The sequence below is a fragment of the Orcinus orca genome, chromosome 1 (genome assembly GCF_937001465.1).
Source record: "Orcinus orca chromosome 1, mOrcOrc1.1, whole genome shotgun sequence".
NCBI lineage: Eukaryota > Metazoa > Chordata > Mammalia > Artiodactyla > Delphinidae > Orcinus > Orcinus orca.
In genome coordinates this window covers 42,145,632-42,247,087 of record NC_064559.1, presented here as the reverse complement: position 1 = coordinate 42,247,087, position 101,456 = coordinate 42,145,632, and the positions used below count along the sequence as shown (strand labels likewise).

The 101,456-nt window shown below is 45.2% G+C and overlaps 2 protein-coding genes across 9 annotated transcripts; one reads left to right on the top strand and one right to left on the bottom strand.

Annotated features, from left to right (window-relative positions):
- Positions 1 to 14,790: 14,790 nt before the first annotated feature.
- Positions 14,791 to 30,682, top strand: ANGEL2 (angel homolog 2). 3 transcript variants are annotated; one of them, XM_004275255.4, is made up of 9 exons: positions 14,791 to 14,974; positions 17,132 to 17,457; positions 21,970 to 22,226; positions 23,458 to 23,527; positions 24,730 to 25,151; positions 26,054 to 26,180; positions 26,597 to 26,654; positions 28,729 to 28,892; positions 30,511 to 30,682. In XM_004275255.4, exons 1-9 carry the CDS (start codon positions 14,916 to 14,918, stop codon positions 30,660 to 30,662), a joined length of 1,635 nt encoding a protein of 544 aa, XP_004275303.1. In that variant the 5' UTR covers positions 14,791 to 14,915; the 3' UTR covers positions 30,663 to 30,682. The 3 variants fall into 3 exon arrangements, with proteins under 3 accessions (XP_004275303.1, XP_033293938.1, XP_033293937.1); XM_033438047.2 differs by lacking the exon at positions 14,791 to 14,974 and adding an exon at positions 15,081 to 15,140; XM_033438046.2 differs by lacking the exon at positions 14,791 to 14,974 and adding an exon at positions 15,109 to 15,241.
- Positions 30,683 to 33,564: 2,882 nt separating this feature from the next.
- VASH2 (vasohibin 2) lies at positions 33,565 to 71,146 on the bottom strand. 6 transcript variants are annotated; one of them, XM_049703289.1, is made up of 8 exons: positions 71,008 to 71,103; positions 69,937 to 70,166; positions 62,274 to 62,362; positions 58,309 to 58,365; positions 57,722 to 57,796; positions 50,926 to 51,307; positions 49,544 to 49,659; positions 38,520 to 38,641 (listed from the first exon to the last, which is right to left on the bottom strand). In XM_049703289.1, exons 2-8 carry the CDS (start codon positions 70,015 to 70,017, stop codon positions 38,524 to 38,526), a joined length of 918 nt encoding a protein of 305 aa, XP_049559246.1. In that variant the 5' UTR covers positions 70,018 to 70,166; positions 71,008 to 71,103; the 3' UTR covers positions 38,520 to 38,523. The 6 variants fall into 6 exon arrangements, with proteins under 6 accessions (XP_049559280.1, XP_049559211.1, XP_049559100.1 ...); XM_049703323.1 differs by lacking the exons at positions 38,520 to 38,641; positions 69,937 to 70,166 and adding an exon at positions 33,565 to 36,800 and having other exon boundaries at positions 71,008 to 71,146; XM_049703143.1 differs by lacking the exons at positions 38,520 to 38,641; positions 71,008 to 71,103 and adding an exon at positions 33,567 to 36,800 and having other exon boundaries at positions 69,937 to 70,263.
- Positions 71,147 to 101,456: the final 30,310 nt, after the last annotated feature.

The following is a 101,456-nucleotide window of genomic DNA, read 5'->3' as shown; positions in this document are numbered from 1 at the left end:
TCTGGGTTTCAACCAAATCCTTTGCAATTTCACACCTCCAGATCTGCAAACCATTTGTTTCTCTTGAGATCCCCACCACTCCCAACCAGCCTTCAGGAATTAGCTCACTCAAGGACTAATGATTTTCTGAAGCCCTATTTCACAGTAACGATCTTCCCTTTCAAGGAGTAGTAGGTGCTCCTTCTTCTTTGCTAAAACATCTCTATTCTTCATCTGTACTACACAGCTTTTGCAGGGTAGTGATATGTTGTGTGGGTTAATTTAGGGCTGACATGTTTTTATCCCACTACACCGTGAACTCCTTAAAGGCAGTCTTCTTTACATTTCCTATTACTGACTGACTTCTAGCTTTAAGGAACGATCTCTATATTCTTGATCCTTGCAGGGTTCGTTATTAGGAGTAGAATTAGAATCATGCGGAGTAGCATTGCTAAATTTTGAGTAGCATAAGAGCTGTTTCATGTTCTTAAATCTCCTTTATACTTTTTTTTTCCCTTCAATTCTCTGGAACCTGTCAGGCTTAGATAACCTTATGGTCAGCTACAAACTTGCTAATGGATTTCCTAGTTAAACTCTGTGTTGCTTATTAATTTTCATCTAGAATAAGAACTTCTGTTCAGGATTGGAAAATTCTCTTGTAGAATTCCATTGAGTCTTTAGTTAAAGGAGACACAGATATGAAAGAACCATTAGCAGTGTTTTTGGTTGTGTCATCATGCTAAATTTACAAAATTCTCATAATGTAATATAGACTTCTCAACAATATTAAATTAATGGTAATTCTTGCCTGTATTCTTTCCATGAATATAGAAAGAAAAAGGTATGTTTTTATTTTTAAAAGACAGTGTTGCCTTATGACTTTATGTTGTTTATATTGAGACATAATTTATATACAGCAAAATTCACCAATTTTAAGTGTATAGTTTGTTTAGTTTTGACAAATGTCTATAATTGTGTAACCACCACCACAGACATCACTGCAGGAGTTCCCTCATGCTCCTTAAAGGCAGGGGCTGTTCTTCCTTTGTATTGTATTTGTACCCGGGTATTTGTTGCAGTGGCTGGAAGATAAGAGCTTCAGAGTTAAGCTAGAAGATAAGAGCTTCTGAGTGCTTTAACTCCCGGGCTCTAAACATTTTTTCCTGCCAATCCAATTAAATATATTAAGTTATAATTATTTATCTTCTTGCCAAAATCATCCACTTATACTGATCTGAGCATCTGACCAGAATGTAATAAAAAATGTACCCATAGGAGCACCTCAATACATAAGGCAAATGCTTACAGCCATGAAAGGAGAAATCGACAATAACACAATAATAGTAGGGGACTTTAACACCCCACTTACACCAGTGGACAGATCATCCAAACAGAAATAAATAAGGGAACACAAGCTTTAAATGACACAATAGACCAGATAGATTTAATTGGTATTTATAGAACATTCCGCCCAAAAGTGGCAGAATACACTTTCTTCTCAAGTGCACATGGAACATCCTCCAGGATAGATCACATCTTGGGTCACAAATCAAGCCTCGGAAAATTTAAGAAAATTGAAATCATATCAAGCATCTTTTCTGACCAGAACACTATGAGATTGGAAATCAGTTACAGGAAAAAAAACTGTAAAAAACACAAATACATGGAGGCTAAACAGTGCGCTACTAAATAACTAAGAGATCACTGAAGAAATCAAAGAAGAAATAAAAAAATACATAGAAACGAATGACTATGAGAACACGACGACCCAAAACCTATGGTATGCAGCAAAAAGACTTTTAAGAGGGAGGTTTATAGCAATTCAATCTCACCTCAAGAAACAAGAAAAATCTCAAATAAACAATCTAACCCTACACTTTAAACAACTAGAGAGGGCTTCCCTGGTGGTGCAGTAGTTAAGAATCCACCTGCCAATGCAGGGGACATGGGTTCAAGCCCTGGTCCGGGAAGATCCCACATGCCACGGAGCAACTAAGCCCATGTGCCACAACTACTGAGACTGCACTCTAGAGCCCACATGCCACAACTACTGAAGCTTGCGTGCCTAGAGCCCGTGCTCTGCAACAAGAGAAGCCACCACAATGAGAAGCTGGTGCACCACAAGGAAGAGTAGACTCCGCTCACCGAAACTAGAGAAAGCCCCCATGCAGCAACGAAGACCCAATGCAGCCAAAAATAAATAAATTAAATAAATTAATTAAAAGAAAAACAACTAGGAAAAGAAGAAAAAGAAAACCCAAAGTCAGAAGGAAAGAACTCATAAAGATCAGAGCAGAAATAAATGAAATAGAAACAAAGAAAACAGTAGCAAGGATCAATAAAACTAAAAGCTGGTTCTTTGAGAAGATAAACAAAATTGATAAACCCTTAGCCAGACTCATCAAGAAAAAAAGGGAGAGGATGCAAAACAATAAAATTAGAAATGAAACAGGAGAAATCACAACTTATACTGCAGAAATACAAAGGGTAATAAGACACTACTATGAAAAACTGTATGCTAATAAAATGGACAACCACGAAGAAATGGACAAATTCTTGGAAAGGTACAATTTTCCAAGCATGAACCAGGAAGAAGTAGAAAATATAAACAGACCAATCACAGGCACTGAAGTTGAAACTGTGATTAAAAATCTTCCAACAAACAAAAGCCCAGGACCAGATGGCTTCACATGAGAATTGTATCAAACATTTAGAGAAGAGCTAACACTTATCCTTCTCAAACTCCTCCAAAAAATTGCAGAGGGAGAAACACTCCCAAATTTGTTCTATGAGGCCACCATCACCCTGATACCAAAACCAGAAATGGATATCACAAAAAAAGAAAATTACAGACCAATATCACTGATGAACATAGACGCAAAAATCCTGAACAAAATACTAGCAAACAGAATCCAACAACACATTAAAAGGCTCATACACCATGATCAAGTGGGATTTATACCAGGGATGCAAGGATTCCCCAATACATGCAAATCAATCAATGTGAGATACCACATTAACAAATTAAGGAATAAAAACCATATGATCATCTCAATAGATGTAGAAAAAGCTTTTCACAAAATTCAACACCCATTTATGATAAAAACTCTCCAGAAAGTGGGCATAAAGGGAACCTTCCTCAACATAATAAGGGCCATATATGGCAAACCCACAGCAAACATCATTCTCAATGGTGAAAAACTGAAAGCATTTCCACTAAGATCAGGAACAACACAAGGATGTCCACTCTTGCCACTCTTATTCAACATAGTTTTGGAAGTCCTAGCCATGGTAATCAGAGAAGAAAAAGAAATAAAAGGAATACAAATTGGAAAAGAAGAAGTCAAACTGTTACTGTTTGCAGATGACATGATACTATACATAGAAAATCCTAAAGATGCCACCAGAAAACTACTAGAACTAATCAATGAATTTGGTAAGGTTGCAGGATACAAAATTAATGCACAGAAATCTCTGGCATTCCTGTACACCAAAAACGAAAAATCAGAAAGAGAAATAAAGGAAACACTCGCATTTACCATTGCAACAAAAAGAATAAAATACCTAGGAATAAACCTACCTAAGGAGACAAGAGACCAGTATGCAGAAAACTATAAGACACTGATGAAAGAAATTAAAGATGATACAAAGAGATGGAGAGATATACCATGTTCTTGTATTGGAAGAGTCAACATTGTGAAAATGACTATACTACCCAAAGCAATCTACAGATTCAGTGCAATCCCTATCAAATTACCAATGGCATTTTTCACAGAAGTAGAACAAAAAAAATTACAATTTGTATGGAAACACAAAAGACCCTGAATAACCAAAGAAATCTTCAGAAAGAAAAACGGAGTTGGAGGAATCAGGCTCCCTGACTTCAAACTATACCACAAAGCTACAGTAATCAAGGCAGTATGGTACTGGAACAAAAACAGAAATATAGATTAATGATACCAGATAGAATGCCCAGAGATAAATCCACACATTTATGGGCACCTAATTTATGACAAAGGAGGCAAGAACATACAATGGAGAAAAGACAGCCTCTTCTATAAGTGGTGCTGGGAAAACTGGACAGCTACATGTAAAGGAATGAAATTAGAACACTACCTAACACCATACACAAAAATAAACTCAAAATGGACTAAAGACTTAAATGTAAGACCAGACACTATAAAACTCTTAGAGGAAAACATAGGAGAAACACTGTTTGACATAAACCACGTCAAGATCTTTTTTGACCCACCTCCTAGAGTAACAGAAATGAAAACAAAAACAAATGGGACCTAATGAAACTTAAAAGATTTTGCACAGCAAAGGAAACCATAAACAAGACAAAAAGACAACCCTCAGAATGGGAGAAAATATTTGCAAATGAATCAACAGACAAAGGATTAATCTCCAAAATATACAAACAGCTCATGGAGCTCAATATAAAAAAAAACAACCAATCCAGTTAAAAAATGGGCAGAAGACCTAAATAAACATTTCACCAAGGAAGACATACAGATGGCCAAGAGGTACATGAAAAGATGCTCAACATCACTAATTATTAGAGAAATGCAAATCAAAACTACAATGAGGTATCACCTCACGCCAGTCAGAATGGTCATTATCAAAAAATCTAGAAGGAATAAATGCTGGAAAGGGTGTAGTGAAAAGGGAACCCTCCTGCACTGTTGGTGTGAATGTAAATTGATACAACCAATATGGAAAAAAGTATGGAGGTTCCTTAAAAAACTAAAAATAGAACTACCATATGACCCAGCAATCCCACTACTGGGCATATACCCTGAGAAAACCATAATTCAAAAAGAGTCATGTACCACAATGTTCATTGCAGCACTATTTACAATAGCCAGGACATGGAACCAACCTAAATGGCCATCAACAGATGAATGGATAATGAAGATGTGGCACATATATACAATGGAATATTACTCAGCCATAAAAAGAAACTAAATTGAGTTATTTGTAGTGAAGTGGATGGACATAGAGTCTGTCATACAGAGTGAAGTAAGTCAGAAAGAGAAAAACAAATACCATATGCTAACACATATATATGGAATCTAAAAAAAAAAAATGGTACTGATGAACCTAGTTGCAGGGCAGGAATAAAGACGTAGACATAGAGAATAGACTTGAGGACATGGCAGGGGAGGGGGAAGCTGGGGCGAAGTGAGAGTAGCATCGACATATATACTCTACCGAATGTAAAAAAGATAGCTAGTGGGAAGCAGCTGCATAGCACAGGGAGATCACCCCGGTGCTTTGCGATGACATAGAGGGGTGGGATAGGGAGGCTTGGAGGGAGGCTCAAGAGGGAGGGGGTATGGGGACATATGTATGCATATGGCTGAGTCAGTTTTTTGTACAACAGAAACTAACACTAACACTAAAAGAAACTTGAGTTTTTGGCAAAGCTTTGCTACCTTGTTGTAGACTTTTCTTCAGTTTCTATTAGATTTTTCAAAATATTGTAATAAATCAAAGATTCTCTTAAATATTTTTGACCTCTAGGATCCCAAATGTCCCAAGTTTAGATAACTATGAACTAAAGATTAATTAAAGAGAATAATGTGAAACAACTTACACCTTGACGTTAGCCTTCATTAAAGGTACATACTGCTTACAGCTAAATATCTAGTTTGGGCATGGCAGAGTCAAAATACTTGGTAAAATACCATAAAATATCCATTTATTTACTCATTATTTAGACAAACAAAAGACACGGCTTCTGTCCTCAAATGGGTATCAGACAACCACAAAGAGCATTTTTACTTTTTCTTACATGTAGCTTCCTCATGCTCTCCTCTGCTGTTCCATTTCCCAGCCTCTTCCTTCTTCTCTGTGTCCAGGGAACCCCTGCTGAGATCTGTCCTTGTTCTTTCATAGCTTCCCAGAAAGATAGCTGTAGGAGCCCAAAAACAGACCAAGCCAGGCAGCAAGGTCATCTGTCAGAGCTAAGTTCAATTCCATAACATTCACAAGTATCTGTACTATAGGGACTCACAAACCTGCAAAGGCCTCATTCTGGGACTGGGGGATCAGAATAGGAAAGGGTTTGGGGGTAGAGCAAAAAGATGAGCTAACATGAGTTTTATATCCTGACTACCAAATTTCTATCATTGTGCCTCTGTTTTGAAAGCCTGAACATCAAGAGTTCTTAATTTAATCAGCCCATTTACAGGTTAGGAAAGAATTGAGAAATTCTAGCAAGGGCTGAATGCTGTAAAGTTTTCATCAAGGATCACTGCAGAACATATCGTTATGGAGAATTCCATCAGCTTTGCAGTCCAATTTCCTGGATATTGTGAGACCATTTGTGAAACCTGGCCTGCTCCAAATTAAATCTTTAATATGCCACCACTCTGGCAGGTCAGATATAACTTAGGCTGGAAAAAATTAGAAACAGCATGAAAAAAAGAAAGGTAAGATTTCATAACCATAAAGAGTTAGGAAGCCACTGTACCAGACTACTAGGTTCTGCAGGGGAGAGAATTATGTCACCATGACAACCCGAGATATTTTTATTAAGAGAGTTGGTAGGCTATACTGAAACATGTTCCAGAATTTGGAGGTTGAATGTGAAGTATAAGAACATGTGTGGGAGTTGAAAGACAAATTTCAACTTTATTTGGATTTTCATCTTTATTTTTTAGCTTTTCCTTGCAATCCACATATTGCCAAATCTTGTTTTTTAAGCGCAAAAGGGCAAAAATAATTTTTATACCCCATATTAATATATAGATGTTATGTACATGTATGTATATATGACTATGTAACTTCACGAATTGGGAGGGTTTTTTTTAACAAAGGATACAAGGTTTCTTGAAGAATTGGACATATCTATATCATCAATAGTTCAAAATAGGTTATAATAAAAAAAATTTTATAATTAATTTATTTTTATTATTTACTTATTTATTTTTGGCTGTGTTGGGTCTTCGTTGCTGTGCGCAGGCTTTCTCTAGTTGTGGAGAGTAGGGGCTACTCTTCGTTGTGGTGTGAGGGCTTCTCGTTGCAGTGGCTTCTCTTGTTGCAGAGCTTGGGCTCTAGGCGCGCAGGCTTCAGTAGTTGTGGCATGTGGGCTCAGTCGTTGTGGCATGTGGGCTCAGTAGTTGTGGCTTGCAAGGTCTAGAGCACTGGCTCAGTAGTTGTGGCGCACGGGCTTGTGCTCTGTGGCATGTGGGATCTTCCCGGATCAGGGGTCGAACCCGTGTCCCCTGCATTGGCAGGCGGATTCTTAACCACTGGACCACCAGGGAAGTCCCAAAATAGGTTATTATACATTAGTATACCCATCCTTGTCTTAAAAAACCTGAGAGGATCAGGTGGATATCTTATGTATTGAATTTATACTGTATTACTTTTCATTTGACTTTATAACATTTTAATCTTCTGTGTTTAATTTCCTCTGTACTGTTTCCCAAAGTGTCTGCATAAACCTCTGTTATATGTGTGTTATCTACTCAGTATATGTAGTTTATTTAACCAAGTTTATGTTCCAGTTTGTTTTGCATACAAAGTTGATGCAAAATAAACATTTCTGCCTGTGTCTTATAACAGATACTTCACAGCTATCATTTTATTTAATCCCCACAATATTTCATAAGTATTATTATCCCCTTTTAGAGATGAGCTAACTGTAATCAAAGAGGTGATACATTCGCCCCATGCCACATCTGGAAGTGTCAGGTCTGTTAAATCCCAGGTTTATTTGACACTTACAAGTCTTTCCATTTCCCGTGCTACACTGATTATCAATGTCCTCATGATTCTGGAGGCATATACTTTGAGCTTATAAAGAAATTGTTTCTGATATTACATAAAACAATATGTTTGTACTTCCAGCTAAGATATAAGTTCTTGCATTGAAATGTCCTCTGCTCCAACACATAGCAATGAGAGATAAAATATAAAAACAGAAATTAACAAACAAAACAAAGCCAAAAAACAAACAAACAAATAAACTACCATGCTTGGAACCAATATAAACCTCTCTGAGGCCCAGAAACACCAAAGTTGAGGCCTACAGCGTTCTCCATCTAAGAATTCTGTTCCTGCTTGTTAACATGGACCGAAAGTCCTCCCATGAAAGACAAGAGATGGATGCAGTCTCACTGCTGAAACTAGGGGCTTCTGCACCTATGAAAAAAAGGTTGAAAAGCGCTGCAATGACTGCTTCCAGAGCCGTGACAGTGGCTAGGAGGTAGGCAGGAGAAAGGTGACAGTTTCATATCCCAGACCTGGTCAAGTGGTCCACTAGCTCAAAGCCTGGATCTGCAGTGTTTCTTAATAGCATAGCTAGATAAGCTTAAACCACCAATTTAAGACCTGATTCTGGTCTGGGATTACTTGGGGAGAAATGGAGGCAAATAAAACACAGTTTGGTAACTGTCACTCACAGAGAAACCAAAAATGAAGATATTATCAGTGACACAAAAACAAAAAGATTTTATCACCCACAGACATTTGCTAAAAAGAGAAACAATGTGTAAAAAATGACACAACGGGCCCAAAATGGATTCGTTTGTGCTAAGCACCACATCAGCAAATCAAGACTTAATACCTAACCTAACTGCAATTTCAGCCTCTCCCAGGAATGTAAACTTTAACCAGTCAATCTGAAATTACCTGGTCAGCACTAGCAAGGTAGTCTGCGCAATAGAACCCTTCTGTCCCCCGAAGGCAGGTGACCTTGCCTGAAACAACACACTCTTTGCTAGAAACTTCCTTTTCTCAATCCTTTCTGCCTCCAAAAGCCTTCCATTTCGTACAGCTCCTCAGAACTCCTTTCTGTCTGTTTGATGGGATGCTGCCTGATTCATGAATCCTCGAATAAAGCCAGTTAGATCTTCAAATTTCCTCAGGTGAATTTTGATTTTTAACAATAACAAAGAGGCAAAGAAGTTGTTATAAATATGTTGGTGTTACGATTAAAAAACTAGTGTTGAGGGAACAAAAAAAAAAAATCAAGAAATATGGGCAGCAGTGTTTAATGAAAAAGTCTGCTAAAGTTCTTGTCTTAATCATGAAAAGGATAGAGATAACAAAATTCTTATTAGAAATTTTGTTAGGAATACAAATGAAATTAGTATTTGGAGCAATAGAAATTTTTATACATGCCAAGTGAAAGTACAACCACTTTGGAGAGCAATTTGTCAATATGTAGTGAAGATGAGGATGTATTTCCTACTATCAGCACAATTCCACCCCTGGGAACATGTAAAGAAACATCACAGATGTGAACAGGGAGACATATAAGAACATTTATTAGTAATTATAGCATTAGTAATAATAGCAAAAACAGTAAACAACATAAATGTATATCAACAGAATAGAAGATTAGTAAATTGTGACTTGTAGTTGGAATAATGTACAGTATTGAAAAATGAATGAACCAGAATTAGAGGGATAAACATGGGTAAATCTTAAAATATAATGTTGAGTTTTAAAAGCAAGTTGCAGACAGAGTGTGCCATTTACATATAGTTTTAAAATATGTTACATAAAACATTATATAATGTTTGGAATACTTATTATACAGAAAAATATAACAGCATATATGGGAATGGAAATCAGGACAGTAGTTATATCTGGGGAGATGAAGGACTTGTGGGTGAAGTGCCAAGAGGCTTCAACCACATTTTTAATACTTTATTTCTTAAGCTGGGTGTTGGGATAAATGAAAAAATGAAAGAGTGAATGAACTTTAACTGCAAATGTCATTGGAGTCCACCTGGTATAGGGATATAACAATAAGAATATCTGGAAAGATTATTTAAATTGGAACTTAACAAACTAGAAGTGCTACACTCTTGTTATGGTGTTAACTTGAGGTATGATTGACAAATAAAAATTGTACATATTAAGGTGTGCAACATGTCTTGATATATATAAACATTTTGAAACGATTATCACAAGTTAATTAACACATCCTATCCATCTCCTCACTTAGTTACCATTTTGTGTGTGTGTGTAGGGTGAGAATACTTATCTTAGTAAATTTCAGGTATACATTTTAATTAACTATAGTCACTATGCTATACTTTAGGCCTCAGAATTTATTCATCTTATAACCGAAAGTTTGTACTTTTTGACCAATGTGGTGTAAATTTCTGAATCCTCCTGTCCTCTAGAAACTAGTGAAGGTCTTCTCCAGATGTGTAATGTTTCTCTTTCAGTCTGTTCTGGATTTTTCTTCTCTCATAATCCTGGCTCTGCCTTGTTTGCTGATCCAGTCTAGACATCCCAGACTAGACAGCTGAAATGGTCAAGCCCCTGCTCAGAATTATCTGAAAATTGTTTTCAAATCCCCAAGTCTCTTTGCTATTGTCCAAAACTCATATTTTTAAAAACATTTTTATTAGCATATAGTTGATTTATAATGCTGTTAGTTTCTGTACAGCAAAGTGAATCAGTTATATATATATCTCCAATCTTTTTCAGATTCTTTTCCCATATAGGTCATTACAGAGTATTGAATAGAGTTCCCTGTGCTATACAGTAGGGCCTTATTAGTTATCTATTTTATATATAGTAGTGTGTATATATCAATTCCAATCTCCCAATTTATCCCCTCCCCCCTGGTAACCATAAGATTGTTTTCTACAGCTGTGACTCTGTTTCTGTTTTGTAAATAAGTTCATTCATACCATTTTTTTAGATTCCACATATAAGTGATATCATATGATATTTGTCTTTGTCTGACTTACTTCACTTAGTATGACAATCTCTAGGTCCATCCATATTGCTGCAAATGGCATTACAAAATTCATATTTTTGAGTATTATTTTATCTTCTGCCACATTTCCATAGCTCTAGTCATCTCTATGTCTAGTTGTAGAGCCCTTAATTCCTTAATGAGGTTCTCTGTACCTCTGTCACACTCTGAAAAGTGCCTCCACTAGTGACTTATTCCTTGAGAGGAGAGACAGTCACTGACTTCATGCCACTGCACCACTCCATCCTCCTCTCTGCTCCATAATCAGCCCTGGCAGTTCTGTGGAAGGGAGAGGGAGTCTTACCTACTTTAGTTTCTGGCAGCAAGAACAACTTCCATGGTTCAAGAATAAACACAGAGGGCTTCCCTGGTGGCGCAGTGGTTGAGAGTCCGCCTGCTGATGCAGGGGACACGGGTTTGTGCCCCGGTCCGGGAAGATCCCACATGCTGCAGAGCGGCTGGGCCCGTGAGCCATGGCCGCTGAGCCTGTGCGTCCGGAGCCTGTGCCCCGCAACAGGAGTGAGAAGCCGGCGTACCGCAAAAAAAAAAAAAAAAAAAAAAAAAGAGTAAACACAGAAACTCACCCGTCCAGTTATTACAGAGCTGTTCTCCTTCCCAGTGGGCAATGAATTCTTGAGAATCCTCATATCATAGAATGTGGACTCTGAAGCACTTTCCTTTTCTTTCAAACATCAGAGCCTCTGGGAGAGGTTTAACTCACACTTATTGCCATATTAACTACTCACACCTCCGCCCAACTGATTCAAGTTCCTAAGCTTTTAAGCAGTCCCCTTAGCAGCAGATGAATCTCTGTATGCTTGCCCGAAATATTTCGTTTCCCTTTAGTAGAGACCTTGAACGCTGAGGCATTCCTGACCATTCTTCTTCACTGCCTCAGCCCCTGGCTATCTATGCAATTATGATGGAATGGTATTTTGAGATATCAATCAGTGTCTCACCCCACCCATTTCTTATTACCATCAAACTATTTCAAAAAAGAAACCACCTGTTCACTAGAGATTGACCTTAATTATTTGAACTTGGATTCTTAAAACATTTCTGAGTTAGTTTTTGTAAGAATAATATATTTTTATTTTAAGCATATCACATTAAAGTATTTCTATGTCTGTTTTCAGATAATGTAAGAAGTTAAATTTATATGTGTTTATTTACCTTTATAAGCCAATCAGAACAGAGCTCCTTTAATAAACTTTATAATTTAATTTATGAGTACCATCCTGATGTAAGACATCTCATACTCACAAAATGAGAGGTAAAGTCCTTTAGAAATAACAGACACATAGACACACAGGCATATGGAGAGTTTATGGCTTTTATTTTACAATTTCAGCCATGGGTCAAGAGTAAACATAGAAACGTTAAAACATAAAAATTCACTATTCTAGATATCAAAGAGTTATTCTTCCCAGTAGACACAGAATTCTTGAACTGAAAATAGACAAATGAAAAAACAAACAAAGCCAACAAACCAGATTCTCTGTTGTCTCTCACTCAACAGAAAATAGATCTCTATAAATCATTAATCCTTTTACAGAGCCCACCAATGTGGTCAGACCATACAACCGAATTCCTGATCTTTGCTGCCATGAAGGGGAAATAATTTATTGGCCACATATAAGCCCCCAAAAATTGGTGGAGGAGAAAATTTACTGAGGAAAACAGAGACCTAAAGAATTCTATTGTGCTTCAGATTCACCTCTGGGAGCAAGAAAAGAAGTACCTGGATTTAGCAACCCGTGAGGTGTACTTGTCTGGTGGTGAAGTTCAACTGGTTGTCAGATGAATACATTGGGCATCTCAGTGGGAACTGCAAAACTGTTACAGGATAATTCTCAAAAAAAAAAAAAAAAAAAGTAAAATCATGCTGTTACCCACCACGGTTCTTGCCCTCCCTAATCAATAGAAATTGATGAGGCCAGACAAGAAATTCAGGCAAGGCTTTATTGGGGCTCCTGGTGCAGCACGAGGGAAAAACAAGCAAAAACAAGTGACAGGTTCCCTTGCTTGTTCCCCGAGTAGGGGAGGCGAGCTGGTTCCTTATACAGGGTGAGGGTAGGGGTGGGTCCAGGGCTTGGGCCCGAGGGCTGGCTTGGGTGGTGTGTCCACCCACTTAGTGGTGGACAATCATTTGTCCACCATCAATACTTGCAGTGCTTTTGCAGTCATTCATGGACATGTGCAGAGTGGCAAAAATTTGGTTGCCTAACGTGCATGTTCCCAGGAGAGGTCTAGGGAAGCAAAGTGCTGCCTTCTTGTTTCAGCTCTCACATCATAAACAAGTGTCCTCTTCATGGTCTATTTAGTGCCACACTTTTCACATTTTTGTGCCTTTTTTCTTAGGGATTTTCTTGTTTAAAATGGCCCCCAGGGAATTCCCTGGCGGTATAGTAGTTAGGACTCCGCATTTTCACTGCCAGGTCCTGGGGTTCAATCCCTGGTTCAGGAACTAAGATCCCACAGCTGTGGGGTGCAGCCAAGAAAATGAAATGAAATGAAATAAAAGAAAAGAAATAAAATAAAATATGTTAAAAATGGCCCCCAAAGGTAGTGCTGAAATGCTGTCTATTGTTCCTAGAGTCCTTGATGTGCCTTATGGAGAAAATACATGTGTTATATATGCTTCACTCAGGTATGAATTCGTGCTATTGGTCATGAATTCAATGTTACTGAATCAAAAATATATAGTAAATAAAGTGTCTTTAAACAAACACATATAAAACAAGGTTATGTATTGATTTAGTGACTAAAATGTGACCAGTGGCTTGGGGGAACCTAACTGTATTTACCTTAGGAGCAATGGTTCAGTAGTTATTAATTCAGCGTTGGCAGTAACTTTGAGACAGGCTGGGACCTGGGACACTTTGCTGCCGTGCTTGCACCTGGACAAACATCTCCTTGAGCAACAAAATACAAAGAAACTCTAAAGGACTAATAATAACTGTGTGCATGCTTGAGCAGTTGGGGCAAATTATGGACATGATACAAAAAGACCGAAAAAACCCAACTACCACTTCTGAAGAGCGGGGAGCAAAAAAGGTGTACTGCACATGCATGCTGCACTCAACACCACCAAAAGGGTGGGCAAACAACCTAAGCCCCTCCAGCCCGACCACTGCGCAGACTCCTACCCTCACCCCACAAAAGGAATCAGGTCACCACCGACCTTGGGGAGCAAACAAGGGAAACTGTTACTTGTTTTCGCTCCCCCCTACTGCAGCAGGGGCCCCAATAAAGCCTTGTCTGAATTCCTTATCTGGCCTCTTATCAATTTCTATTGATTGGGGGAAGGCCAAGAACCCTGGCTGGTATCAACTTTATAGAACATAACTACCACAAATAACGGAAATCAACTATATGTATACGGAGGGAAAAAGTGTTTTTCAAATGCATCTGATTTTCTTATTAACACAAGTGGGGGGGGGGGAAAGCCTTCCCAAGAAATCGCTCCACTACTCTCCCAAACAGCCTATAAAAGCGGTCATCAGGCCTTTCCCCCTCCACTATTCCTTTCCCCCTCCACTTTATTCTTCCTCAGTTCTCTCTCTGTGTGTCTCTTGAACGGGCTCTCCACCTAAGTAATGTTTTCCGAGAATCTAGACTCCTATACTAAATTTGATAGCGACAGACACAGACGACGCACACGTACGTTCAAAAGTGAGCTCTGCGGCCGTGTTCCCACAAAATTAATTGAAAATAACCCGTGGTACAACAATTCTATCAGAACTCAGAGAAGGGCATTTCCCCACTTTGGGCATCCACCTTTGGAAATTCCCAAGGACATCATATAAATACACTAAATTTTTTTTTTCTTTTCTTTTTAACAGTAACTGCAGTGAACCCTCCCACAAGCCTTAATAAACCTTCGGCTCTTAGTTTATTTCCTCTGTTTCTTTAAGACGTAAGTCGGGTGTTTTGCCCGGTTCAGAAATGGCTGCCCCTGCTTCACACGCTTTGCGCAGGGTTCTTGAACAGAGTTTGGCGTAGAGGCAACTCAGTGACTTACGCGGCGCAAGATGGGGACTTGGCGGCGGGCAACACTGAACCTCCCAGCATGCTTTGCGGCCTGGCGGAGAGGCCCGACGCCTAGTGATGGGGAGCCCTCGATGCTCTACGCCGCCAAATCGGCTGTAGCGGTTGAGGTTGAGCCCGGGGCCTGGGAATTGGACGCTCGCAGAGGGGGAAAATGGAAGCGTGGCGCTGTGTGAGGAGAGGCTACGGCCGCTGTGTGGTGGGGAGAGGCAGGTCAGTAGGGCTGGGTGGCGGGAGGGAGGAGGGAGGGGCGGGCGGCCTGGGGGCGGGCGGCCAGGGTTAACCGGGGCGGGGCGGGGTGGGGAGTGGGGGTTGGACGAGGAAGAGGGCCCGGGCCGCGGTACCGTCTGGACGGACCTCCGGAGACCCCGAGGGATAGGTAAACCCGGCGCGCAGCCGGAGGGGCGCTCGGCCCACGGGGTCCAGGGCCCGGGCGCGGAGCGCGTCGGCCATGGGCCGGGTTCGTGCTTTCCGGACCAGGTTGGCCTCAGAGTCCCGACCCTTTTCCCCCAACCCAACCTCCTAGCCAGCCTGAGCCTCCGGGTCCCGGGCCTCCTTCCCCAACCCTGCAGCCCCCTCCGGGAGCTGCCGGTCTGCAGGGAGGGGCTGGTTTGTTGTTGTGTTGGTGCCTCTCGAACTTTAGTTACTGGGATCCCAACCTTTACGATTATTACCAAATTCTCTTTCCACATCTATATTACTTAATGAATATTTTTCTTGAAATTGACTCACTTTTTAAAAAAGCACTTCAATAGGTGCTGCGCACGTTAGAGTCTCCGTAAGCAGTATCCGTGAGCTCTTGGGTTTGGTATACTGATTTTTTTTCCTAATACATTTTGAAATGGATACTTAGCTATAAAAAAATTTTAAGTTTAAATGTGTACCACGCGAAACCGACTGGTGTACCACACGTGGGAAGCACAGCACTCTATTGGTTTTTACATAAGTTATGGGGATCTGGTTTTAACTCCTGTAGTCTTGGGACTTGACAGTCGTCAACAATGTTTCCTGAGTACCAGCTGTGTGTCAGGCACTGTGCTAGGCACTTGGGAAGAGACCCAGATTAAAATGAATAAGAAGTCTCTGGCGGTGAAGGAGCTCATCATTTTAAGACAGAAAAAAAAAAGTCTGTATAAGTAACTACAGATATAGAGAATGTTTTGTAGTACAAGTATTATATTTCAGTACGGTAGCTTATTAAGATAGAAAATGTATGGGCAAGCCCCAAATCTCTATGGCTTTCAGAGTTGTCACAAAGCAGGATACACTACCCTTGTCATGTCTTTAAAGATTTACAATTACATTGAGTTTAGAGAACAGTTTGAAAATGTGTAAACTGCTCAATAAATTTATGTAACAGTTAAAAATGTAAATGCTGTTAAAATAAAACAAATGTAACATATAAAAGTCAAATAACATTTAAATACAATTTAAGCAAAATTGGTGATAAAAGTGGACATTATTGACGCTATCTTGGAAATGTACCTTTAATGAATTCTGGAGGAAAGGATAGAAGTTTTTCTCAGAATCCTAGCATTTTGCCAGAATAGTGTAGTAGAAAGAAGGTGGTGCTTGAGTTGCGTTGTTTCTTAGGAGAGCCTGAGAGCAATATATCTATTCAAAATAATAATAACACTACTTTGGAGACATTTTTCATGCTATAACCTATCATATAATTGGTATCAGATAATTGATGCTGTTGGGTTTGGAGTGTTGGTGAATTTCTAGTAAGTAATTCTCTTTCATTTCCCTCAAGGAGAAGCGTGCTTTAAATTAAAAGAAAAAAAAAGGGAGTAGCATGAAACAATAAATTATCTCCCTACTGATTAGCAAGAGAGGTACTTTTATGAAGTAGTGATAGTCTTTTGTTAGCTAAAAGATGTTTGGAAAATATAACCTTGGTATAAAAAACATGTTCAGAAGCATGTTTTTACTCCAAACCCAGGTTGGAGAGATTCACTTTAATTGTAGTCACCTTATGTGTTCTATATTTGATTTAAGTATTATGTTTGCTGTGGATTTTATTTGTCCATTGAGTTTTATTAGATGCTAGAAAGCTACTCTGAATACAGTTTGGTGATTGATTCAACACAGTTGAATTGTGTGGACTTTTAGAAATGCATCTGGTGTTTTGGGAGGTTGGTGGATTCTATGTTAAGTGTTTAGAATACCATTCATAGTTGTTTAGGGAGAGTATTGAGATACTGCCACTAGTAGTTAAGTAATGGCTGCTTTTTCCCCCATCCTTCACAGATTTAGAAGTCAGATTTTAAATATTAGACATTACCTTCCCTTGAGGAAACATTTAGATTTTGTGTGCTACAGCTGAACAAAAAGTGGTGCCTCAAGGAGTGTATTTATTTCTTTTAGATACCCCATGTTACCCCATCACCAGAAGAGTCTCGGCAGAGACTGGACTGCACCGTGGGAGAATCTGCAAAGGTGTTGCTGGAACAGACATATTTCTAGTTGTATGAGGTGGCCTGGACATTATTCTCGTGCTCCTTACCCATACTTCAGTAGTAGGCATTTTTCACTAAATTGGAGACCACCTTGTTTGTTTGAGTCTAGAACTCAGTTTCAGTACTGGAACTGGAGACCTGACAACCTGAGCCAGACATCTTTGATTCATCTCTCTAGTTACATCATGAACTCTGAGGGAGATGAGCCTTCATCAAAACGAAGAAAACACCAAGGTAAAGGTGACATTTATCTTGGTGGAGAAATAGACATAAGCCATAGAGTAATTGAAACTTTCATATTTAATCCTTAAGAAAACCTGCAGGTTTTAGAGGTGTTGGTGTTTATTTTTAGCCAGTAGTTTTCTGTTATGAAAAAGGAAATTCTTTTTTAAAATTAAGACTTTTAAAAAGAAATTTTCAATTAATTGTGTATTTCTGGCAGTAAAAATAGAAGTGACTCTACATATAGACTAAAGTTGGAAAACAAATGGAGGACTAGATTAAAACATTAAGTTTAATTTAAGAATAATTTTCAAATTCAGTATTTTTGAAACAAAGGTCCTTAGACTTCTTAGAAATTGGTGGATGTATGCTTGGGAGTCCACAGAGCTATTTTAAAAAATCATGTTTTCATTTTTAATGTTAGCTTCATTATATAAGACAAAAGAATTTCCTTAAATAGAAACAATCATAAATGAAAGCTATTTTCTTACAGAATCAGATTTTAGCTTATTAAATTTATATTTCTCATACTGGGGTCTGTAGACATAATCTTGAGAGTCTGTGGGAAGTTTTATCTTTTAACCACATCTTATTCAACTTTGAGACACTTTTTTCTAGATATCTTGATTATTTCTATTTTTCTCATATTCTTTTTACTCTAAACAATTCACTAGGCTCTCTGTGCTGCCAGCCAAGCCCTACCTCCAAAGTATACATGAGTTGTCTAAGTAAATTTGGAATTGTCTTTCTTACTGAGCTGTGGTTTTCAGTGAAGATCATTCCTACTGAAGATACGAAAATAGGCTGTGTGAGTGTTAAAGTGTAGGAAGCTGACCTAAGTTTGTCAAAGGATGGCATTCACAGTGTCTCACCTGGAAGTCAGAGCTAGATTAGTTAGTGCTCTTTCAAGCAGAACTTCTACTACACATTTAAGTACAAATTCTAAGCACTCAAAAGTGAAAATTTATTTGTATAGCACTTAACCACCACATATGTTTATAAACAAAGCTTTGTTTGAATGATTAAAAGGTGTATTTAGAGACATTAAAATTAGGTTCCTAAGGACAACGCATACTTTATAAATCTAGGGCTGTATGATGACATAAGATAGCTTCTCATTCACGTATTTATTGTTCATCAGGACGACACACTCCTCTTCTGTTTAGCCTTTTGTTATAAATCAGGTGTGCTCTCAGATGGAGCGGTGGTGTAGTGACACAGGCATGGGCTTAGGAACCGCTCCCTGTTCTCATTCTGCTCCACCACTAATTGTGTGGGTTTGGACAGGTCACTGAACCTCTCTGCTCCTTGGTTTCCCAGTGTAAAATAATGCCTACTTTGAAAGCCTGTGGAGGCATGAAGTGAGATATGTCAAAGTGCCTAACACACTGTTGGCTTCATAGTAGGTACTCAGAAAATCCTGGTGGTGGTGTTTTCCCTTTAATGGATGGGGAATTACATTTACATACTGATAAACTTTGATTGCAACCTGACTCTTTATATGTCCGTTCTTCCTAGGTATTGTGAATAAGGAAAATGCTCTTCGTTAAGCCATATTTGTGACTTCTGATATTTCACTAATACTACTTTTCAATCAAGAGAACAGCATTGCTAACTTGCCTATCACTTTAAAGTGGTATTTGAAGGATTTGTGTGACACAATTATGACCTTTTAATTAGGCACCCTAAAAACCCGATCAGGCCTATTGCTTACTTTCTTTGATTCATCTGTCTTCTCTGCTGTGATCACCTTGTTGCTCCTGACATGGAAGGTATATAAGCTTTTGTAGTGTGAATTTATGTTGTGAAGTATGTGAAGGCCAGAGACTATCCACTCTCTCAGTAGTTTTCAAACTGTCTTCCAGGGAACCCTAGCATTCAAATACATTTCTGTATGTTTATTAAAAGCAAATGTGGTCAGGATAAAATGTGTTTACCCCATCATCCCAGCTCCAGTCCCAACGTACCAGGGACTGATGGTCATGACATGAAAAGTAATGCCAAAGTGTTACACAAGCTGTAGAAGTCTGAAAGCCACTGTATTAATTTGATAATCTGATGGTCTCAGTTATTTAAAAAATGGAATTGCAAAAAGACTTGGTTACAAACTCTTAATTGCCAGGACTATACAAATCTTAATGCTTTTATATGCCTTTATATATACATATTCTACAAGAAAGTATGAATGATTTCTTTAGACTTCCATCTTTCATATTTTAATGCAGTGGTGTCATGAGGGTAGTGCTGTAAGTTTGTGATGGTAGCTTGCATTTTGTTTGTATGACTAGAGCCCTTTCCATCTCGTATACATATAAAGACTTAATGATTTGTGGCTAAAACCATAGACAGTCCCCAGTTTATGAATGAATTGTGTTCTAGATAATCAGTTCTTAAGAATCAGTTCTGTTTTCCTCATAGAAGCTATGTTATAAATCTCAGGGTAGTTGTGTGGAGTCAGTATAATTTGCTTTAGTTGTGGCCTTTAGCGGTAGGATTCTCCATTTTCAGTGAAGGATAAGGAAGGGGATAGTTTCCTTCTCTTTAGCTCTAGGCTAAATTATGTAATAGTTGAATGCTTTGTTTAGTTTGGTTTTCTTTCCTTCCACCATTTTTTCTTAGCCTTTCTCCTCAGGCTCCTAGTACCTTCATGGTATCATAATTCCAACTCCCCTGTTCCACCCAGACCTCACTATTCATAAAAATTACCTTCCTCTTCTGTCCTCTGGTCAAAATGCCTATTCCCTCAATGCAGCAGATATCAGCATTTAGATTTTGAGGGAAGAAACCTGATTAAAGTCAATTTACCAGAGTATATTTTAAAATTTTTACTTCACTGGCATTTTTATAGAGTGTACTGACACTTTTTTTCTTCCAGTTTTATTGAGATATAATTGACATACCAGCCCTGTATAAGCTTAAGTTGTACAGCATAATGATTTGACTTACATACATCATGAAATGATTATCACAATAAGTTTTGTGAACATTCGTCATTCCACAGAGACACAAAAGTAAAGAAATATTCTTCCCTGTGATGAGGACGCTTAGGATTTACTCTCTTAACAGTTTTCCTATAGAACACACCACAGTGCTCATTACATTGATCATGTTGTACATCACATCCCTAGTATTTATTCATCTTATAACTGGAGGCTTGTACCTTTTGACTGCCCTCAACCAGTTCCCCCTCCCCACTAGAGTGTGTTGATATTCTGACTGTAAATATACCGTCATTGTAGAAGATTTGGAAAAATCTACCGCAATCCTTCCTCTCAGAGACAATTACTCTTAAAAACAGTGGTATGTTTCCCTTTAGTCTTTTTTCCCCCATATATAAAATATTTTTCTTCAATTTAATTTTTAATTGGTGAAATTTTAGGGATTGTCATCCAGTGAAGTGAAAACCTTTCAGGAAAAGGGAGATATTCTAGGGCTCAGATTTTTTTCATATCATCTAATCATTCTCAAAAGTCCATCTTCAAATCTTTTTGTTTCCCAAGTTCATCCCATTTCTTGTTTTTCCCTTCTTTTGAGCTTATAGATTCTCTAAAATGTTCCACATTTTTTTTCATGGCTTCCATGGCAGTAAGAGTATCCTCTTTAATGGTGGGGTGAGGAAGACAAGATCAAAGGGGGTGTGTGTGTGTCTGTGTATATATACAAATATATAAACATATATACTTAGTGGTGTGTCTCTATATCTATAGTGATACACATATATATATATTTTTAGTAGGCATTTCTAAGTCAAAGACTGCCTATAATTGCAAAATCTCATGCTATTTGATCCTCTTCTCATCACTTTATCAGGGTACATGGTGTCTTTGCAGAATATAAACTATCACACATTCCTGGTTGCTGCATGCTAGGTTTGTCAATCAGGCATCATCATTTACTAGCATTCTGTAGCTGTGTTACATTTAACTCTTGCTTTGGTGTGCATTAAAAATATTTCTTTTGCTTATTTTGTTTGCATTCTTCCAGTAAGTACTGCTTCCATTTATTGTCATTATATACCCTTCATTCATGTCTAAACCAGATTTCTCAGATGAATTGTTTCTGGAACTTAGTTAAGCATTTGAGGATCTTATCATACTAATAGGTGATAAAATACAATGTGAAATCACCTTATTGAAAGGCCAGCTGTGACATACAAATATATTATCATGGTTATGAAGTTGCTGAGCATGTCTGCGGCAGAGCCACTTCGTAACCATGGGGAAGTGAGAAACCGTGACCCCAATATAGTCAGTTTTATTAACACACACTCTCAGCCTCCAAAATGACTTGCTAGACCCTTTTAAACTATTTTGTACCTCTTGGTCAGTCAGTGTATCATTTTACTGCCTTTGTAATCAATTTGATAACAACTTCTAGTTATTAAGTACTACATTGCCATTTCCTAGGGAAAAACATTCTGTTCATTGCCTATAGGAATGTTTAAAAGGCAAGAAAATACTTATATACAGGAAAAACATCCGTTTTTTATTAATTCTTTGTATTTTATCTAATATATTTTAACAGGCACAATAAAACGGGATTGGGAATATATATGTAACCATAATAAAGAAAAAACGAAGATCCTAGGAGACAAAAATGATGACCCCATATGTGAAGACAGTGAGAACAAGTTTGACTTTTCAGTGATGTCCTATAATATACTTTCTCAAGATTTATTGGAAGACAATTCACACCTTTATAAACACTGCCAGCGGCCAGTATTACACTGGAGTTTTAGGTTTCCCAATATTCTGAAAGAAATTAAACACTATGATGCAGATGTAAGTACAAAATATCATCAAAATTCTTCACATAAGGAAGAGTTGGATTCATTTCTGAACTAAATGGTTTTATCCCTTTTGTTTGTAGGGTAAGAAGGGAAGACATTAAATATAGTGATGAGGGAACTCTCTGGCGGTCCAGTGGTTAGGACTCTGCACTTTGACTGCCAAGGGCCTGGTTGGGGAACTAAGATCCCACAAGCCACAGCGTGGCCCAAAAATAAATAATATATAAATATAGTGATGGAACAGTTTTTAACAAGGTATCATAACTTTGGAGGAATAACTTGCTAATGGTTGTTGATATAAATAATTATATAATGTTTCAAATAAGATCCAAAAAGTTTTAACCATCGATCAATTTTGAGACAGGGACTGGCACCATATTAAGTATTCAGTAAATATTTCCTTTGATTCAAAATTTAAATAATTCGTGCAAAAATTTATTTAGATGATAGCATTCAAAAAATTATCTCTTAAGAAAGGACTAGGGGCTTCCCTGGTGGTGAATCCGCCTGCCAATGGATTAAGAATCCACCTGCCAATGCAGGAGACACAGGTTCGAGCCCTGGTCTGGGAAGATCCCACATGCCGTGGAGCAACTAAGCCCGTGGCCACAACTACTGAGCCTGCGCTCTAGAGCCCGTGCGCCACAACTACTGAGCCTGCGCTCTAGAGCCCGCGAGTCACAACTACTGAGCCCACATGCCACAACTATTGAGCCCATGTGTCACAACTACTGAAGCCTGCCCACCTAGAGCCCATGCTCCACAACAAAAGAAGCCACAGCAATAAGCCCGTGCACCACAATGAAGAGTAGCCCCTGCTTGCCACAACTAGAGAAGAGCCTGCGTGCAGCAGTGAAGACCCAGTGCAGCCAAAAATAAATAAAATAAAATAAATTTTTTTTAAAAAAATGGTGATTTAGTACTAATGAACATGTAAATTCAGGAAAAATATTCCAACATATAAATTATAAATATTTCCTTTGGTAAATACCAGTTTTGGATAATAAGAGGGCTTCATGTGATTAAAGGTCAGGGTTTTGGGGGCTGATCAAATTTGGAGACATTAATTTGATAGATCTATACATTACAGGAAAAAAAAAATTTTTATTTCAGCTTTCATCAGGTTTTTAGAATTTTAGAAACCTATTTTTAAAGACAAAAGCACCAGAAAATTCATATTTGCATATTTTTGTTTTAATTCAAGCCATTTTTTTTCTTTTAAGGTACTTTGTTTGCAAGAAGTGCAAGAAGATCATTATGGAACAGAGATCAGGCCAAGTTTGGAATCATTGGGTACAGTGTAACTTTTACTTTAGCCAGATTTACTTAATGGGTTGTTAAAGTATAACTTGCTAATAACAAAGATGTGTGGTGTATTTGGACCTAAAATCTTAATTTTGAAAAAACTTAATATGCATTTCAAAAGGTCAGGAAAAGATTGAGGTATATCAAATGGGACCTTTTGTGTTAATACATAATTTTAATTCGGATGGAAAGGTATGCAAGAATCCCTTAATAGCTTCCTTTCCAGGAGTTGCTTTGCCTACTCCCAGAGCCCTAAGATTCTGAGTTCCATGAGATCAGGGACCATCGTGTCTAGTTCATCATCATATAATACCAGTGTCCACCGTGTGTAATGGATAGAAGCTGAAAATCTGTTTGGTGAGTGAATACCTCTAGAAACAGGTTGTCTGTTTGAGAAATGCCTACTTCGCATTCATCCATGCAGCAAATATTGATATTTTTTCAGTGCCTACTGTACACCATGCACTGTTCTAGGCAGTGGGAATACAGCAGTGAGCAAAACAGGCAACAATCTCTGCCCTTGGGGAGCATACATTCTAGTGGAGAAAGGCCAAGAATAAACTGAACAAACAAGTAAATAGTGCCTTAGGTAATGGTAGTTTTCTGGAGAAAAGCAAATGGGTCAGGTTTCAGTTTTAAACAAAATGATTAGAGATGGTAACATTTGAGTAAAGACAAAGGAGGTGAAGGAACAAGCCATGGCTAGAGTTTTCCAGGTAGTGGAAATAGCAAAGGAAAGGCGCTGAAGTTGGAGTGCCTTAAGGCAAGTGAAGCTGCTGTGTGTGGAGTGGAGCAAGCGGGGAAGAATTAGAGGCAAAAAGGTGAGAGATATGGGGTTGGGGGCGGTGAGGGGGCAGATTACTATAAGGCCTCACTGTGTTTGTCATGACTCTGACTTTTGTTAGGATGGAAATGAGAATGGTGATAATGTACACGTATGTAACCCTGAAGTCTGCCAGTAAAAAAATCTATTTGACCCAGTCTCAGATTTTTTTGATTCTAACACTTATTAACATCCTACATTACTAATGTTTTGCAGAATACACTTTGGTAAACATTGTTCAAAAAACTAGGAGAACTGTGTTTTGCCATATATATAATTTTTTGTGTGTGTGGCAAAACAGTTCTTCTAATACTTACATATATAAAAAACCAGCCATCTTCGTTTAAAATTTTTTTCTTTCCTCTAGGTTATCACTGTGAATACAAGATGCGGACAGGAAGGAAACCTGATGGCTGTGCCATTTGCTTCAAACATTCCAAATTTTCCCTCTTATCAGTGAACCCAGTGGAATTCTACCGCCGTGATGTTCCTCTATTGGACAGAGACAATGTTGGATTAGTGTTACTCTTGCAGCCCAAAATCCCAAGTGCTGCCTCCCCTGCGATCTGTGTGGCTAACACACATCTGTTGTATAACCCAAGGCGAGGTGATATTAAACTGACCCAACTGGCAATGCTTCTGGCAGAGATTTCCAGTGTTGCCCATCAGAAAGATGGCAGCTTCTGCCCCATTGTTATGTGTGGTGACTTTAATTCTGTTCCTGGTTCTCCACTGTATAGTTTTATAAAGGAAGGGAAATTGAATTATGAAGGACTTGCCATAGGAAAGGTACGTGCTTGCTTCCTCATTATTAGGAGGTGGACTTAGTCTCTCTCTTCATTGTAAAGTGAGGGTAGTCATCACAGGGCTATTTGAAAACCTTGATGAGTCAGTACCCTCACTTTACCAACCTGTGATGATGAGCTACAGCTACTGATAAGTAATTATATTTACTTGAGTGAATTTCACCTATTGAATTTCCATCTATTTGTGGCAACATTTTGCTTGGAGGAATTGACAGGCAGTAAAAAATTCAGAATGGGGGAGGAGAAGAAAAATGAAAGCGTTGACAGACATGAGTACTGCATAAATAAGGAACTACTTACAAGGTGGCAGAATAGAATTTTGAATGCTGGATGTGGCCAATATAGTTGGCAAAACAGTAATTTAGTATTTATTTATTATATAAGCTTCCCTTTATACAGTGATAAATATTTTAATTCTTTAGCTGAGTGTAATTTATCCCATGTTTTTATTTTAATTGTACTTTCTTTTGCTTACTTTAGATTATTTCATCTTCGGTATATTTAACCAAAATAAACTCTCCACCACTGAGTTTTGAATGATAGTTTAAAATTTTATAAGAGTTGATCTCTCTTAGTATTTTATGTAGCAGGAAATATATTGCAGGTAGTAAAAAAGGAGGAGCAGTATTAGTCCAAAACTATAGATCGTTTAGATTTCCAAATTAGACAAAAACATGCATAGGAAAAGATTTCCATTTACATGTAAATAATAAGTGCTTTCTGAACTCTATTTGAACAAGATTTTATAAGCACAAATAATTAATATAATGAATAAAGGGTAATATTTACCATTCTTGGATTCCCTTTTATCTAAGAAATAAACTTTTCAGTACACAAACTATTTAAAATCTATTCACCTAAGATACCTGTTGAAATTTTGTTTAGGTATCTGGCCAGGAACAGTCTTCACGGGGACAAAGAATTTTATCTATTCCAATTTGGCCCCCAAACCTAGGTATCTCACAGAACTGTGTGTATGAGGTACAGCAGGTACCAAAAGTAGAAAAGACAGGTAAGTGTTTGCAATACATTTTGGCAGTCTTCTTGATAATAGTGTTCCATTTGAAGACATAAAACTAAATTTTTTAAAGGGATAACATCTCAGTGATGAATATTCATATATAAAAGCATATAGTTGTTTGCTTATTCCTTTTTTTTAAGAGCTCTAAATTTACCTTTTTAAAATTCAGCTTCCAAAATTATCTTTGCGTGAATTACTTGCATGTTGCTTTGGAAATGTTTGTGTTTTATTTTTGCTAATTCTGGAGATCATCAAAACATAGATACCAGAATGAACCATTTTACTAGGCATCTATCTAAACTAGATATGTCTTAAATATTGTTCCTAGAGTAAAAGGACTATACTAAGGCAAGCTAGAACAAAACAATACATTGATAGTATAAATATATTTCTCTTTGTTCTTCCAGACAGTGATCTGACACAAACACAGCTGGACAAAACAGAGGTCCTAGTAACAGCTGAAAAGTGAGTTTTGGAAAGCAACAATAGACATTTGCTGACTTTAGTTGAGTAAAGAAATCACTTGGATGAAAAATGAAGTTGATGATACTTTATGCTGGTGAAGAATGCTGGCTCTTAAGTCAAATAGACCTGAGTTCCAACCTTGACTTTGCTACTTTTCAGCTGTGTGATTTTTGAGCAAGAAATTTAACATCTCTAAGGTTCAGTTTCTTTATCTATAATTTGGGTTGTTGTGAAGATTAGATGAGACAAAGCATGTAAAGCTCAGTGTTTGACATACAATAGTAAGTGCTTAAACCCTGCTGTTTATAGAAGCAGCTTGTCCATGAACCTGAACAGGCTAGTAAATTTATTATCTTTGAAATTTATTGCTATTACATATTTAAACAAAGGTCAAGATCACAGAAAAATATCTTTCAGATTTCAAGAGGACCTTTAGCCTCCTTTGACTTACTGGATCTTGAAACAAATCTAAGGAGAATTGACCCAAAAAAGAATATGTCTGTAGAAAAGACAATTACTTATACGTATCTCTTAAACTACAGGAAAAGGTCATCAGAGGTAGCTGGGTGAAGATGCCTGGATTTCTTTTTATTAAAGAATCATGAATGTTTAGGGCTGTGGTTGAGAAACAGATGTATATTAATACAACAGGATGGAGACTTAAATCTTGTCCCTTGGGAGATTCTTGAAATGTCTTGATTGTTTCATATTGTGCTCTTTTATAGCTTTGACTTTCGTTTAACATTTAAATTTTCTCATTCTTTTTATCTGCTTTCTCCTCAGTCTTATTTTATTTTGTATATCTTGTTTTGGGAAAATATCTCATCTATAAGAATTAGTAAGAAAGCAATTTTTTTGAATTTTTGAAAAAGAATATATAAAAATCTGTGATTAAAACTTTCAAAGTAAAAACTTCCATGAGTAAGATTAATAAAAAGGTTACTCTTACTAACAACTACTTAGTTTTGAGTAATTCTAAAATCTTTTTATAACAAAATGGGGTATAAGAAAAGATACTTTTAAGTATCTATATAAATACAGTGTGTGTATACGCATAGCTTTTATCTGTAAACTGAAATGTTGGTAGTAAGATAACAGTTTGCAGGAGACCTATTTTACATTTAAAAATATTGTAAATATAAGTCCTTAGACATAAAAAGTTGCTAAAACTTGGAAGTAGAGCATCTTGAAGCAATTACCTTTGCTTATTGACATATGAGCTCTTTAAAAGCAGAGCAACATCTTTATTTGTGTATTCTCAGCGCATAAGATGAGATAGTGCCTGGGACTTAGTACGTGCTTGGTAAATGTTTGTTGGGTGAATAAAAAAAAAAGTTTTTTTAAATTTTGTTTTCTTTTGTGACATAAAAGATCCTTAAAATTCATGATGTGTTAGTAGGAAATGATTTTTAAACCTTTTACCCATAACATTATGTGTATGTGTAGTGTGGGGTAAATGTAAACCATTATAGAAGCTGTTTTAAGATACAGTATGAGGGAATTCCCTGGCGGTCCAGTGGTTAGGACTTCATGCTCTCAGAGGGCCCAGGTTCAATCCCTGGTCAGGGAACTAAGATCCCACAAGCCGTGCAGTGCAGCCAAGAAAAAAAAAAAAGATGCAGTACAAAATTATCTCATATACCATACCAAGAACAGTAATGGTAAAATATAAGCCCTCTGACATCAGAAGTCTGTTAGTTCTAAATAGCATTCCTAAAGGCCACTTTAATTTTCCTTCTTAAAAACAACAAAAAACTTATAAATTGTTTAAGAATATGTGTTCATTCGCAAGTGAATCTCTCAAATATGTTATAATTAATTTTAAAAGTCACATTATTCAGTTAAGTATTGAGCTCCCCACTCACACCCCACCCCATGTATCACAGCTCTGTTAATGGGTTTTGGATATCACTGCATGAATAAAGGAATGCAAAATTGTGATATGGTCTATTTAAATAAAGATTGTCCTAATGTCTGGTTTTGTCTGGAAATTAAGTGAAAAAGTGGTTTAAATAGGAGGAATTATAAAAATCATGAAGAACTTGATGCTAAATAATTTTTCTTTTCAATTTAGATTATCTTCAAAGTTACAGCACCATTTCAGCTTGTCATCTGTTTATTCACATTATTTTCCTGACACTGGAATTCCAGAAGTGACCACCTGTCATTCCCGAAGTGCCATAACTGTGGATTATATTTTCTATTCTGCTGAAAAGGAAGGTGTTGCTGGGCAGCCAGGTAAAGAATGCGTGTAATCTTAAATTCTGCTTGAGAACACAGTAACTAAAACTTCAGGGCTAAAGTTGAGAAAGCTAGCTAAACATCTAGATGTTTAGATTTAGAAATTAAAAATATTTTTAAATTGGTAATATATTTGGCAGATTGGTTATATATTTGAGTAAATCAGTTTATCACCTGCAAAAGTTGGAGGCAATGGAACACCTCAAAGCAAATTATTACCCAAGAATTATATCCACAGCTCTACCCTCCAGTCCCAGTTGGCTTCTGAGGTAGAGTACAGATCTTTCATATTGCCCTTTGGTTTCACTCTCCATACATTTATGTTTTTCTTGTGACAGCAACATCATACAGTTTTGTACTTAAATTTTACTGAAGTATGCTGCCTTCATTGTAGGGCCTTGCTTGTACTGCCAACAATTGACAGTTTTGTCATGTTGAGCCTGGAATATTGGTTCTTCCTGGAAAGAGAAGTCTATAATATATGTGTTTTCAAAAAGCAAAGGTGATAACACACTCTTCCTTGTATGATTCAATGAAAACAAGATTTTTTTTTTTTTTTTTTTTTTTTTTTTTTTGCGGTACACGGGCCTCACTGTTGCGGCGTCTCCCATTGCAGAGCACAGGCTCCGGGCGCGGGCTCAGCGGCCATGGCTCATGGGCCTAGCCGCTCCGTGGCATGTGGGATCTTCCCGGACCGGGGCACAAACCCGTGTCCCCTGCATCGGCAGGCAGACTCTCAACCACTGCGCCACCAGGGAAGCCCAAGATTTTAAATACTAATCAAAGGACTTAACATGGAGAATAAAGTGCCATTTAAAGTAACTGGAAGTCAAAAATATATTCAGAAAACTGAAAATCCTAAATGTGGACAGCTATTTTGTTTTTCCTGATTTTCCCCTTTTTTCTTTTCCTTTTTCTTTTTTCAGTGCTACTTTTCTTTTCCCATCTGTTTGTTTTCTCCTTCACAAGGATAACCTTACTAGTAACATTCAGGAGGGGGTTTACTCCTCTCTGCTAGATCAACTCTGCAAAATAAGCTTGCTTTGAATTTGTAATAAGGTTCTGGTAGTTGTCATACTGAAGAACACTCACTAGGTGGCGGAAGTGTGCCATGGACCAGCATCGCTACTGTTAACATTAAGAGCACATCCTCTTTTACTCTATTTCCATGGGTACTGAGTGTCTGGGACCAAACTATACTAATTTATTCTGCAGTCACCTCATAAACGTCCTACTCAGATGTGGCTTGGTCTGTCTGATTTTATACAACTACAGAAAGGTTGATGGGTGAATTTCTTAGGTAGTTGTCAATCTCAAATTATTCTTAACATCTTATGTGTTGCATTGATATCTTCTTCTAAAGATTATTTGCAGAAGTTGAAATGGAAAAAAAATCTGAAATAGAAAAAAACAAGCATCTGAAACGTCTGTTTGTTAGAGAATTATAATTAGGTTATATCGCAATAAAAATTTAACCATATTCTAAAAAGTGTTTCATATTAGACTTCCAGAAGGGTGTCAAGCTATATATCGTTGTTTTAAAAGAAAAAAAAGATTTATATGATTTACAGTAACCTGTTGTTTCACTAAATATGTATATGTTTCTTTAATATAGGAGCCGAAGTTGCTTTGGTTGGTGGCTTGAAACTTCTAGCTAGACTGTCACTTCTTACAGAACAAGACTTATGGACTGTTAATGGACTTCCAAACGAAAATAACTCTTCGGATCATCTGCCTTTATTGGCTAAATTCAGACTTGAGCTCTGACTCCTTTGTTTTTTTTTTTTCGGTACGCGGGCCTCTCACTGTTGTGGCATCTCTCGTTGCAGAGCACAGGCTCCAGACGTGCAGGCCAGCGGCCATGGCTCACGGGCCTAGCCGCTCCACGGCATGTGGGCTCTTCCCGGGGCACGAACCCGTGTCCCCTGCATCGGCAGGTGGACTCTCAACCACTGCGCCACCTGGGAAGCCCCTTACTCTTCTTTGATTACATATATACTGTGCTTTCCCATTTATGTTCTTTTTCAAAGAATGTAAAGTTGTTCTTAAGAGTTTGCATGTTACTTATTTCTATGCTATGGAATTTCTGAAGAGGTTATGTTAAATGCTTGAAACAGGTAGCAGAAGAAACAAGTTTACAACAATTTTCTTTTTTTGATAATGAAAAAATATTTTCCTGACAAGTGAGATCTAAACGCTCTTTATTGTAAAAGAGTTGTAAATATTTATTATAAATTCCAGTAAAATTGACAGTGATTTTTAAATATAGTGCAGTTTCTTTAGTCCTCTTAGTAAAGAATTTCATGTTTTTGGCAAGCTTTACAGTGGATCCAAAATATCTTTGAGTTCTTACAAACCACAACTCATTTCCCTTGCAGAGGCCCGATTTCATCATGAGGATCATATGTTTGTTGAGTCCTAAGTAGTTCATCTCAGAAATCATCAGGTTCACAAGTGTCCAGCCAACCATTGTAGTTTGTTTTTGAGGGGGCTCAGTAATGCTTTTCAAAATTGTACAGATTGCTTAATCCATCTTCTTACTATCCTGAGCCATGTAATATGCCTGCATTTTATTGGGGAAATATAGGTCACCATAACTAGTAGGATGAAGTGCTTTACACAAGCCCACTTTCCATCCTGTCATAGACCATTGCAGGATACCTAGGAGAGGCAGAGATTGGGGTTATGCCTTGTGTTTCCCTAGTAATTTTTTTTTTTTTTAATATTCGGTTTCAAGAAAAGATCCCTGAATTGGGAAAGATATTTTATTTTACTTAACTAATCCTGTAGAAATTTATTTTATTAGGAAACATATTTGGAACAAAGTGGCAGCTATAAGGTTATTTTTATTTTGCCTTAGAAATAAGAGGAAGCCAGCAAAACTCTAGAGAGATATCAGCTTGGAGACCTAATACTCGTAAGTAGTAACTTTAACTGTTTTGTTTTGTTGTGGTTTAACTGTTGTGGTTTTGTTTCTAAAATGTTTTATCATGATGCAGCAGTGTGAGATGATGCTGATTTTTTTTATAAAGTGGTGAAGATCAGGCCTAAAAAATCCTGTAGTTGGCTCTGTATAAGTGTTTGAATCAAAAATTTTTAAACATAATTGAAAATTTCCTTTTTTAGACATTGGGATCAAAGAATTATGTACATTTTTACTAAGTAGTAATTTTATACTGAATTATACAATGGGTTTTACAGTGGGGTTTTTTTACAGTGGGTTTTCTTAATAGAATACTTCATCTTAAATTAGAAAGCAGCAGCTACTTTATAGTCTTGGACTTTAAAAGTTTTTCTACTAAAGTATTTACTACAATGTTTAAAAAATAAACCAGATAAATACCCCCAAAAGGCATGTGGGTTACAAGGATTTGCCTAGTAAAAATTACAGCGATAAGCAAGTACTTTTAACTGTTTAATGTCTTTCTCTCACAGTATTAACTATAGTTCTAGGATTTTTCATTTCGTAGTAAGTTTTCAGAAAATTGTATGTTCTAATTAGCAGATATTGTCATCATCAAATAATAACAGCACATAGTATATTTATCCCCTTTTAGTATTGGGGAAAGAAAAATGAAGATTCATTGATTACTACTTTGTGTTGTGTGAATTTATTAACTAACTTTATATATAGGTATTGTTGATAAACATCCCTGAAAACCTCTATGAAAACTTAATTTTTTGTATCCTGATTAATATATTGTGATTTTAGGCCCTTTTCATGTGCTTCACTTCAGTAGAGTTAATCCATAAAATTGCTTTCTACTTTAGCTTGTAGAATGAAGTATTATTTTGTGTACTGGAGGCCAAAGGGTCCATGTAACATCATAGCTTTTTAAAGCTCCACTAGGGACTTCTCTGGTGGTGCAGTGGTTAAGAATCCACCTGCCAATGCAGGCGACATGGGTTCAGTCCCTGGTCCGGGAAGAACACGCATGCCGCGGAGCACCTAAGCCTGTGTTCCACAACTACTGAGCGTGCAAGCCACAACTACTGAAGCCTGTGCGCCTAGAGCCCGTGCTCTGCAACGAGAAGCCACTGCAGTGAGAAGCCTGCGCACTGCAACGAAGAGTAGCCCCCACTTGCTGCAACTAGAGAAAGCCTGTGCACAGCAATGAAGACCCAGTGCAGCCAAAAATAAATTTATATAAAAAAAAAAAGCTCCACTAAAATTAACGTCCATTTTCTTTACTTTTTTTGGTCCAAAGAGTTAATAACTCTGTTGGATCCTTGTATTTATCTGCCAAAATTAAATTAATTTAAATTTGGTTAATTGCTGAAACCAAATCTCCCAGTCTCAAGGGCTATGCTATCCAAGTGTGTGTGGGGGGCGGGGGTTTTTTTTTTTTTCTTTGGCTGCACCCTGCGACTTGTGGGATCTTAGTTCCCTGACCAGGGATTGAACCTGGGCCATGGCAGTGAAAGCAGAGTCCTAACCCCTGGACCTCCAGGGAATTCCCTATGCTATTTAAGTTTTAAATGGAAAGGGATATATTATGGAGTAGTGAAATGCTTTACTGTATGTAGCCTTTGCTATCAGTATGCGTGTTTGAAATCATCTTTTTTGGAATTTAGCAGCGGTCTGCTTTTAACCCTTTGCTTTCATAAAAAAACTAAGATCCAGAGAATTCAAGGGGTTGGAGAAACATTCACGTCAAGTCATTTGCACTTTTTCCCTGTAAGTTACCTAATATATTATTGTACTAGTACATCTGTGCCTGAAGATTTTGTGGTAGATGTACTAAGCTGTGTAACTGACTTGTTGCCTCTTCTAAATTGTTTCATTACCCTTTTCAGCCTTTATTACTTAGGGTGATACCAAAATATAAGTGAATTAAGATACACCAAAATAGAGTGATGTTTAACACAGAGTCTGAAAATTGTGGATGACAACAAGGGTGAAAGAGTGATAAATTAGTTTACCAACAAGGGTGACAGAGTGATAAATTAGTTTACTAGGACAAGTATGTAATAAGAGGAATAAGAAAAAAAATCACACCATTTATATTTTTAGAAGGAAAACAATCCTTGAGTTTCCAGGATGGTTTTATTAAAGTCCCATGCTGTGTATAAACATACAAGTGATGAGAAAAACATTAACTTGAAACATGCACTTATCTGGCATTCTCTAAAATACCATTATACAAGTTTTCATTTACTTAGAAAAATACCCACTAAAACAATCACAGTTTTTCTTAAAAGATTTTAAAAAAATGTGTTGGCCAGAACAAAGTCCAGAGAATAAACAAGATTCTGAATTGCATGTCAAAAAAACTGTACAAGGTTGTACATAAAACTATAGCTTACAAAAGCCTCGGGTATAGTAAGAATACTGAATTAAGATTTCCAAAGTTCTATTTACCAATATCTATTAATAAAATCCTTATGAAATAATTGACTTAGAAAAAGTGAAATGCTCATGATTTCAGAGTGTATAGAAAACACTAAATACCACTTTCTGAAATAAAGTGTACTCAAAACAGCACAACATGTAGTCTAGAATCAAAATTTCTGTCATTCATTTAAACTTTGCATGTATTACCATAATGGCTTAAGCATAAAATTTCTCTTGCATTAATAACTTTAAAAACTAGATTTCAGATCACTTCATAGTTTTGTTTTTTATCTTTTGAATTATAGCCAGTTTTAAAATCAGTTCTAGGGGGTAAATCATGTCTTTTTTTTTTTCTTGCCTTATCAATTAAATTACTTCACTAGAATGTAGGAGTTTGTTGCCTTTCTCATATCTTTTAGAAATTAACATACTCCATAGGCAATAAAAATAGAATAACAACCAAGAACATTTTAAATTAATTTTCACATTTCTGTGACTAACTCTTGCTTTGGGGAAATGAATCTTAAAATCAAGAAATGAGTGTGGAATAAATCAGGTTACTAATTGAATCATCAAGCCAGTTGGCAGTTTTAAGGCTTATACATCAGCATATTAGAAACAGGCTGTATTCCTATTCCTTTCCCCTTTTCTGTGGGAAACAAGAGGCTATGCATTCAAGAGGCATTGACATTCCATATTTTAGATTGGACAGTACTTAATACTTGGAAAATCCTATTCCAAGCTCTTAGAATGATTGCAATGTTTTAAGTAGTCTACTTATTGGATATAGTATTTTCAGATTGATAAACAGATGATGGTATTTCATCTAGAGAGAGAGCTAGGTCAGTATTGTTTTAGAATGAGAATGAAATGATTCACTGGCGACTGCAAACATCTAAATACAAGTGGCCATGAGGCTGCAAATGGGTTCATCTTGTGAAGATTAAGGATAACTCATTTTAAATTCTGCTAACTGATAGTACTATTCTTGAGGAAAGTGGTTTAAGTTCCGAATTTTTAACTTATGCTGTATTTTAATCTAACTGAGATGTACATTTCAGTCAAAGAAAACCAGAGGGGGAAGTACTGAGACTGAAATAACACTTTTGTTGACTAGCAGACTTCACTTAAATACGCCTTTTGGTCTCATGAGTTGGCATGGTTGCTAAGATCAAACAAATGAAACGGAAGCTGTACTCTTGATAACATACAGACTTGGTATGCTGGTAGAGTTATTCTGTGTGGTCTGCAGCCAGAAGTTACACTGTAACTACCATATGCAGGCCGGATATTCATACTGTGCTCCGTGGACTAAATCACACTATAAGGTGTAACACTGCACCTGAAGACTTTTCCATTAAAACTAAGGTTCTGCTTCTCTAATTCATTGTATTTTCCAATACCAGTTCCTAAGCATCCTGAAGTGGTACCTAAAAGCAATGTACTGGAAAATAATCACATCGTGTTGTATTTGGTCTTAATATAAGACATCAGAACACATCTCTAACAGCAGTGAGTCCTTCAGAATCGAGGCCTGACTTAGAGTTTCGAAATCAGGTGAAATGGGATCAGCAAGGTTAGCTGGTTCTCAAGACCTACTGATTCACTCCTGGCCTGTGCCTTTGAGTGTGTTACTGTCAGAGGTAATTGCAATACTGCTAAATGTGTGTAACAGTTCATGACCCTGTGTGCTTTTTGCTGGACTCTGCAAAGTTTAAATGTTAGTGACAGAACATAGACTAGCTTCTGAACGTGCTTTTCTTTTGTTTTGAAAGAACAAAAACTGCTGTCAGTGAATGCTTTAAGAAAGGTTAAGAAAGAAGTAACTCCAAGGTCCTGAAAATGGTTTCCCGTATTGCCAGAAGAATTTCAGTGCTTTTCTAGTAAAACACTTGCATATATAATACCTTAAATTTCATCGCATGTGTGCACCAGGAAAAAAATTCCAGACCTTGTGGAGATCCCCATGGAAAATATTGGGGAAACAATACAAATAGAATATAAAAAAAAAAAACACCATTAAATTTGCATATCTGATGTCAAGATGCTGAGGTAATATTGACTGCTTACAAAAAGACCCCACCAATCTTTGCCGCTGTTATTGCTGAAAAAGACATTAATACTGATTGAGTTTACCTTACTATATCAAAAGTGGGAGGGAGGGTTTCATGAACATTTACTACTGCTGTTTAAAACAAGTAAAAGAATGTAGGTAAATGGGAAAATATAAAACTACAGTTATGGTCTTATCCTTTCTATCTGGAGTGAGGGAGACAGTCTGACCGCAGTGGGATTTATTACTTAGCCTTTTCATGGTTGTCCCTTCGTGAATTTTTTTAAAGTTCATTGTTACCACCCACTCAGAGTCTATTCCAAGTGAACCCTTACAAATAAAATTCACAGGTTCTTAATAAATAGTTGCAGTTCCTCCTGAAGATGCTGGGTAAAGTGCAGACAGAAGCACCATAGAAGCCCTGTTGCTGGCTGTATTGCTGGCCTAAATTCGGATTTGATAGCCCACTTCATTCAGAGTGCTGAGATCAGCCACCTTCTTTTCAGGCAATGCAGGCCTAAGGGTAAAAGAAAGATGGTAGGCGAGAGGGGAAGGGACAGAAAGATCATTCAGTATTGTCAGGGATCTCTACCCTTTTGGTATTTGCCCCCCCTACACACACACACACACACACACACACACCAGCCTTAGCTCCCAACTCCACCTCTTGTTTCTCAAGTCCACCTTTATAGGTTTTAAGGAACCTTTTAATAGGCTTTCATTGTAGAGTTCAAAAAAAATTTACAGGTTGCTGAATGAGTTTCTTCAACTTTAAGCCTGAACTTGGTCACACTAACTTCTGAAACCTAGTTTCTGTAAACCTTGCAAGGGTCTAAAAATGTTTGACTACAGTAGAACTGAACATCTGAACCAGATTCTCCTAGAAACCTTGGCCTCCTCGTGTCGCTGCCCTGGGGAAGCCCAGCACCTACAAGATGTCTCAGGTGACTGAGGTTCTTGTGAAGATTCTCAGTCACTATTCATTCCAGGCTTGAGGGTATAAAATCAGGATGAATCTTTTAGAATTCATCTGTAAAAGCAGGTCAGTGTGGAAAATCATTCAGTGGCAAATCACCTCTCTTCCCTAAATACATTTTCTCAAGCACTTTCCAATATGACAGTACACCCAAGCATTTATAGGAAGTCATAAGAAAGTACTTCAAGGTGGGGAAAGAAATCATTCAGTAGCACATCATCTGTCTTCATTGAAGATACTTCCTAGGTGACTTCCCAATATAAAATCATACCTAAGTGTTCTCATGATTTATCTCACAATTTTTTCCATTTCTAAAATGAGCCTCGGGGCTTCCCTGGTGGCGCAGTGGTTGAGAATCTGCCTGCCAATGCAGGGGACACGGGTTCGTGCCCTGGTCTGGGAAGATCCCACATGCCATGGAGCAACTAGGCCCGTGTGCCACAACTACTGAGCCTGCGCGTCTGGAGCCTGTGCTCTGCAACAAGAGAGGCTGCGACAGTGAGAGGCCCGCGCACCACAATGAGGAGTGGCCCCCGCTCGCCACAACTAGAGAAAGCCCTCGCACAGAAACGGAGACCCAACACAGCAAAAATAAATTAATTAAATTTTTTAAAAGGCAAAATTCCTTAAAAAAAAAAAAAGAGCCTCCTCCTCACCTTCTTTGGTAAGACATAACCCAGATTGTAAATCAGTATGTCTGGGTTCTAATTGAAAAGTTTCACGTTTTTACAAGAAGATCAAAGACATTTTTAGGTTACACTTGAACCTTGTCTTAAGTGTTAAAAAAAGAAGAGAGAGACCAAAATGAAAATATAATTGTTTAAAAGTTTCTTGGTTTATACCTTTGAAAGATTTCCTAGCAATAAATTTGTTTTTCCCTTGGCATGAATGTGGTCCAAGTCATTCAGCGTTGCTAGAACGAGAAATCAACAGCTAGCTTCTACTTAGGGTGCTGCTCGATAAAGGACACCAGGCTTAATTTCGGCAACAAATTCCACCACCCCTCACGTTCTCATTCTCATTCTCTCTCTCCTTGGCCCTCCCTCTCCCCTCTTCCTCCCTCTCTCCCTCCCTTTCTTGTTTTCAGAGATGTCCCATTTCTGAACAGTCATTAGCAGTCTATGATCATCCCCTCTGAAACTAGATTATCCAAAGTGGTACAAAAACCTTCCCTGACCTGCTACTTGGCACTACTAAAATAACTTGTAACCTTTCTTGTCTCCGTTGCACGGGGCTTACTTCTCAGCTGGACCATGCACGGGGCTTACTTCTCAGCTGGACCACATGCCCTGCTTGATTGGTCAGGAATCATGCCTCTCATTCCTTTGTGTATCTTCTCCTGGTGCCCAGGATACACAGATGATGCTGATAAATACGGTCGGCTGTGGGTAGAAATCCCAATGCTTCCTTGCCTACACCCTTCATTGTATCAAAGAGCCTAAGGCTTCTGACCTTCAGGGCAATGGTGTCCTCCAGCGCATACATGCCCTAGAGATTAGCCATTCCCTATAAACAGAGCCACTGCCTCAGGCCTGGTGGAGTGGCTCCCGGGGACAACTGCAAGAGCCATTCTTGAGTTGACGGCTAAAGGGAGCACGCTTTTGCTTGAGGATTCAAACTTAAACTTGTATTTCTGCCCTAGTCCTTGGCCAACTAATGTGGGGAGAACTAGGGATTTTGCAGACAAGCCAGGTTCACAGTCCATATGTATCAATATCTTGTTCATTTTGTCATAAAGCCTGAAAGAAGTCTGTTTTGTCTCCTTGCCTGGCGTGGTGCTGTCTTCACAAATAGCTAATATGAACTTTCTCCCTCAAGTGGACTCCCCTTAAGTTAGCATCAGCCTAAGGCAAATGTGGTTAGAAAGGTAAATTACTCCCCCCCTCCGCAGTGTGCCCCGCTTTTAGAAAATTCAGTAGTCAAAAATCCACTGGCCGGGCTTCCCTGGTGGCGCAGTGGTTAAGAATCCGCCTGCGAATGCGGGGGACACGGGTTCGAGCCCTGGTCCGGGAAGATCCCATATGCTGTGGAGCAGCTAAGCCCATGCACCAGAACTGCCAAGCCTGTGCTCTAGAGACCGCGAGCCACAACTACTGAACCCACGTGCTGCAACTACTGAAGCCCGCGCGCCTAGAGCCCGTGCTCCGCAACAAGAGAAGCCAGTGCAGTGAGAAGCCCACGCACTGCAACGAAGAGTAGCCCCCGCTCGCCGCAACTAGAGAAAAGCCCACACGCAGTAACGAAGACCCAATGCAGCCAAAAATAAATAAAATAAATTTATTTTAAAAAAATCCACTGGCCAAAGGATAAGCTTGAAGTACCCATGTGCATTCCTTGCTTTAGAAAAGGATTCAATAGGGATCATTCCCTATAGCAACTGAAATAATTTTCCACCATGGCAGCTCTTTAGATCTCCCGTTGCCTCTGAAAGTTTAGCAATCCCTTGTGCTTAACAAGAGAATCCCTTGCTCCACAGTCCTCGCAGCACCTACCAATTAGCTCACCCCCGTTTCCGAACCTTTCTTGCACATGCTTTCTTCCTGGCCTGGCATCTTCCTCAACACCAAGTCACACCTCTCCTCCTCCTGAGACTCTAAAGGTGCTGCCCTTCCTATATGAGAATAATGCTAGTAAGACCCTAGCTTCATATCATTTCTCAGGTGTTGGGAGAAATCTGCACTGACCTATTTTCTCTCCCTCAGTCCTCTCACCAACAGCACCTGCTGGAAAGGCAGTGGCAGGACAGGCGACAGGGTAGGTCAAGGAGAGAACAAACCCTACCCACTCAGCCCTGTAACGAGGGCTTCTCTGGGGTCACTGCAGCGACAGGCCACAGGCACAAACCACACGCTTGCCACCTCCTCAGAAGCCACTTTTGGGCCACTCTCCTGGCTTCCTCCTTTTGGATCCCCTCAGCCCTGATGAACAGAATTTTCATATTTTTCGAACTTTCTGTGCCCTGAAAATTTCTCCCTTTACCTTTCCCATGTTCTGCTCTCAGCACCCTTGAAAACAGATGCACTTTAATGAGGGGCTCTTATGTGGGAATTCCCTGGCATCCCAGGGGTTAGGACTCAGCGCTCTCACTGCCAGGGGCCCGGGTTTGATCCCTGGTCAGGGAACTAAGATCCCATGAGCCGTGCGGTGTGACCAAAAATAAATAAATAATTGGGGGCTCTTTAGCCTCCTTTTTCTAAACCTTTCCTTATCACTTCCACCAGTTCCCCACACCTTCCAGGTGCTGAGAAATCACCGTTATAAATAGCTTTTATTTATCAGGCACTTACTCTGGGCCAGGCATTGTTCTAAGCAGTTTACATGGGTGAATTCATTCTCACCATAACGTTATGGCGCTGACAGTGTTACTACCCATTTTACAGAGGAAGAAAGGGAGGCACTAAAAGTTAGGAAACTTGCTCAAAGCAAAGTCGTGTGGTTATTAGCAAGTGGTGGAAACCAGAGTTCTTCCCCAGAATCTAGAGCCCATGCGCTTGACCAAGATGCAAACTGACCCCCATCCCCACGCAAAGTATCCTCCCAAGCATCTGAAGATGACATCAGGCCACTCCTGCCTCTGCACCTTGGCTTTTGGAATGCCTCCTGCTTGTCTTCTTGTCATCCTTTCAAGAACCAACCCAGATGCCACTTCTCCCCTGCAGTATTTTCTAACTTCCTCTCCCCACAGCACACTGCTCCTTGCTCTGTATGCGCTGGTGTTTCCTTTTGTACCTCTGCTAAAGAATCTCGAAGGCTCATAATCCTTGTGCCTGCCTCAGAGACTGCAAACAACTTCAGAGCAGGGATCAAGTGAATTCATCTGTGAATCCCCACTGTTGCATCTGTACCTCTGGATAAATTTTTTGTCTAGTTCTGACTAATGTGTAAACGGCTGATAGGACTTCATTCTGTTACGTTTGTCATGGGATATTTTTATTTTAACAAAGTCCTAAGCCAGGAATTCAAGCCACCATGACACCATTCGAAGAATTAACAAGTAGGAAGAATTTTTTTTTTTTTCTGTGTAAGAGAGGCTTTACCTTATCTCCGAAAGCTATTTGGGGAACCTGCCTACTTGTACAGTTGAATGTGGTTCTGCGACGACAGCTTGGGGGCTTCCCATGGAAAGGGACTAAGCTGTCTCCTTCCTCTGTATCTCCACCCCTCCCACCTCCCCGCAAGAGCCCAGAACCCAGAAGAGGGAAAAAAAAAAAAGGTTAACACTGGCAGAAAATGAGTTAAACTGAGATTCCTGGTGACCCATCCGTAAGGTGAAACCCTTTTCTTTCTCAGCAACACTGGTTACAATTTCCTGGCCTGGCGAAGGGCAGAAGTGGGTTATCACAGCATGCCACCTGCCCGTGGACCTAGCCAGAAATACTGTTCAGTCCTTGCCAGCTCATGTCAGGGCCAGAGCTGGGGGAGCTATTGAGTGTGGAGAGGCCTCTTCCAAGTACTCCCCTGGCTATAATTAGAATATTGCAAGGGGGGTTATTTTTAAGAAACACAAGCACCAGGATAATGATTCAGCCGGGTCTGCGCTTGCCCAGAACCTCGCATCAGATCCAGGGTTATTATTTTAGAACAATATATTTCTCCAAACCCCTCCCCAGTCCAAACAAGGAAAAGAAATCAAAGGCTTCTCCTCTGGAAAGCTCTCGGGCACCTTCTACTTTAGGGGAAGCGGGGTAGGGACTTCAGGTTTCCTTTGATGCACTTTGTGGATGGAAAAGGGGGCGCTCCTCTCCGAGCACAAATGGAAAATCCCAGCCCCAACTGTATCCAGGGTGAACCAGGGTGACGGCTTGATGGCCTGGTCCCAGGTCCACCCTCAGCCCCACCCTCAGGCCTGCATCCCAGGAGTCAGCCGCAGCGGAGCTGTGCAGAGGGGGAGGTGGGCTGGGGAGGACAGGGCAACTGTTCCACGGAGAAGGTATTCTGTGAGACGTGCCACTGCTATTCACCACACACAACCTAGTGTTCGCTAACTACACCTTGACAGTTCGGGCAGAGTGAACTGTCTCCAGGTGGCACATCGTGTCTTCCTCAGGGCCGAGGAAGAGCTCGGCTAGACTGGATGTTGGTGTTGAAGCCGCCAAGAAGCATCAGAACCAGAAAGTGATGGCAGCACGTTGGGGACAGAAGCGGGGACAACATCATATCCTGGGGCTGAATGAGTTGGCGTGCGTCTGTGTGACACTGGCTTTCGGGAAAGAGGCAGTAAGTGGAGGAAAAGCCTACAGCGTTTTCCCTAAAACCACCCAGTCCCCTTTCTGTCCCTCCGACTAAGGGCTGTGTCTGGGGCATCTCCTCTCCTCACATCCCAACTCCCCAGCCCCCAAGCTGTCACTGTGTAGGATGGGTCAGAGGGCCTGAGTGGCAGCCGGACAGCAGGGCTTCTGAAACTTGCTTGCTACTTACTCATTCACAAGAATTTATTAAGCAGCACCTTGTGCCAAGCACCTTGCAAGTCTTGGGGTTACCAAGACAGATGGCAGCTCAGTGGAGCCACCATCCACTCCCCTTTCTTCCAATGGAAATTTACCTCTTGCTTCTCCCCTACGAGTGTGAGATACTGATTCAGGGACAGGGCCCAGCTCTGTCCAGTTCAGGGCCGCCTGATGGGGACCCACAGACCACCAGTCGGGCTGCTCATGCTTCTTGCTCCTGTTTCCCCTGAGGTCACAGCCCCTCAGGGTGGGGGTGCACGTGCCCGTGTTCACACGCACCGTCCTCACACACCACACGCTCGCAAGGAACAGCTGAGCTGTGATCCTCGTGGTCTCTGGATTCCAGAAAGGGATACATGGTAAAGGAGCAATGTTAATCTCTCGGTCCTCAGCGTTAAGGGTGTGGAACGGACTAAATCGGGGATGGTGTTGGCCCAGCATTCACAAGCTCAGGGAGACCCCAGGCTCTCCTCTCTGGTCTAGTCCGGCAGCAGTCAGGTCAGGCCAGGGCCTGATTTAGGACTCATGGCCCATGCGGGTACGCCTCAGGGACGAACACTGGGTGGTTCCCGCCCACCTGTCACCTTCATTCAAAGCCAGTCCTGCTCCTTGCTCACATTCCTTACTTCCCAGGACCGCAGGCACCACTGCTGGCAGCTGACAGGGCAGACAGCTGAGGCTGCTATGTGAACAGACAGGCTTGAGGCGAGAGAGATGTGGCTCTGAAAAGATCCTCCAGCCCTTTGCCCCTTCTTCCAAGCCCTCCCCAGCCAGGAGCTCTGGCCAGAGACCAAGAGCCATGGGCCACTGAGATTCCAGGGCACAGCTTCCAGGCTCTGATCGCACCTCCCCTTTCCATGGCAGAGAACCCCTGTAGGAACCCCAACCGGGCATGACTGCTTCAATCGTCAGCTCTGGAGGATCTTGACTCACTCTGCCAGAGGCAGTGTTTCCTGATAAGGCCCATCACTCCATCTTGGTTTCCTCAAGCATCCCCGGGGACCCTGGACCACATGAAATCCCCTGGGGGACGAAGCAGGGCGGGCCTCTGAGTTGGAGACTACCTTCTCTGGGCTCCTGGAAAGAAACCCCACATCATCGTGGAGGCTTTACTTCTCCCTCCATAACCTTCCTAGTTTTCTCTCCCTCTTTGTGCCCCTGCTACGTTCCATGTGGAGGCAATTTTCCCCTTTCCCCCCTTGGGGAGATTTTCTCATTTGGGGTCTATAGAGAATGACTTCTTGCGCCCCATTCAAAATATCTTCGATGTGATTAGATCATGGAATCAAACTGCTTCTCCTATGACTACATTATGACTTCATTTAGAAGTGACTTGAGGGCCTCACTCAACCAGTTGCCTGGAGGCATCTTCATGAGCCTGGTGATAGAACAGAGAAGGAATTCCCTCATCCAGCTGTGGCCCAGCAGTGGAAGGAGAACTCTCACGGGGCTGAGTAACCTCTGCGACCCTGAGGGTCTCCAGCAGGGTGAGTAAAGCCCACTGGAGGCACGAAGTGCCCTCGAGACAGATGACAAAGAAGGGAAATCAAAGAGAAGGAAACAAAAAAAATTGTGAACAGCAAAGAAGAGAGCAGAGACAGAGGGGAAGAAAGGAGGCAGAGCGGGGGAGAAGAGAAAGATGGTCTTGTGGGTCCTGAGGGACTCTTGCCCCAGTTCAGAAGAACGCTCCTCGGGGTCACTCCGGTTGGTAGGAGCTGCCTTCATGCGAACACAGGCAGCCCAGCCAGAAAACCACTGTCCACTCACCCCCACTCCCCCGGGTTCAGGCTACAGTCAGCAGGCCAAGAGCTGTGGACTGTCAGAGACGGAAAGAACCCCAGGGACCATCTGGGGTTCTCAGTGGAAGCATTTTAGGTGGAATGGTTCTTTACGGGGGAGGATGGTCCATAGCTTTGCAGGGCATTTACCATCTTGGCTCCCAGGCCCTAATGGGAGCATTATCACTGTTGATAAGCAAAACCCTCCCCTCCCACTGCACTTCTAACCCTTTTCCCCCAGGGGGCGCCCTGGCTCCTGTTGAGAACCTCTGTGAACACCCCTCAGTGAAGAGCTAAGCGGGGACTGAGGCCCAGAGTTGTAGAGGAGTTGATTCAAGTTCGCAAAAGGCCTTTTACACCTAGATCTAACCTCCATCTCCCTGACTCTGTAATTACGAACTTCAGGAAACAACCTGGCTGTTCCGTGTGGACGCTTCTCTAAACACTCCTAGAGGAGCAGCGAGTATGAGAAAGGACTCGTGGGTGGAGGGGTGGAGGGGTCCCTGTTTCTCTCTTGAAACGCTGTCTCAGCTGACACTAAGGTACTCACTGCTACTTGCCCTCCTCCCACTCAGCTGACTCTCTGTCAACCCAGTGACATTGATCCTCCTTCCTAGAAGGATTATTCAGACATGTGCAAAAATGGAGAGGAATGCAGGGCTGGAAGTAGCTCCAGCTGCAGGGAGGTGGTGGCTGAGGATATAAAGTCACTAAAATTATCCACGCACAGACAGGGGCTGGGGCCCCACAGCTGATGGGCCTCTTGCCTGTTATGGTAATTTTCCACCCTTTGGGCCACTCCCCGGCCTCACTGTGGCACCCAACACATTTAGAAATGACTTGATGGCCGTAGGTGATGCTGAAATAATAACACAGTGAGAATCACCAAACCCTTGCTAATCCTGACCATGCTACAGTAGGATGCCCAGAGTTGGATGGAGTTATGGGGTCATAATCAAATTTATCACTTTCTCGTTTCCTAGCCAAAAGCAAGATTACCTGGAGAAAAGCCTGCTTGGTGAAGGCCATGGGTAGAAGCTGAGAAGCTGCTTTTCTCCAGACACACCTCTAGGAACCAGGCTGTCCTGGATTCTAGTCTGTTGCAATGGCAGAGGCTGGGAGCCGGAGAGGGATGGAGGGGCCCGGCGCTCAGTTCTTCCCGTGGTCCCCACCTCTCACAGCCTTCATTTTACTCTCATCTCCTGCATCTCTCTTCCCTCTCTTCTGACACATGGTGGCCCCTGTCATCCCTCACCCAGCCCTGCAACCCACAAGTCAGGGTTTAGGAGGAACCGGGGAGAGACTCTTCCCTCGTAACTCCTCCATCCACTGTGAAACTTCAGCCAAGATATTTGCCCTCTAGATTCCTCTCCTGACCTCCAAACACTAGGAGAAAAGAAGCGGCAGGGGCTTCCACCACCAAGAATAACCGTGGTCTTACTGGATTTGCTCACATCAAATTGTCCACAGGAACCCACAAGCCACCTGGGTTCCCTTGATGGGCAAACAACCAAGGCCACCTGGCCCTAACTGGGAAAGAAAAAATCCCCATATTCTGACCTTGGGAGGAGTTTATGAAGGAAGACTCCTGGGAACCAGTGCTCTGCCCAGAAGAAGGGGCTGCGGAGAAGGGTCATGAGTCCAAGGGATTCAGAGGCTGCTTGCAGCCACTCTTCACCTTTTTGGGAAAGTTTACATTGTCACTGAACCATGAGCCGCCACCTGTGTGCTCCTGGGGCCTGCTCGGCTACAGCTGGGACCGATTCAGGGCATGAAGGAGGCTGGTGGAATTGAATCTCAAGTCCCTGCACGTCTTTCTTCCTGACCCCTTCCCAGGCCCACTCCCACGCCTCAGGAGGGTGGGCCCTGACACTAGAGGGTGGCTTTGCACTCACACCGTAGGCAGTCTAACAGCCGTCCTCTGCAGGCACCGGTGTGCTTGCGTGCCTTAGCTGCACGACAAAGTAGCCGCAGGTCAGAGCAGGGGCATGGCCTGGGGGGTGACTGAGAACAAGATTTCTCTATCTGGCCCACAGGAGAAAGACCAGTTGGGTTCCTCCCAGAGTGACTTCAGTGGGGCCCAACCATGGGTCCAGGCCCCGGTCACACCCTCTAACCTCACCCCAGCAACCTCATTATCCAGAGGCCCAGGCAGGACCAGGCAGGGCTGAGCCCCTGAACCACACTCAATGGCCTCATCCGCCCCTCTCAGCAGACGTTAAGACCTTCATCTTGACGTTCTGGGTTTTTTTTTTTAAGTCAAGCTCCAAATCAGTTCTCCCACATTGATTGATCACACGGTGGCTCTCCAGGTGTGGTCCCTGGACCGGAGCATCAGTATCACCAGGGAACTTGTGAGAAGGGCACCTTCTCAGGCCCCACCCAGATCTGCTGAATCAGGAAGGCTGGGGGCAGGGCCTGGAAACCTGTTTGAACAAGCCCTCCGGGTGGTTCTAGGTTTGCTCCAGCTTGAGAACCGGGTTATAGGATCCTTCTGTCTCTCCTCAGATGGGCCCCGTGTGCAGCCCTTTCTTCACCCTGTACTGATAACCCACCTCCTCACTCCCACCAGATGAGTCGGCCTCCTGCCCCAGCAGGATCAAAGCCGTCCGACGTAACGTCGTCAACTTCTACTTCCTCATCCCCCGTTTAAACCCTCCCTCTTCCCCACTGTTTTCTGCGGGCACAGGCGTACGCCTCCACACTCCTGACCCTTTCTCTCGCCCTCTGCTTCTTCCACATCTACTACGCTGGGTCTTCTTCCTCTGGCCCACTCAGGACCTTGACATCACTTCTTTTTTCTCTTTTCTCTCCCTTCTTTCCTTGCAAATGTATCCAGCTGTTGTTTCAGCTGTCACTTCTGAGGGGATGGCTCTAAAAGCATGATCTCTCTTTCCCAACATCCTCCAACTCCAGATCTGCATTTTCAGCAACTTCTACAACAAACACCCCGCTCCCTGGGTGCCTAAGAAGTACCTCAAAGTCCACAGTCCAAACTCAAATTCACCTTCTTACCCCACTCAAACCACCACCAATACCACCACCATCACCAGCAGCTTGTCATCCTGACTTTTGTCTCTACAATCAGTTTCTAAGACCTTATTGGCTTTACCATCCCTGGGCGATCACAGTAACTTTTTCTGGTTAAAAACTTAGCATATTTTGGACCGCAAAGTTCCTGTGGATCCAAGTAAAATGACTTGTACAGGAGTTGCCTTAAAAACCAACGGCTGCCATTCTGTGCATAAATCCGTCAGGTAGAATGCCTAGGGTCTCAGGTACCCTGAACGCCAGGGTCTCAAGGGGAGAGAAAGACTTTATGGACTGCTCAACGTTTGCTGAAGAGTGGGAGCCCCTCAGGAAAGGACTCAGGCCTCCACGGGCAGAAAGATCATCTATCAGATTAAAGGGCCCCCTTCACTGCTTCAGGAGCCACCAGATTCCCATTTCTGGGTCACTCACTCTATGCCAAATGACCCTCTCGGAAGGGCTTACATGTCCATAGTCCTGTGAGACAACTGCTACTTTGTTCAGGGACAGCAATGAATGGATGTTAGAATCAGAGAGGAGGAGACACAGGGTTAGGGTCAGGGTCAAGGGTACTCGTCAGTATCAGGGTCAGAGGCCATGTATGAAAGGCTTGAAGCCATCTTGCTCCCTGAAAGGACACACCTATGTTGAAACCACCCTGACTGACCTTCAGCTACAGGAGGAGCACCTGACCCTCCTGCTTTGTCCTTCCTCCCCTTTCAAACCCTGGGTTGCAGTCATTTTGCCCAAGGCCTTCCTGGCTGTGGATGCTGAAGCCTGGGATTGGCAGTGGGAGGTGGAGGGGAGATGAACAGGAAACCTTCCTCAGAACTGACAATACGTGGTCCTGTCCTATTCTTCCAAAAACAGAACCGATGCTCCCTCCCCCGCCACCTTCCCAGAGTCAAGAGACCTGGGTTCTAGCCCCAGGGCCATCACTGGCCAGCTACACGACACAACAAAAGATGACAAACCTTTTTTGTGCTCTGGTTTCTTCATCTAAAAAGGAAAACCATGAAACTCTCCCTTTTCCCTCTACAGAACTGATGTGACAGTAACATGCTTGCGTACAGCAGTTCACCATTAACAAATCGCTCTCATTACGTCTTCTAACTTGCTCCTTACAGTACCTTGTGATATAGGCAAGAAAAGCATTTTTATCCTCTTTGACGGATGAGGAAACTCAGGCTCCCAAAGGATTTGCCCAGGCTGCAAGGTTAATAGGCAGCAGAGCCGGGGCCCAAGCTTGACCTCTGTGCCCTGTACCACTCGGTCCCCTGCACGGTGAGAACCCATGTGACAGACACAGCGTGCTGCTGCTATTAATCAAGGTAGTCGTTTTTCCCAGTGTAATTATGACCCACATATTTGCCAGTGGACTATCGCTGGTTACTTTGGGTAGCCTCAGCATCTCCAATCCATCACTTAAGTGGGTCATTTGAACTAAGATGCAGGTGTGAAATCACTAGCTTCAGGGCTAAAACAGGGGAGGATACAGTCAACCAGGGAAGAGGATGAGCCTAGTGGTATTTCTGATGCCACCATCCATGGAGGGCGATCACGCTTTCTGCTGGGCACAGAAGGCTAAGGTTTTAGGCAAGTTCATCACTTCTAACACTCATTTTTGGGGTGAGAGAACTTGAGCCCAGAAAGGCTGCATGACATGCCTAAGGCCCCATAGCTCCTTAAGCAGCTGAGCTGGCTCCAGACATGGGTTTCCTAACTCTAAGGCCAATGCTCCTTCCATGCTGCCGGGATTTCGCACTGTTTCTCCATCTCACACCAGCTGGGGCTTATCCCTCCAACTGTGTCTCCATCTGACAGCCAGGAGGGTAAGAGCACTGGGGGTGATGTGCATGGTGGATCCTTTTCCATAAGAGATGTCCAACCAAACGAGGGGCAGATCTCTTGGAGATCACCATTTGGTTCAAATGCCAAGCCCAGGACACAACTTCATCCCCAAGGGCCAGGACAACCTCCCAAACGTGTGTGTTGGGCCTTAATTTGGGGAAGAGGAAATACTACTCACGACTTGTCTCGCCTGCCGAGCCGTCTTGGGGGGCTCGCCTGCCTCCGTCGGGGGGACAGTGATTTTCCCCGGCTTCTCGCTTGGGTTGGAGAGTGGGCACTTGCAGGTTTCAGGAGCTGGAGGAGATACGAGGAGTTACCACGCTGCTTCCTAACAGCCCCGCCCTCGCGCCTTCCTACAGCCCAGCATCTCAACCCCTGCCCATTCATGATCCCGGGGTTTAGAAAGCTGGAGGCCTCCTCCTGACACACAGGTGTGCTTCTCTCATGCTGCACTGACAAGAAGCAGAGGTACCACTTCCCAGAGGATGACGGGATTACGCTTGTGCCCCTTTCCCCACGGCAGAGAGAGGAGCAGAGCCCAACGTCTCAGCCTCCTGGGGCTGTTTGGTTGCTCAGAAAATTCCCCTCTCGCGAAGGCAAAGTCCCATCCATGTTGCCCCAGAAGCCAGCTTGTTCCTTTTCTGACCCGCCCACCCCGCACGCATGCGCAGAGTGGGTCCAGCTGATCCAGGCTCTCCATTACAGGTGCTGCCAAGTGAAGTCCCCAGGTGCTAAACACAACCAAGCCTGAATTCGGCATAATCCCTTGCCCCTGCGGGTCTCAGCATACACACAGGCTTTCTCTCTCAGTGATTCCACGAGCTCTGGAGGAGCAGGGACAAACAGGCATCCTGTCACCTTGGAAGTGACATGGTAGAAGGAAGAAGGGCTTAAGAGTGTAGTTTATATAAAGCCAGTAGAACGCAGGAAGAAGGGCTTATGAGTGTAGTTTATATAAAGCCAGCAGAGCGCATGCTCCTTTGTTTGCTTTTGTGACTCCAGGTCAGAATTTTATGCCAAAGGGCTTTGCAACTTACAAAGCAAAGCAGAGATAAAACACGACTCTGAAATAGATTATACAGCAAGGTGACCCACTCATCCTGGCTTGCCTGAGACTTTCTTGGCTTTTAAGTACTGAATATCTCATTTCCTCAGAAACCCCTCAGTTTCAGGGAAACTGAGATGACTGGCCACTCCTACTATAAAGACAAAACAGAATAAAACAAAACTAGAGCCTTAGTATAAAATGACTAACATTTTAGATTGACTCATAGAAGGAACTGCAGGCCAAGACTCTGCTTCAGCTACAACACCTAAATTGAACTTAGCTCTAGTTTTTAAAGTAGTAAATGCAAAGAGACTTAAATTGTCCATGTCAAAAATTGAATGATATTTTTTTAACAGGGTGCCTACTAAGCAAGATAACCTCAAGAAACTTTTGACCATCTCAGAAACACAGGGCACGTGGCAATAGAGAAAGAGAGAGGGAGGGACGGAGAGAGAGAGAGAGAACGAGGAAAGAACTCTCTTGCATTGCTCATTTGCCTCCCCTGCACCTACCTTCATTCTCATGTCCCTGGCATATTTCTCCAGCTCCTTCCTTATGTCAGCCCTCAACATCTTTGAGACATTGAGGACCAGCTGCTTCCACTCGATGGGCTGGAAGCTATGAGGCTCATGGGGGACATACAACCCAATCTTGACCTTCTTGACTGTGTGCAGATATTTCTTGTAAGAGTCTTCAAAGTCAAAGATGAGGTCACTCAGAGTCCGAAAGGTCAATGGCTTGTCCATCAGCTCGGCCCTCCGGCTCATGCCCAGTGAGCCGTAGCGGCCATTGCAGTAAATCCCCAGCACAACGTGGTGAAAGTAGTTTCCTGAGAAGTAGGTTTTAAAGCTGATGGGGAATCGCTCGATGGAAGGCTGTCCATTGGTTAAGTATCTTAGAGAATCTGAGTCAAGGAAGAGAAAGGAGGCTTGAAGACACCAGAACTTGGACTCCCAGGAAAGGAAGGTAGCCCATATGGTCAGTGGGTCCACCCCTCTGCCTCTGAGCAGGCCCAGGCCTGACCTTTCCAGACCGATCGTCTTATAAAGGATTCACTGGATATCTTTGAGTACCCGCTACATGGTGCATACCAAACCAAATTAATATGGGACAAAAAGGGAAGACTTGCCATCTTCTTTAGTAAATAAATAAATGCAAACAAAACCATTAACAACGTACTTTATCCTCCCTTGGTGCTCTACAGGGGATGATAAGCTATTAAAAGTTGGTTTCTGCCATTGGAATGATGTTCTCAGTCGTTAATTCTGGCTGGAGTATGTGGGACAGACCAGGAATTGAAGGCCTCTGCAATGGTGCTGGGAGAAATGACAACCAGAGCCCAGGCAAGGCAGTGGAGATGTAAGACACAGACCAACTGACAGGATGGGAAGGGACAGAATGGTGTCAGAATGGGTCACATCTGCGCCTTGTGTGCTCCTCTCATTGGCCCCAGCATACCCATGCCGGTAGCCTTGGGTACCACAGAGAGCAGCCTGCAGCATCCGAACCTCAGGCTCCCTTCAGTCCCCAACCCAGCTGGTGTCACAGCTCGGCTCTCTCCACGTGTTGGCCCGTCTGGATTGAGCCACCCAGCCTCTTACCATTAACTCGGTTTGGGCCCAGCAACCCCACATGGTGCAGCTTCAAGTAACTACCCCCACTGACTCCACACGCTGCAGCGACGGACAGGAGGCACCACAACCTCAAGTCCACCTCAAAGTTTCTGCACAGCCCTGGCGTGGCTGTGGAGACTCAAAGACCCAACTCCTCTGGAAGTTCAAATACACCCTGCTGAAGATCATTGGTGTCTCCGGACCTTTTCTAAGGGAAATAACAATCCAGGCTCTTAACATGGTGGCTCGTGCACGGTGAGTGCTCAGTAAGTGGGTACCATTCTCCACTCTCTGAGAACTTGTCTTCACCATTTCTTGCCCCTGCTCCAATTTACCTTCCACACAGTGGCCAGAATGATCTATTGAAGCTAAAATTTGGTACATGTCACTCTTCTGCCTAAGTTTTCAGTGTCTCTCATCTTCTCCAGGACTTGGTCCAAATCCCTCAGCAAAGTCCTGCCATGATTCAGCCCCTGCTCGTCATCCCTTTGTACGGTCTCATTTCCCCCACACTCTGGGCTCACACACTGACCCACAGTTGACCCATGACATTATTTTTCTTTTTTGCCTGCAGTGCCGCTTGCAGGATCTTAGTTCCCCACCCAGGAATTGAACCCGCACCCTCAGCAGTGAAAGCGTGGAGTCCTAACCACTAGACCTCCAGGGAACTCCCGACCTGTGACATTTTTGAAGGATACACCCTGAGACCATGAAGAACCCAAAGATCTGTGCCCACTGCCCTCAGCACATACTCCCCCAGAATATGAAGTCAAATATAACTGAATATTTTAAATGACCTTTACATTACAAGGCCACGAGACCAAATTGACCTATGAAACTTTCAAAAACAAGCTACTAAACCCACTGTATATGACCTCATGTCTCCATCGTAGTATAACTTCTTTTATGGCTTCACTCACACATCAGTCTTATATTGTGGGGGATTTAAACCTGGCAGAGATCTTTGGGGTCTCCTAAGAATCATGAGCGATAAGGATGCTATTGGGGGTTTCCCTGGTGGTGCAGTGGTTAAGAATCCGCCTGCCAATGCAGGGGACACGGGTTCAAGCCCTGGTCCCGGAAGATCCCACATGCCGCAGAGCAACTAAACCCGTGCGTCACAACTACTGAGCCTGTGTGTCACAACTACTGAAGCCCGCGCACCTAAAGCCCGTGCTCCGCAACAAGAGAAGCCACCACGAGAAGCCCGCGCACCACAACAAAGAGTAGCCCCTGCTCACCGCAACTAGAGAAAGTCCGCGCACAGCAACGAAGACCCAACACAGCCAAAAATAATCACATAAATTTATTTTTAAAAAAGGATGTTATTGGGCTTACTCTCTTTACACAGGCTGCACTCTGACTGGAACAGCCTCACTTCCTGGGTGTGATACCTTCCCTGACCTTCCTTAGTGTGCGTTAAGTCTCCCACACCCCCTGCAAGAATTCCCACAGCACTTGGTGCTTATTCATCCCGCTTCGTGTGTGTGTGTAGGCGCGCGCACGTGTGTGCGTTTGTATCTTGTAATGGCAGGAATTGTGCTTTGCATCCTGGTATCCCCAGGCGCCGCACAGTCCTGGCACACAGAAGTACCTGGCTAGTGCTTGCTGAAAGGATGAATCTTAGATTGTGAGGACACATTTCCTTACGTTTAAAAAGACTGTACTCAACGGAGAAAGACAAACACTGTATGATACCACTTACATGTAGCATCTAAAACAATACAACAAACTAGTGAAGATAACAAAAAGGAAGCAGACTCACAGATATAGAGAAGAAACTAGTGGTTATGAGTGGGGCGGAGGGGCAACATAGGGATGGGGGAGTGGGAGGTACAAACTGTTGGGTGTAAGACAGGCTCAAGGTTGTATTGTACAACGTGGGGAATATAGCCAATATTTTGTAATAACTGTAAATGGAAAGTAACCTTTAAAAATTATACTAAAATTTCTTTTCAAATAATTTTTTTTTAAAAAGGTCTGCACTGGGTGTGGGGCTAATCCAGTACCCTTAAAAGAAAGAAGCCTTGTCCTCTACCCTCAATTAAATCACAGATGGCTCCTCTCTATAAAAATGGTTACCTGCTTTCTCTTCACTTTATCATGTGAGATAAACTGGCAGTAAGGGAGTGAAATCACATCCTTCTAAGTCCTCTTACATAAATTCTTACTTGCTTTCTGGGGCGAGTTCTCTGGGACTGGAACAAGGGCATTCCTCAGTTAAGTCAGTGTAATAAACACTGGGTGAGTGTTTCCTGTGCCAGACAGACTGCTAGGTAGGGCTGCAGAGCCAAAGATGAAGACTCCCTGGAAGTCTGATAGGGAGACAGACTCAAAGTGGACACAATACCATCAGTGTGGCAGTTTCTCAAGCAAACTAAACATAGAATTACCATGTGACCCAGCAATGGTACTTCAGGTATATACCCAAGAGAACTGAAAGCAAAGACTCAAACAGATACTTGCACACCAATGTTCACAGCAGCATTATTCACAATTGCCAAAAGGTGGAAATAACCAAAGGGTCCATCAAGGGATGAATGGATAAGCAATGTGTGGTATATACAGACAATGGAATATTATTGTCCTAAAAAAGGAAGGAAATTCTGCAATATGCTACAACATGAATGAACCTTGAGGATATTACACTAAGTGAAATGAGCCAGTCACAAACGGACAAATACTGTTATGATTCAACTTTATGAGGTACCTGGAGTGGTCGGATTCATAGAAACAGAAAGTAGAATGGTGGTTGCCAGGGACTGGGGACCCTGGGTTTAATGGGTTTAGCATTTCAGTTGGGAAAGAGGAAGTTTAGAGATGAATGGTGGTGATGGTCGCACAACTGCGTGAATGTCCTCAATGCCACTCAATCGTACACTTAAAAATAGTTAAAATGGTAAATTTGTGTTATGAATATTTTACAATTCTTAGAAACCCCGCATTCGCAATATATGTGTCAAGTCATTATGCTGTACACCTTAAACTTACACGGTGCCCTACATCAATTTTATCTCAAACTGAAAAAAACCCATCCCAACGTGACGTGTGTTGTGAGAGAGGCATCCCTGCCGCCTCAGGAAGAGCAGAGAAGAGCCCTCGGGACCAGAATGAGTCCCACAGGACAGGTAGAGTCAGCCAAGGGGAGAAGAGTGGGGAGGGGACTGCAGGGACCACCAGCCCATCCTGTAACAAGTCACCAATCACTTGGATTTGCTCCATCACTACAGCAATCAGTAAAGCCTTGGGACCTGGAGCCTCTGTGAACGGAGAGGGAGGGGACTAAGAGGTATGGATGAGGGCTGGGAAGTAGCCTGAGTTTTTCTAGGGAAAAGGGAGCAGCAGTGCCCCAAGCTTGGGGAAGATCTGCCCAGTACCCAACCTGCTGGGGCTATGCCTCCCCTGCCTCTAATTACACACCTGTTGTTGAATAAACCATAGCACTTCGGCACTATGATGAAGCCCCACCAGGGCCAGTGAGGCCCCCTAAAGAGCTGCCATGATGCAGAAAATAATTTGGAACCAAAAGTCTATCTCTCCAGCATGATCAAAAAAGCAAGATCAAAAGAAGTGGCCCTTCGCGAATGAATCCTGAACTCGGAGCTCACGTCGAACAAGAGAAAAGAAGGACAAGCCCATGGACACAGCTTCCAGGCAGCAGGCAAGCCAACCTGTTTCAGAGCTGTCAACACACCGCTTGTCCCCTAGGACCTGTGGAAGGGCCCATGGGAGGCCGACCAGTGACCCAAGTCCATCCTTCACTGTGCCTGGGAGCAAAGCAGGCCACAGGGCTGCTGACACAGAGCAAAGACAAAGAGGCCGTAACTTTTAGAATTCAGCTGTGTTTCTTGTCTGTGCAAGAGTCACATTTCCCTGAGTTCAGCTGTATTTCTCCACCCTCCCTCCACTTTTCTGAAATGACACACCGGTTAGAACAAAGGAGAACCCAGAGCACGCTACCCTCTGATTCGGACAGGCCCAGAGGCTGGCCACAGGTCCATCCCCCCAACCGCAAAGGTTTTATTGGTAACTCCGGTAACCTAAGCTAATTTCAGCTTGGACCGATATAATTGCTCGGGGACAAGACAACTGTGTACGGGACTGCCGTGCGAAGCAAGATGACCTCCATCCAGGGGCCCTGCGACCTCTGTCAGCACAGGGTCTGAAGGCAGCTGGTGCCCGTGGTGATGGGCTCCCTCACCCATCACCAGCAAATCCCCGACAATTGTTCACCCCATTAAACTTGCAGGAGGCTCTGCCCAACAGCTGTGCTGACTCCTGCCTCCGAAGGGTGGGGCCCAGAGCCATCTGCTGCCCCCCACCCCACCCCCATCCTGCCCTCCTGCTGGGCTCCCAGATGCGGTCCATCCCCTTGGTGAACAGGAAGGGGAACAGGGAGGAGGTATGACTGGAGGGCTGGGCAAAGGCCTCCACAAAGCTCAAGTTTCCATTTTTCAGACGTCAGCCTGGGCACCTGCGGACAGTCCTGTTTCAGATCCAGCCAGCCAGCGCTCTGCAGACTAGAGGGGCGGAAATTCCCCTCCCCACGAAGATGTCCAGGGGGCCGGGAGAACAGACCAGACCCAGCCTACTGTCCCCAGTCCGATTCTGAGTCACCAGTCCTCCCACTGACTTCTGTATCTGCTCTCTCTCCTGGTCTTCCTTCTACCTCTCTGGCCTCCAAGTCCTGTAAATTCCATCTCCTCGGGATCTCTTGAAACGGTCCCCTCAAATCGATTCCCATTGCCAAAAACATGGTTCAAGCATCCCATTGCCCTCATGTAGCAGCTCCTAACTGGCCTTGCAGATGCAGCCCCCCCTTCTCCGGCTGCCCTTCAACTGGCCCCAAGAACTACCTCTCTAAAGTGAACACCTCATCATGTCCTGTCTCTGCTCCAGAGATTTCGGCTGGGCTGCCCATTGCCTTTGGAAAAAGTCACCCTTCTCAGAATGGCATTCAAGGACCTACCTGTCCTAACCTGGGATCACCTCTCGAGCTCATGTCTTACTGTGTTCCCTTGGCCGGTTCACCCCAGCCGTCCGCCCCAGGACTGGGAGTTTCTTTGCTTTTCTACCAGATCATAGTCTACTGCCACCACCGCTAATAAGTCAGTGCCATCACAGTTATTCTGGACCATATTCTCCCTCAGGCTGAGGACCCAGGAGTCTGGTGCAAAACGGAGCAGAAAGTGTGGAGAGACCAGACCCTTGTTTCAGCTTTATGTCCTGTAGGGTCAGGACACTACGCCATTGGTCTCTTCCACAATCCACTCACAGAACTTTCCCTGGAGATGGCTTTGGATAATCCCATTTTCCCTGGAGGGTCTTTCCTGTTGCAATGCCAGATTAATGCAAAAAATAAAGATACACACTCTCTCACTAGTCCCTTGAAGCTGTAATTCTCCTCGTGACTAATGCGTCTGGCCTGGGAGCTGGCCGTGATGCAGGCTTCAGCTCACAAGTTACACTGATGATGGTCCAAGCTCTGATTTGGTTCAACTCCAGATGGTGAAAGTTCGAGAGAAGCACCAGGAGGGCTTGACACTTTCCTCCAAGGAGACAACAGGCATCTTCTCTGTGGATCTAGGATGTTAAAGGCACAAGCAAAAAAAAGAAAAAAAAAATGGCACAAGCAGCCCCACAGTGAAGCCATCATCTATGGAGTAAATTTAAGCTTACATCACTTAAAGGATACATGCCCAGGATGACAGCTTCAAGGCATTTGATAGGCAAGGACTCCCGAGTCATTTCTTTCGCTGTTTCCATTAACCTGTAGGGTAGAGCACAGCAAAGGATCTCAGACTTATTTAATTATGCAGTCGGCCTGTGTGCCCATCCCCCAGGCATGTCCATCGCCACACTAGGCAGCGTGCAGGAGTACAGAGAGAAAGGGCAGAACTTGCCTCGGAGGAGGGTCGCAAAGCACACCCGCACCTGGTGGAACTAAATTCCTCAATTCTCCACTCCTCTCTGCAAGACGCAGTTCCGGGAGATCAGTGCTCTTACTCCACAGCACCCTCCCACTAACCCAGGACACGGGTGTCACCACGGAGCAAGTGAAAAAGGCCACATAAAACGAATTTCACAGGTCTGCCCCACCCCTGAGTTAGTCTCCACCACTGAGCTTAGCTCAGCCCCACCTCCAACCCGGCCCGGGGCACCCCTACCCCTTACAGGCCAGAATATTTGAGCACCGGGACGGAGGAGAGAGAGTGGGAGAGAAAGATGACAGCTCTCAGAGAGGAGCATGGTCACCTGGCCCACAGATCATGCACCACTTACCCACTCAGCGGTCTCATTTTCCTAATTTCAAAGAACTGGGTCCCTGTATGATTGTATCTGTGTGAAGTATGTAAAGGGAAAGTGACAGAAAACTCCAAAGGTCCCAGTAATCCAGCAGAGGGATTTCTCAAAGGGATGAGGAAGTGGGGGCTTTCCAGAAGGTGGCCTGTAGCCAGAAGATCGCCAACAGTATCTTCCTCCTCTCTGTCCTGACCTAGAAATCTACTTTCTAACTTAGGCCCCAAAGCACCCTGGATCTATACAATGGCTATTTTCAATCTGCTCTGTATTTTGTTTAGTTGACTACATGTCTTAACTCACCTACTAGACTACAAGCCCTTTGAGAGTTGGGACCATTTATCATCTTTGTCTCACCCATAAAGCCTGGCACAAGCCCAACATATTCCATTTAGCAAATATTATTAAATAAATGAAGAATAAGTGAATGGATGGGTGGATAGAAGGAAGGAAGGAAGGATGGAATTGATAGAAGAGTAGATGCATGGATTAATGGAAAGCTGGTTGGGTGGCTGGACAGACAGAAAGGTAGGTTGATGGATGGGTGAAAGGAAGGATGGAAGGTGGGTAGATGGTAGTAGGGTTTCTCAAGAGTGCAGACTCTGCAGCAGAGCCTACTGTGGAGATAGCACTTTCATTTCATGCCTGGACTGCTATTTGACATTGATGACTAGATCTGAGAAGATGACAGCACTAACCACAAACTGCGATTTAGCTGGTTGCCCACAAGGTCTCAGGGACTGGCAAGCCCGCACCAGCTCATTCTGAAGGAGACTGGAGATTCTCAGATACCGGGCTCTCTGAGACTGGATCTTGATTTTTTTCTGAGCCTGAAGAAAAGTTGTTTTATATGTTTCTTTTTCCTGCCTCAAACAAAATCCTATAGAAAAAGTGCACATTGGGAAGGTGCTAATGAAGCATGAACCTGCAGCCCAGGCAGGAAGCGAGGTTAGATGTGTGCCCCTACAGTGGTATGGGCAGCTGCAGAAAAGTGGCAATGATCACCTCAATGCACTGCACACCCTCCCGACAAGCGTTGGGATTCCTCTCCGGGCAAAGACGTGCTTGGCCGCTAAGACACAAACATATGTAACGATCACCTGGAGAGTTTGTTAGAAGCAGATTCTGGGCTCCATCCTTAAGAGATTCTGATTTCAGGCCATGGTCTTAGCCCCTGATGTCAGAGTCACCCCACCTGGGACTGTCGAATTGGAGGTTCTAGGGTGAGGGCCAGGGGATGACTTTAACAAGCTCACCGTTTAGAAATTACCAGCATGAGCCATAAGAATAACCAATAACAATACAGGCTTGTCCAGATTTTTAAAAATACAATATACAAAACCCTAGAGATAAGAGAGAAAAATGAAGGGCTATGTAGCCTCACTGTGAAATGATTTTTCACTTTACCAAAGATTTCATTCAAATAGTGAGATTCCTTGTATATTTAAAGTAGCATGCAATTGGCAAAAGTTCTATTTATATGCCCAATTTTCCCCCTGTTCCTATATCTAGTTTATACATCTAGTGCATGGAGTGAGACAAACCCCTAATAAAATAATAAAAAACTACCTGACCATTCTTTCTCCGTTCCTTACAGTTACGGGCCCCTGAAAGTGAGGTGGGGAGGACAGCCTCCTGTAAACGCTGCCTGAAGAGAGAGACTTCACCCTCTGCTCCCTACACAGCAGGGCTCGGGGGTGGGGACTTCTCGTTCCAGAACCCAGTGCAAGGTCAGCACTCCAGTTGGCCAACGCTGTGAGGCTGTCAGAAGGGAAGGCAGGATTTGTCCTTTCCTGTCCCCAGCTGAGGACATCTGTGGTCAGGGCTGGCCCCAATCGGTCCCCATACCCTAGCATCAGTCACTGTATCCAGGACAAAGCAGTAGGAAGGCCCAAGGAACTAAATAAAAGGCTGGTCAGGAGGTAGAGCAAAGAGGTTACTCCAATGGCCAGGTGACCTGGAGCCTGATCCCAGTAGCATGGTGGTGCTTTCCCTTCTCCAGCCCTCTCTGCAGTCACTGAACCAGCTCAGTGAACATCACAGTGGGTCAGCGAAGGGAAAAATGAAAACGCAGATCCTTCAGGACTGAGAATGGGTGGCAGCCTTTCCGGCAGAATGAGCCAATGATAAGTAAAGCACATGCAAATTTGCCCCATCAGTGCATTCCCAGCGGCCAGGCTCATCCTCTTTAATCTCCAGCCAGATGATCCTTGTGAAGACCATGTCCTAAATAGAAGGGGGGAGCCATGCTAATTTCTGTCACCTTCTGGAACGTTCTGTGAGGAGTCGATCACATCCAGGAAGGCTCAGCTTTTGGGGTCCAGGGTTGACTCTGGCAGGAGTTTATGCTTCTGGGCCACGTGGAACTCCCCACGTGCGGTCCCAGTTCAGCGATCGGCACCGACCTCAGCCTTCCGTGGGCTAGAACTGTCCGCCTGACCCCTGGAGGCTGGTGTTATCTTCTCTAATATCGCTTCAGGATTCTACGAGGAAGATGCCATGCAGGGGAGTTCACAGTCCGTGAAGTGGGAACTGAGAGGCTAATCAAGTAATCTGCCCACCCAAATGAGCTGCAGTTCTCATCTGGCAGGACCCTTCCCTTCAGGGAAAACACAGAAGTCCACAGGAAAGCTTCTTGCCTATAGCACAGAGAGGGGAGGCCTCTTCCCAGGCACGTGGGACATGTGTGCAGTGCCCCGTGAAATCCTTTCTGCTAAGCTCTATGCCTTTAGGGAGGAAGGGCAGAGGTCAGCAGACCTCCTGAACAATGTGCTGGGGGCTAGGATGGCGGCAGCTGCCTCGGCAGGGAGTCCGATGCTGGCTTAGCTGAGATGCTCACTGACTCGCTTGGGCAAACGGCCTGTCCCACTCACATACACCTCCCTCTGTTGGCCCGGCTCCCGTCTGACTCCCATCCCTGATAAAGCACCGGCCGTGGCGAGGGGAACATCTGACCCTGCCCCTTGGTTCTTACAACATAGCTCATATGGGCGCTCAGAACAGAGGTACTCCTGACTGCGAACACTGGGGGAGAAAAGGGGCCACAGACTCGCTGGTCTGCACCCAGCCTGGACCCACAGGACTTCTCAGCTCTTCTTCAAACTCACATGAGGGGAGAGGGCCCCCAGCCCAGGGCCCCATTCATTCATGCAGAATGGACCAAGGGCACCAGCCGCCAAAGGCAACGCCAGGTGGGCCTCTTGTAGAGGATGAGTGGTCAGGATCAGGGCAAAAAGTGAAAGGAAAGAAAAGGAACAGAAGACTAGGAGGGGGGCTTCCCTGGCGGTCCAGTGGTTGAGAATCCGCCTTCCAGCGCAGGGGACTCGGGTTCGAGCCCTGGTCTGGGAACTGAGATCCCACATGCCACGGAGCAACTAAGCCTGCACGCCACAACTACTGAGCCCATGCGCCCTGGAGCCCGTGCACCACAACTAGAGAGGGAAAACCTGCGTGCCACAACAAAGAGCACACGCTGCAACAAAAGATCCTGCACGCCTCAACGAAGACCCCGTGTGCCGCAACTAAGACCCGATGCAGCCATAAATAAATAAATAAACAGATATACTAAAAAAAAAAAAAAAGGCTAGGAAGGAACAGGGAGAAAGAAAGCTGGTACAGGAAGAGAGATGGAGGGAGCCAAGGATAACCAAGGAGGAGGAGGTGGAGAAAGAGTAGGTGGAAGGAAGTGGGGCGTGTGCTGCCCACCGTCGCTCCACTGCCCTTTGCCGTCCCGGCCCACACCCTGCTTAAATGGAGAGGGTCTGATCATTGCAGTGACGTCCTCCAGTGTCACTTCTAGACTCTCACATCGAGGCATCCCTCCGTGCCCGGCCTCGCCAACCTCAGACAGCATTTGCTGACCAGGTGGGGACAGAGCCGCCACCAGGCTTGCGCTCATCACGCCTGTCCCCGGGCTGGGTCTGCTCAGACCCTGGTCGGAAGGATACTGTAGTGTCTTCATGTAGTTCTGGATTGCCTGGAGCCACTCTGGGATCGTCATCGACAGCCTGTAGTTGGGAACCTGGGGTACCGAAGGCTGCAGGGAAGTAGAGAGAGATCATTTTATCAAGGAGATGCAGAGCTACTCCTGAAGGCAGATGGCCACGCTGGCCTGGGCACCCGTTCAACTGGTGCCTCCTGGACAAGGTCTCCCCAGACCGGCCAGTCCTCTCTCTGCGTTCCCTTGGCACATACTCCGCCCTGGGTCGCAGCGGCTCTCTATGACCCTTTCTGTGTTGTGGTATGAACACCGCCTGCCTCCCCATGGGAGCCTCAGCCCTTCTTGAGGCCAAGGACCATGTCCTATAGTGTCCCCCGCCTCCCCAGGCCTGGTCCAGGAGGGTTCAGAGGTGCTCCATTAGTCCTCACACTTCTACTGCACGACTACACTTTTGCTGCATGGCTGGTGTCACCATTGCATGTGTCCACTCCAGGGCACCACTGAATACAAAATGAATGGCGCCCCGAAGGAATGCAACATGGTGCTACACATGCCATTTCTCTTCAACAGCACCCCGTGCAATGCCCATCACATCTATTGCCTGAGTCCAGCCCCGAGTGCACTAGGAAAGATTCCCTTCTTGCCTCGAATATTCCCAGCTAAGTGCAGCTCCTCTCACTCATGAGCCATCTTACCCTTTGACCCCACCCAGCTGCCCAGTCTGCCTGGGCATCTTCTAGTCTGCCTCTTGGTCAACATTCACCAGCTGAGAGTATGAAGTTCTAACCCCCGCTGGGAAGGGATGGGAGCAACGGCGGGCAGGACTGAAAAGGGGGAGGTTAAGTCCCTCTTCTCGGGAATTTAGAGCTGAGACACCACCCAGCTCTGAGCAACCCTGCCGACCAGGCCAAGAGCGAGAGGAAGCAGGGGCTTCCAATCCAGTCACTCCTGGGAAGCAAGGGAGCAGTTTCTGCTTTATTTCTTCTCTGTGTTACCCAGTCCCTTAACCTCGGCCTGTCTGATGGGCGGGGGGGAGGGGCGCTGGTGACAGAGACACTCAGCCCATGTGGGTCTGTAGCTCCGCAGGAAGGAGGACTAAGCCGCTTAGGGAGGGGCAGAAGGGGCCCGCAGGACAGATTAGTTCCACCCTCTAAGGAAACAGGGAGAGGGAGGCCCTGGGGATTTAGTACTTAGCTGATGGAAGGTGAAGCCACTGGTGAACAGACTGAGGGACAGCACTGGGCAGCCTGGCTGGACACCAGCGCCAGACGCTGCCCACGGACGGTCCCCACTTCTGTCCCCAGCTCTGCAAGCTCAGGCCCCACAGACAAGCTGGAGGGCGAGGGGGTCCCCCGGGCCTGAAGCAGGAGGCTCCTCATACTTCTACACCTTCTGCTGCTTTTACTTAAAATAGAAGGGAACTAGTCACACATCCTATTTCACAGCCAAGGTGCAGAGCGTGTGTGTGTGTGTGTGTGTGTGTGTGTGTGTGTGTGTGTGTGTGTTCATGACTGCATGTGTGAAAGAGAGAGAATGTGAGACTGTGTGCACACACTCACACAGCTGTTCTGCAAACATTTTGTTTACAACATATCAACTCCAATCACATTCCTGTCTTGGAGAGTCATTTTTGGGAGCAAAATGTTCCCATCTGAACATCTGCTTATGCGGCCATTCCCACAACACCCCCGCCCAGCCCAGCGTCAAAATACAAAGCGCGTCCTGGTGTTTCCGACCTAGCAAACATGAGGACGCTCATCCCTGCTTTGGGCAGTAACGTCCACTGAGCTACCCACACCTGGAATTCCGCATAAGAATGTGCCAGAGCTTTCACAGAGAAGTAAGGAAGCAGGAGAGACTGAGAACAACCATTCCTTTCGCACCTCCAGTGTTCCCAGCTCTAGGCCAGGTACAAGAGGGAGGTGGCGAACGACACAGTTTATGAAGGCAGGAGCACACCTCTACCCTGGCATGCATGGGACGACGCCCCGGAGAATCGCCAGCCACCTGAAGGGTCCCCAGAGGGATGTCCCTTGGCCAAAGCCCTGAGGAAGCCGGAGTGACCTGGCTCTGAGTCAGCTTTGGGGGCCGACCACCAAGTTATTGCAACTCCCCCAAGCCCAGCGGAACCCACAAGAGCCAGATGATGGGGGGAGTCAGGCGGCAGCCGGTCCTCAGAATAGCAGCCCAGTGGCGCCCGAGGGCTTTTCAAAACAGCTGCCTGGTTACCTCAGCCCCGGGCTAAGAGTGAGTGCAGGAGCTGCAGTCACATTCCCCAAACCCCAGCTGGGGAGCCGGGCTGTGGTGGGAGAAAAGCCGAGACTGCTGAGGGGATGATGTCATCTGGCTACAGCCCACCCTGCCGTCTGGGACAGCTGGCGGGGGCTCAGGCTGGGGCTCAGGCTGGGGCAGCTCCCAACCAGCACCTCGGACTGCCAAGGCCCCACAGGATGATGGACTATAAACCAGGCAGGCTCCTTGGGGTATAATTATGAGTCCTTGCTTTGTCACCTACTGCTGTGGACCCTGGGCAAGCTGCATGGCCTCTCTAAGCCTCCAGTTCCTTCCTGATAAAATAGGAGAGGAGATCACCTACTTCAAACCTTCTGAGCTGGTTGTGAGGATTCTATGACCTAATGTATAAAGCGGACAACTTGGGGCTTGGCACTCGGTGTTTTTTAAGTGTTAGCTGTGTTATCATTATTCATCAACAGTGTGTTTTCAGAGGTCTAGATGGGGGAGCCTGAATGGCCTCCACTTTTCAGTAACTGGAAAACAGAATCAGTGGGGCCTGAGCCCCCAGACACTCAACTTAGGAGCATCACCAAGATGCCTTCTCGGCCTGATGGAAGAGGATGAAAACATCCACTTCCCCTGTGGACACGTGGTGACCATGAGTTAATATCCTTAATTCATGAAGAGTTCATACAAAGTGATAAGAAAGCTCTCTAGGCCTCAATGAAAAGAAAATGGCCCCAGAAAGTGGAAGCAACCCAAGTGTCCATCAACAGATAAATGGATAAACAAAATGTAGCATATATGCAATGGGATATTATTCAGCCTTAAAAAGGAGGGACATTCTGACACATGCTATACGTGCCAGAACTTTGAAGACCTTATGCTAAGTGAAATAATCCAGTCACAAAAGGACAAATATTGAATGATTTCTCTTATGTGAGATTCCTGTAGTAGTCAAGTTCATAGAGACAGAAAGTAGAAGGGTGGTTGCCAGGGTATGAGAGGAGGGAGAAATGGGAACTCAGTGTTTAATGGGTACAAAGTTTTAGGGAAGAAGAAAAATTTCTGGAGATGGAAGGTGGTGATGGTTGCACAACAATGTGAATATATTTAATTCACAGAACTGTACACTTCAAATGGTTAAAATGGTAAATTATACGTTACCACAATTTTTTAAATGGCCGTGAAAAGACAATTCACAAAAGAAGAAATGCAAATAGGGAATAAATATTTTTTTAAATGTTCCAGCACACTAACAATTTAAGAACTGCAAATTAAAGCCACTGCAAAATGTCATTTTTGTCCTCTCCAATTAGCAGAGATATTTTGAAATGTGGATACTCAGTGCTGGTGAAGATGCTCTCATACGGCATGATGGGAAAATTAATTGGTACAACCTTTTATGAAAAGACCAGGGCACACTCCTTTTTTTTCTCCTCCTCCCTGACTGGGGTCCTGAGAGTCTCTCCTGTTATTTTCCTGCCCCGTTTCAGCCGAGACTCCAACCTAGAATTCCCCTGGCCCTGGCCCTCTAGCTTCCCTCCTGCCACCTGCATCCAGCCATCTCAAACCACAGCCCAGCTGATGATGGCAGAATCTAGGGGGCACACATCAAAACCACCCTCTCCACACAGGCACTGTGCCTACAGTTAGGGGGTGGGGTCCCTGAGGGTAGGGAATAGCGGGGGAAGGAGGGGAGTGGACAGGAATACGGTTATTCAAGAAGAAAAATGAAGGCAAGCTTTTGTGGACAGGCTCTCTTTCACTCCATTCTTGCCAAATGCAATGCCCTGTCAGAAGAATGCAAGAAGGGATGAGGAAGGACACGAGTGTGTATCATCACCATGCATCACCGTGTGGAAAGAAGGGAGAAGCCAGGAAAGGAGCCAGAGAGGCATCGAGAGCCCCAGGCACCAGGAGTCTTTAACAAGAAAGTACAAGGAGAAAGCGAAGCCTTTTGCGAAGCCTTATACACTGTGCAGGTGCCAGGCAGAAGAATTTTCTCTGGCAACCTTGGGCGGGGGGCGAGCATGGAACATCACTCTTGGGCCAAGGATGGGCCCCAGGCCCCTGCATCGGGAGCAGCCAGGAATCTGTTGATGGTGACCTGGTCCAGCGGTCACAACCTTGGGCTGAGCAGGAAGGTCGGACATATGGATGGTTTTGAACGCAGGACAGGAGAGAAAGCGCACTGCCTGTGTGAGCCAGCAGGGGGCAGGAGTGGAGCCCTGACCGCAGCAAAGTCTGGCCCCAAAGCCCTCACTCTTCTTCACTCACGCAAAGCTGAGTCCTCTAAATGTGAATTATTTCCCAATTTGGGATCAGCGTGAGAATGAGCCACAAAAACGTGGCGTCTGCGAGAAACGGCCTGGTGTTTCCTGCTCAATCCATCTGGCTGTCTGCCCCAGGAGAGTCGGGCTCCAGCCAGTAGAGAAGCAGGAGGTGCTGTTTCCTAGTCGGCCCAGCTGTTTTTTCTGGGCCAGCCATCCTCTCTGCCCCTCCCTTCCCAACCTCTACTATCCTCCAACTGACCCGTGCTGCTTTCTTGCACTATCCCTGAAAAACCCTGGCTTTCACCTAGTCAATTGTTAACTTCAGACTCAGTAACCACCAGGGGAGAAGGCTGCAGTCACAAATTTAGGATTGCAGAGCAGGTGACACCTGTCCCGCTTTCCCCAGCGGGGGCACCTGGATCTTTGGGCAGAAATTACCACGGCTGCTAACAAAATGTCCTGTGGTCAAAGAAAGTGTCATTCAGTCCTCCTCTTAGGCCTTTGACACCTTCCCCTGGCCACGTCTTTTGCTTCTCAGTCCACAATTCAATTGCCAAAAAAGGTTCACCTCCCTGAAACACTCCAACCCTTCCACCACCACTCCACCACCCCCCTTCTGTACAAATTCCTCAGCAAGACACTGATCTGATTAAAGGAGAAAAGGACTTGGCCCCAGAGGAAAAAGTCTGCTGAGCTGAGTGCAGGAATAGCCCTCAAATCAGAGAGGAGTGGCTCCTGGAAACAGGAACTTCCAAAGCTCTCCCCATCCCAGGGCCTGCATAGGGGTCATGGTTTGGGGAACGCCAGGACCAGGGAGAAAGGGGATGCTGTGATGGGCGTTGAGGATGGAGAACCAAGCATTATGATGCAGTGTAAGAGAGAAATGGGAAGCTCTTTATTTAGGTGCAAAAAGCCAATGCCCATGTTCAGCCCGGGGATGCCCTGGCTTGGCCGTTTTCATGTGACCTTCCAGTTACCATGAAAGTACAACATGATATGGCCGCTATGTTAAAAAGAAAAAAAAGCAAGAAAGAAAGCTCATTTTTTAAGAACCCAGAATTCGGCCACAATAACGGACGTATCAAGTACGAGTCTCAGGAAGCAGTAATTTATGTTCTAAGCTGCTCAGGCAACATTTAGAACATTGTGCTTCTTCCTGTGCTCATGTTTTCGGGGACTGACTGATGACAAACTAGCAACTGTCCTAGAAAGAGGAGGAGGAAAGTGAGCTGATCTGGGAACTACGACACATAAGTAAAGGTGAAAGGAACTACCTGTGGACAAAGACGATTAAAGGAAGATGCAGAATAATCCAGTGCACGTGTCACGCAGATGACTAGAACCTGAAGACTAATGGGTCACAACACCACGGGATTTGAGAGTTGGAAAGAACCTCACATGAAATCTGATCTACTCACATTTTATAGGTCAGAAAACTAAGGCCGGAGATTTTAAGTGAGTGGCCTAGGCCACAAAGCTAGAGTAGCACAGCCAGAATTCAGTCCCTTGATTCTCGCACTCCAGGTCCTTTCCTGACTCCAAGAGAACCATCTCGTAACATTCGAGGGAGCTGTGAGTAGCACAGGAAGTCGACGTGTGCCGCCCTTTGGTTCTTGAGCACAAGAATCAGTGGTGGCATGTGACCGCGGAGGAGCTCTGTTCAGTTTCAGAGAAGAGTTTCCCAGCGACCCAACCTGGCCAGGCCTGGGAGCTGCCCTGTGAGGCGACAAGCCCCCCATTCCCAGGAGGCCTTCAGAAAGAGGAAGGGATTCTGCCGAGAGGTACAGGATTGGTCTCTACCAACCCTGACATTGTCTGATTCCCACAGAGAGGGGGTCCCCACCCACAATGTTGGGAGAAAGATGAAGCCACAATGAGAAGTCACAATCAGGTGCTAAGGGTGCTAAATGAGAAAGGCTCACTTAAGTGAGGACAGACTCCGAAGTCAGAACTGCACTCCAGTATCAGAGTTGTTCTCAGGCTCTGAGTCCTCAAGGAGGACTCAGCAAGGGTCATTATAGCTGACACAAAAGCAGGCAAGATTCTCGCTGGGCATAACGAAGATCTCATTGACCAGCAGGGTAATCAAACACCGTAACCAACTACAGCAGGAAGCTTACAGGCTCTGTCACTTTTCCCAAGGGCACACACAGCTTTCTGGCCTGCAGGCTCAGATGCTCAGGTCACCAGATGCTCCAGGTTGGGGGCTCGACCAGATGGCCTTCCAGGTCTCAGGTCTGGCATTCCTAGACCTGTCCAGGAATCTTCTTGGCCATACCAGTGTCCCCAGGATGGATGCGAAACCATCCGCCATGCTACAACCCCCAGGCTCTGCGGCGTTTCTCCTCCAGTTTGCATTTTTGTGCTTCGTACAGCAACCGCTGCACATCTTCCTCCATCTTACTAACATTATCTTTGGCCACCGAACCCAACTGGCTCACTGGCCACCAAACCCAGCTGGCTCACTGGCTTCTCTCCCAGGTAGAAAGAGTTTCACTCCTGAGCCTCTTTCTCTATCCAGTGAGATTCATTCATCATGTGTACTGGAAAGTCCCTTTTAAGCCACAGTTAAAACTTTTTTGTCAGAGCTCAGATAAGCTGGGAAAAGAGAGAGCTGACTGTTTTGCAAGTTTCAGAGGTGAAAGTCACTGTCATAAAAAAAAAAAATTGGCAAAAAGTCTAGGAATGATTCACGCTGAGAAGTCTGACTGGTTGACTGTAAATTCATTCACAGCCTAATAAATCATTTGCGAAGGGGGGACAGAGGAGGACCAAGAGACTCCAAAGAGGATAAGCGGGTGGGATCCCTAGGGGCCCTATGCGTGCTTGGCATCACTGGTGCTACTTGGTGGCTACAGTCTTCGTTGAAGCAGGATGTACACGGAGCTAAGTAAATGATAGAGTTTGGCTCCAGATTCAAAGAAACCTTGGCACAAGCCGACCACACAGTCCCAGGACAGCAAGCCCCCTTTCTCTCCCTCCCCCATTTCTAAGACGTCCAAGACAAACATCTCAATTAAGCAAAGGGGGTGGAGGCCGTTGCGAAAAATGAGGAGGGGAAGGGAGTCTGCAGCAGGACCAGGAAAATGGAAATTGCTACGTACAGGCAAAATGGTCCCATCACTGCCCACACCACCCCCTTCCTTCGGAGCCACTAACCTTTGCTAAGAAGGTGGCGTTCCTGATGGCGCCCACCATTTCTCCCCCCTTGGGGTGCACTTTGGCCACGTGCATCCACATGCGCTCCCAGGTGTGGTTGTCGATGGGGAAGCCGCTCTTGTTAACGTGAAACAGCACCCCGCCGTCTTTGTCCTCCTCCTCAGAGCCCCCGCTAGTAGCGAGGCTCACGGGCCGCGCGTGGCTGCTCCGGGACCGGGTGCCTTTGGCGCCTTTGGGGTGGGGGCAGCGATGAGTGTCGGCCGCCGAGCCGGTCATGGTGGGGCAAGGGCGGGGAGGGCGGCGAGGGGCGTGTGCGCGCGGGCGCGGCACGGGGATCAGCGCCCCGCGGGGGCGGCCTTCTCCATGCTTCTGGCTGCCGCAGGACGCGCGAAGGGGCAGCGGCGGCTGGAACTCCGCTTACGGGCCGTGCCTGAAATCAGTGAGACCCAGCACATACCACGGGTAAGTAGACACCCGGAGGAACCAAGAAGGGGGCCGTGGCCAAGACGGGGGTGTGGGGGCTTCGACGTGTCCCCACTTCCCTGTCCGCTCCCCCCGCGAGCGGACAGGACGCCCCCCCACCCACCAGGGAATTGCACACGAGCTTCCAGCCCTGCCATTACCTAGAAAGGCGACTTGAATTTTGCCACAAGGCTTCACACCTACCTAAACCGCGGAAGGGAAAGACAAGGAGCGTGGAGGCTGCGGAGTGGACGGGGTAGGGAGAAGAAAGACAGCTCGTGCAGTGGGATGGAACAGGAGGTCCCCGCAAGGTTCCACACGTCCCTTGGTCGCCAGATGTGGCCGAGCGCCAAGCCGAGCCAGAACGTGCTGGCACGTGAGCGCCCGGGGCTGCCGCGAGAGCCCAGCGACAGCCTCGTCTTGCAAAAGCGGCCGCGTTTCTTCCAAAAAGCCCTCCCGAAGCTGGGCGGACGAGGGGCGGCCCCGGCCCCCAGGCTCCAGTGGCAGTGGCTCCACCCGCCCCCTTCCCTGAGTTCCAGCGCCAGGCACCCCGGGGAAATGGCTGCAGGCGGGGCGCGGGAAGGGCGCACCGCAGCTCCCGGACCCTACCTCTGGACGGTCGGCCTCATGGCTGCACGGCTTCTCCGGGTGGCGGGGGTGGCGGGAGCTGCTGGGGCCGCTGCGGCCGTCGCCTCATTCCATGTCCCATCCTCTAATGTTATTCTGTGACATATAAGCGAGTCACCCGGGCAGCCGCCGATGTTCCGACTGCGTCCATTGGCCACCGCAACAAAGAGGGGCGGGTCCCGGGCGCGGGACTCTACAACCCGGAGCTCCGCGACGCTCTGATTGGCTCCCGGGGTTCCCGGGCGGGAGGGGTGAAGAGTAGGGGGAGCTGGGCCGCAGCGCGAAATCCGATCGCTGTCTTGTCCTGCGAGCCCCGCGGGGCTGGAGCGTTCGTCCCTGGGACTTAAGACAGAGTTTCCCCAGGGGTCGCGGCACTGCGGGGGAAGCAACTATGGGAAGCAGAGGAGAATTAAAGCCACCCAAGAAGTGACCCTGAGGTAGAGGAGGGCTTGTCATAGGACAGCATTCCCTGAAGAAGCCTGGGCACACAGTCACCTGCCGCTACCAGGCAGTGATGGATGGTTCAGGCAGGCATGTAAACGTGACGGCACAATATTAAATCTTTTTTTTTTTAATCCTACATTACAAATTCCCCAAAACTAAGAAGGGGACACAGCCATATATCCTCTGACATTAGTCATGATTAATAAAGTCCCTTTAAACCAAGCTGATATGCGACACTAAAGCCAGGGAGGTCAGCCAGGTCCCCACTGTTCTGTCACAGCTACTGAGTTATGAGAGGGTGTAGAGATGCTTCAGAGCCACTGTGAGGTGGAGACCCTCCCACACTCTCCAGGGAAACACCTTTTCCTTAGGCATCTTCTTCTTTTTTTTTTTTTTCTTAAAAGAAGAGCAAGGTGAGGAGGAGCACCAGACTACTGACCTGAGGTCTGGCCCTAAGTCCAGGTTTATCACTTAGCAAAGCTGTGTGATCCAGGACAAGCCATTTGCCTGTTCTGGGCCGTAGCTGCTTTATGAAAAGAGGAGAGCAGACCCTTCACTCTCCAAGGCCTGTTCTGGCTCTAAGATTCTGTGATCTTCTGACTTCCTCTTTTATGGACACTTGGGAACCTGGCCGTAATATGCTTTCTCTTTAAACTCCAGGCCAGCCTGCCAGCTTTGAGGGGAGTGAAGCAGCTGTGACAGCAATGCTAAGTTAACCTCGAATTAAGAATACAGTCATCAGGGCTCCCCTGGTGGCGCAGTGGTTGAGAGTCCGCCTGCCGATGCAGGGGACACAGGTTCGTGCCGCGGTCCGGGAAGATCCCACATGCCGCGGAGCGTCTGGGCCCGTGAGGCATGGCCGGTGAGCCTGCGCGTCCGGAGCCTGTGCTCCGCAACGGGAGAGGCCGCAACACTGAGAGGCCCGCGGACCGCAAAATAAAAAAAAAACAAGAATGCGGTCATCAAAGACCACTGATGACAGATCTCTATCTGGATGCTTAACCCTGGAACTTCTCCTTCAGAGGAGGGCGGGGTGAGAGGCGAGTGCTGGAGGGTAGCTGAGAGCCAGGTGTTGGGTGAGGAGACCTGGATTCTGGACCAGTCCTGCACAGCTACAGACAGAGCCCATGCCCAGGACTTTATAGATTCCATAAGGAGACTAACTTAGGTCTGGATAGACAGAGGGAATGGACCTAAGAATAATATTCAGGAAATTATCTGAATAATTCAAGTGGAACAAGCACACTTGAAGAAAACATTAGGGAATTGAAAGAGAATTATCCTCTCAATATTTAATTGCCTCAGTTTTCATTTCCTGATTAGGAGAAAACATGCCTCAGAGGGTGAGCTGTTTTCTCATCTCGAACATTCTTCCTCCCTTCTTTTTTCACTCATCTCTCAAATCTGTCCCCTTCTCCTTGCTTCCCCAGGGGTTTCAAGTCCCAGGTGACTAGGATTTCAGGATGCAGATCTCTATACAGAGGATGAGTATATGGCTTAACCACCCCTCAGGAGAAAACTGAGTTCTCAAAGCTCAAGTGATCAGACCAGTTGGTGAACATCGAAGAATGTCTGGCATGTTTCACTGTCCTTGGCATCGATTCCCAGTGTCGCGACTCAGGCCAAATCCAAACAACTACAATGTCCCTGTCAAACCAGGGCCTGGTTCCTGCTTTACCTGAATCAAAACCCTAGGGACCAGAGAGGATTATCAGTTCATCTTCCCGCCCCAGGCACCTCAGGACTCCTTGACAGTTGAGGGAAACGCTTTTGTTTTTCACCTCCAGTATCCCAACTATCTGTTCTCTTTTCCCTAGGAGATGGGGTGCAGTGGGGAGGCAAGTGAAATGGTCTATGAAGAGAGTTGTGAGATTTGGCTAATTTTCCAAAGAGGTGGTAAGAAGCCTTGTGAAGTGAGCTGCAGTGTCCCATTGAAAGGACTGGAAAGGAGAAGGGCCCTTTTGTTCAGAATTCTTTTGCATTTGAGAATTGTGCTAATTGTGTGGACCAGCCAACTCTGTTCTTCATTTCTTTGTGTATTTTGTGTTACATGACACTCAAGTGAACACAGGCCAGACAGATTATGGGTTTTGGGGTTTGGTTGTTGTTTTCTGCTTGTTTTTAATTTTTTTAATTGAACTATAGTTGATTTACAAGGTTGTATTAGTTTCAGGTGTCCAGCAAAGTGATTCAGTTATATATATATATACATATACATTATTTATATATACAAATATATATATGTTCTTTTTCAGATTCTTTTCCCTTATAGATCGTTACAAAATATTGAGTCTAGGTCCTTGTTGGCTACCTATTTTATATATAGTGGTGTGTATATGCTAATCCCAAACTCCTAATTTATCCCCCCACCCTTTCCCTTTGGCAACCATAGCTCAGATGGTTCGTGAGAATGACATAGCACACAGTGGGGCAGGGCCTACTTGCAACTTGAACAGGGACACATGATGACTAACTGCCCAACCTCTGAGAGCATGGTCATGTCCATTCACTGGCATAACAACTGGTATAGCAGAGACATGTAGTGGGAAGGTTTGGAACAAGAAAAAGTGGGTTCAGATGGTATCTTATGATTCAAGTGCCAGTCGCTGGGGTCTCAAAGATAAATAACACAAAATCCTAACCCGATGATCCTATTTCTAGCTCTACCACCTGTTGATGTTAATAGCCTATTGATGGATGTATCAGACGCACCTTATGAGCCTAATCGCACCGGCTAGACCTTGCCTTCCTCCTGCCTCCGCAGCTCCCTGCACAGCCGACCACATCTGTGTAGTTCAGCCACCTAGGACTGACAGTCACTGGCCCAGTCAGGTCCCTCTAGGCGGCTGCTGCACAGCCGAGCTGGCTGACCACATGTCCGGAGCCTGTGACTCTTCCACCACTTCTGGATCGGAAGAAATGCCACACTGCAGGGTGTGGCTTCTAAGCAGCCATCAGAGGGGAATCGGAGGGAATTAATTCCCTCTGGGGAACATTCTGACCAGTGAGAAACAAGAGATGAGAGGGAGCTGAGCAAATAAACTCTCTTTCCTTCCTGCCCCCTGTGGACCGTTCCGAGTCATGATTTTCTAACACAGCCTGTCTGGAGATGTCCTGCATGGCTGAGCAGACATACCTCCTGAGTAACCTGCCAGGGCTCTTTGCGGTGGGTGGTGAAGCAGTTACCTGCGTGATAACACACCGTCTGCTTCTCATCCTAGCCCACCTCATTCCCCTTTTCGCTCACTCTTACTGCCTTCTCAGTCAGATTTAGTCTTTGCTTCAGATACGTTTTGTAGAGAAACAGAGCTAAGACGGTTGGTTCCACAAGAGGTTCAAAAAGCAAGTCCTCAGGACGGATTTGGGGGTTGTATCTCCTAGGTGTCTGAAATCAATAGAGTCCTTTGCTGGTGATAAGAGAGATGGCAATAGCTTTGATATGCGATCGCACCCAAGCTTTCACTTGGTTAATTGGGGTGAACTGGGTGGAGAGCGAGACATTGGGAGAGCAAGTGGCTGTGGTAGTCAGTTTGGAAACAGTGCTAATGACAGGTACCAGAGACCTTGGAAACAGAAAAAGACAGGCTCAGAGCAGTTAACTACCAACTCATGGAATGCTCTGAAAACCAGAGAGCCGCTATGGCTTTAAGGGAAAGTCTTATTTCCTGAAACTGTGGGAGAGACTTATAAAATCAAGCCCAAGATCTGATCACAGGGTAGCAGAACTGCAAAAAAAAAGGACTAAACGCATGGCCTTGTTAGGCAACCATGTCAAAGCAGAGCCCTGATAGGGAAAGACTGGAACCCTGAGACCTGGGATGGGCCTATCTCGGTGGATGAGCGTCTTGACCCTTCAGATCCCCTGAATGTTCCTGCCCAAACCAGGTCCCCTTCTCCATGGCTGCTGCTGCTTCTCGAGACCTGGCCCCACCACTACTGCCTCTGCCAAAACCCAGAGTCAAGTTGCAGCACAGCCCACACTGGCAGGAAAAAGTCCTCTTCCAGGGAGAAAAAGCGTACCTGCCAAAGATCTTGCGGGACTTGGCTAACATGTACTGGCAGGAACTGTAGAAATATGTGTGGGGGTGGATCTGGAAGATGTTATATTTGGGGGTTCAACAGGAAGCTCAATTGGGAGGATCCACTGACTTGGGGATACTCACACAGAACTCGAGATTTAATGTTTCCGCAAGGATGCTCGGAGTTTGTCCCAATGGTTTGCTGGGATGGCTCTTTGGGGCCTGGTCTCATCGATGGCCTATAGTAAGCAAAGTGGAGAAGCCAGACTTCCTTGTGTAGTGTCGAGGAACGGGTCAGAAGACTCAGGAAGGAAGGAATATTAGAAGCATGTATTATACGTGGCTCAAGAACCCACCACCTGACTAGTTCCCTGGGCCAGCCCAGAGGACGCTCCCTTCACTAAAGCAATAAAGAGCGTACTAGCAAGGAGGTTTTTTGAGCACCTGGTAGTGGCTATCCTTGTAGTCCAGGGTCGATGGGAAGGAGAAAGCTGCTGTGGAACTGAGCTCCATACTTTCCGTGGAGATGATAAAAATCACAGAATTGCAAAGCACTTAATCATAAAGGACAAGGTGGGATACTTACCACAATGGACAGCAAGGAGGAGGGAAGATCACAGAATTGCAAAGCACTTAATTATAAAGGACAAGGTGGAATACTTACCACAATGGACAGCAAGGAGGAGGGAAGATCAGGGTGACTATATCTGCAGGGACTCCTGGTGTTTGGATAATAAGTCATGGTGTTCCTAGGGGGAGGGTATCCATAGAATCTGTTGTCTAAATTGAGCCACTTTTAAGAGTTAAAAGGGTCCTAGTAATAATTACATGGGGAGCATAGGTATACACCAGAACCATCCCAGTCAGACTGATACCCATGGCCACCCTGCCAGAGGTGAGATAGATGAGCAGCCAATTCGAGTGTTGCGCGGTTTGTATCATCAGACAGAACAGAGAGCTGTGAGCAGAAGGCCAACTCTAGGCACCATAGTGAAAAATCACAGACCCTTCCTCCTTTCCAAACCTAAACGAGATCTGGCCCAAAGCGACTGCTGTTGCTGAGGAGCCCAACTGGCCAACAGAAAAGACTGTTGCTGAGCCCTCGATATAGCAGCATTCCTCAACGAAGCCATATAGCCACCTGGTGGCAGGTAAATTTACATTGGACCTTACACCTTGGAAGCTGGCTTGAAGGGGCTCCCATTAGTCAAATCTGGGACAATCTGAGCACAAAATAATTAACTACAATAATGAAATACAAAGCACTGGAAAAATAGGAATCCATGAGTCTATATTGATTATAAATAGATAAGTAAGTGGGGGAGAAGGGAAGACTTGCTTAGAGAAGAATATAAATATGAAAGGAGTACTACAGTTAGAAAATCATCATTCTGGGGCTTCCCTGGTGGCGCAGTGGTTGAGAGTCCGCCTGCCGATGCAGGGGACACGGGTTCGTGCCACGGTCCGGGAAGATCCCACATGCCGCGGAGCGACTAGGCCCATGAGCCATGGCCACTGAGCCTGCGCGTCCGGAGCCTGTGCTCCACAACGGAAGAGGCCACAACAGTGAGAGGCCCGCGTACCGCAAAAAAAAAAAAGAAAAAGAAAATCATCATTCTGCAATCATCTCAGTAAAGATTATTTCAGGCAAGAGTCATAACTGCATGCTAGGGGGACATTTTGTTGAGGAGCAGCATATTTGCGTGGTCTTAGGTGTCTTACACAAGATTGCTCATAAGTTTCAAAAGAAAGAATGGTAATTATCCAGTGGAGTAAATACACAGCACCTTGCCCAGGGGATCAAAGTTAATATCACCAATTATGGGCAGATGGACAACACGGGTGTCCAGATGTGATATCCAGAGGACACAATATCCCCTTTACACTATTCTGGCTAGAATCCTTAACATGAATCTAATCATGAAGAAACATCATAGCAATCCAAAATAAGAAAAGTTCCATTCAGAAAACTATACGTTGGGCTTCCCTGGTGGCGCAGTGGTTGAGAGTCCGCCTGCCGATGCAGGGGACACGGGTTCGTGCCCCGGTCCGGGAAGATCCCACATGCCGCGGAGCGGCTGGGCCCGTGAGCCATGGCCGCTGAGCCTGTGCGTCCGGAGCCTGTGCTCCACAACGGGAGTGGCCACAACAGTGAGAGGCCCGCGTATTGCAAAAAAAAAAAAAAAAATTATGTTTAAAACTGTCAGTGTAATAAAAGACAAAGAAAATCTGTGGAAATGTTCCAGATTAAGGAAGACTAAAAAACCATGATGATTGGGACTTCCCTGGTGGTCCAGTGGTTAAGTCTCCACGCTTCCACTGCAAGGGGCACGGGTTCGATCCCTGGTTGGGGAATTAACATCCCACATGCTGCACGGCCAAAAAAAAGAAAAAAGAAGAAAAAACATGACGACTAAATGTGATATCTGATTATAAACTAGATCTTGACCTATAGGAGAAAAAATGGTGTAAGTGATTATTGGGTCAATTGACAAAATTGGAATCTAGGTGTTCCATTAGGTAAAAGTATTGTGTCTATGTTAACTTTACAGAAGTTAATAACTGTACTACTGTGATGTGAGAGAATATCCTGATTCCTTTTCTTAGAAAATATACATTGAGGTATACAGGGCAAAGGGCCATTATATGTGTAACTTACTCTCAAGTTGTTCAGAAAAACACCCCACTGTGTGTGTGTGTGTGTGTGTGTACAGAGAAGAGAAAATGATAAAAGAAATAAGGTAAAATGTTAACGGTTGATAAATCTGGGTAAAGAGTATGTGGATATTTTTTGCACTATTTTTATTCTTGCCACTGTTCTGTGAGTTTGAAATTATTTCAAAGTAAAAGGTTAAAACAGGGGGGCAGACTGAATAATCCCTGAAAACATAATAACTGTCTATTTTACTAGCCCTGTGAGGCAGGTATTATTTTCATTTTACAAAGGAAGTAACTGAGGTTTAATAGGTTAGGTAACTTGCATTAGGTGATACAATTAGTGAGTGTCAGAACTAGAAATTAAGGACTTCCCTGGTGGTCCAGTGGTAAAGAATCCGACTTCCAATGCAGGGAACGCAGGTTCGATCCCTGGTCGGGGAACGAAGATCCCACATGCTGCTGGGCAACTGAGCCCCCACGCACCACAACTAGAGAGCCTGGGTGCCGCAAACTACAGAGCCCACATGCTCTGGAGCCCGCGCCCTGGAGCCCACATGCCACAACTAGAGAGAGAAAACCCGCACGCCACAACTAGAGAGAAGCCCACGTGCCATGACAAAAGATCCCGCATGCACAACTAAGACCCGAGGCAGCCTAAATAAATAAATAAAAGAACTAGATTCTCTTAATCCAACTCTTTTTTTTTTTTAATAGTAAGAAGAACATGGATGTAAATGCTCATCACAGATAAGTCCCAGGCGTCTTTATTATCAAAAAGTTTTACTGTCCTGATGCTTCAAACTTTTGCCTCCTAGGGAAGTCCCTTGAATTTCAGGTTCATTAATTTTTCTAACCTATCCCCTGGAGAGGGGAGGCCAGAGAAGGGGGAGCACAGAGGAGAATTAGAAACAAAATTACTAAGACCCGGGGAGCCGCCAGGGAAAGAACCACACTGGAATGACCCACTGGCAGCAACGGGCCCTGGACAATGGTCCTCCCTGCCAGGTTTAGAGTGCTAAGGTGCTTTGAGGACATTTGGCTAGAGGGAGCAGAAATTTAAGACTTTCTTGGATTACAGCTACTTTTTGCCCAGAGAGGAAGAGGATCATCTGCTGTAAATTTACAGTGGCAGCCGTCAGAGGAGAAACCTGGTGTCTCTTCCGGACACTGCAGTCAGAGGCTCTGTGCTCGCCCCTTCACAAAAGGACCATAGACTGCAGGACATAAACAGCGAACATTCATTTCTCACAGTTCCAGAGGCTGGGAAGTCCAAGATCAAGGTGCTGGCAGATTCAAGGCTCTGGTGAGGACCCACTTCCTGGTTCATACACAGCCGGCTTCTCACTGTGTCCTCACTTGGTGGAAGGGACAAGGAAGCTCTCCAGGGCCTCTTTTACAAGGACACTAATCCCATTCATGAAGACTCCATCCTCACTGCCCAAAGGTCCCATCTCCTAATACCACTGCATTGGGGATTAGGATTTAACATATGAATTTTGGAGGGACACAAAAATTCAGTCTCTGATAGCAACCATCTCGCAAAAACTTGTATTTGGCCTTTGTGGGCTTCCTGAGATTCATGCAGAGAGGAGCCGTTGCTCAGATGCCTTGGGACAGCTGGGGTTACGTGAGGAAGCTCCCCTTTTGGCTCTCTGGCACTTTAGGAAGACTAAAATGAAGCAAGTTAACAAGACAGCATCTGTTTCCCAAAGGAAAATGGGAACACAGTGACCCAGGCCTGCCCCGTCTGATGAATGAGACCTAAGGCAGTTGCTATGGAGACACATGATTGGGGTCCATACAGGAGCTACAGTTGAGAGTTTCTGAAGGTCCAGGAACCCATGTGATATGAAGGGCACGCCATCTACCAATCTTAGCTCTGCCTGCAACATCCCGGCTGAGGCAGGTAGCCATCTCTAGGTATTTGGTGACTGCAACAGAATGTGTATTTGGAATATTCATGGAAATTGGAGTAGGACAGTCATCCCTGAGCAGGATGAGTGCATGACCCATCACCCCAGCCACTGAGCAGTTTTTCTGGGTTCAGATCTCTCTACTGTCCTGTTAAAATCTATGTACAGGGCTTCCCTGGCGGCACAGTGGTTGAGAGTCTGCCTGCCGATGCAGGGGACAAAGGTTCGTGCCCCGGTCCGGGAAGATCCCACGTGCCGTGGAGCGGCTGGGCCCGTGAGCTGTGGCCGCTGAGCCTGCGCGTCCGGAGCCTGTGCTCCACAACGGGAGAGGCCGCAACAGTGAGAGGCCCGCGTACCGGAAAAAAAAAAAAAAAATCTATGTACAGATCAGTTTCCTCCTATATGAGTCAGGAGTCAAGTGCAAAACAGGTGGGACTCTCAAAAAAGGTTTAAGTGAAAGATATTTTTTGAAGGCCTTGTTGACAGAGGGATAGGCGGGATGAAGGGGACCACCAGGGATGGTGCGGAACCCCGAAGCTGTTACCTGCCTGAGGCCTGAGCAGGTGAGGGCAGGAGACAGGAGCCCAGTCCACCGAGGGTGGCCTCCTGCACAGAGAGCAGAGCAGAAAGTGGGCTGGGGGGCAAACAAAGATGACTAGTACACCTTGATCTTCAGGGCATGGGCCCAGCCCCAGCGCCTTCCAGGGACTCTTACATACCTGGAGATGAAAGGGAAAGACAGATAAGATGGAACGAGCACTTAACACAGGAGGGAAAACAAGGCATTCGTGTATCCAGACCACGAGCTAAGAACATTCAGAGGCTGACTGTCTTCCGGGGGATACTGAATAGGGAATGTGAGCCCAAGTTACGTAGGGAGGTGTTCAACCTTCCCTGAGGAGAGGACCAAGGGGCCTCTTGTTGACAGTCTCCCTGGATGCTCCCTGAATGTCCAATTTGAGGAAAGAGTCAGCATTAGAAATGTGCCAACATGTGTTCCTTTTTTAATTTTAACATTTTCCTCGACCTTATCAAAAACAACAGCTGTTTGGGGAGCAGGCGGGTACCCATGACAAACATCTCTTTCGGTAGAGGAAGCGCTACGAAAAGCTTAAGAGGAAGTCCACACTCTGAATGTTATCATCACACGTTACTGCTAACATTTACTGAGAACATATGACGTGCCAGACACTGAGTGCTCTTCCTGCATGGACTCAGTCCAGCCTCACACAACAACCCTAGGAAATGGGCGCCATTGTGGACTGAATTGTGTCCCCCTGTCCCGATTTGTATGTTGAAGCCCTAACCCCACAGTGTGGCTATATTTGGAGATGGGGACCCTAAGGAAAGAATTCAGGTTAAATGAGGTCATAGGGTAGGGCCCTGACCCAACAGGGTTAGTGCCCTTATAAGAAGAGACACCAGATAGCTTGCCCTTTCCCCGAGCACATGCAGTGAGGAAAGGCCACATGAGGACATAGCAAGAAGGTGGCCGTCTACAAGCCAGGAAGAGAGCTCTCACCAGAAACCAAATTTACCGGCACCTGGATCATGGACTTTCCAGCCTCCACATCTGTAAGCAAATAAATGTCTGTTGTTTAAGCTATCCAATCTGTGGTATTTTGTTACATCAGCCCGAGCCAAGACAAGCGTTATCAATATTTCCATCTTATAGATGAGGAAATTGCAGCATAGGGAAGGGGAGTGGTTTTCTTAGGTCACCCCGTTTGCCTTTGACTTTGATCTTGTCACCTCGCAGGGTCCTGCTTTTCTTATAGGAAGGGGATAGGAGGAAATAAGTCAGGGGCCATAAACTCAATTGTCAACAGAGGTCATGCAGGTAACAGAAACAGGTGAAGCTGGCACACTGGAGACCACTGCCCTCTCTAAAGAGGAGGGAGGCCCTAGTCTGCTTCCACCAATCGTTGGCCAAGTGGTTACAGTTTTTCAAGACAAACTTAGAAGTCTGGATCTTTTGGGGAAATGTTCTGGTTTTTCAAATACTGGCAACAAATTACATCATAAAAGAGTGTGCAGGCCAATTAAAACATGTCTACAGGCCATGTCTGGTGTACAATGTCCCCTCTGGACTAGGTGATTTTTTTACCCTGCCTTGTCTTCCTTCCTCTCCACTTGGCCATGATTCTCTGCCTTTGGAGATATTCCTGTGGTGTCTCTAAGTCCCTTGTCTTCAGGAAAATAATCACCAACATGATCCAGAAGTGTTTCCAAGCACAGTCCATGCAAAGAACGATGTGCAGACTTGGCTGAGCCATGAAACCTGAGCCCATTTCCTCTTCTGAAAACTGGTCCAATGATACCCACCTTGCAGGAGTTGTGGTAGGATTAAATAAGACGCTGCAGGAGGAAGCCACTGGCAGATGATAAATTAGCTGTGTGGGGAGCCCCTGCTGGGTTCAGAGGCACTGTGCTCAGCCTTCCCATACATCATCAGGCATCTCAGTGTTGTGTGTGAGCTCCTTACCCATAGGATACTGTTGGCTGTAACATGCTCGATAGAGAAACCATCCGCCAAGTTCTACAACTCAGCAGAGGGTGACCTGGAGAGCCCAGGGGCCTGGCTGGGAGGTGGAGAAATTGTCAGGAATGAGAGAGCAGTGATTTCACCCCCGGAAGACAGGAACCAAGCAGCCTCCTCTGCTCGGGAGGGCTTGGGAGAATTAGTAACAGTGTTTGCAATAATGCACTGAAAGTTCTACTTGTGCTTAATAGCTGCCTGTAAAAATTCCAGTGGGTCCATTTTGAGTTGGGGCTAATGAGGGTTAAAAACTCTCCAGGTTGCTCAAAATAGTCTCAGACAGGCTCCCCTAGGAAGGGAGTATTTACTGAGCTGCTGATTAAGGAACAGTTATCTACTTTGTATCATCTTTCAGCAAAGCCTCTGTCAGTGTGTGTTTTTGGCTGCTGGTGGGGGGTTTTTTGTTTGTTTGTTTTGTTTTTTTAACAAATGAGAGCCATTATGTGTGTTCCAGGGCCATGACTCAAGTTAGCTGTTTGCCAGTTGGGAGGGAGACAGAGTTGGTTTTCTGGGGCCAGCTCTCCCTTTGCAGAGCTGGAGGGGAGTCACCAAGGAGGAGAAATGCAAAAGAAGGAGGCAAAACTCACTCTCTGCCAGGTCTTGCTGGTGACAGCTTGGGACTGGGGGTGGGGGGAATGCTCTGGCGAGGACTTTGACCTGGAGAAGAATGAGTGGGTTAAAGGCAGGTGAGGTGGAGGAAAGAAGGCCAGAAAGGAGCTGGGCAGCAGAGGCTAGTGGAGCAGACCGTCCCGGAGAGGCATACAGGGAGACCTCCCCCAGAAACGGAAGAACCTGCAAGTGGTCATAAAGGGAGGACCTCACAGAGCAGGAAGGAGGACCTAGGTGAAGCTGCGTTGGGGGCTGCACTGAAACTCTGTATTAAAGCTAAATCCACTCTGGGCAGATCAAGGAAAGGCTTAAAGTTCCTCACCTTGGGAAGAACTTTCGGCCACAAAAACCAGGAGATCAAAAAATGCATTTTCAGAAGAGATGATGGGGAGACCTTTGAAGTAGAGAAGAGAGCTCACTGGATTTGGGGCTCATCCCTGCCACGAACTGGCTGAGTAATCCTGGGCACCCCCCACCTTCCCCTCTCTGACGCTCAGTCTATAAAACGAAGGGATTGTATTAGATCCCTAGTTCTAAACCTCAGCTGCACATTAGAAGTACCCAGGGAGCTACTAAAACTTCTGATACCTGGCGACAGCCCAGACCAACTAAATCAGAATCTTTCCAAGAGCAGGTCCAGACATCAGTATCCCATAAACTAAAATCCTGTATGGATCCAAGTTTGAGATCCACAGGGCTATGTGGTCTCTCAAGGTCTCAGTCAGCCCTGCTGCCATATATTAAGTCTTTAAGGAAAGGAGAGAGGGGATGATTGGCAGGCAGTCCTCAGTGGAAGCAAGGCATGGACCAGATGGCCCCTTGAGAGTTCCACTGCCCATAGCATTAAATAATTTGAGGCTCCAAGTGGACAGGCTCTTGCTGCCAAGTTCCAGCCAGCTGTTTCTCCTTATCAATTCATTCCACAAATACTTATTGAGCACCTACTGTATGCCTAGCACCATTCTAGGGGCTGGAATGAGACAGACCCTCTTCTGTGTTCAACTCTTGGGACAGACCTGAAATCATAAAGCTAAAGAGGAGGGTGTAGGATGGTGCAGAGAGTGGGAAGGAAATTTTGGGAATGTGTTGTTTCACACAGAGTTCCCAAACTTACACATTATTTCATCAAACTCCTAAGGTTATCAGGGGTCTGTCCCTGTTGTATTAATCCCATCTTCCTTTACTCCCTACCTCCTCCTACAACTGTGGGATCATCATATCTGCAGTTAGCAAGCAACCTTAGGGCCAGAAAAATTCTTTTCCATGAGCCCAAATCCATACTCCCAAGTACACACCATGTCTTCCCAACTCAGCTTAAGCCCCTCACAGCCGAGGACCGGGGCTTGAGTCTTTGGCGGGCTTGGTGTAGTTTGGAGTGTGTGGGCTACAGACAGGCAGTCTGGATTCAGATCTTGCCTCTGCCCTCCTACCAGAGGTTATCACTACATGACCTTGGGCACATACTTAGCATCCCAACAACCCACCTCAGATGTGCATCTGCAGAATGGGTGTTATCCTAGCACTGCCTTTCGCATTGTTACAAGGAACAAATGAATTCATGAAGGGAAGGCAGTGTCTGGCCCATGAGCACACTCACTAGGTGGTGACTCTTACTATCCTAGAGCAGGAGATGTTAAATGTGCTTGTTCCGATCAGACTGATGGAGAGACCAGCAAGGTTGTAGGTTGTATGTGGTGGCATCTGCTGTCTTTCTCCCTTCCCATGTCTGACACATTGGTTGGGGAATGCTACATCCTGTTGCAGGTAGAGCCTGAGATCTCAGCAGCTTAATTCCGTGGGAGTTCATTCTTCTCTCATAAAGTCTAATGGTAGTGGGGAAGGGGGTGCTCTGCCCCATGTAGTCATTAAGGATGTTAGAGGCTCCATCCTCTTCAAGGTGTGGCCCCCAAGGCAGCCCAGGGCTTTGACAACCACATGGCACACAAGCTAAGAGAGAGAGAGAAAGACTGTCTTGGGAGCTTTTGTGGGTCATGTGGGAATGGCGTCACTTCCACGGGCATTCCACTAGCCAGAACCCAGTCATGCCACAGGGAGCCTGGGAAAGGTGCTGTGAAGAAGGGCTGGAGGGCTTCCCTGGTTGCACAGTGGTTAAGAATCCGCCTGCCAATGCAGGGGACACGGGTTCGAGCCCTGGTCTGGGAAGATCCCACATGCCACAGAGCAAATAAGCCCGTGCGCCACAACTACTGAGCCTGCACTCTAGAGGCCGTGAGCCACAACTACTGAGCCAGTGCTCCTAGAGCCCGTGCTCCACAACAAGAGAAGCCACGTCAGTGAGAAACCCGCTCACGGCAACAAAAAGTAGCCCCTGCTCTCAACAACTAGAGAAAGCATGTGCGCAGCAACAAAGACCCAACACAGCCAAAAATAATTAATTAATTTAAAAAAAAAAAAAAGAAAGGCTGGAGGGAGCCAATAGGATTGCCTCCCATCTCAAGCCCTAGCACAGGTAGTGGTTATCCCGTCTGGGGCAGCACGGGGACCACTGCGCATGTGCAGGGCTCGTCTTCTCTCTCTTTTCTCTCTGACCTTCTCCAGTTACTTTCCTCCAATTCCTGTTCTCTCTCCAATGGCGCCTACCCTCTGTTGGGGTTCTGTGGTTGCAGAAAGGTTGATTGTTTGCCCACTGAGGGCTTCAGTGGAGACATGCTCTAGGGACAATGACAAAGGATGTTGGGAGGGGGATAGGGCGAGAAATGCCGGCACAGGAGCCGTACAGGAAGGACAGCCGTGGCCACCTCCACCCACCTCCTGTGAAATCAGAGAGTTTGATCCCACGGGGATCAAAGGCGCTGGGCTCCCAGGGGCCTGGAAGGGGTTCTTAGCCCCTGACATTGTCCCCTGACCAGCAGCCGCCATATCACCTGGGAACTTGGTAGAAATGCAAATTCTCAGCCCCACCTCAGACCTGCTGAATCAGAAAATCGGCTCAGAAAGATTAGTAACCTGCCAAAGTCACACAGCTAGTAAGAGGCAGGACAAAAGCAACTGAACAAGCCCTTGGGTGATTCTGGTGCACACAAGTCTGAGAATCCCTGCTGTAGTGGTGGAGCCCCAGGTGGAGGGCGCCGACAGGACAGTGCTTCACTCTGCCACCCAGTGGCCGCGGCGTGAACAACAACCCAGCTTCCAGCGCAGGGACAAACTTGGGGTTGAGGAGGCAGCACTGCTAATACACAGATTAGGAAGCAAGTTCTGGAAAGCACTGGGGAATCCACAGGCTCCGCAGGGGATTCACCCAAGGCTGCCTCACAGACACTTTTTAAGACTTAGAGAGTCCAGCCCAGAGACAAACCCAAAGTCTGTTTCTAGAAGGGCAAACTTACCTGGGGCTTTCATGGGGAGTGGGCACAGCTGGCTGGAAGAGGCCTTTATGTTCAGACTGATGACCCCATTAGGGGTCAGGGTCCAAAAGTTGCTGTCAAGTTCAGGGGGTGCCAGGAGAAGCAGAGCCCCTTCTTCCCTGGGAGAGCACACAACTTCAGCCGGATCCTGTGAATTAGGCCCCCAAGGTCCCAGGGCTCCCCTGGTTTGGCCCTCCCTGGGTCTCTGCCAGGAGCCTGGGGGGAAGAGAACAAGAGATGATCCCTCAGGGCGCAGCCCCCTCCAGCCTCTGTGACCAGCACTGCAGAGATGGGGTTCGCCACCTGAGCTCAACCAGGAGGAAAGGTCCAGAGACAAAGGCCTCTCGCTGTTTCCCTTGACCCCACCCACCCACCTCAGACTCAGCAGGGCAGGAGGCTTAGTGCTTGGGGGACTGGTTCTGATTTGGCATTTTTATGGCAGGAGCTGGCAGCTGTGGTGTTCTGGGGGGAGGTGCCCAGCTTGCTGAGTAGGCTGTTCATTGGGTCCTGACACATCTGGCTTGTCCTGACTGTGCTCTGGAGACTCTGAGGGAGGGGGAAGGGCACGAGAACCAGGGTCTGTAGGGCATCCTCTGCTGTGTGGGGAACCCGTGATCACCGTCTCATTTAACCCACTCACACCGAATTCCCAGCAAGACTCAGCTCAGAGAGGTTAGTAACCTGCCCAAAGTCACACAGCTAGTAAGCCCCCAGCTAGTAAGATCGAACACCAAAGCCTTTGTATTCTCTGTCCATCTCTCCCTGCTGCCCACTTCCCCACTGCAGAACCCTTCTGGGCTGGCTATCATGCCAGGCAGTTCTCACACCCAGAAACCTGTGGGACCCAACAGCAAGAGAGCATCCTTGCTTAGCTGCCCTGCCCTCGGCTCCCAGGGCCCTCTTTGGTGGCTCAACAGCAGCTCTGACAAGGGAAGATGCTCCAACCAACTCAGAAACCAGGAACACTGGCCTGTGTTCCCAGGTCAGAGGGAAAGCCTTCTCACCAGGGCAAAGCTACATGCAGAGGGTGCCCGTCTCCACCCTCAGGGCTCCCAGCGGGGGCTGCAGAGCAAAGCCCAAGTTGGGGAGGGTGGAGAATGAGGAAAAGCAATAGCTCAGCTCTTCCAGAGGCGGGACAGATGAGGTCCCTGGTGCAGCACGGAGCAGCCTGGCCATCATGAGCCCCAGGTGCAGGTTCCCAGCCAAGCCGAGCTGAGCCTGGGGTGGTGACGTGATGCCCAGATGCCCCACTGTTCTCCTGGGTCCATCAGGTGGGCCACAGCCACCTCATGCTACAGGTCACTTGAAACCAAGGTAGCTTTTTAAGATACATTTTCTGCTGCAGACTCCAAACTACATAACCATCACTAAAATAAACACACGAAAAAACACAGGAAAAGCATGAATGGATTTATACTTTAAGCTTTATTCAACATATGGATGTCATCAAAGAGCCTAACATATAGGAACCTCCTGCCCCCTCAGGGTGTCTGACTCAGGAGCAGGTGGGTGTGGCTTGTTGGACTTTTTGCCAGAAGATTCCCAGGATCCCCAAGGGAATCACCAGCGTGGCTTACAATCACTGACATAATTCGCAGCTCAGAGTGTCCACCGCCATATGCCTGACTTCGAGGCCCAGAGGATGGAGTGGGCATAGGAAGGGGACTGCCTTGAGGGTGCCAGCAGTGGCTGCCCCAGACAGGTCGGGTGTGGGAGACCTTCCTAGAGAGTCTGCACGGGACCGATGCCGGGGAGCAATCCAGGCAGCTGTCCCGTGGGTGTTGGAAGGCAGGAGTGCCAGCAGCAGATTCGTTCCAGGGCTAAGAAAGCCAGCCCCTGATGCCCCCCAAGCCTGATGATCAGTGCTGACTTCTCCTTAGAGATGTGCATCCCTCTGGGTCACCGGGGTGGGCTGGTGCCCGCCTGAGGCGGGGGCAGCTGCCAGCATCTCCCAGCTTGGGTTTTCTGACCCTTCTTTTCCCAAGGAGGCAGCACGGAGCAAGCGAAAGGCCTGCCTTGCAAATCTTTCCTAGTCCCAGCTCCATTCTTTTCTAGCCCTGCAACTTTTCGCAAGGCTGAGTCTGAGTTTACTCTTCTGCAAAATGGTTGTAATCAGTGAGGCTCCAGAGTTCTTTATAGGAGGCACTTATGGGCCCTAAGGAAGGAGGTGTGGGAAATTGTCGACAAGCACATGTACATTTTGCTTAGCTTACAGGCTTGTGGGGGGTGGGTTGGGGAACGGGGAGCCAGGGCCATGCTGAAGCCTCTTCCAGCCATCTTTTAGCGCTGCCATGGTTACAGGAATCAAAACCTGCCTCCCACACGTGGTGATTGTAATGGTCACATGAGATCATGCAGTGAAGCCCTCTGGGAATTGTAATGCTCTCAGCAGATGGAGTATGTTATTGCCTCCTCCTAAAGAAGGACCTTAGCCCTTCAGCCAGGAGCCTGATCAGCGTTGCTTGCTAATGGATCAGTGATGTTGCTGTGGACCCTCCTGCAGCGAGGCCTCCAATAAGCACTTTTCCCAGCTGTGGACGATGCCCCAAGTGGTTATCTAGCTCCTTCTTACGCCAGGGACTTGGTTGGATACTCCCAACCCCCCCAAAGCATTGTTTTCTGGAAGAATCTCCCTACTCATCAGCAGCCCAAGTAGTCCTCCAAATAGGTGGTAAGAACCTTCAGAGGCAAAGGTGGCCAATTGCTTCCAGAACCAGTGCTATGCTTGTGAAAAATTCCACAGCCGCACCCTTGGTGTAAGGAATTAATTTCTGGGAGTGGGCTGGAACAATCTGTAAGGTTTTTTTTTTTTGGTTTGGTTTGGTTTTTCATCACAAGCATCCCTGGTTATTGTTGTACAAACTGAATTTGAGTTTTGGAAAGGATTTTGCATGGGATCTGGTGCCCTGCCCAGACAGAGTTCCTGCAAACCGTTCAAATTCGGGAGAATCTTTCCCAATTTTAAAGTACTCGCTTAGTCCCTGGGAGGTGATGAAGTGACAGGAACACACTACATATAACAGCCACGTGTTCCTTTTGGAAAAGTCAGTTGAAATAGTGTAAAGGGAAACTCGAGAATAAAAACAGAACTAGGGAGATAGGGTTTTAAATGCATTAGGAACTTTTGCTAAGGGCAGAAGCTCCTGACTGGAAAAGATAGAAAACTAGGGGAGGTCTCACAGGGGGCTAGGGGATGCTCCCGGAAGACTCAGCTCAAACAGCAGCTCTACCCCGAAGCCTTCCCTCCCCAACTCCCTGCCCACCGCACCGGCACCTCTGCCCACAGAGTTCATCCTGGCTAATGTGCTTCAGTGCGCGGCACAGATCCCCTCCTTAGCACTTTCTCACCATTAAAATTCTCCATACCAGACTATGAAAACTGGCCTCAGGTCTTGCTTGGCTCTGCAACCCATCCACTGGCCCAACGTACTGTTTAATGTTTGTTGAACGAATAAACAAACAAATCCCATAATTAACCTGTGAGACAGAAACCGAGAGAAGATCTTGAATTTTAAGAGAGAATTTAAAGAAGAAGAAAAAAATGGAAGTCTAATCATACAATTCATTATCCTCATAAATAATAGAGGGAAAACATAAACAGGCAGAGGAAGGGTTAGGCAAACCTATACTTGAGAGTTCTAGAAGTGAATATGTAATTCAGGGAAGTGGTTGTCTTGTGTGGGTCTGACCCAGTGTGGCCATCCCAGATCACCATGTGACTCCTAGACATTAAAAATCAAGACCACAAGCATCGCTTTCCCTCCTCTAGTCTCTCGGAAAGAGGCTGTAGCATCAAGCCTAGGAGGTTGCCCTGTTGCGAGTGGTGGATTTTGCACGCAGTTTCTGGGGCAGAGCCTCTTCTCTCCTTTGCTATCTTTTCTCCAAACCAGGTAAGGGTGATTCTTTTCTTTTTTTAAATTTGTTTATATTTGGCTGCACCAGGTCTTCCTTGTGGCATTCGGGATCTTTAGTTGTGGCACGCAGACTTCTTGGTTGCGGTACGCATGCGGATCTAGTTCCCCGACCAGGGATCGAACCCGGGCCCCCTGCATTGGGAGCGCGGAGTCTTACCCACTTGACCACCAGGGAAGTCCCGGTAAGGGTGTTTCATGCCTCCCTCCCTTAGTGGCTGCGGGAACAGGGTGTGTGTTCGTGCTGTCTTCACCAGGGAGAAAGCAGCTTTCCTGGAAGCTGGTTTTTCCAACCCTCCTTTCCTTGAAGCAGAGTCCTTCGCTCGCATCTCAAATCCACCCTGTTCTCTGAATTGGTCCAAAAGCAAGGGGAGGGGAGGAAGATAAACGTCTGATTGGGAAGAGCGCCAGCCGACGCTCTCCAGGGACCAGCCTGGCCCTCCCCGTGTCTCCCGTGGGTGCTCGGCTTGTTTCTGCACAGAAGCAGGTGCCTGGCGGTGGCTTGTGTCCCGGGCAGGCTGGAGATGGGCCCCCTGCGCCATCTGCGTGCCTTCCCTCCGCAACCACACAGATGCACCCGCCCGCCTTGGAACTGTCCAGGTGGCTAAGAAACCCAGTCTCTACCTTGTTCCTCTTCACCAGGGGAAAGAAAAAAGCCTCCCATCCGGATCATGAAAGAAACAGCTGGGGCCTGTTTCCAGTGAGGCTGGAGGAAGCGCTTCTGGGGCAGCCAGGAGGCGCATGCGTGGGGAGGGAGTGCTGAGCCAGGGGACGCCCCCCTGAAGAGGTGATGTGCGCTCAGCCCACCCAGGGACGCGAGGCCAGAGGCAGCTACTGTAGGGTGGGAGTCCTCAAAGAGTGGCCCCCAGTCCTGGAACCAGCATCTACATAACCTGGAACTTGTTAGGAACACCAATTCTTGGGCCCCACCACAGACGGGCAGAATCACAACCTCTGCGGTGGGGCGCAGCACGCTGTGATTTAACAAGCCTTCCAGGGGATTCTGAGGCAGGCCCGGATTGCCGGGCCCCCGGGGAAGGTCTGCCAGGATAGGGAGCCCTGAGCCCTGGTGAGGGAGGCAGGGTCCAGGGGCTGGGGGTCCCCCCAGGGGGCCTCCAGTCAGAGCAGTCTCAACCATCTGCCCCAGTGTGTTGTACAAAGAGTATCCTTTTCTAGGTGTGCTGGCAGGTGAAAAGCGTTTGAGAGCCCGCTGAGAAGCACATGACAGGGAGAAACGCTGAGGAAAGTCACCTACTGAAGGATGCCTTCCCTCTTCCAGGTGCAGATGACCGTTTATCCCAACTTGGAGAATGTGTTTCCACAGATTCCCTGGTAACCTGGTTTGGAGACTAACAGTGTGTGCAGATCCTTTTGCCCAACATAAAGCTGTCGTGTTTCATTCAGCACAGGCCCGCTACTTCTTGATATTTGGTCAGCAGGTGTGGAGAAGGGAGAAAGCCCACGGCCAAGCTGAGGGGTGTCAGTGGAAGGAAGCCCACCATTGGGCTAGCGGGCTGGGTCTGGAGCAGTGTGGCCAGAGGTACCCCGAGGGCCACTGGAGCAGCCTCCAGTGAGAAAACACTGTGGTCTTCCCAATCTTAAAGAAATTGTGCAGGACAATTAAGAGAAGTTAGCACGTTCACCAACCATCCCATTATTTGGCTTGGAAGCGTCACTGGAAGTATGAGAGATTGTTGTTGCCCCGTGATGTGATGTGTATGTGTGTGTGTGTGTGTGTGTGTGTGTGTGTGTCTGTGTGTGTGTGTGTCTGTGTGTGTGTGTTTGGGTTAAGTGACTCCTGCTGGCCTGGATATGGTTGAAATGAACCCGCACATCCTATCCCCCACTCCCCAAACAGCGAAATTTCTGCATTGCCTGAAACGGTTTGTGAGACCACCCAGTAGAGGGCGTGCTCGCCCCAGTTTGGGGCGGACCCGGCTCTCCGGGCCCTGAGCCCGCTATGGGTCTAGCAGGCAGGCTTTCAGTGCTAAGGAAAACCCAGATTGACTCAGAGGTCAAAGAGGTACCAGCCTAACGCAGAGTGACTTCAGGGACAAAGGCTCGCATAGTCTGTCTTCCCAGACAATTGAGACTGTCTGAGGTTTATCCATTTAAAATGCAAATATAATCCAGGATTACACTTCATGGCTTCCTGTCTCCTTGAGATGGAGGGAGCTGAGTGGGTTTTGACAAACTAGAAAGTGAGGGTGAGTGAGTGCTGGGGTGCGCAGAGAGGCGTTCGGGGCATAAAACAATGAGATTGGGGCCTTGCAAGCATCACAGTCCTCTTCTGTTCCAGAGAAAAGAAAAGCCTTGTGTGATTCCCAGGGTGAGAGCTGAGTCTGCCTGAGCGTCTGCGTCCCTCAGGAGGGACGCCGCCTCCTTGCGGGTCCGTTATTATTTGCACGTGGACAGTCTCTGATCAAGTGCTGTGGATCCTGATGATTTATTTTCCTGCCTTTGAGCATTATGAGAACGGGACACTGCTTTGTATTTCCAGCTCCTGTCATAAACCCTGACACAATTGTAAATGGTCAATAAAAGTTGACCTAATGAACAAATGAATGGCCACGAGTAGGGAACTGTTAAGTAAATTATGGTGTATCAGGCTTATTGGAATATTATTCAGTGATTTAAAATAATGGTTGTTTCAGGGACTTCCCTGGTGGTCCAGCGGTTAAGACTCCACGCTCCCAATGCAGAGGGCCGGAGTTTGATCCCTGGTCAGTGACCTAGATCCCCCATGCCGCAACTAAAAGATCCTGCATGCTGCAACTAAGACAGGCACAGACAAATAAATAAATAAATGTTTAAATAAATGAATAAAATAATGGTCATTTGAGAATTGCTAAAAGAGTAGCTCTTACAAGAAAAAAAAATTGTAACCATGTGAGGTGATGGATATTAACTAAACTTACTGTGGTGATCATTTCACTATATATATAAATCAAATCATTATGTTGCACACCTTAAACTAATACAGTGTTATATGTCAATTATATCTCAATAAAACTGGAAAAAAATAAAATAAAATATTGGTTACAAAGGCCATGTAGCAACGTGGGAAATGCTTATGATATTATGTTAAGTATACAAATTGCTTTATATCTACGGAAGATTACACATTCATGTGAACAAAAAGAGAACAAGGAGAAATGGAGAGTTGTGGCAGGGCAGTGGACTTGTGGGTAGCTTCCTTCCTAGCTTGTGATTTAATCTCCTTTGTTGTGGGTTGTGCAATAAACATAAAAACCTTTTTTTCCTGCTCACAAGAGCGTCTCAGTTTTGTTCTTTGGTGCCAAAGTACCTTGACTCCCATCCTGTTTGCTCAGATCTCTGTCTCTTCAGAATTCATTTGTTCCATGTGCTGGTCACAATGCCCGGGGCTGCACCCACATGCACACAGAAGTATCTAAATCCTTTGGATGTTAATGATTTTATGGCAGCTGCTGTGAATAACATCGAGTTCAAACACTTAAACTGAAGTTCTCCCAAATCAGTCAACTGCTTCTCAAGTGTTATCTGTAGCAAGTCCCTATATGCACCATTTCTCAATGAGAATAATAATGGATCTGAGTTTTTCAGAAGCTACCGTGTGGCTTCTACATAAATTTAATCCTCACCACAAACCTGCAAACAAGGAAATATTATCCCATTTCATAAAGGAAGAAACAGAAATTCAGAGGGTTTCAATTACTTCCCCAAGACCATAGGCAGTTGGGTTTCATACCTCAGACTAGGCTCCCAAAGGCTGTGCATGTTTTTACCCACCATACCATGACGGATGCTTTCAAAGGGCTCACAATGCAGCAGAGGCAATAAAATAACACACATGAATAATACAACCTAACTATACAAGAAAACTGTCATGAATAATAGTACCAAAAAAAAAAATAATAATAGTACCGAGCACTGCATAGGTTTGGAGGCAATGAGTCTATGCCTATGGGTAATGTCTCCAGGGACCCCTTCTTTAATACTGAGCTGCTGATTGTGTAACAGGAAGCTCTGTCCACCCATAAATCGCGCCCTAGCTGATGATCTGGAGCTTATCTCTCTTGGTTTTCGGTCAAAATATGTTTTGAAGGATTAGGCTTTTCACTGAAAAAGAAATCACTGTCACTCTTTTTATTTATTTATTTTTGGCTGCGTTGGGTCTTCACTGCTGCCTGCGGGCTTTCTCTAGTTGTGGTGAGCAGGGGCTACTCTCTTCATTGCGGTGCACAGCTTCTCATTGCGGTGGCTTCTCTTGCTGCGGAGCACAGGCTCTAGGCGCACGGGCTTCAGTAGTTGTGGCACTCGGGCTCAGTAGTTGTGGCTCTTGGGCTCTAGAGCACAAGTAGTTGTGGTGGACAGGCTTAGTTGCTCTGTGGCATGTGGGATCTTCCTGGACCAGGGCTCAAACCCGTGTCCTCTGCATTGGCAGGCGGATTCTTAACCACTGCGCCACCAGGGAAGTGCCCACTGTTACTCTTATTTCAGCTTCACTCTTTTGCATTCTGAAGCGTTATGAAAATTTATTCTATCCATTCATCTCAGGGGGTTAGGGGTCACTTCAATCCCTGGAGGAATCAGATGTTTCCCTGAGAAAGGTGTACTCAAGCAGCATGTGTCAACCGAAACCTGGAGGCTGCAACCAGAAATCAAGGGTCTACTGGTTTCTGACATTTCTCTTTAGAGTGACCATTTCACCATGGGCTTAAAATAATAGGAATGAAGGGAAAAGTGCAAATGAATACATGGAACAGAACTGGGCAGAAGCCTGATCTGTCATTTGTCTAAATAGGAAATGAAGCTCATATACGTTACCTTATGAGTCGTTTTTTCCTCTCTCCTGAATCCCATTCTCCTCTTTTCTCAAGGCTCTAGGACCTCCAGACCCATGTCCTCCTTCCTCCAATTCAAACCTGCTCACAGGACATCTATAGATCTTAGCACAGATTTAAGATAAGGTATTCTTCCTTGATGGTCAGTGCACTTTGACACCTTATCTCTCTTTAGGAACCCAAAGGTATTTTATCTCCTGTGAGATATTAAGAATCTGCCTTCCAATGCAGGGGAGGCGGGTTTGATCCCTGGTCGGGGAACTAAGATCCCACATGCCACAGGGCAATTAAGCCCGCATGCCGCAACTACTGAGCCACAACTAGAGAGAGGCCCGTGCACTGCAACAAAAGATCCCGCATGCCGCAACTAAGACTCACTACAGCCCAAAATAAATAAATAAATAAAAATGTTTAATTCTAAAAAATATTAATTTTTAATTGGCCTTGGCCTGTTTCAGCTCCGCAACGCTGGGTAGGGACGGAGGTGACGGGACCCGAAGAGGTGCGAGAGGAGGGGCTGTCCCTGCGGCATCGAGGCGGGCCTGAGGTTCGGCGACGCCGCTCAGGGTGCCCCGCGCCAGGCCCGGGAAAGGGACCGCCGTGTCCGCGTCCCGCCTCCTCTCCCGCCGCTACCGGCCCCGCTCCGCCCACAGAGTCCGATGATGGCGGCGGCGCTGAGGGACCCGCCTGAGGGCAGTGTGACTTTTGCAGATGTGGCCGTGAACTTTTCCTTGGAGGAATGGGGTCTCCTTGACGAGGCGCAGAGATGCCGGTACCATGATGTAATGCTGGAGGACTTGGCACTTACAACTCCCCTGGGTTGTTGGCGTGCAGAAGAGGATGCGAGGCACTATCTGAGCAGAGTGTCTCTGATCAAGGAAGCTCACAGATCAGAATTGTTAAGGCGGGTCAGTCTCCCCAGAAGGCCAACCTCTATGAGATGTGTGGCCCGATCTTGAGTGACATTTTTCACTTGGCTGAGTACCAGGCAGCACGCTGTGGGCAGAAACTACTCGCGTGGGGCCTGTGAGAAACCATTCTATTTCAGAGCAAACCTCCATCACCAAAAGCAGCACACTGTAGACAAGCCATTGAGAAGTGATGTGAGGAGAGCATTGTTTGTGAACAGCTGCAAATTCTATGTATCAAGGAAGCCCTTTACCTTTGGGGATGTCAGGAAGGACTTCCTGGGCAACTCAGGATTTCTTCACCAACAGGCCACATGCACCTGGGAGAGAAGTCGAATAGTGGAACTGGGGCTTCCCTGGTGGCGCAGTGGTTGAGAGTACGCCTGCCGATGCAGGGAACACGGGTTCGTGCCCCGGTCTGGGAAGATCCCACGTGCCGCGGAGCGGCTGGGCCCGTGAGCCGTGGCCGCTGAGCCTGCGCGTCCGGAGCCTGTGCTCCGCAGTGGGAGAGGCCACAACAGGGAGAGGCCCGCGTACCGCAAAAAAACAAACAAACAAAAATAGTGGAACTGAGCGTGAGGCTCCCTTTCCAAGGGGAAAAAAATCATTATAAATGGGGAGTCTGCCCAGAAACTTTCAGTGGCAAACACACTTGTTCAGCACCAGAGAGTCCTCACTAGAGGAAGATGTTACACGTGCAGCGAATGTGGGAAATCATTTAGCAAAAGCTCCCATCTCATTAGACATGAGAGAGTTCACACTGGAGAAAGGCCTTATGAGTGCAGTGAATGTGGGAAATCCTTTAGCCAAAGCTCTAACCTCATCACACATCGGAGAGTTCACACTGAGAAAAGGCCTTACAATTTGGGGAATATGCTGAATTCTTTACCTACAGTTCCAGTCTCTTCAACCACTAGACTGTTTACACTGGATCAAGGCCTTGTTAATGCAATGAATATGATAAGGCCATTAGCCCAAGGTTTTGACTCTGGAACCGCAGATTTCAGAAGGAAAAAAACATCTTACATGTGCAGGGATGTACAATTTCCTTTTTCAGTATATCAACACTTGAGATCCCTCCTTGTGGTACCATCTGAATTGAACCTCATACATCCAAACATCTGCAGACATCCCAGGCATGTGGGGGCTGCACTGTACTTTTTAACCTGCCCAGGCCCCTTGCCAGATTTCTGTCACTGCCAGTTTCTGTGGCCAAGCCATTTCACCTCTCCCACCTGGCAGGTACTCACAGCGTACAGCATTGACCCACCACAGTGTGTTCAGGAAAAGAAACCTTGGTTTTTCCCATTCACAGGAGGGACTGTGAGAATCCTGAGCACTCACTCCTTTCTCATGTTTTTGATGAGTTAAGTCACTGACCTGACCCATTTTTGGCCCAGAGGACTCTGCTTGTGACTTGCAAAAATGGACGACCTTATTCAGGGATATTGCTGGCCTCGCATTAACTCCTATGATAGGATTTTCTAGCCATCAAGTCACCAATCCAGGAGTAGCTTCCCTCCCATTGCTCTGGTTTGTGCAATTATAAAGGTCTCACTGTTTAAGCCACATTAAATCTTGAGGTTCCATTCACTGTATGGGATGATTTGAAAACAGTTGGGTTCTGCTAACATGAAGGAGTGATCAGCTTTTGTTGGGAATCCCATGCTTTGTGTGCCTCAAGGGCACAGTATGATAGCAGATACACCTCTCTCCATTTTGGCCTTGTTTGCATTATTGCCCAAGGCTTCCAAGGGAAGACTACAGAGCTTTCTGGTCCTCATTTGTGGCCCGAGTGCCATATTTTCTTGGTTCAGAGGTCAGCCTGGGGAAGGAGCAATTGTTGTGACAACCTTCGTTGCTTCTGAGAGTAACATAAAATTGTTGTCTTGTTCACAGGGGATATTGCCTTGAGCTCAGCATTAGTGAGGAAAATATTCTCCCGGGTCCTTCAGTAGAGCCATGTGCCCTTATGTGCAGAATTCTGTAGCATAGCATCACTGGTTGTAAGATTATAGGGGGAATGATAATTGTTACAGAAAACATTGGGTTAATAGTGGGAGGAGGACACTATTACAAGCTGGCTGGAATGTGCCTCATTTAAAGGGGCATCCACAATGACAATGTTCCAGTCATTGTGCTGTGAAGGATAAGCATGTACAGAAATTCTCAGATCTCCTGAATTGTGAAGCTTGTATAGCAGAGGACATTACAAGAGAAAATAATCCGAAGGTTTTGTGGATTTCTGTAGCCTCTCTGGGCTATCCTCCTCAAGGTCATTTCTGTGCAGACAGAAAAATGAGAATAGAGAGAAGGGATACCTTTTCATCGAGTAATGGACTTTGTGACCCAGACAATATTCTTGTTGAATCAGGTGAGAACAGTCTTCATTGCTTATATATATATATATATATGTTTTTGTTTGTTTTGTTTTTGCGGTACGCGGTCCTCTCACTGTTGTGGCCTCTCCCGCTGCGGAGCACAGGCTCCGGACATGCAGCCTCAGCGGCCATGGCTCACGGGCCCAGCCGCTCCGCGGCAGGTGGGATCTTCCCGGACAGGGGCACGAACCTGTGTCCCCTGCATTGGCAGGCGGACTCTCAACCACTGCGCCACCAGGGAAGCCCTGCTTATTTATATTTTTGACCACTGAGGCAAGGTGACCCTCCCAGGGGGTGTGGCACAAAGTGGTGAAGTCAATATAGGGGATTTTACAAAAACAGTAAGAAATCCAGATTTTTATTTTGGATAATATTTTTAAGCTTTAATAAGGTATAAATACATGCAATAAAATGCACATTGTTAAAATTAAAAAATATGTTAAAAAAGAAAAAAAAAAGAAATGTGCTACTTACCTATATATCTTTGCCTGCTGTGGAAAATGAGAATGGTATTTCTTTTCTGAAAGGAAGTCTTTTTTTCCACTGAAAATCTAAATGTAATTTTAGCGCTTTTCAATAGGATCTAAGAAAGGGCTTAGATTTTGAAGTCTCTGTTTATTATAGGGTAACTAGTAAAACTACCCAGTTCTGCCTTTCTTTCTCACAGACTCTTCTGTCTCCAATGATTCTCCTTTCTTCTGTCTCCTTATTAGACACCTTTGATCCTTGACCCCCTCTTACTCTCCACTCTTCCTTTTTTCTCACACTGTCAATCGTTGATTGAAAGCCAATCTCTTTTCTAGAACAGTGGTTCTCAAAGTGCGGTTGGCAGAAACTTGGGAGTCCCCAAGACCCTTTACAGGGAATCCATGTCAAAATTCTTGTAATAATAATAATACAAAGAAGTTACTTGCATTTTTTACTGGGTGACATTTGCAAAAAGCGGTAACTGGTAAAACTGCTGGCATCTTAGCCCGAATAGGGCTGTGGCACCAAACTGTACTACTGGTGGTCATTGGATCCTTCACCACCACGCATTTGCAGTTTAAAAAAAGTCAGTTTCGCCTAAGAATATCCTCAGTGAAGGAGTAAGAGCTACTGAATCCCGATCCTTGGGTATATGACTTTTTAATATTTTGTGATGATATGGAAAGTATGCATAACACACCCTGCCACACACCAGAGTATGAAGGTTGTTTCGCAGAAAGGCACTTGTACAGTTATTTGAGTTGCAAGCTGAACTAGAGCCTTATTTTCACAGAAAATCATTTTCACTTGAAAGAACGATTGACATAAATTACGGTTACCTAGACTTGGGCATTTAGTAGATATTTTCTCAAGAGACAATGAAGCGAGTCACTTCAAGAGACAACTGACAGAATTTTTTTGCCAATGATAAGAATCAAGTTTTCAAACTAAAATTAGTGTTTTGGAAATCCTGCCTCTGCCAAAACAAGATTCAGAAGACTTGTATGAGCTTGACTGCTTCCCAATACGTGAAAGACTTTCTGACGAGATCAGAGGTGATTTGTCTGGCATCATATAATGAAATATATCAGTATTTGGAAGAGCTGCATAATTCAGTGAAATCCTATTTTCCAAATGTCAATGCATAATATTACAAAATCATGCATGGTTATAGATCTCTTTAAACAAGAAGACAGACCATTAGGTTTTAATGTAACAAAGTTTCAGATTCCACATAGCAACTAACTTTTAAGACACTACCAGTTCGAATTTTGGTATAGTATTAAAGAATATCCACAAGTACCTGAAAAGACTAGCATGTTTCCCTTTCCAGCTCCAGATACCTGCAAAGCTTTCCTTCAAACATGTCAAAATAGCGTATCTTTACAGATTGAACACAGGATCTAAGAATCCAGCTGTCTTCTATAAAGCCAGACATTAAAGAGTTTTGCATTCTTTAAACATTTAAAAGAGTCACTCTTCTCACCATCTTTATTTTGGGAAATAGTTATTTTCATAAAGATGTAATTCATGTTAAGATATAATGAAGTTATTTTTAAATGAATAAAGTAGTTTTGTTTTAGTTTCTAATATGATACATATTGATTTTTAAGTGTAAAAGAATTTTGAGATCAAAACCTTTGGGAGTCACTGCCCTAGATCAATCTTTCATCTGGCCTCCAGTCTCTATTACAGTTTCCTTAATAGACACTAACCCATTTATTAGTACACAAGACTAGCTTCGGGAGGATTTGGAGTGGGCAGCACCCTGCCCGGTTTGATTTGAATGGTGCAGGCCATCACTTCCCTTCTCCCCAAATATCTTCTCTGTTGACCCTCCACAGGACTTCAGATTTTCCTCATTGGTATTCTTTTGATATGTCACTTGAACGTCTCTCTTCAAATTTAAATACATGTAAGTGGTAGTCGTTGCTAGTTACCAGTCATTAATGTATTAGAATAATGACCCTTTTTAAAAAAGAAAAATCTTTTGGCTGCACTGCGTGGCATGTGGGATCTTATTCCCCGACCAGGGATCGAAACTGTACCCCCTGCATTGGAAGTGTGGAGTCTTAACCACTAGACTGCCAGGGAGGTCCCAATACCCAACTTTTGAGTGTTGACTATGTCAAGCTTAATTCTAAACACTTTTCATGTATTATCTCACTTAATCTTATGAAGAATGAACATTTATCCTACCCTATTTTCAATGAATAAACTTGTAGATTGATATTATTACATTAATCAGCAAGGCCTTGAGGAACAGTGACACATACTCTAGGACATAAGGTCCCATACAGGCACACGCTACCAGGAGAAAAAGGCAGAGAACAGTCTGGAGCTTAGATGTAGTGTCCATGATGGCTCATGGCGGGCCACCCATCTGGCCA

Bases quoted from the DNA above. Each gene is read 5' to 3' on its own strand.
- ANGEL2 (XM_004275255.4), top strand. From the start codon at position 14,916: ATGGAAGCGTGGCGCTGTGTGAGGAGAGGCTACGGCCGCTGTGTGGTG. The intron at 17,458-21,969 runs GTAAAGGTGACA...ATATTTTAACAG, and splicing joins AAAACGAAGAAAACACCAAG to GCACAATAAAACGGGATTGG. The intron at 22,227-23,457 runs GTAAGTACAAAA...TTTTCTTTTAAG, and splicing joins TTAAACACTATGATGCAGAT to GTACTTTGTTTGCAAGAAGT.
- VASH2 (XM_049703107.1), bottom strand. From the start codon at position 70,212: ATGACCGGCTCGGCGGCCGACACTCATCGCTGCCCCCACCCCAAAGGC. The intron at 49,660-50,925 runs GTAGGTGCAGGG...TATCTCCTCCAG, and splicing joins CCAGGGACATGAGAATGAAG to CTCCTGAAACCTGCAAGTGC. The intron at 38,642-49,543 runs GTGAGTAGTATT...TTCTACCCACAG, and splicing joins CTCGGCAGGCGAGACAAGTC to CCGACCGTATTTATCAGCAT.